The following is a 144,179-nucleotide window of genomic DNA, read 5'->3' as shown; positions in this document are numbered from 1 at the left end:
ACTCATCTTCCTGGGGGGTGGAGGAGAGTAAACAACAAAGTCTTTTGTCCTCTTTAATATTCCACTCTAGTCCATCTGGTGTCGATGGGCCTTCCTTGTCAGTCACCACATAACATCTTCTATTGGAGACCAGCATATCCCACTAGTTAATGTCTCTCTCCTGGCAGATGAGGTTCAGTTACAAAGGTCTACAGCACAAATGCTCAAATATTGCCTTACACTACAGAATACAAATATTATAGGTGAGCTACAGCTCACAAGCATTCAATAATGTCTTAACACTTAACATTCTCATATTCTATTACCTGTTTTAACAATACTAACACAGGTGAGTCAGATTGATTCCAGCGATGTACTTGTCAGCATTCAACTAGGGCGTGGGGACATTGGCCTGAGCTGGAACCTGGTCAGCCAGCAACACACCTGACACTATTGAAGTAAATAGCAAAACTCTTATTGACTTTCCTGCTCCAGGACTTCACCCCAAGAATTAAATGGACTGGACAACTCACCTACCTCTACCTGTATTGCCTTCTGATCAGGTTTGAGGCATAAGAGGTCTGTGTGGGGAAGCTTATACAGCTACTACCTCTGGATAAATAGTGGATTTCAGTCCCCAGGGCTGTAACTCCAAACATTTTGATTAACAACAAGGGCTAAAATCACTTACTTTTGTGTGTGTGTGTGTGTGTATGTGGTGTGGGGGAGAGGGAAAGAAATACACTCACAGTGAATGCATGTGTGAGAGCCTGTGTGTGAGAGAGAAAGAGGGAAACACCGAGAATACATCTTCAAGCAGTGCTTTATTTGTAATGAAAGAGGTACCAGGGCTCAAGCAATTTTTTTTATTTTCATACCTGAGACGGAAAGCCCAGAGGTGCCAGGGTTATGAACTGCTAAGCCTAGAGGTGCCAGGGCTCAGCTCTGTCAAGCCCTGGCACAAATTAAGCCCCTCTTCTAATCTTAAAATCATATTGGGATTACAGAGATCAAACTGCTTCAGTCAGTGGGACTCTGTACAAAGGGCACAGTATGAGGCTGGAAATGCTAACTAAAATCTACAGTGCCAATCTAGGTGTTAAGAAGGGTAAGGACAGAACCCAACACCCCCTATTCTGACATGACATAAAAGGTGTCATCAAAGGTAAAGCATCCAAGTGTGAAATCTGCAATAAACACAGGAAACAGAATGCAAAAGAACCACTGAAAACCACATGAGATTCTTGATTGCTGTTGGTGGTTGATGCAACTCTATCTGAATTAACGAACGCTATCTCCTGTGACTGGACCATCACTCAGATTTTCATAGACTTGTAACGCTGTTCCAGGTACAAGTTTTAAGATATTCCAACAGAAAGTAGCAGTTTTACTATTCCTCTCACTTTTTCACCTGTACCTGAATGTAACAAAACAAAGATAAACTGAACTAGTACAATTATCTTAATCATCTTGCATAAAGAAAGAGTACCATATTATATGTGAATGTATCTAATTGGAATAAAATGTGTAATAATACCTTGGATAATTTGAGAAATAGCATGTGCCAATCTATCTCATACACCCACACTAGTGTCCATTGTTACAAGATACTATAAATCTACATCTAAGGCTTTATTAAAAGAAATGTACTATATAATATTGCATTACTAAGGAACAGCATGTGACTATGTAATAAGACTAACCATGAATAATGTGAATGCAAAAAAGGGCAGAATTCAGTTGCACCTATAATCTTAACTTAATTTCCTGACTTTTGAGAGCTTCCCTTTGCAGCCTTACTGTTCTTTGAATGCAGTGAGTGATCCTAATTGGAGTCCATAAGGTGTATATGTTCTACAAGTTAACATACGGCCATTGAATTGCACTGACTGAACTTTAAACCAGCAAGCCCTTTGAGGCCATAAATTTAACTAAGAGAAAATTTAATGAAGGGATTGGTTGAAAGCACATTAAATGACAGTCTCTATCTACTTATGAGCATTGCATTGTTCTTATTCCAAGCATATGCCACTAGACGAGTCACAGTTTCCTTGTTTTCATCATCTGTCTTCTACTGGACATTTTTGCTTCTGCCAGAGAGTGTGCTGGATTCACACCACGATCCTCAGTCCGGCCCATGTCAGCGACCTGGGCTCATGGGCCTGCAATGCTATAAAACTAAAATGTAGGCGTTCAGGTTCATGTTGCAGCCCAGTCTCTGACACCAGGCAAGGGGGGAGGGTCCCAGAACCAAGGCTCCAGCTCAAGTCCCAATATCTACACCACAGGTTTACGGTCCCACAGCCTGAACCCTGTGAGCCCAAGTCAGTTGACATGGGCCAGCCGTGGGTGTTTAATTGCTGTGTAGACATAACCTTAGACTTTCCTCCATCTTTCCTCCTCCTTTGCCCCAAATGTCTTTTCTTAAGACATGGTGTTTGTCTTTCAAATGGCACTTTTTTCAAAGTGGATTCAGTCAGTGTTCATAAAAGGTGTCAGTCTGACATCTCTGGAAACTCAAATCCTCTAGTTACACGCTGGACCAGAAAGAGTGCCACTTGGGAGGCTGGATGGGCTTTCTAATGAGGTCACCCTCCCACTAGGAGCTAAATGGAAACCATTAGCTGGGGGCTGCTGTGATTAGACTACAGCAAGATCTAGAAACAGTCGATTATTATGGCGGTACCTGAAATTTAACAAACTAAGCCTGCTTGGATGAAATTTTAGGAGGCAGTAGAATAAAAATTGCTGCAGTATCATTTTCCTGCTTCTATCAGGTACAAACTTCAAGAGTCTTAGTGTGAGAAGAGATAGATGAAATTGGAAATCAAACATTGAAACAGAGTAAAAGTACAAATGTTTCAAATGTGATGGGTAACTATGGAAACAAACATTCAAACAGAATAAGCCTCTAAGAGAGAGAGACAATAAAGAAAACAAGCCAGCTCTGCTTGAATTTAAAAACAAAACACATCTTGTCCTCCCTATCACACACCTTGTAATTGGCTACATAGCGCTATAGACACGGTTAGTGCACATGCAATTGAGGTAATCAGGCATCTACTTGAAAAATAAAGAGAGTTTATTGAAATCAAGCTTTTATTTTAGATACTTCATCGTTAGCATGAAGTCAGGGTTCACATCTGCAGCCCTGTCTCATGTCTGTAGTTTGATTAACTTAATTAAATCAAAAAATGACCAACTGGAAAGATATAAACTAGGACAGTGGTTCTCAACCCTTTTTGAGCTCAGGACTCATTTGTAAATGTTTATGGCCTGTTGTGATCCAGTGAATAGCCTTGGGGTAGAGACTCTTGGGTGATTTTGGTCGGGTCCTGCTCCTCAAAGGGGGTTGGGTCCTGCCCAGCATTCACCCTACATTGGTGGCTCCTGTGCTGTGGGTCTGGCTGGGCTTGGCTCTCTGCTCCAGGCGTTGCATCCCCTGGGGTTGCAGAGCCACTCGGGTTTGGCCCTGTGCCCCTGACTAGACCAAATTTGTGTCACCTGGCTCATGAGGTTGCAGTGCCACTCATTCAAATTTGGCATACCCGGACTTTCATCATCATGAGGCTGGGCCAAGCCTGAGTGGTGCTAGGACCCCAGAGTTTGCAGTGCCTGGAGCAGAAAGATGAGCCACAGGAGTTGCCACATGACCCTTTCAAACATTCTGGCCACCCAATTTTGGGTCATGCGACCCATGGGTTGAGAAATCCTGAACTAGAATTCAATTCAGAACAGCATGCTAGGGAAATTCACTTCTTGCATAAGACACTGGAGAGGAGTCCAGTGACTGATAGCACTGAAAGCCGTACTGAATAAAAGAAATGGAGCTATGGTCAGAGGCACAAAGCAGACCATTAACCAGGGCAGTCTTAGTATTACAAAAGTATTATTATTGTTTGTATTACACAGCATTTTGTATGTCAAGAATGAGGCCACATTGTGCTGGGTACTGTATAAACACTTAGGAAGAGACAGTCTCTGCCACTAGGAACTCTAAATAAATAAGACACATAAAGGGTAGAGGCCAAATGGATTGGCTTTACATGTATATAGAACATAAAATTATACTGTACTGGATGTGAATTCTTGACAGACCTCTTTTATTAATTTTTTGAAGAATGTTAGTCGTTGTTAAGATGTGATTCATCTGAGTCCCTTTATATAGTGAAGGTTATTAGTTATGGCCAGCGACTATAGTGCGCACAATGCAACAAGCTGCAAAGATATTCCATACACTGCCAAGATAGTGCTATAGTACAGGGCATTCTGGGGAGGGATGAACGTGGCCAAACAGGATATGTAGAAGAAATGGGCTGTGGCCTGAATTTTAATAAAAAAGTTGACCAGACCTGCCAAGTCTTGTGCTTTTCTTCATGTGAAAAATCAATTCCTTGTCTGCCAACAGTCTAACACAGGGTATTTTTAGACTGCAATAAAACACCCTCAACTGGCCCACGTCAGCTGCCTTGGGCTTGTGGGGCTTGGACTGTAGGGCTATAAAATTGCAGTGTAGACATTCAAGCTCGGGCTGCAGTCCAGGGTGTGGGACCTTCTCCTCTCACAGGCTCCAACCTAAGCCTGAACCTCAGCACTGCAGTTTTATAGCCCCACAGCCCAGGCCCCACGTGCCTGAAGCAGGTGACATAGGCCAGCCCTGGGAGTTTAACTGCAGTGTAGACATATCCTTAAGGGTTAACAGGGAAACTAGCTGCCTCCTCAGCTGGAGCTGATTGGTGGCACTGCAGCTGGTGGGAGATGAAAAGGCTGCAGGTGGGAAGGAAAGGGTAGCTGCAGCAAGGCTGAAGAGTCACTGAGAGCAAGGGCCTTCAGCAATGGAGTGCTGAGAAGCCACCCAGGTAGCCAGATCTCCAGAGGAAGAGGATCGTAGAGTGTGAGTCTGGGAAACATCCTATTAGGGTGGTAGTGAGGCACTGGGAGAAACTGTTTTCAGCTGCTTTGGACAGGATTCTGGGACTAAAACCTGGAGGAGTGGTGGGGGCTGGGTTGGAAGCTGCTGGAATGGTGGAGGTCGGGTTCCCCTGTCAACCCTAGCAAAGGGGTTATTATCCCCTGCAGAACAAAGGGGCCTCAATTCCAAGAGATCTGAGTTTGTGGACCTTCACTAGGGTTACCGGCCTGCTGATTCACTAGACTTTTCCTTCCCCTTCCCCCAGAGAAGGGAAACACTATTGGTTTTGGCTGGAGTCATAGCAAGGAACTACCAGATGCAGTTAAATGGTGATTGGCTGAACAAAAAGGGGAAACTGAGGTAGATTCTCCATAACACCTGCTCAGTTGTGGGTGGGTGGGTGCCAGTGGAGTGAAAGCACCCCATGACAAACACCAATAATGATGTGGGCAGGGAATGGGGTCATCTTCAGTCGTCACTGAACTAGTGCCCCCAGCATGATGCTGTCTTTGGATGAGCTGTAAAATGAAGGTCCCGACCACTTGTCTTCAACACCCCAATGGTACATTTCCTAAGAGTAATGTCATCAGCCTGGTGTCCTGGCCAAATAGCAAGTCATATAATTATGTTCTGCCCTCCTAAATTTCCTCTTGCTGTTTCAGTGCTGCATGTACTCAACACTTGGATGATTAAATGTCAGGCACCATTCTGGGTCTCTCTCTCTCTCTGCACTGAATCTCACTGGCTATTACTACTTCCATGTGCTCCAGAAAGATTGACTTTTTTTTTCTTTAATGTGACACTGCTGCAGTCACTAACCTCTTTGTCACCTCATGGGTCAATTGGAATGTCCTTTGAAACTGACCAAAAAGATGCAGAAGTTGCAAAACATGGTTTCACAGCTGCCCTTCGTATAGGAACAAGGGAATTGGTAACACCTCACTAGGTCCTCCGATCCAGACTATATCTAAAACTTACTGATTCTTTCTCTAAGTTATGGCCTTTCCTATCCATCCACACAGCTATCACTGTTGCTCAAGCTGCCGTCATCTCTCAGCTAGATTACTGCAACATCCTTCTCTCTGGCCTTGACAAATACAATCCTGCCCCACTCGTATGAATTCAGAATGCTGCAGCAAAGATCACATCCTTCCGCTGCCACTTTGACTACACCACTCTTTGAATCCCTCCATTGGCTTCCACTTCTCTATGGTGTCAAACATAAGCGCTTGTATTTACTTTCAAGGCTCTCCACAGTCAATCCTCACCCTCCCTATCAAATTTCACTCACAGATGATGCTCACCTCTGATTGATCCACGACACCAGCATCCACTCCCCACTTGCTACATTTTCAAACAAGCTCTTTTCTGCTTTCTCCCATACTGCCCCTCATGCTTGGGCGGAATTCCCTGTAAACATGCACAAAGCTATCTCATTATCTACCTGGAGATTCCTCCTCAGAACTCCCCTTTTCTGTGATGCCTACAAAAATGTGACAATGGTTAGGCTGTTGGCATGCAGAGACCGCTAACTATCATGGTCTTGTCTTACTGATGTCTTGTAGTCTCTTGTCTGCCTGAATCAGTCTGACTCATGTTTTATATTTAGATTATAAGCTCCTTTGGAATGGGACCATCTTTTTGTTCTGTTTTACAGTGCCTAGCACAATGGGGCCCTGATTTATGCCTAAAGCTCATAGATAATAATAACTGTTACTAATAACAGGACGAAGTGTTTCACTTAAGTGTCAAGGCTGTTACTGCCCACTGATGAAATTGCAGTATCTTATTTAATTAACTTTTATATTTCAAATTCTTTTGAGTGTTTTTGTTTTTTGTTTAAAATTGAATTCTTTTGCCTGAAAAAAGTGATAATTTATAGCTCCACAGACACAGAATTGAACTTCACTGCAAAATCATTTCTGATCTCCAGAAATTTTTCTGGAGAAAATCATGTGCTGTTTAATAAGCACTCAGGTATTGGATTTGTTAGGAGAGAATGCACAGCACTCTTACTAATTTCATAAGCACTCAGCTCAGTCTGACCCTGCTCAGACTTCTGCAAGCATCCAGTTCATGCTAGACATTATGAGAGACTTAACACAGCATTAGAATAGAAACCACCATTCTTAAACTTTTTTTTTTAATCACTTTTACTGAAGTTTACAAGATCCTCAGTGTAGTTCTCGCTGCTTTAGGGGCTTCATACCACCATGGTTTTGAGGAGTAAAGCAGTCATAGCTTACACATAGATGTGATCTCTTCAAGGGAAGACAATAGCTTCTGTAGGAAAGTTACAGACTCTGAAAGACATTCTTCAATAACGGGGGGAGGGGGGAGGAGAGAGTTCATATTCTGTGTAACATGACCCCTGTGCCCAAGTCCCCCAAAACGGTTGTTCCTTCAAACCAGTACAAAGTTCCTCTGCATCATATTGACTTCTGGCATAGTGTCAACAAGAAACTGAACAAAATGTATGAACATAGATTAGTCCACAGCCTGGCTAGTGACAACAAAGAAGCTATTTTTAAAAATGTTGCCAAGGTTGGTACAGAAAGAAGACAAACAAGAATCACGGTCATACAGATACAGTGAGAAGAATAATTCTTCAGGGGCTTCAATGACAACAAGATCTGCCCCAAATCTCTGATTGTCCATTATTCATGAATTCCTCTATGTAGCTTGCCTAGGGCTTCAGCACAAAAGACTTATCTGAAAATTTTTTTTCTTTACTCCCTCCATTCCAGCTCCCTGCTAGGGTGACCAGATGTCCCAATATTTACTTGTTTGTCCCTCATTCCAACCGAACATCGGTCGGTGTGCAAATTGTCCCAATATTTTGCACTCCGGCGCACAGGTGGAGGGGGCTCGCGCCCCGCTGCCCCAACTCAGCCCCTCCCTTCCCCATTGAATCCTTCCCCAAATCCTCACCCTGGCTCTGCCCCCTGCCCCACCCCCTCAGTCCCCATTGGATCCCTCCCCTCTTCCCTAAGCATGCCACATTCCTCCTCCTCCCCCCTCCCTCCCAGACTTTTGCTAATCAGCGGTATGGCGGCGCAAGGGCTGGAGAGAGGGGGGAGAAGCAGGACGCGGCATCCAGCTCAGGGGAGGTGGAGGCAGAGCAAAGGTGAGATGGGGCAGGGCGTGGAGCTGCCGGTGGGTGCTCAGCCCCCACCAATTTTTCCTATGCTCCAGCAGCTCTTCTTGTTTTTTTGTTTGCCACCAGCTCTTGGGTTGGTTGGTTGGTTGCTCTGCCGGCACCACCACACCCCCCACGCATTCCCACACCTAGTGTTTGGCTTGGAAGGAGTTTGTGCTTCTCCAAATTCTCTCCATTTTGCATGTGTTCTTTGGCTTAAACATGGGAAGAACAACACCTAGTATGTTTATAGAATTCCAAGGCCAAAAGGGACCATTGTCAGGCTAGATGATCACCACCTGTAAAGCACAGGCCACAGAACTTCCCCAAAATAAGTCCACCAGCAGATCTTTTAGAAAGCCATCCAATCTTGATTTAAAGTTGTCAGAGATGGAGAATCCACTACAGCCCTTAGTAAAATTGTTAATTACCCTCACTGTCATAGTCCAACCTTGGTTCCGTTGGCATTTGTCTAACTCCAGCTTCCAACCAATGGACTGTGTTATACCTTTCTCTGTTAAATTTAAGAGCCCATTTTAAATACTTGGACTGCAATCAAGCCACCCCTTAGTCTTCTTTGCTAAATTAAATAGACTCAAAGACCTCAACTGCTTTTTTCTAATCCTTTAATCATTTTCACGTGGCTTCTCTCCAGTTTATCGACATCCTTCTTGAATTGTTGGCATCAGAACTGGACACAACATTCCAGCAGAGGTCATACCAGTGCCAAATACAGAGATAAAATAACCTCTCTACTCCTACTTGAGATTTTCTTGTTCATGCATCCCAGGATTGCATTAGCTCTTCTGTCCATGGAGTCAAATTGGGAACTCAAGGCAGCTGATTATCTACCTCAAATCTCTTTCAGAGTCCCTGCTTCCCAGGATAGAGTCCTCCATTCTGTAAATATGGCCTACTGTCTTTGTTCCTGGATGTATACATTTACATGTAGCCATACTAAAACATATATTGTTTGCTTGCGGCCAGTTTACCAACAATTCAGATTGCTCTGAATCAGTGACCCGTCCTCTTCATTACTGACAGCTGCCCAATTTTTGTATCATCTGCAAACTTTATCAGTAATTATGTTCTCTTCCAGGTCACTGATAAAAATCTTAAATAGTGTAGGGCCAAGAACCAATCCCCATGGAACCCCACTGGAAACCAGTTTGACAATTCCATGTTTACAGTTACATTTTGAGACCTATCAATTAGCAAGTCTTTAATCCATTTAATTTATACCATGTTCATTTTATATCATTCTAGCTTTTTAATCAAAATGTCATGTGGTCAAATCCCTTACAGAAATCTGAGTATGTTATGTCAACAATGTATTATCTTTATCAACCAAACTTGTAATCTCATCAAGAAACAAAAGTTAGTTTGACAGGATCTATTTTCCATAAACCCATGTTAACTTGCATTAATTACATTACCCTCTTTTAGTTCATTCTTAATCAAGTCCCATATCAGCCACTCAGTTATCTTGCCTAGGATTGATGTCAGTATAACAGGCCTCGAGTTACCTGGGTCATCCTATTCACCCTTCAAAAAAATTAGCATCACTTTAGCTTTCTTCCAGTCTTCTGGAAGTTTCCCAGGAGTCCAAGACGTAATGAAAAATCAACATGAATAGTCCAGCAAGCTCCTCAGCCAGCTCTTTTAAAACTCTTGGATGCAAGTGATCTGGACTTGCTGATTTAAAAATGTTTACTTTAAGTAGCTTCCGTTTAACACCGTCCAGAGATTGGTGGAATGGAGAGTATTATCTGCCCCCCCCCCCACACAAATACAGAACAGCTATATAACATTTCTGCCTTTTCTGCATTATTATTGATCATTCTTTCTACCACTTCCATCTAATACTATTGTTGGAAGTCTTTTCATTTGAAATGTATTTTTTAAAAAACTCTCCATATTGTCCTTAAGTCTGCTGGTTATAGACTCCTTCTTGTGTCCTTATCAATTTTCTACAGTCCCTAACTTCTGACTATTTGTCACTATCAGCTTCTCCTTTCTTCCATTTGTTGTATATTAATTTGTATACTGCTTTCATTTCCCCTCTAAACCAGGCTGGTTTTTTAATTAATATGGCCTCTTTCTTGATTGTGGCTTTTTGGGCATCTAATAAGATGTTCTTAAATTATTCCAGTTATCATTCACCATTTTCTGATTAAAATCTTCGTCCTAGCTCATAATTGTTTTCAGCTTTGCAAAACTGGCCCTTTTATAGCACTAAGTACATATTACTGTTCTGGACGTCATTCTGTTTGCGCATTATAAATGTAATCAAGTCATGATCACTTTTACCTAAGCTATCATTAATTTTTAGTTCAGTGATCAGTTGTTTATCAGTCTATTAAAAACAGCCAACACAAGGGAATTAACACTTCTAATGTTTAGACATTCCAATGATGTTTTAGTACTGGCAGCATGAGACCCCAACATATGTCATTCAAATTGAAGTCCGCATGATCACGCAGCTTTTCCCCCTACACATTCTAGATAGGTGCATGAGGAGGGGGTTATCCTTCTCCCTATTGTGATTTGGTGGTCTATAGCAGACACCAACTAATATCTCCATCTTGTGCTTTCAGCGTTAGGACACTGATCCATAGTCATTCAAGATGACTTCCTTCTGAGTGATCAGTGATTCAGAAACAGGGAATGCCATTTTTGACAAAGTGCCTCTCCCTTCCCCTTTTGCCCACTTGATCCTTCCTAAATAGGTTTTTAACCATTGATTTTGATCATTCCTATTGTGCAAATCATCCCACCAGGTTTCAGTAACACCAGCTAGACTGAAATTTATACTCATAAATGAGCAATTCCATTTCCTCTTGTTTGCTACCCAGGCTCCTAGCATTGGGGTATAGGCAATTCAGTAATTTCTTTTCTTGTCCTTTTGGTTCCTTGATTAATTTTGTCTCAAATTTTCTTGTTCTGAATGCTCATATCTTCCCTCTTTTTACTCTCCCTTCTTGCTATTAGATTACCCCCGTCCTGACTACTCTAACCAGCCTGCCGTAAGGAATTTGGTCCCTCTTCTACTGAGCTGGAGGCCATCCAAGCTATACCGTCCCCATAGAAATTGGACCAAATGTTCCACAAAACCAAAACTCTCCTCCTTACACCACTTATCTAGCCAACAGATCACTTCCAGAATCATCAATCATCAAATATCCTTTAGTCTTAGATTTGCCCAGAATTCTTTGTTTTATAGTGTGTGTGTGTGTGTGTGTGTGTGTGTGTATAATTTTTACATGCAACTTCAAGAGATCTTAGATTCAGTCTCTTTTATTCTCTTTGTAAAGGCGTGGGCAGACCCTGCATGCTCCCTTGTGGCCCTGTGTGGCACAGCAGGTATATTCCTCTCATTTCCCCAAATGGAGCAGCAATAGATTCATTTTAATAGCCCACAGAAAGGAGAAGCCAAAACACATTAACCAAATGCCATGTCACCTTTTAGTAAGGTTTCAGGACAGCAGTCCTTACAACAATGACTTCATCAGGATGCTGCTTCAGAGCTCCCAAATAACATTCCCAAACCTGAGTCTGAGTCAGATAAGGCTTATTTCCTGCTACCTGAAAGAAAAGCCATCACACACACTACAGCCTTCTACACCTATCTCTCTCCTTAGCTTCCTGTTCCTGTGCTTAAATAGCTCAGTGGTAGACTGGAATCTACAGTCTGTCCTTTAAAGGAGTAGTGCACTTTTCCTCTTACATTTTCATACTCACATATTACTATATATTTAATCTATACTCTAATCTATAAACCCCCAAAGGTCATTTGTTCTGGTAGCTTCAGGGAAGCCAATTATTCTAACACTTGTACTTCTTATTTGATTCTCTAGAATCTCCACTTTATTGTTTACAGTGTTTTCCTTAAGAAAAGCTGTATGGTGATGTGCTTTATTGGCACTTTCTACTTCTGCTCTTTTGGTCTCAGCAGTATCAAGAAGGCTGTCCAGGTCAATCACCCGTGAGACTGGGTGAAATCCTTGCCCCATCAAAATTAGTATGAGTTTTGTTGTTTTCAGTAGGGCCTGGATTTCATCCTCATATTGTCAAAATTGGCATCTAGAAGTTCAATTGCAATATGGATACTATCAACATTTGGCACTGTCTTCAAAGGTAATTCCTTTAGGAGACTCACTAATAAAACCTGTTACTCTTGCTACATTGTCTACAGTATTGTACCCAAGGCAAAGATGACAAGCATGCACAGGTGCGGCTCCGGGCACCAGCATGCCAAGTGAGTGCCTGGGGTGGCAAGCCACGGGGAACGCTCTGCCGGTCACTGCGAGGGCGGTAGGCAGGTTGCCTTTGGCAGCATGCCTACAGAGGGTCCGCAGGTCCCGCGGCTTTGGCGGATCTCCCACAGGCTGCCACTGAATCCCCGGGACTGGGGACCTCCTGCAGGCAAGCCGCCGAAGGCAGCCTGCCTGCTATGCTTGGGGCGGCAAAATCCCTAGAGCCGCCCCTGAGCATGCAATTCCCCATTTTCCCATCTCTCTGGGTTTCTCTTAGCTTCTGTATTAATTTAGATACAATACATGCACCCAAAGAGCTAATGGTGTTAATGTGACCCTGTCACTGTCCAACATTAAACGGTGTTCAACAAGGTTTGGGGTTTGCTATACAGACACCGTAACCAGCTTAGTATTATGGCAAACACATCATCAAAAATCCTTTTTAACCTTTGATTAAAGATACAGAAAAGAGGAAAAACACTTAAAGCATTTGAAATGTAAAGTAGTAAGTACAGCTTTCATTTTAACATCCTTGTTCTCTTTCTGTCTAGCTGGAGAGATACTTTTACAAGTGAAACCCTTCCTTTTGTTTAACAGTCTTTATGGTAACTGTTCTTTTTGGGGGGGGGGGGAAGAGGAAGATGTTAGTTGAGAAAGAGAGGCTGAAGCTGTTGTTGTAGGCTTTGCTGTTTAGTCAATCCCATTCCCTAGAGGATAAAAGACAAATGCATAAAAAAGGGAAAAGAAGAGAGCGGCAAAGATAGAAAATGCAACTTCTACCTCTAGTGTTGACTTTTGCTTGCAACCTCCCTGCTGGAAAAAACACAGGCCTGGTACACAGTTTTATCAGCCACTCCACAGCCTAGCACACTTGTACCAGTATGGGGCTTTTGGGGGCATTGCTTCCAGTTGCAATTTCTGGTCATGGGCTCAGTGTTGCAAAATGTATAGTCTTGGCTAGCTAAGCCAAACTTATTAAACAGGGAAAAGAATAAATCAAGTGGGGAAGGAAAATGATGTATTGAGTGAGTGACAGCCTCACATCTTTTTAGCTCTCTGTAAACCAAAAGGAATGCATCCAGGAAATGGAAGGAGGGGCATGTCACCAAGGAAGTGTACATGGGACTAGCACGAGCGTGTAGGGGCAACGTCAGGAAAGCCAAGGAAAAGGAGTCACAGCTGGCAAGGGATGCTAGAGACAACAAGAAGGGGTTCTGCAAATGTCAGACAAAAGAAAGATCAGAGATGATGTGGGTCCGCTGCTCAATGGAGAAGGTGAGCTGATAACAGAAGGTGATAGGAAGGCAGAGCTGCCCAATGCCTACTTTGCTTCAGTCTTCTCACTAACAATAACATGTGACTGGACGACTAGCAAAGTTACAATAGACAATGAAAGAGAATGGATGCAGATCAGGATAAGTAAATAGTATATCATATCTTCTGAACAACTTGAATTCAAATCAGCAGGGCCTGATGCTTTTCACTCCAGGGTACTAAAGAAATTAGCCAAAGAAATCTCAGAGCCACTGGCAATAATCTTTGCAAACTCATGGATGACAGAGGCCCCAGAAGACTGGAGAAGGGCTAACATAGTGTCCATCTCTAAAAAGGAGGAGCCAGGAAACTATAGACTTGTCAGCCTGACTTCAGTATCTGGGAAGCTACTAGAACAATGTATAAACATGCAATTTGTGAATACATGGAGGAGGCAGGGTTAATCACGAGCAGCCAGCATGAATTTACTAAGAACAAATCATGCCAAACCAACTTGATTTTCTTTCTATGACTGTGTAACTGGATTGGAGGAATGCGGTGGAAATAATATACCTCAACTTCAGCAAGGCTTTTGGCACAGTCCCATGTGACACGGTGGTAAGTAAGCTGGAGAAACGTGGGCTAGACAGAACTACCATTTAGTGAATACATAATTGGTTAAACAAAGAGTAACTATTAATGGAATGATGTCACATTGGAGGGAGGTCTCAAGGGGGGGTTCCACAAGGATTTGTTCTGGATCCAGTGTTTAACATCTTTATTAAAGACTTGGCTGTAGGAATAGAGAGCATACTGATCAAATTAGCATGACACAAAGCTAGGGGAGTTGCCAACACTTTGGAGGATACAGCTAAAGTTCAGAAAGATCTTGATGAATTGGGCTTTAGATAACAAAATGAAATTCAACAAAGACGAATGTAAGGTGCTATGCTTAGGGAAGAAAAACCAAATGCACAAGTACAAATATGGGGGATAACTGGCTTGGCGGCAGCACTGCTGAGAATAATCTGGGAGTTGTGGTGGATCACAATCTTGCCATGAGTCAACAATGCGATGCTGTTGTAAGAAGACCCAAATGCAATTTTAGGTTGCATAACAGAGGCATAGCATGCAAATCACGGGAGGTGATAGTACTGTTCTATTTGGCACTGGTTAGGCCTCAGCTAGAGTTCTATGTCCAATTTTGGTCACCAGTGTATAGAAAGGATGTAGAGAATCTGGAAAGAATCCAGAAGTGAGTGACAAAGATGATCAAAGGGATGAAATACAAGCCATATGAGAAAAGGCTGAAGGAAGTGTGTGTTTAGTTTAGAAAAGAGGAGATTAAGCGGGAACATGATAGTGGCCTTCAAATACTTGAAAGGTGGACATAAAAAAAGATGGATAAACCTTGTTCTCTTGCCAAAAAGGGTAGGCAAGAGGCAATGGGTTCAAACTACGGCATAGCAGATTTAGATTAAATTTCAGGAAAAATTTCATAACTGTACAAACAGTAGGAACAGATTGCCTAGGGAACTTCCGCAACCTCCCATCACTGGAGATTTCCAAAAGGAGGCTGGATAATCACCTGTCTTGAATGGTTTAGACACAACGAATCCTGCCTCTGGGCAGGAGGTTAGACTAGATGACCCTTGTGGTCCCTTCTAATCCTATGATTTTATCCCAGGTGGTATTTGGGATTTAGCCGGTGGTGGTGGTGGTATCATCTGACTCCCTCTCTCTGCCCTGATCTTTTCAGGACACTTCTCAGGCTTAGGATGAAGAAGTACAATGGCCTCACGTTAGATTACAGAAGCTGGTCCGAGCTGGCAGCCATGATGATGAAGCTTGCCTCTTCCCCTTCTCTCATCTCACAGTCAGCTAGCATTTACCTCCCCCTACTATCGTTTTTCCAAAAAAAAATTTCTTTTAAGGACCCCAAAGGCAGTCATTACTTTGTCCACCAATAGACTTAATTTCTGACACAACAGTTTTGGTTCATTGATTTCTGCTCCCACACATCTCTTATCACAGTCCTGGAGTTCCAAGTTGGCCGCCTTTTGTCTGGACTAATTCAGTTTGTCTCCCTTCTGCAGCTTTTCTCATCAGTATTTATTGTTGAGGGTTATTGCATAAAAGTTGATTAACTGTTACATTTTCCCATGGTTAGTTCACAAGTAGGGTAAATTTGTAGGCCCAACTATTAAAACAGTCGTCATAGTGATACAATTCTATTTTTCAAAGACAAGTGAAAAATTCTTCTGTATCCAAGTCTGTTAAACTGATCATGTCATGGTACTCTGCACCCTGGTCTCCAGGAAGTCAACAGTTTAACAAGTTGTTTCAGATGGAAACTGCCAGTTCAACTAAGCTTCGTGTTAAACCAATGCTTTGTAAGAGCTTGTTTTAAAAAGATGATGAAATCAGTTGTATTTCAAACATGATCTTCCTTTGTGGCTTATAGCTGGGGAAGGGAGAACCTTTGACTATGAAGACAAGTGAATTATTCTTTAAATCAACTGCTAGTTTTGTTCCACATATGCCAAAATACCTGTAAAATGCAGGGATTATGTACTGAACTAACAAAATAAATGAAGCACAATTACCTCTGAGTATGCAAGAGTTTTTGAATCTTAGAGCTAGTCTACACGGCAACGTTAAAGCACTGCCGCTGCAGCGCTTTGACGTGGCTTGTGTAATTGCAGCAGAGCACTGGGAGAAAGCGCTCTCCCGGAGCTTCTCCCAGCACTCTAAAAAACCAACCTCCATGAGGGGCGTAGCAACAAGTGCTGGGAGCGTGGCTCCCAAAGCTGGTGCACTATCTACACTGGCGCTTTACAGAACTGAAACTTGATGCACTTGGAGGAGTGTTTTTTCACACCCGAGTGAGAAAGTTGCAGCACTGTAAAGTGCCAATGTAGACAAGCCCTTCGTGGTCTCTGTCCTTGATTAATCTCCATCAGCTAGCAACTTTCCTCTCTGTACAGCAGAGATCCTGGCAAGCTGCATCTACGTAAAATGCTTCAGAGTAAAGGTCCAAGGAGGACCTGAACAGTCAAATGAAACAGGTCTGGTTAGCCATTGCAAAATAAATAGATGCAATGGGCAAAATAAGGATTTCTTAGAGCACTGACTCTTTTTCTATCTCCCTTCTAATAATGCGGCTACAGGGAACATATGGTCTCAAGCGAAACTCATTTAAAACCAACTTGAAAAATAGAAAGTGGGACAAACTCATTTATGGAAAACATTCTGCAGATCAAAATAATATGGAGCAGAACGAAGTTTTCTGCATATATTTACAGAGAGTTAGGAGTTGATACAGGAAAATTTCTTTGACACCATAATAAATAAGGAATCTACTTTAAAAATATAATTGTCTTATGTGGCATGCATAGTTCTTCCCATACGTTTTCAATAATATATAAACTGAAATCAGGATTAATATGGGATACATGGACAAAAAAAATAAATACAGTACCATGAAAACAGAATATAAAAAAATCACACGGATACAAAGGTTTTTAAATATTTAAAATTGATGGACTTTCTTTGAGATTTCTGTCATGTGTATATATTCCATTTTTCTTTGTTACTGTACAAAATAGATGACTGATCGTCTTTGCTTGAATCTTTTGTTGATGTTTCAATTAAAACAAAACTTCTCCCCAGTGTACAGGAGTTGGATAAACAAAGATCATTTAATTATGCTAGTGCCCTAAATGGCCTTTCTGAAACAAACTCTGAATTAACCAGTTTACCTACAAATATCAAACAATGACTTCAGAAAGATTTGTAAATGAGCTTCAAAAGACTGTTTAAAAGTGAAAAGAAACAAAGGCTTTCTAAACATAAAAGGAAGAGTTTTATACTGCACAACATGAGTTACTTAATTGCTGCACCTGATCTAGACAAACTTTACAGAGATTGTGGGGGTTTTTGTCTGTTATGATGATGGTCTGAATTCAGGATTAGTCTACCTTGCATTACAATCTAATCAACCAAACAAAGTCTAATACTGAAGATTCCTGTCAAAATACATTCTTATCGTGTATGTCAAGTGACTTACATTTCTCTTTACATGTAACTGCTCACCAGGTTGCTATGGAGGCACAGGTCATGACACCATATAGCTAAGTTTGAGGCACATATTCCCAGTTAAATAGGAGGCTTAAATCTTTATTTTGTAAGAACTTCATTGAAATGAGGAGAAAAAAAAAAGAATCAGAGAATGTAAAGGGTGAGCACTATTTTAATTTTTCATGATAGTTTGATGGAAATTAAGTTGATACAGAGAGAACCAGATTTCCAAAATCACCCCTTTATGAAGTTTTTTTCAAAAGTTATTTCACTTTTTAAAAAACATCTGTTCTGGGATTTGTGCTCTGCTCCACATTTTGCTCCTCAGGTACTAATTAATACAATACTCATAAATACGCAGTGTGTGTTTGTGGTATGATTTGTTACACCTTTTCCTTAAGGGAAAATACATACACCACTATTGATGTGACCTCTTAGACCACATCTAAAGTACAGAGTTAAGCCAACTTAAGTTACATTGACAAGCATAAGCTGCTGTAATTACCTCACTTGTGCATGTTCACACAACGCTCCTTGTGCGGGTGGAGCGCATCCACAATTCATGCTCTAGCACAGGGGTAGGCAACCTGTGGCATGCGAGCTGATTTTCAGTGGCACTCACACTGCCCGGGTCCTGGCCACCAGTCTGGGGGGCTCTGCATTTTAATTTAATTTTAAATGAAGTTTCTTAAACATTTAAAAACTTATTTACTTTACATACAACAATTGTTTAGTTATATATCATACAGTTACAGAAAGAGACCTTCTAAAAACATTAAAATGTATTACTAGCACACGAAACTTTACATTAGAGTGAATAAATGAACACTCGGCACACCACTTCTGAAAGGTTGCCGACCCCTGCTCTAGCACCAGCAGAGAGAGCAGCACACCCTGGGTAGCTATCCCACTATGCAAATTGCCACCCTCTCCTGCTAGGAGTTCTGCTAATGGATCACAGCGCATCAAGGGGGTGTGATCATTGCCCCTATCATGCAGTTTTCTCCATCCCATAATTCCAAGGGCTTCTGACTGTGTTTTGCACTGTTTTTCAACTGCCCCTGTAACCTTTGAACCCACCATCTCTGCTTGAAAGCATGGATCCTGCACTTCTCACCAGTCTTGTGATGAGTGTTATGAATACAAGCCAATTGATCCTGATCAATGGAACAGGAATCTGTGCTGCCCTGCTGTGTGCCATGGAAAGAAACAATTCAAGATTGATGTTGGCATTCACAGAACAGCTGCACAAGGTGGACTGTCGCTGTTGGGCTCAGGAAACAAGCATCGAGTGGTGGGATCAGATTGTGATGCAGGTATGGGATGACAAGCAGTGGCTGCAGTACTTTTGTACATGCAAAGCCACCTTCCTTGAACTGTGTGCAGAGCTCACACTCACCCTGTGGTGCAAGGACACCAAAATGAGAGCAGCTATAATGGTAGAAAAGCATGTGGTGATCATTCTGTGGAAGCTGGCAACTCTAGACGGCTTCTGGTCAGTCGAAAATTGATTTAGAGTTGAGAAGTCCACCATGGGGGTTGCAGTGATGCAAGTGTGCAGGGCCATTAATCTCCTCCTGCTACAAAGGACTGTGACACTGGGCACTATGCAGGAAATAGCTGATGGCTTTGCAGCAATGGGATTCCCTAACCACATCAGGGCGATAGAGGGCGCACACATCCCAATTTTGGCCCTAGACCATTTTGAGAGAACATCAACAGACGGGACTACTTCTCTATAGTATTGAGGCGCTGGTGGTTTACCGGGGTCATTTCACTGACATCAGTGGTCAGTTCATGATTCACGCATCTTCAGGAACACTGGCCTGTATAGAAAGCTGAGTGCAGGGACTTTCTTTTAAGACCAGAAGATTCAAACAGGAGATGCGGAAATACCCACAGTGATCCTGGGAAACCCAGTCTACCCCTTACTCCTGTGGCTCATGAAGCTTTACACCAGAAACCTGGTCAGCAGGAAGGAGCACTTCAACAACAGGTGTAGCAGGTGCAGAATGACCATAAAATATTCATCTGGCAGGTGACAGGGTTGCTGGCACTGCCTTTTTGACAGTTTGGACCTCAATAAGGAAAATATTCCCATGGTCATAGCAGCCTGCTGTGCTCTGTATAACATTTGTGAAGCCCAGGGGGAAAAGTTTCTCCAGGGGTGGAGCATAGAGGTGGATAACCTGCCATCTGATTTTGAGCAGCCAGACTCCAGGGCTATTATAGGAGCTTGACAGGGGCCCATTCATTTTGAAGCAGCGTTTTGACAATAAGCTCCAGGAATGAATTGAGCCAGGCATTGTTTACTTGCCACCTTGAATAACCCTGGTAATGATTCCTGCCTGAGCGCTAACTGTGGTCTGCATATGAATGAATTTCTGTTGCAACCACCCTGTGTAGGGCACAAATAAAGAATCACTGTCCGTGTAAGACTAAATTATTGTTAAACAGCAATACATGATTAACTTTTCTTACAAGGGACATGACAATGAGTAGCATTCTCTGAAGGATCTAATAGCTGCCTGTAAGTCCAGCTGTCATTATGGAAAATGTCCCTACGGGTGGAGTGCAAGGGATACTGTGGGGGGCCAGGAATGTGTGTGGGAAGTTTGAGGAGGGCAAGGAAGGCAGTTCTACAGTCGAGCACACATGCTTCAGCTGCAGCATAATCAGAGACCTCAGCATCTCTGTTCTTCCATGAGCTTTATTGTCCACTCCTGCCCGTCTCCTCTCCTGGCGATCCATTTCTAGTTGCTCATTTATTGTCTCTCTCCATGTCCGTGCTCATTATCTGCCTGATCTGATGATTGTAGCAATTCACGAAATGTCCTCCCTAACTCCTCGTTGGCCTCATCTGACAGAGGGGCTCTGCCAGTGTGTAGGAACTTGCCTCATTTGACTGAGGTGCTCTGCCGGTGAGTAAGAGCTGGCCCTCAGGGGCACGTCTGCAGAAGCAAAAGAAATAGAGTCAGATTGGTGTGAAGCAGGGAGACTTGGATTTAATTCTCTGCTCTCCTACATAGTTCCTGTGTGATGTTGGGAACCTTGCTCAAGGCTCGTCTACACGTCAAGTTAGTGCGTCGCAATCCAGGGTGCAGGGCCAGCTTTAGGGAAAATGGCACAATGGGTGAATTTGCATTTTGGTGCCCCTAGCCCCCATGGGCGTGGCACCCTCCATTGCCCCAGTGGATTCCCCACCCTCCCTTCCCCCCAACCACTGCACTGTGCCCCGTTCACCCTTATGCCTGCTCCTAATCCTGTGCCCCAATCCCTACACCCCCCTCTGCCCCTAACCCCTGCACTGTGCCCCCTTCACCGCAACCCCTGCACTCCCCTTCTGTACTCCTTCACTTCTACCCCCTGCACCTCCCTCCTGAGCACCTAACCCCTGCACTGTGCCCCCTTCACCTCAACCCCCTGCACTCCCCTCCTGTGCCCCTACCCTGTGCGCTGTTTCCCCTGCACTGCTAGCCCTTGCACCTCCCTCCTGAGCCCTTAACCCCTGCGCTGTGCCCCCTTTGCTCCTAACCTTTGCATCCCCCCATGTGGGGAAACTGATCTGGATGCACAAAACAGCTGGCATTGCTGCTCGCTCCGCCACTGGACTGCTGCTCCTCCGCCTGGCGCAGCCCTGAGAGGAGGGTGAGGAGGGGAGCAAGTAGTGATGTCAGGGATTCCTGCATCCAGGTCAGTTTCTCTGTGGGCTGTGTAATGGGAGGACAGGACAGCAGCAGCTCCTGATTCCTCAGCAAAGCCCAGGTACGGAAGTGACCTGGATGCAGGGAGCCCTGGTGTGTGTGTTGGGGGGACTGTGCAAAGGAGTGTGTGTGTTGTGTTGAGGGTAGAGTGACGAGATAGCAAGTGTGAAAAATCGGGACAGAGGGTGGGGGGTAATAGGCACCCATGTAAGAAAAAGACCCAGATATCAGGACTGTCCCTATAAAATCAGAATATCTGGTCACCCTAGTTGAGGGGAGTGTTTATGTGCCTGAGTGAGTGAATGCGCTGATTCTTTAAGAAAGCACTCATAGCCCTCGTCCAGACTAACCCGCGGCATCGGCGGGTTAAAATCGATTGCTCGGGGATCGATATATCGCGTCTAGTCTGGACGCGGTGTATCGATCCCCGAGCGCGCTTACATCGATTCCGGAACTCCATCAATCCGAACGGAGTTCCGGAATCGACACGGAGAGCCGCGGACATCGATGCAGCGCCGTCCAGACTGGTGAGTACCTCGATTTTAGAAATTCGACTTCAGCTACGTTATTCTCTCTGTAACTTTTAGTGCATTGTAGTATGGGCCATGCAGGAAGTCAGTGTGCATGCCAGCACCCTGTGAAGAGTAAGTCAAACCCTGGATGCTCTGCACTAACTCGCCATGTAGCAAGCCCTCTGTCTCTGGGACATCTATACAATGTGGATGATACAGTATTGCCAAAGCTTGTGATTAGCTAGGTCAGTGGTTTTCAAACTTTTTTCTGGCGATCCAGTTGAAGAAAATTGTTGATGCCCATGATCCAAACGGAGCTCGGGTTTGGGGTGTGCGAGGGGCTCAGGGCTGGGGATTGGGGTGAGGGCTATGGGACAGGGATGAGGGGTTTGGGGTGCAGTAAGGGGCTCTGGGTTTCAGAGGGGGGCTCAGGGCTGGGGTAGGGGATTAGGGCACGGGTTTACCTCGGGCGGCTCCCAGTCAGCGATGGTGCTAAGGCAGGCTTCCTGCCTGTCCTGGCACTGTGGACCGCGCTACGCCTCAGAAGCGGCCAGCAGCAGGTCCGGCTCCTAGGCGGAGGTATGCAAGCAGCTCTCCGTGATGCTCACCCGCAGGCACCCCCCCTCAGCTTCCATTGGCTGGTTTCCGGCCAATGGGAGTGTGGAGCTCATGCTCGGGGTGTGGGTAGCACACGGAGCCTTGTGGCTGCGCCGCCTAGGAGCTGGGGCTCAGCGTGGTGTCAGAACAGGTAGGGACTAGCCTGCCTTAGCCGGATAGCACCGCCAATGGGACTTTAAACGGCCCGATCAGCGGTGCTGACCACAGGTGCCATGACCCAGTGCCTTAGATTCTGCGACCCACAGTTTGAAAACCACTGATCTAGATCATGTAATCCAATCTATGAGAATCTGGGTCTTTTTAAAAAAAAGTTTTAGTCTTCATTACTAAAGAAAAAAAATTCCTGGCTCACCACTTACCCCAAAAGCTCAAAACCTAAAGGGCAAACATAAAGAACTCAATACTTATCTTTCTAAAAACTCCCATGGGTGTGGGAGCTCCATAGTCTCAGTCCTGTAATGGGCCCGCCCTGGGTCATAGGACCTACCCCACTGTCACTACAGACACCAAAGAGGCTCAGATTTAAAAATGTTATTAAAGCTAATGTTAAAATTATATAATATATGGGTTAAGAAGAGAGTGTCTGTACATCTGGGTGTGGTGCTTAGATTATCCAAAAGTACAAAATCTGGTTTAAAGGCAAAATACATAAAATACCACGGGGGGGAGGAACCACGGAAGCAGCTTCAATAGAAAGGGGCCTTGATCCCCAGAGCCCTGTACCTCCCATTCTGTGTGCTGCTGCTCCCCCTTCTGCTGAGTGTCCCCATTTCCCCCATCCCTGTGCTGCTTGTCCCTATTCCCCCCCATCCCTGTGCTGTGTCCCCATTCCCACCCCTCCCCCATCCCTTGCTGAGTGTCCCCATTCCCACCCCCTGCTCAGGGCTCCCTTCCCCCGTCCCTGGCTGGGGGAGGGGCCCACGCGGGCGCCGGACGGGGCCGTTGCCCGCCGGGCTGCTGGCCGGAGGGGGCCGGGCTGTGCAGCGCCGCGCCGCGGCTGCAGCTCGATGTTTCGGCGGTCGGCAGGGGGCCGCGGAGCGAGGCGCCGCCATGGCCCTGGGCGGGGTGCGGGTGCTGGAGCTGGCGGGCCTGGCGCCCTCCCCGCTCTGCGGTATGATCCTGGCCGACTTCGGGGCGCAGGTGGTGCGGGTGGATCGCTGCCCCCGCTCGGCCATGAACACCGACGTGCAGGGCCGGGGCAAGCGCTCCCTGGCGATCGACCTGAAGCGGGGCCCCGGGGCGGCGGCGCTGAGGAGGCTCTGCCTGCGGGCAGACGTGCTCGTGGAGCCCTTCCGCCACGGTGAGACCTGGGCCCGGGCGCCGCAGGCTCTGAGGGGAGGGCGCCTGGGTGCAGGGCTTGGGGGGAGGGGTATGGGTGCTGCTGGGGGGGGGACCTGGGTGCAGGGTTTGGGTGCTGTTGGGGGAGGGCACCTGGGTGCAGGGCTTGGGGGGAGGGGTATGGGTGCCACTGATGGGAGGATCCGTGGGTGCAGGGCTTGGGGGGAGGGATATGGGTGCTGTTGGGGGAGGGCGCTTGGGTGCAGGGCTTGGGGGAGGGGTACGGGTGCCACTGATGGGAGGATCCGTGGGGGCAGGGTTTGGGGGGAGGGGTACGGGTGCCACTGATGGGAGGATCCGTGGGTGCAGGGTTTGGGGGGAGGAGTATGGGTGCCACTGATGGGAGGATCCGTGGGTGCAGGGTTTGGGGGGAGGGGTATGGGTGCCACTGATGGGAGGATCCGTGGGTGCAGGGTTTGGGGGCAGGGGTACGGGTGCCGCTGGTGAGAGGGGTACTGCTAACTGGAGAGTACTAGGATGCAAAGCTTGGCTGTGTCTGGTGGATCAGAGATGGGGGTGCTGTGCCAGGGAAGAGATTCTGGGGGTGCTCTGTAGGAGAGAAGAGGCAGAATGGGGGCTTGGTGCTGGGGTAAAGTTGGGGAAGGTGCTGCTATAGAAGAGGAAAGACAGGTGAATAGAAGGTAGTAGTCAGATAGGGTTGCCTCACTTGGGAGATCAGATCTGCTGTCAGGGAATGACAGCTCTCACCTGGCTGGATGCAAAATAGTGTGGATGGTGCAAATGCCATGGGGCAAACCCAGATTTATGGGACACAGCAACCCACAGAAGAGAGTTTAAGGTTAAAGTTTCCTATCCAAACAATGGCCCATTAAGCCTCAAACAGCAATTGTCCAGGAGCCTGTGGATGACCCCAGTGGATGTATTGTGGCATGCTTCCGCCTTGACCCTGCAAAGACATGCTTACACTTTTCAATGGCTTAAACACTTGTACTCCCAGTGTATACAGTTTATCAAGCGTGTAAGGCTTTGTATGTCTGGGGCATTCGTTTTTAATAGGGAGATGCTATTCCTGTGGAGACAACTGGTCCAGCATGCTCGGTTCTTTCCTAAGCCCTTGATCCACAGATATGGCAAGTTTTAGCAGTAGTCTCAGCTTCAAGATGCATATCACATGCTGACGCCTATTGTTCCCTTAGGGCTGCAATTTAGTATTAAAGATTAAGGATTCACTGAAGTATTCATGTGTTGTGTTCTGGCCATACCAGATTTAGGACTAAAGGATCACTATATCATTTTAAACATCAATTATTGTAAATAAGCACATTTATCTGTGTTACTAGTAACACTTGTGAGCATTAAAACTGGGAACTTCATAATACTAGTGTGCTTTTTCTCTATGTATTCCTGGGTTTTGATGTGTTGTGTGTGTTTTTCCCCCTCATAGACTGTACAATAGAAATCAATAAATCCAATTTCATTTTAATTTGCAATTTCACATTTTCTGTGTTGAAATATTTGGGTTTCTGTGGGATTGTTTGGTTAAAAGTGATAAATTCAATTGGAATCTTACAGTTAATATAATGGAAATTTCTATTGCTCTTTGGTTTTGTAAAAACTTTGTTATAAAATTTGAATATGGGTAAAGTATGAGTTGAGACTAGTGTCTCATTAAGGGTAAAATTCCATCTTCCTTGTAATTCTGTAGCTAGATAATGCATCCCATGGAGCTGATACTGAAATAGGCTCAGCACTGGCTTGGATTTTCAGGCGTAGAAGCCAGTCATAGGATTTGGGCCCAAGTGATACGGGGAGATTTTAAATAGCACAAAGAGCAGTTAGGCATCCAAATCCCATTGGCTTTCAGTTAGTTTCTTTGTGAAATCTGCTGGAGTTGGGCTTTTGAAAATCTCTGACATGGTAAGGGCAAGCAAATAAATGTTGTGCCTTGTCTAGTAAATTTTCACAACATCTTTGTGAGTCTGTATTATAACTTCGGTGGTAGTAATGGGGTCTATAAATAGGGTATGTTTTGACTTCATAGTAGGTCTCCATGTTGAAAGTACTTAACCAATTTTAGCTCTGTCAGTGTTAACTCAGGATTGTAATTTCCAGATTAAGATTCGGAAACTTTGATCCTTCGACAGCATTTGTGCAGATGCAAAGCTTCATCAATATGATTTCGTGTGAGTGGATCCAATTTCTAGTTATAATATACAGTCATGGAACCGTAACATTTCATTTTTGCAGGAAGGGGGTGGGTTTCTTTTTGTCTGTTTAGGAATTTGTGCTTATTCAATGGAGTTCACCTTTCAGGTCAGGTGGAAATTTGCACACTCCGGTGGATCAAAGCAAGTTCGATATAACGCGGTTTCCCCTATAACGTGGTAAGATTTTTTGGCTCCCGAGGACAGCGTTATATCGAGGTAGAGATGTATTATTAAATACATATATACATACCAGCAAATCTCTCTGCTTCTCTGCCTAGCCATTATCAGTTGACACTTTCCAGTCAGTGTCATGCTAGAATTGGGTCTTCAAGGAGGTGAAGGATGATAGGGTTGTGATTTTATAGATTACAAGTAATTTGGGAAATTTCCATTCATAAAATGTGATGGGGAAGAAGGTATGAAAGCAATTCTAAGAATTAAGAACCGAGTATTTCTCCTTTTCCCTCCATATCAGATCATGTTGCTCTGCAGTGTCAGCACTGTTTATCAGACATAGTTCTGACCAAAGTTTAGCTGTAATTTGCTAAACACAGATGAAAGTCCATTTTACAAATTATACACAGCTTGAACTTTTCATCTGGAAAAAACAAACACACAAAAACAAGACACTTTTTGAGGGGGGAGGGGGGTGCTAAAAGGAGGAAAAATTTTCAAAATGTGAATGTACACAGTTTTTCATCCCTGTGTATTAAAACTGACCAAACCAACATTTATTTAATTTTGCAAAAGTTTTTTGAGCTTGAACCTACAGAAGAAATTTTTTTTTGTACAGTTTCTGCAAATCATTTGCTAAGTGTATAATTGCCCCAGTTTTCTCTTGATTTATGATAGATAAAAAGTAATAGTAGTAGATGGCTAGGCTAGTGTAAGGATAAAATGGAGTGTCTTATGCCAAAACTGAAGGAAAGAGGGGAATTATATTGGGCAGGTAAGCAAGGAAAATGTCATTGAGCTATATTCTGGTAAGAGACTGAAGCAGTCCTGAGAAAGTTGTCCAGAGGTTCAGCCTTGTAAAGACTGAGGAATATATTAGCAAAAAGTTAGCTTCTTTCTTTTTACTATGGTGTGTGACCTCCTGGAAGCTGTTTCTGTGATTCAGCTATGTTAAGAACATAAGAACGGCCATACTGGGTCAGACCAAAGGTCCATCCAGCCCAGTATCCTGTCTACCGACAGTGGCCAATGCCAGGTGCCCCAGAGGGAGTGAACCTAACAAGTAATGATCAAGTGATCTCTCTCCTGCCATCCATCTCTACCCTCTGACAAACAGGCTAGGGACACCATTCCTTACCCATCCTGGCTAATAGCCATTAATGGACTTAACCTCCGTGCATTTATCTAGGTCTCTTTTAAACCCTGTTATAGTCCTAGCCTTCACAACCTTCTCAGGCAAGGAGTTCCACTGGTTGACAGTGTGCTGTGTGAAGAAGAACTTTCTTTTATTTATTTTAAACCTGCTGCCCATTAATTTCATTTGGTGGCCTCTAGTTCTTATATTATGAGAACAAGTAAATAACTTTTCCTTATTCACTTTCTCCACACCACTCATGATTTTATATACCTCTATCTTTAGTTGCCCTTTTCTGAACTTTTTCTAATGCCAGTATATCTTTTTTGAGATGAGGAGACCGCATCTGTACGCAGTATTCAAGATGTGGGCGTACCATGGATTTATATAAAGGCAATAAGATATTCTCTATCCCTTTTTTAATGATTCTTAACATCCTGTTTGCTTTTTGACTGCCGCTGCACACAGCGTGGATGTCTTCAGAGAACTATCCACGACTCCAAGATCTCTTTCCTGATTAGTTGTAGCTAGATTAGCCCCCATCACATTGTTTGTATAGTTGGAGTTATTTTTTACAATGTGCATTACTTTACATTTATCCATATTAAATTTCATTTGCCATTTTGCTGCCCAATCACTTAGTTTTGTGAGATCTTTTTGAAGTTCTTCATAGTCTGCTTTGGTCTTAACTATCTTGAGTAGTTTAGTATCATCTGCAAACTTTGTCGCCTCACTGTTTACCCCTTTCTCCAGATCATTTATGAATAAGTTGAAGAGGATTGGTCCTAGGACTGACCCTTGGGGAACACACTAGTTACCCCTCTCCATTCTGAAAATTTACCTTTTATTTCTACCCTTTGTTCCCTGTCTTTTAAGCAGTTCTCAATCCATGAAAGGATCTTTCCTCTTATCCCATGACAACTTATTTTACATACGAGCCTTTGGTGAGAGACTTTGTCAAAGGCTGTCTGGAAATCTACTGTATATACTCGATCATAAGCTGATTCGTTTATAAGCCAACCCCCACAAGATGGATAAGCCAACCCGTAATTCAGGGGTCAGCAAACTTTGGCTCCCTGGCCACCAGGATAAGCCGCTGGCAAGCCGAGATGGTTTGTTTACCTCGCATCCACAGGAACGGAGGTAAACCTAAGTAAACAAAGTGTCCCGGTGCGCCAGCTGCTTACCGTGATGGGCCGGGACAGCAACTGGTGGGGAAAGTTTTTTGGGGGGAGAAGCTGGGCATCAGGGGAGTAACCCCTGTGACCACCCCCCACGTGACCCCAGCCCTTGCCCAGGGCCCCCCACACACTCCCCATCCCATCCCTTTCCACCTTATCGGGGGAGGACCAGAGCAGGATGTTTCTGGCATGGCTGGAGCTGCTCCGGCAGGCTGGGCAGCGTGGCTGCAGCCTGCTCCGGTGGGCTAAACTGGGTGGCTCGGCCACAGCATGTTCCAGTGGGCTGGCCTGGGTGGCATGGCTGCAGCGTGCTCCAGCAGGCTGGGTGGTACGGCCACAGCCTGCTCTGGGTGGCGGGGCCTAGCGGCACAGCTGCAGCTGCTTCGGAGGCTGAGGGGAGAGCAGTGTGGCCAGAAGTGGAGAGACTCTGGCCCCACCTCTTCCCTTCTGGCTCTGCTGGCTGTGCTGCCTCTTCTTGCTCTTTCTGTTGCAGGGAGGGACTGTGTCCCACCTCTCCCTCCCTATACCTGTTCATAAGCCGACCCCCTTCTCTGGTGCTTCCCTTTTTTACTAAAAAAATTCAGCTTATGAACAAGTATATACGGTAAGTACACTATGTCCACTGGATCCCCCTTGTCCACATGTTTGTTGACCCCTTCAAAGAACTCTAATAGATTAGTAAGACATGATTTCCCTTTACAGAAACCATGTTGACTTTTGCCCAACAAGTTATGTTCTTCTATATGTCTGACAATTTTATTCTTTACTATTGTTTCAACTAATTTGCCCGGTACTGATGTTAGACTTACTGGTCTGTAATTGCCAGGATCACCTCTAGAGCCCTTTTTAAATATTGGCGTTACATTAGCTATCTTCCAGTCATTGGGTACAGAAGCTGATTTAAAGGACAGGTTACAAACCATAGTTAATAGTGCCGCAATTTCATATTTGAGTTCTTTCAGACCTCTTGGGTGAATACCATCTGGTTCCGGTGACTTGTTACTGTTAAGTTTATCATTTAATTCCAAAACCTCCTCTAGTGATACTTCAGTCTGTGACAATTCCTCAGATTTGTCATCTACAAAGGATGGCTCAGGTTTGGGAATCTCCCTAACATCCTCAGCCATGAAGACTGAAGCAAAGAATCCATTTAGTTTCTCCGCAATGACTTTATCGTCTTCAAGTGCTCCTTTTGTATCTCAATAGTCCAGGGGCCCTACAGGTTGTTTAGCAGGCTTCCTGCTTCTGATGTACTTAAAAAACATTTTGTTATTACCTTTTGAAATTTTGACTACCTGTTCTTCAAACTCCTTTTTGAAATTTCTTATTACATTTTTACACTTAATTTGGCAGTGTTTACGCGCCTTTCTATTTACCTCAAAAGGATTTGACTTCCACTTTTTAAAAGATGCCTTTTTATCTCTCATTGCTTCTTTTACATGGTTGTTAAGCCACAGTGGCTCTTTTTTAGATCTTTTCCTGTGTTTCTTAATTTGGGGTATACATTTAAGCTGAGAGGAAGCCACTAAGCCGATTACCTTTCTTGCAACCAGGAGGATTACCATAGGCACATGGAACGTGAGGACCATGTACAAGTCAGGAAAGACAGCGCAGGTTGCAGCAGAGATGAGGAGCAACAACCTGACCCTATTAGGCATTAGCGAGACAAGATGGACGCAAGCGGGGCAGAGACGACTGTTGACAGGAGAGCTGTTGCTGTATTCAGGACCTGAAGAGAGCAACGCACCCCACACACAGGGAGTAGGCTTCATGTTGTCCAAGCAAGCACAGAGAGCACTGGTTGGTTGGGAGGCACATGGTCCCAGGATCATCACAGCATCCTTCAGAACTAAAATTAAGAGGATTAAGATGAATGTTGTTCAGTGCTATGCTCCAATTAATGACAGCGAAGAGGAGGACAAAGATTACTTTTACAACAGACTCCTGAAAATATTAGAGATTCTTCCAGACAAAGACATCATCATCCTTATGGGAGACTTTAATGCCAAAATTGGACCTGACAGTACAGGATACGAACAAGTCATGGGGACCTACGCTCTGAGAGAGATGAGTGAGAATGGAGAGAGATGTGTGGATTTGTGTGCACTTAACCTGGTCATAGGAGGTAGCATCTTTCCTCACAAGCGGATCCGCAAGAGTACCTGGGTATCACCAGCAGGCATGACAGAAAATCAGATCGATCATGTCTGCATTAGCAAGAAGTTTAGAAGATCCTTGCAGGACGTTAGAGTTAGAAGAGGAGCAGACGTGGCGTCCGACCATCACTTAGTGGTGGCCAGATTGAAGCTGAAGCTGAAAAAGAACTGGATAGACGTGTCAGACAGAAGAGTGAAGTACAGCGTCAGCCTTCTGAAGGACCATAAGATCAAGGAAGATTTTGGACTGAGGCTGAAGAATAAGTTTTCAGTATTACAGAATCGGTCTGAGGAAGAGGAAGACAATGTACTAAACAGATGGCAGAAAGTGAGAGAGACACTTAGGTCAGTATGCCAGGAAGTGCTTGGAATTAAGAAACACCAGCAGAAAGAGTGGATCACAGCAGAGACCTTGATCAAGATAGAAGACACAAAGAAGAAGAAGGCAGTAGTCAACAACAGCAGGACTAGAGCAGCAAAGGCCAAAGCTCAAAAAGAGTATGCTGAAGCCCACAGAGCAGTGAAGAGGAATATCAGAAAGGACAAGAGAGAGTATGTGGATGAACTGGCAGCAGAAGCAGAGCAGGCAGCATACAGCGGTAGTATGAAACAGCTGTATGATATTACCAAGCGACTGTCTGGAAAGTTCAGCAAGCCAGAACGTCCCGTTAAAGACAAGCAGGGAAAGTCTATAACAGGAATAGAACAACAGATGAACAGATGGGCGGAGTACTTTGAGGAACTCCTGAACAGACCAGCACCACCAAATCCACCAGATATCAACTCAGCTAACGAGGACCTCCCAATTAATTGCGATAAACCAACCAGAGACGAGATCAGAAAAGCCATCACCATGATGAAGAATAGGAAGGCGGCTGGACCTGATGACATCCCAGCAGAGGCCCTGAAAGCAGACCTGGATGCTTCAGTGGAAATGCTGTACCCCCCCCCCCTTTGAGAAGATATGGGAAGAAGAAGTGATTGCGGTACACTGGAAAGAGGGATATCTCATCAAAATCCCCAAGAAAGGAGACCTTAACAACTGTGCCAATTATAGAGGAATCACAATCCTGTCGGTGCCAGGGAAGGTCTTCAACCGAATCCTCTTAGAGAGAATGAAGGATGCCGTCGATCCACAGCTACGAGATGAACAGGCAGGTTTCCAGCAGAACAGATCATCGACGGACCAGATAGCAACGCTTCGCATCATAGTCGAGCAGTCTATAGAGTGGAACTCCTCGTTGTACATCAGTTTAGTTGACTATGAGAAAGCGTTCGATAGCGTGGATCGAGAGACCCTTTGGAAGCTCCTTCGGCACTACGGCATCCCAGCGAAGGTGGTCAACCTGATCAAGAACTCATATGACGGTATACACTGTAGAGTGATCCATGGAGGGCAGCTTCCAGGTGCAAACTGGAGTCAGGCAAGGATGCTTGTTGTCACCACTTCTTTCTTCTTGTCATCGACTGGATTATGAAGAGATCCACCTACGAGTGTAGGAACGGAATCCAGTGGACGTTGTGGACCCAGCTTGATGACCTGGACTTTGCTGACAACCTTGCACTCCTTTCACACAGTAAACAGCAGATGCAAGAGAAGATCAACTTAGTGGCAGCCACGTCATCACAGGTTGGCCTCAACATTCACAAGGACAAGACCAAGATCCTTAGGATTAACTCCACTAGCAATGACCCAGTCACACTGAATGGAAGCCCCCTGGAAGAAGTGCAGTCCTTCACCTACCTAGGTAATATCATCGACCAGCAGGGTGGCACAGACGCAGACATCAAAGTAAGGATTGGTAAGGCAAGAGCAGCCTTCTTACAGCTCAAGAACATCTGGAGCTCTAGAGAGCTGTCTTTGGCAATAAAAATTTGACTCTTCAACTCCAATGTGAAATCAGTCCTACTGTATGGAGCTGAAACCTGGAGGACAACCAAAACAACCATCAGGAAGATCCAGACCTTCATAAATAGCTGCCTCAGAAGGATTCTCCAGATCCGCTGGCCAGACACCATCAGTAACATCCACCTCTTGGAGAGGACCTGTCCACTCCCAGCACAGGAAGAAATCAGAAGGAGAAGGTGGGGTTGGATAGGACATACACTACGCAAGCAGCCAGCTAACATCACCAAACAGGCACTGCGATGGAACCCCCAAGGCAAGCGGAAAAGAGGCCGTCCAAGAAACACCTGGTGATGTGACCTTCAGGCTGATAGCAAAAAAAATGGGCTATACCTGGAACCAGTTAGAACGAATGGCCCAGGATAGAGGACTCTGGAGATCTGTTATTGGTGGCCCATACCCCAATTGGGGTGACGGGCATGAGTGAGTGAGTGTGATTTAAGTTGAGCCTCTATTATGGTGTTTTTGAAAAGTGTCCATGCAACTTGCAGGGATTTCACTCTAGTCACTGTTCTTTTTAATTTCTGTTTAACTAACCCCCTCATTTTTGCATGGTTCCCCTTTCTGAAATTAAATGCCACAGCATGTTCAGTGGTCCACAGGTAAGGAAATTGGTCAGAATGGTCCTGAGGGGTCTGAAATTGGGGAGAAACAAAGTGCATTTAAACTGCTTTCACACTACATTTATATTTGGTGCATTCAACATATAAAATAAATTTAGTACAATTTGTAAAATATTGGCAGTTCATGTTTTAATAAGGCTATTGTACTTGAGGCTTTTTTAACTTAATCAGCATGTTAACTGTAATTCAAGTTCATAATGACTAAATACATTTTACAGTTTTTTATTTCAAATCAAGTTTGTTTTGAATCTAGATTAAAAGCAAAAGTTTGGACTGGGATTAAACATTTTATTTTACTGTTAAAGGTGTCATGGAAAAACTTGGTCTTGGTCCAAAGGTCCTTCTACAGGAAAATCCAAAACTTATCTATGCTAGACTTACTGGATTTGGCCAGTCAGGAAGATATGCAAAGTCTGCAGGTCATGACATCAATTATTTGGCTTTGTCAGGTAAGATGTAAAAATTCCTATTAGATTAACTTAATTTTTGCTTTAATTAAGAATTGTATTAGCAGGTACTTTGTGTACATGGCTTAAATTACCCAAGTGTTGTCTTCTTCAGGTAAAAAGAGTATAAAAGAAGAAAAAACTAGATAAAAGTTTTTTCTTTTAAAAAAAAATAAATATAATTTCCATTATAGTCTTTAGTTTTATCTTTTCATTTTGGGCCTGATCCTCTAGCTTTTACTGACCTGGGCAATCCTTGCATGGTTAGGCCCATGAAACTACAAATCAGTAGGTTTACTTATGTGAGACTGGATTATTGAAGTAAGTGAAAGCTGCAGGATCCAGACCCTTTGTGAGCTCTCTCTTGTCTGAGTGCTGTACATATCCTTATGTTGAATGCCAGCCCAGAGGAAAGTAGCTAACAAAGTGATGTTATTGACTTCAGTACTGCTGGACCGTGGAACGAAGTCCACACTGCCTGCTAAAATAATTTTCTTCTTCCTAAATCCAGTTTAATCAGTACCATTTTGTGTGGTTCTTGGCAGCTATTACTGTAACTTGGACAGTCTATTGCAAGAAGAATACCTCAGCTAGGAACACTTGTATTTTTACACACTTTTTTTTTTTGGGGGGGGGAGTGGGGAAGTCCTTTGAATTAGAAAATGTAAACTATGCTTTTGCACCAATTAACTCTTTTTTCAACAAATCAAGATTTATCAGAGTTTATTGGCAAAAATATCAGACAAGTATATGGAATGTTTACAGATCTAGGAATATGCTTCTTATGTAACCCTGAGTTAGTATTTCTCAAACTGCTTTTGCCAGAACATCCCAAAGTAAATGATAATCCTAGTTTTTGGCAAACTGTGTATTTTCTAAAATAAAACCAGTCTACCGGAAATCTCACAGGCATGCCAGATAGATTAGTTCTGCCAAGTTTAAGGCAAATTAGACAAGGCATTTGGGAGATGTGACTGCTCAGAAAATGAGGTGATCTCATGTTTTGGAAATTTTCCTTATGGTTTTTGGTTTGCTGTAGCCCCAAAATGACTTGTCCTGGAAAGTCCAGATTAGATTTAATATGTTCACCTACTGGTGCTTATGACGCCAATTGGACTGTTGAATGGCCGATTTTAGTTATTGGAAAGCTTTCTGTGTGCATCCTAAGCTCGGTGGAGTTCTTAACACCATGTGTCAGCTAGTGTGCACTTTAGAAAACACACATTGGCGTGTGAGTTAACTGAACGGTACATCAGTGCCAGGTAGTGTTTTAGGATGCATTGAATTTGTATGCTGCATAGGAGGAATGTGGCTCTGCTGCAGGGCTGATAAACTCTACGTTTCCCCATTGGCAGGAGGAGGGGAAAGAGAGTGCTTATGGGGGAAACTAGAGAGTGATATGAAGGTAAGTGGGCTGTTTAGCGGAGCAAAGAGGGCTAGCAATCTAGAAGCCCCCACCCAAATAAAAACAATGGCCAGATCCTTGGCTCTGCTTCAGCCCTTTTTTGTCACTCGTGCAGTGTAAAGGGACCATAATGTTGTCTTAAACCGCTAGCTGAGGATTCTCTTGGCGTGTAGGGGATTCCATAGTTATTTTGGTTAAGGTACATAAATTGAAGAAACTTAAGTTTTCATTTTTCTAACATTAATGTTCATACACTTTATGATTAAATTTCAGTGTTTTTTGCACTCTTTTTCAGGTGTGCTGTCGAAACTTGGTAGAAAAGATGAAAATCCTTATGCACCAGTAAATCTTCTGGCTGATTTTGCTGGTGGAGGTGTCATGTGTGCAATGGGTATAATTATGGCCCTGTATGAACGTACAAAATCTGGCAAAGGGCAGGTTGTTGATGCAAGTATGGTAAGTTTTTAAAATCATTTTTAGTTTTTTGTTTTTTTAACTCTACAAAAGGGAAAAAGGATGAAGTTGTTGGTAAGGCATAGCACTGGGAGTTAGGGAAATGAAAAGATAAGCCACCTAATGGGATAGCTTTACTCCTTCACCCACAGGCAAATATCTTATCACACCTAGCCACTGCCCTAACTCCTTTACGCCACCAAAAATGGACAACAACCTTACCTCTGCCCCCTATGAATGCCAGTGTCTGACACACCCTTTAACAAACTACCTCCTCTCAATGCGATTATTTGAAGATGTTTGACGTGTTGGAAGATGATATACGATGAGAAGATTTTATGCCTCACATGCACTCAAAATGATGCATAATGGCAAAAAATGACCCTTAATCTTTAAAATTACTTTTTAAAAAGTCTGCTTGTTGCACCAAATCTATCTCAGTTTTATCTATCTGCCATTTTTTGTTTAGATAGACAATTTCTTTTGAAAATATATCAGTTAACAAAATCAAAAAATGGGTCAGACTGCCATGGATGAATTTCAACAACAGATCAGTTTCAAACACTATTTTAAAAAAATTTATGAAAAGAAATCAAACAGAATCTACATAGAAAATTCAGAGGACTTAAAAATGAACACTGAAATTGCTTACTGAAACGAGAGAAAAAACAAAAATATATATCCCACTTTAAACCCTTTACAGAATATAACCTTAGCCATGGAGCTACAATTGGTCCCTCCATAATAGTGTTTTCAAATTAATTTTTTCCTTTTTTAAAAAGGAACACAGTACAATTTATGTTTAATACTTGACATTTGGACATTTCATTATGTTCCGTTCACTTGAACAGACATTACATAGGAAAGTGCTGATGGAACACATACATCATCATCATCATCATCAGCAAAGACAGTTAAATAATAAGCTGCAAAGAATCCTGTGGCACCTTATAGACTAACAGACGTTTTGGAGCATGAGCTTTCGTGGGTGAATACCCACTTCGACAGATGCATGGGTGAATACCCATTTCATCGGATGCATCATGCCTCCGACGAAGTGGGTATTCACTCACGAAAGCTCATGCTCCAAAACGTCTGTCTATAAGGTGCCACAGGATTCTTTGTTGCTTTTACAGATCCAGACTAACATGGCTACCCCTCTGATACTTAAATAATAAGCTGAGACAGATGAGTCTGGTTCCACTTCCAACTCTGACTCATGGAAAGAGATTTTTCTTTTTTAAACCTATCTAATACCACAACCTATCAATATTTGAACTGTCACTTCATTTTAATCTGCTTTTGTTTAATGGGCACATTACTTATGTTCTTATACAGACGTTTGCATCACATTCAGAACTCTTTCAAGTGGTGGGATTTTCTTAAGGAGGAAAAGAGGAATTAGTTTTTTAACCTCCTCCCATGTCCCCACAATGACTTTTCATAGCGTTTCAGTCTTTCATAGATTAGTTTGCCTTTGTCATGTCTATGCCAAAAGGGAGTCTTGTTTTCAAATTCCTGCCAAGCGGCCTTTTTCAAAAGTCATTTAACAATTTTCACACTGTCCTCTACAAAACCATTGGATTGAGAATACCTGGGGTTTGAAGTTATGTACTTAAACCCATACCCTCAAGCAAATGTTTTAAATTCATGTCCATGAAAGTGCTGACCATTATCAGGGATTCCATGCCTGCACAATATGGATTTTATGCACATTAAAATATATTCTGATGTACTAGTTTCTAATATAACAATCTCTAGTTAATGAGAATAATAATCTAAAATCAAAACATAGTCTTTAGCTACATATGTAAATAAATCCAAACTAATTTTAGACCATGCCCATAACTGTTCATTGTTTATCAACATAGGTTCTTTTCTCTGTTTAGGTTGGTATTTTTGACATGTTTAATACAATTTTTATTTTTTTTATTCATTTACAAATGAATATCTCATTATAGCCAATAAAGTTTCTCTCTGGCTCTGCATTTACGTTTACCCATTCCCATCTGTCCTTCATGTATTTTTGTGAGCTTGTTATCTTTTTATAGCTTGGGCACTACTATTCTGTTTCCTGTAAACAATATGCTATCAGTAACAGACAGCTCTGCTTTGAACTGAAAGTATGGACTTGGTATGTAATGTCCTGGCCACCATGTGGAAATCGCTTTAATTACCTCTGTAAAGACTCATCATTAGCTCTAGCCTCAGCAAATTTATTCCACTTTCTGAGACAAGAAAATTCTTTTTTTTTAATCAGGTTTACATGTACTATGCCTGACTCCACCTCTCTTTCTACTACAGTTTTGTCAAATGTTCTGGACAATGTGTCCACTACCACCAACTTCTTTTTCTGGTGTATATACAATTGTTAAATCATACAATTGGAGCTGGAAAAACTGTGGGAGAAATGTCAACTAACCCCTTCTTTGCAATTGATATCAGAGGTTTATTGTCTGTTTCTGAAGCAACTGGTCTTCCATAAATGAACACATGGAATATTTTACAACCGTGCATTAGGGCTAAAGTTTCTTTTCTGTTTGGGCATAGTGGCTTTCTTCTTCTGTAAGAGCCCTGGATGCATTTACCACTAGTCTTCAATGCTAGTCATATTTTTGTAGTCATATTGCCCCTATGCCTTCTTTGGAGGCATCAGTGGACAAGCTGGTCAGTCTGCTGTGGTCACAATACAGTGGAGTCACATCATAGGTGCATTTAACTTACGCAATTTTAACTATACACGCTCGGCAAAAGAAAACAAAAAAAGAGAAAAATAACAATTTAAATACTATACCTGTAGTGCGGATGATTCTGCCTGCCATTTCACTCAGTCAGCATTTGACTATATGCGATTTTTGCCTTATGCACTGACTTCAGAACCTAACCTCCCCCCCCCCCCCGCATAAGATGCGACTCCCCTGTACCTTAGCACAGAGGATTTCTGAATCAATTGTTTCAGGTTGCCAAACATTTTGTCTAGTTTAGCGTCCCTTGTCCATTGACTATTCTTTTGCGTGAGTACATGGAAGTTGCTGGTTTGTGTAGCCAAATTAGGTGTAAATTTACCAACAAAATTAACAATTCCTATGAATCCCTGTACTTTCTTTTTCTTTTCTGGGTGTGGCATACTTGTTATAGGATCTGCTATAATTTTGCTAGGATCAATAAAGTTAACTTTTCTCCTAAATAGGTTATTTCTCTGAGCCTGGATTTACATTTTTATTTGCTTAGCTTCAGACCTATTGCTCTACCCCATCCATTGTTTTCTCTAACCTGTAATTATGTTCCTCTGTTGTGTTGCCCCAGAGGAAAATGTCATCTATTTGACTTTTGTGCCTTCAATTTCCTCAAATATTTGCTGCACAGTTCTATGAAAGATGTCTGGAGCAGATTTTAAACAAAACAGGAATCTGCAAAAGCAGTGTCTTCCATGTGGTGTAATAAAAGTACATAATATGGAGCTTTTCTCATCTAAGGGAATCTGCCAGGATTATGCATCTAATATAATAAAATATTTTGTACCAGCCATATCCCCCCTAATGTCTTCCCTGATGTATAACTGAAAGCGTTCTCTTTTGATATAGTTGTTATGCTTCCTTAGGATTCAAGCATAATCTCAGAATTCCATTCTTCCCTCCTGCCCCTACTATTTGCTGGCGAGTGCACCTATTCTGTAGGCTCTTCCAATTGCATTGTTAGTTACTAAATGATCACGGTCTTGAGATTTTTTTCCCTCAGACTTGGAGGAATATTTCTAGGGGTTTGTATGATAGGACAATTTGGTTCTGGCAGTTCAATTCTATATTCAGTTGCAAATTTTCCTATACTCTCAAAGACATCCTGATACTGTTCCTCTGTCCTTTATCTCCTCCACCATGTGCACTCCGGATCAGCCCAAGGGGTTGGCATGTCTTTAAACCCACTAAAGATGCTTTATTTCTTTTAACAGTTACAAAGGATATCAGTTCTTTTTGATCTTTTACCTTCACTTCTAGTACTCATGTACATCTAGTAGGAAAGAGTTCCCCATTATAAGCTTTCAGTTTAACCTGTTTGTTGCCATGTTCTCTGTTTTTTCTTTAACCTTTTAACACTAATATCTGAAAAAACAATTACCTAAGTGCCAGTATCCAATTTGTAGTTCCATTAGTCTCTAAAGAAATTGTCCATTCATGTGTTCCTTCCTCTTCAGATACAGTTTCTAGAGAGAACTCTTCTGTGCTACTGTTTTTGCTCTCATCCTGGATTATGGCATCAGCATGCATGCTTTGCTTCCTCTTCTGCAGTTGTTGATTCTGACTGCAGATGTAGGTAAAATGATTATATTTCTTACAAATATTACAGCGCTCACCAAAAACTGGGCATCGTTGAGGCCTGTGTTTGTGTCCACATCTTGTGCAGTCCTTGAAGCTGCCCCTTGCAAATTCTTATGCTTTCCTTTTTTCATGCTTCTGTTTTTTTGCTCTGTACGGAGTGACTGCTTGCCAGTTTTTTCTCTCTTTTTTACTATATTCAGAGTGGCAGTGGCCTGTTTTCCTTCTATTATTTTTTATTCTGTTCAGAGTGATATCAGCTGCCTGACACAGTCTTACTGCTTTATCCAAAGTGAGAGTCAGATCTTCCTATAGCCTTTTTTGCAGCTTTGGATCTATGATTCTAATTACAGTTTGATCCCTTATAACTAAGGCTTTGTTTTAGTCACGGGTATTTTTAGTAAAAGTCATGGGGAGGTCACAGGCAGTAAACAAAAATGTATGTCCCATGACCTGTCCATGACTTCTACTATACACTCCTAACTAAATCTGGTGGTAGGTTGGGAGGGCAGCCTGAGGGCACCACGGGTGCTGGGATGGGGGTGGGGGGTAGACTGGGACCCCCACTGGTGCTCAGAGTGGTGGGGGGCTGGTGGGGCTGGCAGGCTCCCTACCTGGCTCCGCACCTCTCCGGAAGTGGTGACATCCCCCTCGCTCAGCAACTAGGTGGAGGTGTGGCCAGGCCGCTCTGCATGCTGCCTCCACCCTGAGTGCCAGCTTTGCAGCTCCCATTGGCCAGGAACCGCAGCTAATGGGAGCTGCGGGGGGTGGTGCCTGCAGGCGGAGGCAGCATGCAGTGCTGCCTGGTCATGCCTCTGTCTAGGAGCTGAGCAAGGAGGATGTCGCCGCTTCCAGGGAGCCCTACAGGTAAGCGCCGCCCAGAGCTCGCTTCACCCCGTCCTGTGCCCTGCGCCTGCCCCCTCCATCACCCAAACTCTGGTGCTGGGGGTAGAGGCAGGGCTGGCGCTACCATTTAGGCGACCTAGGCAATGGTCTAGGGCGCCAGAATTTTGGGGGGGCGCTATTTTGCCGGGGGGGCAGCACGCGGGTCCGGTGGACTTACCACAGTAATGCCGGCGGATGGTCCGCTGCTGGAAAGGCTCCGGTGGAGCTGCCGCAGTCATTTCGGCGGACAGTGTGCTGGTCTAAAGGCTCCAGTGGACCTGCCGGGGAGTGGCGAAATGGCCGTCCGCCTAGGGTGTCAGAAACCCTGGTGCCGCTCCTGGGTAGAGGAGCAGTGGCCCGAGACTGTCCCAGCAGTGGCTGGTGCGACTGGCGCACCGGCTGCGCAGAAGTCACGGAATCTGTGACCTCTGTGACAAACTCAGAGCCTTACTTACAACTGAATCTGTTAATCTGCAGTTGCAGGTTTGGCTCATTAGCTTCTGCTCTGTTAGAAATTCTTCAAATTCTCCTTCTAATGTAAAACATGTACCCTTCAAATGTTACTCTTTTTAAGTATGCAATATTCTTCAAATTTCTGCACAGTTGTGCCATAACTCTCTCTCTTGGCCTGATCTAATGCACGCCTTCAGCTCCTGTGCCTCAGGTCCTGCAGTGTTTAAGAAGATTGCTATTTTCTGCTGGTTTTCTTTCCCACCAAAGCTAGCTGCTTGCTTGCATGCATATATATAATCTGTTTGAATCTCAACCAGGAGTCTGCTGTATTATCTGAGAGTTTCGATTCTTTGGGGACTTTTAGTTTGTTTATCTCCAAGGTGACTCCTTCATCACAGTCCTCTCTTCTTTGTCCTTTCTTCTACCTCACTCTGATACCATGTGTTGTTTGTGGATTCATAAGAAGAAGGTATAGTGTAGACTCTTAGAATTAAGGCTTTACTAGAACTAAAACAGAATTACATAAGACAAAGGAGAGCCTTGTGCTCCTAGTTACATACCTGGTGAACCTGACTTCAGACTGCTTGGGTTTTCTCTATCATGTGTTCTGCTCTTAAAGGTACAGTGCATACTCCTAACAATTCCCTGGATACCTTACCATTCCTTTTAGGGTACCTCTTACATAAGTTTAATATACTCAAAGCCAAACATACCTTTTGGTTTCCTGTAATCAGTGCTTAGAGCTCTACACCCATATGTCAACACCCTCACCATCTCTGCTACCCTGTAAGGTTCCTAAAGTGTGCTCACCAGTGAGAACAGGGAGCTCCACAGATTAGAGGGAGCTGTGGGAGAATAGTCAGGTTAACACAGTGATCTCTATGTGCATCTCAGTTTTCTGGGTACTGAGAACTAGAGAGCGATTTTTATCTTTTGACCTCCTTCACATTTTCTGCAAGCAGTCCTATTTCAGCTAGTTAAGTGCTGAGGCCCTTACTGTCCCGTAGAGCCACTGAGCTTGGCCTGTTACCTTACAACTCATTTCTTTGCTATTTGAACCACTAGGAGCTTGATAAAATAAGGAACTTCATCAGTTCAGTATATTAATATGTCTTCTGCCAATCTGATATTATCTTTGAGGGCTCCTTATTACTCCATTTAAACTTAAACAAAATCACACATTATTTTAAAGGCAAGATTGCTCTTATGGGTATATTACAATTCAAAATCCTAACCTTAATTGTAAGTTTATGAATACTTGTTTGTGTGGAATTGTCAGCACTTTCTTCATCTGCACGGCTAAGACTGAGTGGTTGGATGGGAAGCATGTTGTCTTTGGCTGTGTCAAAGGTGGGATGAAGGTGGTGGAGACAATGTCTAGTCATGGAACAAGAGACGGCAAAACAAAGAAGAAGATCACCATTACTAACTGTAGGCAGCTTTCATAAAATTCCTTTCTGTCTTAACCAACCATTCCTTCTGTAGCTGGGGCTAACATACCATGGTGTTTAGTCCCTTGTAATCCTTGTGTTCCTGACTTACTGCTGCATTTCTATTGAGTTTCATTTACCTTATCTTCACAAGTCTAGCTGCACTGCAGAGTTAAGTTTATGATTATGAAATTAAAACAAGCTAAACCAAAAAAAAAAACTCTAAAGTTTTGTTGTTGTTTTTGTTTTTAATTAAATCTTTAAGGTAGAAGGAGCAGCATATCTAAGTTCTTTCCTGTGGAAATCACAAAATTTAGGCCTTTGGAATAGATTTCGGGGGGAGAACTTGCTGGACAGTGGAGCACCTTTTTATGAGACCTACAAGACCCTAGATGGGAAATTCATGGCAGTTGGTGCCATTGAGCCCCAATTCTATGAGCAGCTAGTAAAGGGTAAGTAACTTTCAGCAATTGGTTCATACACGTGCCTTTCCTCAGCCAAGTGTGGTTGAATGAAATGAAGTCATTATCATTTGATATTTGTTCCATGAAATCCATTATATTTGGCAAGACACCTTTTGAAACCAGTTTGAATAAACTATTTTTTGTAACATTTGAATGGGTAGGTCTTTTTAAAATATATATTATTAATTACAGATTTTCTTCTGGAGATATGCTACTGTGTTGTTTTGTGACTGAACTACTGAACAATTTATTTGTAAACCACTGTTCTCAAAGGATTATAAATCTGCTTTAAAAACTCATGGTAGAATGCAAGGTTTTAGGCTAGACTGCAAATTAAAAAAATCTTTCAATTTTTCAAAGAAATTAATTAAACTATTTTAAAATGCACTTGCAGTGTAGATAGTTTGTAATAGCATTTGACTTTTTAAGTTAAATTGGATTTTTTAAAATAAGTTGGCTATGGTAAAGTAACTTTTACTGCCAAATTTCATAAAGCTTTGTAGTGTCTGACATCAGATTGTCACATTATTAATCTGTCTTGCAAATACTATATGCAAGTTTTTCTAAAAATCCATGATAGGTAAAGTAACAAACTAATAAAAGATGTTTAATATTAGACTTCACTAGACTTTCCTCTTGTACTTAAAACCTGATGTGCTCCTTACTTCTCACATCTTGCCCCCATCGCCAGTGATAGACCTTTCCATTCTCTCCAGTCAGAAGACTGGGACTCCTTTAGAATTGAATGTATGTACACTTTACACAGGAGGAGTTGGGGTTTATGTTCCATTTCCAATATTCAGGTTATGAACTGTGCAAGAATCTGCTTTCAGTTTTATCTAATTTCAGTTTTGTTTTGCAAGTAGAAGAAACACCAAGATAGGAGGTGCATAAGGCAAATGTCTAAATATCTGAGTATAATAAAGCTCTGCTAGGTTATTATGCACAGTGATAAACAACACTGCACCCTTTTTATTTTGTAATAATAGTTTTTATTCATTGTTTTGACTGCTGTAAGCCTGTTTTTGAATAGTGTTAAGTATAATTAATTTGAGTGCAGCTGGGATCCCAGTTGGAGTGTGTAACATTTTATTCTTTTGGTATAACAACCCCAACATTTGCCTCCAATGCTGCTAGCCTGTCATAAGTTTCCCAGCCTTTGTAATTGCAGCATCTCTTCCATGTTCCGAAGAGGCACTTCTCTTGCGAAATAGCCTTATGAAATTCCCTCTCACAACTTGGCCTCTTCTCAGTGGAGACGCAGGGCCTGATTCCTTTCATGTCAGTGTAAATAAGGAATGACCCCATCAAAAGCAAAGGAGTTACACTGGTGTAAGTAAGAGGAGAACGAGACACTTAGACTCCGCTTAGCCTGATAGCCAGGGAATGGTGATGGGGGATGGCCGAGGCATACTCAGGCATACTCTTTAGGTTCTAACTCAAGCAGATGGTTATTCCCTAGCTGGCTGACCTGAAGAAACGTTACAAGGGGTCATACAGCCAGATAGTAACATCTCCGCATTCAGACAGAACTAAGAGGTTGGTCCTGTTGAGATGAAGATTTTCCTTCTCCTTTTGTGCACATGCACTCTCCCCATAAACAAACAGTGATGATGGATCACAGGGACATATTGCCCCTGTCCAGCAACCAGAAATAAATGGGGGTGTGTACAAAAGATACTTCACTTGTAGTACTCCAGTAACTTCCACAGGCTCTGTAGTTTCAGTAGAGAAAAGAAACTGGACCTAGGACAGGGATGCAGGGCAGAGACTGTAAACTCATTCATGAGTAGGCTTGACAGAATGAAATTTTTGTATTTTTTTCTGAATTTTGATAATACCCATTTTAAAACATTTTTTCTATTATCTTTTGAATTTTCACAGCTGTGGGAAATTAAGGGAGAGTTAGATATTATTTAGTGACAGTAGATGTTGAGATTCAAAGAGTTAAAGCTTTATTTTTGTAACGAGACTGATTCAGAAGTCTAAATCACAGAACGTTGCCCATAGTCTTCTGTTCCCACAGTTAGGTGGTTTGAACAAAAAATAAATAAGTATAGGCCATTTGTTAAAGGCACTAGACTGCCTATTTTGTCTTTTGCTAGAGTCAGCAGATGATACCAGATTTGAAAGCTTTACATGTTTCAACTCATGTCATTGTAGTAAAAAAAAAATAGAGCTGTCCAAGATGGTCTTCAGAGAGGTTCATGGAAGTGTTATTTTGAACTTTTCTGAACAGACTGGATGATCTTTCCGTGGACACTTAAGTTACTGACGCTGCTAGTGCATGTAATGGCACACTGAGCATGACAGGCAGGGACTGGGTTTCACTTCTTCTGTATTCAATTGCTGTTATGCTGTCATCCAAGGGCACTTCACGTGCCATGTACAAGTCAAAATTGTGGTTGAACTCTTCTGCCTTGTAATGGAAAATATACGTAATATTTTTGTAGTTGCTAAAATTGATCCATTTGTCAAGGCTGAGATGTCATACAAACACTTTACAGATGGCAAGAAGAGCTCTTAATCCAGAGAGTCCATCTGGCAGGTGGCAGAATATGGTTGCCTTCAGTTTATTTTGAAATTCTGATGCAAAACCCTGCATTGCAGATGAAAAGAATCTCCTTTTGGGTCTCATTGACTCAAAGTTCACTTCTTTTAAGGCATTACATACAACAGTAGCAACTTGTAAATTGCAGTAAAGCAGCATATCAATGTGATGTAACCAAGGTACATTTGTTTCCATCTGCAAATGAACCCTGTGGATTTTCCCCAAAAATGCATAAAGAAAAAAGAATTTGCAATACAGTTCTTGCTGGTTTCCATCATCCTCAACCATCCAGCATAGTTTCATTGCCTTCTTTGCGATGATTGCATCTTCTTCTTTAATGAGTTTGTCACACAGTCCCAATGTACATAAATAAATTTTGCTCCCTCAAGCCAGGCAAACCAGCATGATGATACAACATGAGGGGAAACAGGCAAACCTGATGGGCTCATGCTGTTGCTTGTACAGACTTTATCGCTGGAAAACGTACTACAGATTTGTTGATATTTTGGAACAAATCAGTTTAGATTGCATGCTTAATGGCTGTATGTAAAAGATGAGCAATACACAGAATGTGCAGCAGATAAGGATACATTTCTTTTAAGTCGTTTACTGAGAGCTGGATGTACATTGGGGAGTCACTGTTGAGTGACATACAGATTTCCCACATTTGCAACACATCTTGAATCCTAATTAAAATTACATCCACATTGCATGTTTTTGTCACTGAAATATACTCCAAGGACGTTCTTTGCTGGCCATCCCAAAAGATGTATGGTTTCATCAGTGTCTAAAGACAGTTTCTCACCACTCAAAAGATCCTTTTTTACAGCTTGTTGGTGAGTGAAAACTTTGGTTTTCTTCCAACTGATGATGTACTGGGTGAGTGCACACTGGTGCATACTTGTGCATACTCTGCGTAATATAAAGCTGGAACCATGGACAGCATTCCTTGGAATTGCCTCCAAGCACAACGCACATACGAGATCATGTAGAAAATCTGTAACTTCTTCCATATTTTGTCTCAATCTTCCCAAACACACTTCTATTGAAGCCTGGCCTACCATTGCTTGACTTTCTTTTAATTTCAAATGAGACATACAGTTCATATGTTCAGCAATATGATTGAACTTTTCAGAGATTTCTGTTTTACAAACTTAACAGAGTAAAATGTCCTCATATCCCTTTCCAGACATTTTCACCAGTTTGAGTTTGGTGTTAGGATATTCACTGCAGTGTTCTTCTAGGGTTTTTCTTTTGTGACTCATTACAGACATAAAACAACAAACTTGCTCCTCCTTATTGTACACACACATTTGAGCCCCACCAACGAATGTAATTGCATTCATGCTCTTCTTGAAATTTGCACTGTTGTGTTAATTAATAAGATCTCCTTGGCGGCTACTGTAGGTCTTTGCCACTTGATTGTTTATTTCCTCTGAATGATCCTTGCCTGGCCTCATGGGCAGCCTCTTTGGGCAGGTGTCCTGATCCTGTTGGGACCACAACGAGGAGGACGAGCCCTGTGCTGTGAGGGAGATCACCCCACTGTTGAACAGCTCCAGCCTGGGGGCTGCCTTTCCACACTCCTGTGCAGAGAGTGAGTGAACAGGGGCTGCAGCGGTCTCACTGAATTGCTGCAGGTCTGATGACATCTGATCCCTGCAGGCACCAGGTGCAGGAAAAGCTGCCATCCTAGTGGGGCAGAGCAGAGACTCCCAGCCAAGACTTTGAGAAGGAGGAGGAGCCCCTGTCCACAGTGGAGGCTACACCACTGTTGAATGGCTCCAGCCTGGGGAGGGCCCCCTCACCCCTAGTTAGTGAGTGAGTGGATCCTTGGCTACAGGGCTGTAGAGGGCTCCTTGTGCAGCTGTGGGGCTGCTGCACCAGATCTCTGCACAAAGTGCAGGAGAGACTATGCTTGTTCCGTCTTTTACTGATGAATTTTTTTTCATTGATTTCAATGTGGCAGCTGAAATTGTATACCAATGTCTGTGAATTTAAACCAAATCTTGCCAAGGCCTATTTATAAGAGAATCCTCCAGTCCCCTCTAGCTGTGCAACTTCCTACTACAGGAGCGTGAGCATGAATAGATTAGCTCACTCGGTAGCTGGCATATGTGACCTTTCAGGACTTGCAAGCTCCAAGAAACTCTTTTTTGGTTAGTTAAAGGCCTGTGAATAGTACCACTGCTTTGAATTACTGCTTCTATTCTAAGGATCTCAAAGCACTTTACAGCCATGTGAATTAATGCTCACCTCTACCCGAAGAGGTACATATTATATCCATTTTGCAGATAGGGAATCTGTGGCACAGATAGAAGAGAGACATCTGGGATTAGATTCAGATTTCTGACTCACAGCTGATGCTTTAATTGCTAGACCATGACTTCTCCCCTTAGCAATGAAAGCAAAACATTTCCAGATGTTTCTATTTTATCTTTCTTTTAAAAGAATGTTTCCCTTGTAATTGGTACTGGCAATATGCTTTAAGGTGGGGTTCTGAAATTCTAACTTTCTCTGACTTTCCAAACAATGGCGCTAGTTTCTGTAATTTTTTTTTTTGATTTTGCGTTGTTGGCAGGGGTTGCTGAGCACCTTTGAAAATTAGACCTCTTAGGTCATTAAATATTGATTCGAATGCTTAATTTTCGGCACCAAAATTTCATTCCAGTATTCCAACTTCCTAATTAACCATTTTTAGTTTTATTCTTAACAAAATTTAACTCTGAAGTTAGAACAAACCTCCTGTTTTTTCTGTTGTTTCCAAGAACTACAGTTTTTGATTGAAACAAGTTATGTTGTTTGCCAAAGTTTGTACATTGCTCAGGCACTGGTGTACTTGACTGCTTGTATTGGTGCTATGCATACTTACCAGGAATGCTTGTGTCAGTGCAAAGTGCGGTGCGCTACGGGTAGGTATTCCCAACATGCCATGTTCCTCTGTCTGGCACAGTGCCTTTTGGACAAGTTTTTGCAATGTTGGTGGAGTAAAAATGACTCTTGCAGGAATCTCTGGGGATTAGGGGTCAAGCTCCCAGCATCCCATAATGTCATTCAACCCATAATTTTTGTGCATTTTTTAAAAATCCCACAAGCCTGTGTGGCACTTTTCAGTGTCTGCCATCCCTGACAGCTGCATGGAGCACACAGAATACTGCATTATTGTTGTGAACACTGTAAATACAGGACATACAATTCTCCTGTATTTGCAGACCTTTAGGAAGTACCACAACTGCAGGGGATAAGATGATTTCTTCAAGGACAGTTTGCTGAGAGACATAGTGGAAAACAATTCAAGGTTGTTGGTGGTGTTCACGGAGCAGCTGCAGATAATGGAATGCAGCTTCTGGACCCAAGAAATGAGCCCTGACTGCTGGGATTGCATTGTAATACAGATTTGGGATGGCAAGTAGTGGCTGAAGAACTTTTAGATGCGAAAGGCCACATGCCTGATCTCTGTGCCAAGCTCATCCCAGCCCTCCAGCGCAGGGACACCAGAATGAGAGCTGCATTGACAGTGGAGAAGTGAGTGGTGATTGCACTCTTAAAAAGAAGGCAGAACATCTTGCAGGTGATCTGCAAACTGTTTTTGTTTTGACAGATTTTGGCAATATGTACTTAGTCTGTCTACCGGACAGCTAACTTGGGCATGCAGAACATTATACATTTCAAACTTAAGGTGGGGGAGGGAATTAAGTGCCTGATTCTGCTTTCTCATCAGTTTTATGCTGGTCTGACTCCAATGACTAAACTGGAATTACTCTAGATGGAAAAGTTCCGTGGCCTGTGTTATACAGGAGGTCAGACTAGATGATCACATTGGTCTCTTCTGGCATTGGAGTCTCTGAATCTAGATTGTCACTAGAGAGAGCAGAAACAGGCTCTAAAGTTTTAAACATATAACGTGCTGCGTGCCCCTCTCAGTCTCACTGTTTGAGGTAGTCAGCCCACACTGTGCATGAATTTTATAAAAACAACTTAGAAGGCACCTTAAAAACTTGGGGTTATAGTCTTTATACGTATAGAGGATTTCTATAATTATGCCCTATTTGGGATAATGAAAGTTACAGTAGATTTACACCTGCTATTTAAATTTTTGATCATACCGCATTAATTGCAGGTTTGCTATTTTAAAAAATCTACAAGTTGAGTAAACGGTTTTCTGATTACACATTATACAGCCTGAATTATGTAGAGTTTCAGCTTTTATTTGAAGTCAAATGTAAGATTTTGGTGACAAATTAATTTGTCTTTTGCTAATTAAACGATCTTCACTGTGGCGCTTCACTGTGGCAGTTTGTTTACACTGAAAGTCCAACAATAAGCTGTGAAACTGTGAGGAATTGTTTTGAAGGAAGGAAGGTTATTGTGAATGTGTAAAGTTTGAATTTTTTTTAACATTGTGTAATAAAAACAGTCCTCTACCTCCTTCTTAGATCCCCAAGGAGTCCTGCTTTCACTGCACCTGTAATTGTTATTGTATGCAGACTGCAATTGTTTAATGCAGATAAGAAGTTGGATGTATAGCTGCTTACATTTATGTATAATCATGATAATTGCATATACAAACTAAGCATGCAAATGTGGGTATTACAGCACTCACTTTCTGACATTCTTGCTCACAAAGTCTATTCTCCAGTTATAAAATACTATAATTTGAGAGACTTATTATCTTAGACTTTGGGGTGGAGGAGGAGAAAAAACAATGAATGTTTATTGGAGTGAATGTTGTAAAATGTGCTGCTGCTTTTGAGTTTTTGACAGGTTTAATTATTTGTGAGAATTGGTTATATAGTTTTATATTAATTGTAGTGCCACACATTTTATCTGTGGCTACAATCATGGGCAAAATTAAGAAAGCTTTGGCCTATTGTTTCATTCAGTCGAGTGATGGCAGCTTAGCTTCAAATCAGCTGTATGTAGCAGCACAATGGTTTGAAAACAGAATTAGCAGTTTAAAAAAAACTGTTAAAGTTCCTTAAATGTCCTTTTAAATACCCTCACTGAAATACTAGTGTAACAGAGCAGTAATTGAGATCTGACAGGCCAGTGGGTTTTCATTAATTTTATCTTTGCTCAATATTTTATATTTTCATCTGAATTTAAGTGGGACTCCACTTTCAGTGTTGCTTTTCGAAGAATCTGTAGAAATATAGTTTTTATAATATATTGCAGTAATTCATTTAATTACAACACACAGCAAAAGTATACAGGGGAAACTATTTTTCTTTCCCTAGGAGTAGAAGAAAACCACTGTGTTTAAAGCTGTGCTACTGTAAATTACTGACCTTTTCTAAGCAAATACAACTAGTTAAAATCATAACCCAATAAACTGAAGATAATTCCTAATTGCTATACCAGATATGCTATATATAAAACATTTTGAATTTTGATTATGTTCTGATGGAGTTGGGCATTCTGTGGTATCCTGAAGAGTGCTGTATTGTATAAATTGTTTCCCTGTTGATTACATTCCCCTTTTTATGATCCTGTCTGTCTATACCACAAATAGTAAGTCCAGACTGGAAAATGAAAAGATATAGTACTTAAAGGCTATGAGTTCATATTTATTTAAAAGTTGAAGTCTGCAAGGGTTATTGGAAAATGAGTGCGTAATACTAAATTCTAGAATGTGTGCTGTTATATTTCCTTAGGGTAAATTCTGCTAATTTTCCTTTACATGGTTATACTTAAAGATGATGTGTAATCAGATAATGATATAGTTCTGTTCAGGATGGATTGACTACATTAAGCCAAAATAAATTATAGAATTTAAGCACACACAGCTAAATGCCTTAATGATAAAATAATATTTCAAGTTGATAAGATTTCAAGTATTGAAATAGGATTGCATACACACATTATCATTTGACTTAATTTTTTATGTTGAGATAGAATTGAACTCCTCTGTTAGCTGTTATAGAACTGAGTATCCACATGGTACAATATGTTTTGATTTTAGCAATTTATTTTGAGTCAGGATTAATAATACAATCCTTACAAAATTAATTCTATTGTGTCACTGACAGGTAGCTAGAAAATTGAATTTGATTGAGGATGCTAAACTAATATAAATTGGTTTTATCTTTCTTTGGGATTGATCTGGGTATTATGAAGAGGTGGTATTAGCCCAATGATTAATTCGGTCAGTGGTTACATGGAACTTACACCTTTTGTTTGGGCTTTTTCTATATTTCTTAGTCTGTAGATACACAGCTTCAGTGTGTTTTCCAAGTAGTAGCAGAGTGATACTGACAAGATTTTATTCATTTTTATTCCTTTTCACAGCTGCTATTCAGAACCTTTTGGGCAGCAGCAAAACATTAATATTTCTGGGGAAGCTATGGGGCACCATGGAGGCAGGCACTGGAATTAGTCACAAGGGAGGAAGATCCCAAAATAATGTGGAGGGACAGGATGGTGGAGACTTTTTCTTTTCCCATTCCCTCTGCCTTGCAGCAGCCAGGAGATGCTGCAAGAGGAGTAGGGTAAAAAAGGCTCTTTCACCCTTGCAGCAGCCAGGAAGCTATGGCAAAGATACAGAAAGCTCCTTCTCCCTTCCTGCAACTAAAGTGGAAGGATATTTATTTAATCAGTCATTTAGTAGCCTAGATCTGGTGTGAAAGATAGAGGTCCAACCATGTTTCAGAAACAGCACCCTGGTAAGAATCCTAATTGTCCCCTCCTTACTCGGAACATAAGGTGATGGTAAATGGGGACTGGGCTTCTCACCAGAGCATTGCATCTGAAGCTTGGTTGAGGAGGCTTCCTCACCCCTTGTTTTTTTCTGTCTCACAGATCTCATCCCTAGCTAATAGGTGTCAGCTAGGTGTCAAATTTCACATAGGTGTCAAATTTTTCAAGTCCTGCTTATTTTTGTTAATTTGTCTCAAATACTTCATTGGTATTTTGCTATTTATATCTTTTAAAGTAAACTTCCTAAGGAATCTCTTGAGGTATACATCAAAGGGTTAAACTGAGCATTGGAATCCTACTCTAGCTCGTGCCTTCCTACTTTTTACAATTTGCCTATGCAGGGAAATCCTACAGAATACTCATTTAACTGAATTGTGCCTTTGTTCCTGCCAGAAAGCACTTTTCCAGTGGTAATTGTAGCAGTAGCTTCAGTATAGAGAGTATAGGAGTCCTGCCTCTGGAAATTTCCATTACATGTGTCTGGCGAAGTGGATATTCACCCATGAAAGCTCATGCTCCAATACGTCTGTTAATCTTTAAGGTGCCACAGGACTCTTTGTTGCTTTTTACAGATCCAGACTAACACAGCTACTCCTCTGATACTGGAAGTGCATACATCTTCATGTTTTGAGTGGAGGGAGTAGAGTGGTTGGATTATGGTTATAAGTAGGTCTGGCTGAAATTTTTTAACTAGAATATGTCCTGAAGTAAAATTAGTTTTTTTGCAGTGTTGCTGAAATTTTCAGTTTCCATGGGGAAAATTGAAATGACTGCTCTCTGCCTGCCTGGAAGGCTCTTGTCAATTTCACTTTCTGCCTGTGAAATTGATATAAATTTTTTTTGGTGGGCTAGGTCCAGGGACTGAGAGGCAGAGTGCCTGGGTGCTCTTCCTGCCTTCTTGTTCTGGGATTTGAGAGTCAGAGCCTAGGCACATGTGAAATTGACATACGAGCCTTCTTAGGGGGTGGCTTCTTCTGAAACAATTTTTCTTTGAATCCTTTTCTGTGAAAAAAAAATTGTAGTTTTTGACAAATTTGGGATGAAATAAAATCAAAATTTGTTGCAGAAAAGGATTCCCTCTTTTTGGCTAGCTGTAGTTGTGAGTGATTGAAAAGTCCCTTATGAGCATGCTTAACAGGCTTTTAGCAAAGCTTGGTGGTGCTCGTCCTTTGTTGTGAGGTTCTCCCTGCTCAGTTGAACAGGAGCGGGGGAGGAAAGGGGGTTGCTACTCATAAGCAGCCTTTGGGACTATTCATTGGTATAACATTAGATGCAGGAAAACATTATGGGCAAAAAATTATGATTTGTGTGGTTTTCTTATTTGTATGGTGCAATCTGGTGCTTTTCAGACACGCAAGAAGACTTGGCGTCTAGTGCTTGCAATCTAAGGCCATGTCTACACTGAAAAGTTAGATTGACCCAGCTAAATCACTCACAGGTGTGAAGAATCCACACCAGGAGCAGTTTAGTCAAATTGACTCCTCCCCACCCCCCACCTCGTAGACAATGCTAGGTTGATGGAAGAATTCTTCCATCTACTGGACCGTGGCTGTAGTGCCACTGTAGTGTTTCAGGTATAGACAAGCTCTTAGCAGGCAAAATGGAGGCAAAGAAGTGGGGGAAAGTGATACTGCATGAAAGTAAAGTGATAGGGGATCTCCACATTTTTGCTGCATTTTCCAGTAAAGTTTCATTTTAAAAAAAAGTTGTTTCTATTTCTCTTTTGTTAAAGGTGTCACAGTACAAATGATAAAATCATAGAAGCTAAAGATCGAGACAGTCTATTAGGCAATAAGGTCTCTATCCCTATCTTTTCTATATTATCTTTTCCTCTGTTTCAGAGCTATAAAGTCAAAAGTATATAGCTCTTAGCTCTGTGCCCAGTGTGTGCTGTCTTTATGAGCCTATATCTGATGCACTCTAATATAATGGCAAGAACCAGGCATGATTGTTTTTCCTTTCCTGTTTCAAATTGTGTGCCCTGTAATAAATTTTGAAACCACTTGTAAGTGAAACCTAATGTGCTATGACCCTTATGCTGTCTCAGGATGCCTGCAATAAATCTGCTTGAGAAGCAGGGCGAGCTATGCAGAAAAAGCATTTACTCTATTTGTATTAGCGTGCCTAAAGTACAATCTAATTCCAACTTTGTTTTTATCCTTTTAGGACTGGAGCTAGATTTAGATAAGCTTCCCAGTCAGCTGAGTTTCTCTGACTGGCCTGAAATGAAGAAAATGTTTGCGGCTATATTTTCCAAGAAGACACAGGCGGAATGGTGCAGGATATTTGATGGCACAGATGCCTGTGTGACACCTGTTTTATCTTTGGATGAAGTTGCCTTACACCAGCATAACAAAGAGCGTGGTTCTTTTATTAAGAATGATCAGGAAGAGATAAGTCCTAGACCATCTCCTCTTCTTTCAAGGACGCCAGCTACTCCATCTCCCAGAAGGGATCCTTTTATAGGAGAACACACAGAAGAGATACTTCTAGAATTTGGCTTTACCAAGGAAGAGATTGCTAAACTTCACTCTGAAAAAGTAATTGAATTTAATAAGCCAAAAGCAAATTTATAATATCTAGCTATGCAAATCAGAAAAGTTTCAGACTGTCACAATAAGATTTTATGCATTAAAGTTGGAATTACATGAGGCAATGTTAATGTAGCACCACTTTTTCAGGGCCGGGGGTGGTGGAGTGTGCTGTCGCTGTTAAATTAATGCATTAATTGAGGACTAAATGTACAAACTGTATTCCATATTGGATTAGAATGCCTACAGAATGTTACCTTTGAAATTTTGTCCTGGGGGTGTTTTGAAAAGATCTGCAGTATTTGCTTGTTATAATGGTTTATGTAATTTCTAATGTTTCCTTGTGTTTTTAATCTATGTTATAATTAGCTGAAGGCAATGATTTTTATAAAATACTGTTATACTTCATAAAGAGGTTGCTGTGTTGTTCATTTATAAATTTGAGAGCTCTTTTGCCTATATTTTCACAGTATTGATATAAAATTCATTTGCATTATCCTCCCAGAATATACATTAAAATACCATTATTTTGGCGTGATCTGCTTATAGTGGTATATTGCAGAGCAACTATCTATCGTACTGGCTACCTTTCTATCGTACTGTTAATAGTCCTATGACTGTATTACATTTGGAGTCTTAATTTGTCTGGAAAAATTGCCCTGGGTTGAAATTTAATATATTAAAGTGTCTGCCAATAAGTAACCCTTTCCCCCTATTCTGAAAAAATGGAAAATAGGTGTAACCATATGAGTAATAAACAATAAGTTGCTGCATATAGACCATAGTCTCTTTCAAAATTAAAGTGGCCATTTGAAACCTCCTGACACTTGAAATGTTCTGGCATGTCTTATTCTAAGTATAGTATAAATAAAGCAAATAGTTACAACAATAGTTATTGCATAGATGCCACAACCTCTCTTAAATTGGTAACTAGGCATTTTTCCCAAAAGCAGTTAGATCACATGATGCACTGATTGTCTGACTTTAAAAAGCTAACCAAAAAACACAATTCAAAACCATTTGCATTCTTGGAGCAGATACATTGTTTTAATACCTCTGCACCTAGAATGCAAATAGTTTTGAATCTTTGTTTTAAAGCCAGACAGCGCATCATGTGGTCTGGTTGCTTTAACTTTAAAAAAGGCTGTGGCATCTGTGAGTAATTATTGCCGTAACCATTTTCTTTATTTATACTTGGAACAGGAGATGTCATAAGAGTGTAGTCAACATTACTGCTGTGAAAATTTTTTATTCTTATGGTACTTAATGGCTGCATGGGCTTGAGAAAACTTTTATGAACACAGGGTTATGATAAAAAAAATTAGACAAATACGTGACAAAAGATGTATTGGTCCCTGAATGATGATAATCCTAAGGAATCCTTGTATTTTAAACACATTTTGGAAGATATTTTTTGTCTGAAATTGTCCTAATCCATATCCATGATCAAATAATAATTTACTCTAGTTCAGATCCTTTTGGTCAAGCCAGGGAACTATAATTGTGATCAAGTCGGGGAAAAAAATCTATGGTGTATATTTAGGGCCTGATCCAAACTCACTGGAGTCAGTGAAAAGACTCTCATTGGCTTCACTGGATTTTGGAACAGATCCCTAATTCAGGTATGTAACCTGTTCCGTGGTGTTGACATATCAAGTACAGATTTCTACTGAAACTTTCAGTTTTCACTTCAGACCTATTACTTTTTCATGTAAAAAGTTTTTCTTTAGACACTCTTTCAATAAATTGAGAGATTCTGAAGCAACTTCACCTTTGATTTCTTAGTACCAACAAAAATGTCTGCCTTGATTTAGTTCTGCACGAAATGGATGCAAAAATAAGCCCCGGACATCTTTTGGCAGATATTTGCTAGGCTTTGTATCGCTTATGCTTTCCCACCATTGTAGCAATAAGGAGCAGTGTAGTCTCAAGTTGCAGTGGGGGAGGTCTAGGTTGGATAGTAGAAAAAACTATTGCACTAGGAGGGTGGTGAAGCACTGGAATGGATTACCCAGGGAAGTGGTGGAATCTCCTTCCTTAGCAGTTTTTAAGGCCCGGCTTGACAAAGCCCTGGCTGGGATGATTTAGTTGGGGTTGGTCCTGCTTTGAGCAGGGGGTTGGACTGGATGACCTCCTGAGTTCTCTTCCAGTCCTGATATTCTATGATTCTATGATCTTACTATCACAGACAGACAGACACTAGAAACAAAACATTGAGGCCTTAACTATCTATAAAGAGCTGCACTGACAAAATATTCCAGGTCTTTCCTGACCCACAGTTCAATTTATTTGTTACCTGTGCTGGCCTGTTTTATAGTTGAGTGGTGTGGGTTTCTGTGTTTTAACTGGGGGGGAAAATGGGAGAGTTAATTACTCTGAAAGTGGGAGCACAGCTTATTGCAAGACTGTACTCAAAGAGTAGTTATCAGTGGTTTGCTGTTAAATGAGGAGGTGGTATCTAAGGGGCCTCAGAGTGGTCAGGCTTAGGTCTGATACTAGTGAATAGTTTCTTTATGACTTAGATAATGAAGTGGAGAAAATGCTAATACAATTTCTGGATGCCACCAAGATGGGAGGGCTTGCAAGTACTTCGGAGGACAGGATTAGAATTCAAAACAACTTTGACAAATTGGAGAATTGGTCTGAAATAAACAAGATAAAATTCAGTAAAGACAAATGCAAAGTACTGCACTTAGGGAGGTACAATTAAATGCATATCTACAAAAATTGGGAGTAACTGGCTAGGTGGAAGTACTGCTGAAAAGGGTCTGCGGGTTATCATGCATCACATTGAACATGAATCAACAACGTGATGCAGTTGCAAAAATGGTTAATATGATTCTGGGGTGTATTAAGAGAAGTGTTGTATGTAAGATCTTGGATGTAATTGTTCCACTTCACTGGGCAGTGTTGAGGCCTCAATTGGCATACGGTGTCCAATTCTGGGTGCCACACTTCAGGAAATATTTGAACAAATTTAGAGTCCAGAGGAGAGCAATAAAAATGATCAAAGGTTTAGAAAACCTGACCTATGAGAAAAATTTTTTAAAAGGGGCACGTTTAGACTTGAGAAAAGAAGACTGAGGGCGGATCTGATAAATCTTCAAATATGTTAAAGGCTTTTACAAAGAGGATGGTGATCAGTTGTTCTCCATGTCCACTGACGGTAGGAAAAGAAGTAATGGGCTTAATTTGCAGCAAAGGAGATTTAGGTTAGAGATTAGGAAAAACTTTCCTAGCAACAAGTTTCCAACTAGGATAGTTAAGCACTGGAATAGGCTTTCCAAGGAGATTGTGAAATCCCCATCACCGGAGGTTTTTAAGAACAAGTTGGACAAACACCTGTCACGCATGGTCTAGATCAGGGGTTCTCAAACTTGGGGTCGGGACCCCTCAGGGTCATGATGTTATTACATGGGGGGTCGTGAGCTGTCAGCCTCCACCCTAAACCCTGCTTTGCCTTCAGCATTTATAATGGTGTTAAATATATTATAAAGTGTTTTTAATTTATAAGGGGGGTTCGCACTCAGAGGCTTGCTATGTGAAAGGGGTCACCAGCACAAAAGTTTGAGAACCACTGGTCCAGATTCATTTGGTCCTGCCTCAGTGCAGGGGGCTAAACTTGATGATCTCTTGAGGTCCCTTCCAGTCCTACATTTCTCTGATTAATTTATTCTGTATTTGGTAGCTCAAGTAGCTCTTTCACTTCTCGTGATCTTGTAACAATAATAAGTACAAAATATTCAGATAGAAGTGTGGTTTTTTTTTTCCAGTTAACAGAGTTCCTATTGTGTATTCGGTACAAAAAGTATGGTCTTCGCCCTAAATGGTTTATTTAAATGCAAAATGTAAGCAAACATGAATGGTGGAATATCCCTTCAGTGTATGATCTCTGATCAGTAACAGGTAAGGAAACTTTAGAAATGACTTTTCTTTTCCTTTAGAGAGCAAGGCCTTGTGGTTAAAGCACAGAACTTGAAGTCAAGGGATCTGGGTTCTGTTTCCCAGCTCTGGCACTTCAGGTTATGAGCCAGTGATAATACTGCACTGGTGTATTGGGAGGGTTAATTCATTTATCTTTGTAAAGCACTTTGAAATCATACCAGGAAAGGTGATTTCTGGAGCAAATCTCCCTCCTCCCCCTGCTGTATGGGTGCTGAGGTCCCCTAGGCAGCAGAACCTGTGTGGATCATTTAAAGCCAGGGGAGTGCAAGATTTGGGGAGGGCTGTGCAGGACATGCCCAATACCTATCTGACACGGAGCTCTGTTCTGTACCAGTTCTCTCTCAAAGGAACAGTGGAGATGGCTCTGTGGATCCTTCTTCTCTGGAACTCTGGAGGAGGCATGTTCGGCCCATAGTAGCAGAAGTGACTTTACAGCTATTCAGCAGTCTAGGAGAAGCATTTTTGCTTCCCACTACCATGGAGAATGAGCACACAAGCCAGTATTCAGGCTGTTTGCTGAATGGAAGGATGTGGGCCTACGTGCTTAGTATCATAATTGCCGTATAGTGGTTAGAGTAGTTTTGTTTTCAAGCCAAACCTATGCCCCAGCCCACGAGGCATGGGCACCCATTTTCTCTTCTTTCCCTGGAAAGATAATCCTTCACTCATGGATAGTTGGGAGCTCTCCAGATAGCCAGGAGCTCAGTTCTGCTAATCTTCATATACACTTCCCCACCCCCTCCTTTCCTAACTTGTGATCTCAGAGGCAGGAAAGTATGTGAGCCCCTCCTCCACCCCAGACCTTTCCCTCTCAGCATGTGAGCCAGTCTCCCTGTTATCCAGAGCTAGAACAAACCTTCTCTGAGCCACTTACAGGAACTTCAGGCTTAGCTAGTCCAATGACTTTAACGAAACAGGATTTCAGTGCGGGACTTCCACCACCATCCGAGCTGGGCATTGCTGGCATGGACAGCAGCAGAGGGAAGGAAGAATCTGTGCTGGAATCCTTGGCAGGAGGAGATCCCTTTGGATCAGTGGAGCCTGTCAAAAAGCCCTCGGGAAGGCTGATTATGCACAGCATGGCCATGCTCGGCCGGGAGTTCTGCTATGCTGTGGAGGCTGCCTTTGTCACACCGGTGCTGCTCAGCGTGGGGCTGCCCAAGAGCCTCTACAGCCTGGTGTGGCTCATCAGCCCTATCCTGGGCTTTGTGCTGCAGCCTGTGGTGGGATCAGCCAGTGACCACTGCACCTCTGGCTGGGGCAAGCGGCGCCCTTACATCCTGGCTCTGGGCTTTCTGATGTTGCTGGGTATGGCTTTGTATCTCAATGGGGACATGATGGTCTCAGGTGAGTGAGCTGCACATGGAGAGCTCATCCTGCTTGAACCAGAAAGAAGAGAGGGTTTTTTTTGTCTGTAAATAAAGGTGAGAACAGGGACATCACATTACTTGGTCTCACTGAAAAAGCTGAGGAACAACATGATCTTTTCCAGATCCTACCCTGATGCTGCCTGTTATTTGCCAGATTGTTCTGTACTCTGTATGTGCGAGTACAATTTATTGTATGTTGGTGCAGTTGCTTCAAAGTTCATCTAAGTAATGTCCAGGCCCAGACAGGTTTAAAAAGCTAAAACATGACTTGTTTAATTTGACAGTAGATTTTATTTGTATGGTTCAAATCTGGTATCTGCAACTGAATAAGTATTGCCCTTCCCCACCTCCTTGCTCCAAAACTTCTAACCAGAGATGGTGTTCATAGCAAAGAAAGTCATTATTCATGCATGTGCTTAATTCGGGAATGTGTAGTGCTGATGAATAATAGATAAGAACAACTCCTTGGGGATTATTTTGCATTGGAAATCTTGAGCAAAACTCTGTAAGAATAACATCCTAGAGACCATTACGTTTCAGCTCAGGATGTAAGTTATTGAAGTTTAGCAGCCCAGGGGAAAAGCTACCTTTACTATTATAATGGGTTATTCAGGAAAAGAGTACATTTCTCTAAACCAATGTCTGCGGTGCTGCTAGCTTTCCCTTGAGCTGGGTTAAGTGGGATGTGTGTACCCATATGAAGACATTGTTTGCAGGCACTGAGGGAGAATAAAGTGTCACCGCCAGGGTCACTGTTCTGTTGCATTTCATCTATAAACTACTGCAAAGTAGGGGGCTGTTATCAGAGTGAGTTTATTTTTCTTTTTGCAGCTTTGATCCCTGAGCGAGGCAAGCAGAGGACCTGGGCTATAGTCATAACCATGCTGGGCGTTGTGCTCTTTGATTTTGCCGCTGACTTTATTGATGGTCCCATCAAAGCATATTTATTTGATGTTTGCTCTCATCAGGATAAAGAGAAGGGTCTTCATTACCATGCTCTCTTCACAGGTAAGCAGGCCCCCTTCTCTCACTATCTCTGGGGGCGGGGAGTGAGCAGTAAAGTTTTTTCCTCTCACTGCACTTCTAATCTTCTTGAAGGAACTGATCATCTGATCCTATGCCTCAGTCACGAGTGATTGTTGCTGGGCTTTTATTCTGGAAAAGGTCAGCTTGTGACTACAGCTGCAGAGATTCTGCTGCCGAAAGCTCCAGGCATAGACTGAAAGACATTTGCAAAAATTCCTACCTAGGGTTAAGGGTGATTGAACAAAGTTGCCCAACATTCTCCCTTCCCCACTTTTCAAAAAGACATATTGAGTTTTGCAGCCTGTTTTAATTGTCGCCCATCCCATCCCCCCAAGGCAAAAGTTAGTGAATATCATCTGGATTCAGATCCCAAAGAAGAGGGAAGTAAAGAACAACTGTTGAAAGGAATAACACTCCTTTATTAAAAAGAGAAGGAGAGATGCCTAAACTGCAAAGATTGGACCCAAACTTCAGTGGTATTCAGATTCAGGTTGGGGTCAACTTGTTATATAGATGTACAGGCCAGGATGAAGTTACTAGAATCATAGAATATCAGGCTTGGAAGGGATCTCGGGAGAATATCTAGTCCAACTACTGCTCAAAGCAGGACTAATCCCCAGACTCCCCTCAAGGATTGAGCTCACAACCCTGGGTTTAGCAGGCCAGTGCACAAACCACTGTGCTGTAGAGCCATACATTTTAAGGCCAACTCCAAATTTCCACAAATTTGGGGGGTGTTTGGGTCCAGGGTTTTGGTTCAGTTTGTTACATTTTTATATACTGTGTGAAATTCACTCATGTTGCAGAAGGACGGGGCAAGGCTGTCTGTTTCCCTTAAGTCCCATGTTGAGGATACACAGGAGATCACAGAAAGTTGCCTGCACTAAAAGGGTCTCCAGCTAGCCCTGGCTAGGCCAATATGGAAGGACTGTGATAGGAGCCGACTAGATGGTCTGTGGCATCTATGATTGCTGTTCAATTTCTGAAGATGAAATAGTGGCTAGTAGCAAAGACCCTGTGCCTGAAGCCCTGGTCCCTAGTTGCAGGACTTTCCTGCCCACCTACATTTTATTCTCATAGATCCTGATTACTCGGGCTTTTTGCAAATTAAGTTAATTTAATCCATTACGCATACCTAGATAGCAACTGTTTGACAAAGAGCACAAGTGTTAGTTATGTGCAAATGAAGATGTAAGTCTCTGTAGCATGTACACTAAATGCATCCCTTCCTCTTTGAGGTTGTTTTTTCATATGATGACCCAATAAGAACCTGAGTTGAGCAGCTGCAAGTCTCATTTGTGAGTGATGCTGATCTGTGTTGAAACAGACACCAAATATTAATCTTATTCAATGCTGTACAAGAGGAAGGACCATTTTCCTCAAAAAGACATTCTAAGCTTAATCATTATTATTATCATCCATGATATTTCATGTGTCCAGAAGTATTTTAGGGTCAGATCAAGCAAGGATGCAGTCCTTGTGCCAAAAGGCACGCAGTCTAAAGTCAACATAACACAATGAATAAGGGTCATAATCAGTCAAGGGAGGGAAAGGTAAGACAATGGTAACAGTAGATCACGTTACGGGGTCAGGCATGTACACATCCTGTTGGTTCTGTAACTTTTTGTTGCTGGTAGTGGTATTGCCTTACTCCTCCTCATTTCCCCTAGGCAAGAGAGCAGGTATAGTTCCTGCTTCTGCAACTTGCTCCATGCAGAGCCCCACTGAAGTTAATAAGGTGCCATGTAGGTATTTACCTGTGCTACTGATAACACTGTACAGTACTAAAAAATAAGAAAATTTTAAAAATTCAAAGTAACTCCTGATCCTCTTGAAATCAGCAGTAGCTTTGCTGTGGCCTTCAATGGAGACAGTATTTCATTCTCAAAGTACTTTACACTGCTTATGCTATTTATTTATCTTTAGCCTTTTTCTCTTCTGGGACAATGAAAATCACTGTAGTCATTTTCACTTTTATTGATACTCCCTTTAACTTTTTGGTATCCGCGCTAACATGTTTGGGATGTGAGGCCTGCAAAAGAATGTTTATCTGTTTAAAAACTAGTTTCCTTAGGAATTTTTTCACAAGGCAATATTCCTACTGATCTTAGGTTTTTCTGAAAGCTTGATTTACAAAAATCTAAACTGTAGGCAGTACTAATATAAATCAAATAATTACATTCTGTGAAGCTTCTCCTCTTCAGAGCACACTACAAACATTAACTGATTCACGGAGACTCACTCATTACTAGGTATTGTCTCAGAAAAACATTTTTTTTTAATTGAAATCGTTTAACGCAAAACTAGAGGAAAAGAAAATTCTACTTGGAATTTTAGCAGCCTCAAAAGAAAATACACTCCCTTCACACTACTCTGCAAAGGATTACACACTAACATAACAGCACACACATTTAAAAATTTACTCTCATTTTACAGTTTCTTTGCACACTGCTCTTTCATTTTTGGTGAAATCTCTAGATTATTTTTTCTAACTTGAGTAGAGCAGGAGAAACCCCATATATTACAGTATCTAGCATGTAGGAATATTGTAATGGTTCCTGAGTTAGTGCATATTGGTGGTTTTTCTCTCTCTGGTTCGGATTAGTTAATATACATGTACTAACTCATGTTAGTCAGAATTATTCACAGGAATGAGATCTGCAGGAGTCAATTTTGGTATTGGAACCAGACAGATTTCTAATTCCTCAATCATGATTAGGTTGAGATATTACAGTATAAGATTGATCACAAGTCTAAATACAGTCTCCCTTCTCCCATCCAGGAGTGTGGGGGGGAATTAGTTAACTCAAAATGGTCATTTGTTCTTAGTAAAGGAAACACAATGTGCCTAACGTTGATTCCTTTTAACTGTGCATGGAATTGCTGAAGGAGTGTTAATTAATGAATGGAAAAGCAGAACAGGCATCAGAGAACATTAAACATCCCTGCTGTTTCATACTTTTCTGTGGGTATGGAATGAAAACATCTTCTACTGTTTCAGTATATATGGCAAAGATTAGTATGAATAATCTCTGGACCAGCATTTTTTCCTCTAATGTTACTGTATCTCTAGACACACAGTTACATGCCCTGTATCAGGTCTGAATCCATTTCAAAAAGGGTAGCAATACAAATAGATATGAAAGCCCTAAGTCTGCATTGGCATCTGCTTTGATCTGACTCCTCCTATGTGGAGTCCCAATAAGCTCAGTAGGACTCTCACACAGGCAAAGGAGCCTCTGACTGGATCCTGATGAAGAATCCAGTGTAGATACATTAGAAAGGAAGGAGGCGGGGTTTCCAAAGTGGAAAGAACTAAATTTAAATCATATAGTGCATTTAGCAATCAAAGACATTTATATATGTGAAAAGGGACTAGCAGAGTCACATAAGAACATAAGAACGGCTGTACCGGGTCAGACCAAAGGTCCATCTAGCCCAGTATCTGTCTACCAACAGTGGCTAGTGCCAGGTGCCCCAGAGGGAGTGAAGCTAACAGGCAATGATCAAGTAATCTCTCTCCTGCCATCCATCTCCATCCTCTGTTGAACAGAGGCGAGGAACACTATTCTTTACCCTTCCTGGCTAATAGCCATTTACGGACTTAGCCACCATGAATTTATCCAGTTCCCTTTTAAACATTGTTATAGTCCCAGCCTTCACAACCTCCTCAGGTAAGGAGATCCACAAGTTGACTGTGTGCTGTGTGAAGAACTTCCTTTTATTTGTTTTAAACCTGCTACCTATTAATTTCATTTGGTGACCCCTAGTTCTTGTATTATGGGAATAAGTAAATAACTTTTCCTTATCCACTTTTTCCACATCACTCATGATTTTAAATACCTCTATCATATCCCTCCTTAGTCTCCTCTTTTCCAAGCTGAAGAGGCCTAGCCTCTTTAATCTTTCCTCGTATGGGACCCTCTCCAAACACCTAATCATTTTAGTTGCCCTTTTCTGAACCTTTTCTAGTGCTAGAATATCTTTTTTGAGGTGAGGAGACCACATCTGTACACAGTATTCGAGATGTGGGTGTACCACGGATTTATATAAGGGCAATAAGATATTCTCTGTCTTATTCTCTATCCCCTTTTTAATGATTCCTAACATCCTGTTCGCTTTTTTGACCGCCTCTGCGCACTGCGTGGACATCTAAAGAGAGCTATCCACGATGATGCCAAGATCTTTTTCCTGACTTGTTGTAGCTAAATTAGCCCCCATCATATTGTATGTATAGTTGGGGTTATTTTTTCCAATGTGCATTACTTTACATTTATCCACATTAAATTTCATTTGCCATTTTGTTGCCCAGTCACTTAGTTTTGTGAGATCTTTCTGAAGTTCTTCACAATCTGCTTTGGTCTTAACTATCTTGAATAGTTTAGTATCATCTGCAAACTTTGCCACCTCACTATTTACCCCTTTCTCCAGATCATTTATGAATAAGTTGAAGAGGATTGGTCTTAGGACTGACCCTTGGGAAACACCACTAGTTACCCCTCTCCATTCTGAGAATTTACCTTTTATTTCTAGCATTTGTTCCCTATCTTTTAACCAGTTCTCAATCCATGAAAGGACCTTCCCTTTTATCCCATGACAGCTTAATTTACATAAGAGCCTTTGGTGAGGGACCTTGTCAAAGGCTTTCTGGAAATCTAAGTACACTATGTCCACTGGATCCCCTTTGTCCACATGTTTGTTCACCCCTTCAAGTATCAGAGGGGTAGCCGTGTTAGTCTGGATCTGTAAAAGCAGCAAAGAATCCTGTGGCACCTTATAGACTAACAGACGTTTTGGAGCATAAGCTTTCGTAGGCTACAGCTCACTTCTTCAGATGCATAGAATGGAACACACAGACATGAGATATTTATACATACAGAGAATATGAAAAGGTGGAAGTATGCATACCAACTGGAAGAAATTTAAGCATGCTCCCATACAGACACACCTTCAAAGAACTCTAATAGATTAGTGAGACATGATTTCCCTTTACAGAAACCATGTTGACTATTGCTCTACAGTTTATGTTTTTCTATGTGTCTGACAATTTTACGTGTCTGACTAATTTGCCCGGTACTGACATTAGACTTACCCGTCTGTAATTGCTGGAATCACCTCTGGGGCCCTTTTTAAATATTGACGTTACATTAGCTAACTTCCAGTCATTGGGTACAGAAGCCGATTTAAAGGACAGGTTACAAACCTTAGTTAATAGTTCCACAACTTCACATTTGAGTTCTTTCAGAACTCTTGGATGAATACCATTTGGTCCCGGTGACTTGTTAATGTTGAGTTTATCAATTAATTCCAAAACCTCCTCTAGTGACACTTCAATCTGTGACAGTTCCTCAGATTTGTCACCTACAAAAGCTGTCTCAGGTTTGGGAATCTCCCTAACATCCTCAGCCATGAAGACTGAAGCAAAGAATCCATTTAGTTTCTCCGCAATGACTTTATCGTCTTTAAGCGCTCCTTTTGTATTTCGATCGTCAAGGAGCCCCACTGGTTGTTTAGCAGTCTGCCTGCTTCTGATGTACTTAAAAAACATTTGGAGTTTTTGGCTAGCTGTTCTTCAAACTTCTCTTTGGCTTTTCTTATTACACTCTTGCACTTAAGCTGGCAGTGTTTGTGCTCCTTTCGATTTGCCTCACTAGGATTTGACTTCCACTTTTTAAAGGAAGTCTTTTTATCTCTCACTGCTTCTTTTACATGGTTGTTAAGCCACGGTGGCTCTTTTTTAGTTCTTTTACTGTGTTTCTTAATTTGGGATATACATTGAAGTTGGGCCTCTATTATGGTGTCTTTAAAAAGGGCCCATGCAACTTGCAGGGATTTCACTTTAGTCACTGTACCTTTTAACTTTTGTTTAACGAACCCCCTCATTTTTGTATAGGTCCCTCTTTTGAAATTAAATGTCACAGTGTTGGGCTGTTGAGGTGTTCTTCCCCCCACAGGGATGTTGAATGCTATTGTATTATGGTCACTATTTCCAAGCGGTCCTGCTATAGTTACCTCTTGGACCAGCTCCTGCGCTCCACTCAGGATTAAATCTAGAGTTGCCTCTCCCCTTGTGGGTTCCCATACCAGCTGCTTCATGAAGCAGTCATTTAAAGTACCGAGAAATTTTATCTCTGCATTTCGTCCTGAAGTGAAATGTTCCCAGTCAATATGGGGATAATTGAAATCCCCCATTATTATTGGGTTCTTAATTTTGATAGCCTCTCTAATTTCCCTTAGCATTTCATCATCACTATTACTGTCCTGGTCAGGTGGTCGATAATAGATCCCTAATGTTATATTTTTATTAGAGCATGAAATTTCTATCCATAGCGATTCTATGGAACATGTGGATTTGCTTAAGATTTTTACTTCATTTGAATCTACATTTTCTTTCACATATAGTGCCACTCCTCCCCCTGCACGACCTGTTCTGTCTTTCCGATATATTTTGTACCCTGGAATGATTGTGTCCCATTGATTGCTCTCAGTCCACCAGGTTTCTGTGATGCCTATTATATCAATATCCTTCTTTATCACAAGGCACTCTAGTTCACCCATCTTATTATTTAGACTTCTAGCATTTGTTTACAAGCACTTTAAAAACTTGTCCCTGTTTATTTGTCTGCCCTTTTCTGATGTGCCAGATTCTTTTTTATGTGACTGTTTATCATCTGATCCGGCCCTTACATTATCCTCTTCCATCCTCTGTTCCTGACTATAACCTGGAGATTCCCTATCATCAGACTCTCCCCTAAGAGAACTCTGTGTCTGATTCACATGCGCCTCTGCAGCAGTCGGCTTTCCCCCATCTCCTAGTTTAAAAACTGTTCTACAACTTTTTTAATGTTTAGTGCCAGCAGTCTGGTTCCACTTTGGTTTAGGTGGAGCCCATCTCTCCTGTATAGGCTCCACCCATCCCAAAAGTTTCCCCAGTTCCTAATGAACGTAAACCCCTCCTCTCCGCACCATCGTCTCATCCACGCATTGAGACTCTGAAACTCTGCCTGCCTACCTGGCCCTGCGCGTGGAACTGGGAGCATTTCTGAGAATGCCATCATAGAGGTCCTGGATTTCAGTCTGTTCCCTAGCAGCCTAAATTTGGCTTCCAGGACATCTCAGGACCCCATCCTGAGAATAACTGAAGACAAATAATGCAAGAACTTGAATTCCATAGGCAGTGGAGGGCTTGTTTTTTACAACCATGGAGGAAGGGTAAGTTGGAGGTTAGGGAACGGAACTGGGGCTCAGGAGGCAGGCATTCTATTCCTGGCACTGTCACATGTTCCTGGGTGACATGCCTGTGCTTCAATTTCTCCACGTATACCTACCTTACTAAGGGGTTAAAGCTAAATTAATTGATTTTTACGAATGCATTGAAATTCCCAGAAGGAAGGTCCTTAGAGAAGTGAAAATGTAATTTATCTCCTTGTGGGTTTGAACCTAGCACCTTCAGTGCTTAACATAAGTCTCCATTGCTTGAAGTTGGCTTTAATTTCATGTTGTTTTTCCACAGGTGAAATTCTGGCCTTACTGAAGTCAATGGCAAACCTCACACTGACTTCAGCAGGGCCAGAATTTCACTCAATGTGTCCATCTCTGTTAGTGTTACCACATTAGCTCCAGAAGAGGCGGTTCTTGATTTCAGCTCTGAAGATCTCGGTTTCAAACCCAGCTGCTGTCCCAATTACGTCGTCTTATTTATTTCAATACAAATCAAAAACTGAAAGGGAGACTAAATGCACAGGTAGATCTAAGTGCCTGCATGCCACAGCAGCTGCCAATACAACCTTTATTTTAATGGGTGGTGTCATAAACAGATAGTAGGGTTTAATAGAACAGAAGTACTTCATATCTCTTTTGCCTGTAAAGGGTTAACAAGATCAGTGAGCCTGGCTGTCACCTGACCAGAGGACCAATCAGGGGACAGGATATTTTCAAATCTTGAGGGAGGGAAGTTTTTGTGTGTGCTGTTAGTGTTTGGTGGTTGTTCACTCTGGGGGGCTCAGAGGGACCAGACGTGCAACCAGGTTTCTCTCCAATCTCTCCAATACAGGCTCTTATAAGTTCAGAATAGTGAGTACTAGGTAGATAAGGCAAGTTAGGCTTATGTTTGTTTTCTTTATTTGCAAATGTGTATTTGGCTGGGAGGAGTTCAAATTTGTATTTTGCTTAAGGGATTTTAATTTGTACTTGTATACTTAGGCTGGGAGGGTATTCCCGGTGTCTATAGCTGAAAGACCCTGTACCTATTCCATTTTAAATTTACAAAGATAATTTTTACTGTTTTTTCTTTCTTTAATTAAAAGTTTCTTGTTTAAGAACCTGATTGTTTTTTTATTCTGGTGTGAGACCCCAGGGGACGGGGTCTGGATTCACCAGGGAATTGGTGGGGAGAAAGGAGGGAAGGGGGAGAGAGAGGCTAATTTCTCTCTGTGTTAGGATTACTGTCTCTCTCAGGGAGAGTCTGGGAGAGGGAGAGAGGAGGAGGGGGAAGGTGGATTTTCCTCTCTGTTTTAAGATTCAAGGAGTTTGAATCACACAGTGATCTTCCAGGGTAACCCAGGGAAGGGAAGCCTGGCAGAGGCAACGGTGAGGGAAAGGGTTTACTTTCCTTGTGTTAAGATCCAGAGGGACTGGGTCTTGGGGGTCCCCGGGCAAGGTTTTGGGGGGACCAGAGTGTATCAGGCACTGGAATTCCTGGTTGGTGGCAGCGCTACAAGTACTAAGCTGGTAATTGAGTTTAGAGGAATTCATGCTGGTACGCCATCTTTTGGACGCTAAGGTTCAGAGTGGGGAATTATACCATGACAGGTGGTTTTCGTTTTCCCCTTTGGTGGCTGTGTGGTGTGACTGCCTGTGTGGTAGCAAAATGCAGTGGAAGGAGCAGCTGCTGGAGCAACAATTGATTATTAAAAACTTATCCTCACACTTCTGCAGCTAACTCACCGTTTAGGAATGCGATGGATACAATGCTCATTGTGGTAGTATTAGATTTAACTCGGATCATGACACTTTCAGTCTCGAGGCCAGGGACTGAGTGGACCATAGGGAACGAACTCCCACCTCAGCCTCTTGAAATGGTCCCTCCAAATCAGGCTTGAAGAACATTGGGGCGGGGTGTGACGGAGCCTGCACTGCTGTAGTCCATGCTGCACTGCTTGTGGGAGGACTTTGTACCCCAGGGCTGTCAATCCAGCATCTCTTACGAACATTAAATTAAATCATTTCATTATTAAAAACAACAACAAGCTTAGTGTGTAAGCACTTAGATTTTTATATCTAAACAAACTAGAATTTAGGAAGCTGTTTCATGTCATGACTTGATAACTACCTGTGCCAAGGTGTGAATAGATCCGAAGCCCACGGCCTTGTGGTTGCAGTCTCTGGCGGTCACCCTGCCTCGTGGTTGTAGTCTCTGGTGGTCACCCCATCTAGCAGTTACGCTGGGGGAAGTAGGGGAACCTGGATCCTCCTGCTCCACCAGGTTCCAATCCAGGGCCCTGCAAGGCCTGTCCTGTGCCTCTCACTCTGGGGTGCCTTCCTAGGTCACTTCCTAGCTCCCCTTCCCTGTAGCAGGCTGCAGTTGTCCTGGCAAACTTCATGTCCTACCTCCTGGGTTGCCCATGTATCTCCGGCCCATAAGAGCTACTGCTCCCTGATGCTCCTCCTCCCGGTCTGGGTCTGGCTGTGTCATCCTCCAGAGCTTGTCCTTCCCCCTGCCCTGTCTGTCCCCAACTGAGTTAGCTGGCTCCCCTTTAAATCTGCTCAGCACTGATGGAGGAGTGGGGCCTTCTAAGCCCAGAACTGCTCATGAATCCTTTGATGTCCCATGAGGGGTTTATACACCCAGTCACATAGGGATTCACTAAAACCTCTAATTTCTTGTGATGCTGGGAATTTCCTCATAGATATTGTGACATCTTAATAATAATTCTTCAGTAACTTACTGGGGCTTGGGTTTTTGTTTTGTTTTTAATAAATGCCAGTGGAGTTTTCTTTCTTTCTCTCTCCAGGTCTGGGTGGTGCCCTGGGTTACCTAACAGGTGCTATGGATTGGGGGAATTCTGTACTAGGAAGATTTTTGGGATCGGAATTCCAGGTGATGTTCATCATTGCGGCTTTGGTTTTCCTAATCTGTCTTACTGTACACTTGTGCAGCATTCCCGAAGCCCCTCTCAGAGATGACAATAGAGAAACTAAGCTCTTGCTGAAAGTGGATGGATCCTCCAAGTATGGTTCCATCGAGCGCGTCAACAATGGTTATTTAAAACCAAAATATGCTGAAAAAAGGACTTTATCTGAGTTGGGGAAATCCACCGAAACACCACAGACACAGGTAATTGTTTTGTAGCCTGTAACATTTCATTTGGGGAAGTCATAGCTCCAGTCCTGGAGCCTATGCTGCAATTGCAAGTGATATGATCAGCTAGACCCTCAAGTTCTCTAGAAAAGTAACATGGAAGCAGTAACATTCTTCTAGGGATAGTTACTTTTCTTCAGTTTGTCATCATCAGCCAGACTGGTGAAAACTACAGGACAGGCAGCATTGTTTAGTGCTTGGAGAAGACAACTGAGGAACAGGAAACCTGGGTTTTCTATTCTAGACTCTTCCATGGATTCATTATATAAGCTCAGGCAAGTTTTTTAGGTACTGTTTCCCAATATTTCCCCAGATGGGGTTAGCAGCATACCACTTTGTAATGAGCTTTAACACCATATTGTGTAGAAAGAACGAGAAACCCTGCTGCCCTCCAATACATATGAACAGCTCCCGTTGAAGTCAATGGCACATACACATGTAAGCTCCAAAGGCAAAATGTCAGTGTTCACTGCTCTAAGTAAGTATGGTATTCAGATCTTGGAAAAGTAACTCCTGGCAATGCTGATTTTGTTTTAATTGCTTCTTAATCAGATACACCAACTGTGAGTCAGTGGTAAACGAGTGGCTGCTGTGTTTTGTTACTTAAGGGCTTTATATCTATAACTTCTCCAGTGTTCCCCAGGTGAGAGCGGGTGAAGCATTGTAAACTGGCACATGCGTTTTGTACGTTCCATTGAGGCATTTTTTTTCAAGCCAAGGCAACTTGGAAAATCGCTGAGGTGATTCTCTCTGAAAACATGGGAACATTGTGTCTCTAGCATAATGCTAGCCAAGTGAAATAGGCAGCCTTTTGTTTTTGCTGTTATGTTGACTAGAAGTGTTCAGAATCCTCATTGCAATGTTGTGGTATCCTAGGAAAATAAAATGCTAATATATGTGTTTGGTTCCTAACCACGAGAAATGAGCTAGTGAGCTGCTTGTTTTGCTTCCCTTATGTGCAAGTATCTCTGATTTAAATCTTTGGAAACTAACTAAATCCTGTGGCCAAAATGTTCAGATATGGGTGCTTAAAGTTAGGCACCTAAATCCTCATTTAGGTTCCTAGATAAAAGTGGCCTGATTTTAGGTGTGTGTTTGTATTCTGCTAGAGGCCCCATTGTGCTAGGAACTGTACAAACATAGAATGGATGATAGGCCCTACTTAGAAGGAAGACAAAAAGAAAGAGACAAACAACAATTTGTCAGAATTATGGAACTTATACATTACAATGTCCCCCTGCCATCCCCTCAGCCCAGCTGCAGCAGCCAATATCCTTCACCATCATTGCTCACCAGGAGTGCCCTTCCTCGGATTGTTCGAGGTGCCAAACACCCACCACTCCCTTTGGCCACAGAAGTTCTCAGAAAGGGAGATTTATTAAGAACAGAGAAAGCAGGTCACATAAGAACATGATAAGCAGGTGGCATAATACAACTGTCTTCTCACTGAACTCCAATGGGTTGTACTGAAGGGTGAACTGTCAGGCTGGAAGGAGGTTACTAGTGGAGTTCCTCAAGGATCAGTTTTGGGACCAATCTTATTTAACCTTTTTATTACTGACCTCGGCACAAAAAGCGGGAATGTGCTAATAAAGTTTGCGGATGACACAAAGCTGGGAGGTATTGCTAACACAGAGAAGGACCGGGATATCATACAGGAAGATCTGGATGACCTTGTAAACTGGAGTAATAGTAATAGGATGAAATTTAATAGTGAAAAGTGCAAGGTCATGCATTTAGGGGTTAATAATAAGAATTTTAGTTATACATTGGGGACACATCAGTTGGAAGCAACAGAGGAGTAGAAGGACCTTGGAGTATTGGTTGATCATAGGATGACTATGAGCCGCCAATGTGATATGGCCGTTAAAAAAGCTAATGCAGTTTTGGGATGCATCAGGCGAGGTATTTCCAGCAAAGATAAGGAGGTGTTAGTACCGTTATATAAGGCACTGGTGAGACCTCATCTGGAATACTGTGTTCAGTTCTGGTCTCCCATGTTTAAGAAGGATGAATTCAAACTGGAACAGGTACAGAGAAGGGCTACTTGGATGATCCGAGGAATGGAAAACCTGTCTTATGAAAGGAGACTCAAAGAACTTGGCATGTTTAGCCTAACCAAAAGAAGGCTGAGGGGGGATATGCTTGCTCTTTGTAAATATATCAGAGGGATTAATATTAGGGAGGGAGAGGAATTATTTAAGCTTAGTACCAATGTAGACACAAGAACAAACGGGTATAAACTGGACACTAGGAAGTTTAGACTTGAAATTAGACGAAGGTTTCTAACCATTAGAGGAGTGAAGTTCTGGAACAGCCTTCCAAGGGGAGTAGTGGGGGCAAAAGACATATCTGGCTTTAAGACTAAGCTTGATAAGTTTATGGAAGGGATGGTATGATGGGATAGCTTAATTTTGGCAATTGATCTTTGATTATCAGCAGGTAAGTATGCCCAGTGGTCTGTGATGGGATGTTAGATGGGATGGGATCTGAGTTACTGCAGAGAACTCTTTCCTGAGTGCTGGCTGGTGAGTCTTGCCCACATGCTCAGGGTTTATCTGATCGCCATATTTGGGGTCGGGAAGGAATTTTCCTCCAGGGCAGATTGGCAGAGGCCCTAGAGGTTTTTCGCCTTCCTCTGCAGCATGGGGCATGGGTCACTTGCTGGTGGATTCTCTGCAGCTTGAGGTCTTCAAACCACAATTTGAAGACTTCAATAACTTGGACATAGGTTAGGGGTTTGTTATAGAAGTGGATGGGTAGGGTTCTGTGGCCTGCTTTGTGCAGGAGGTCAGACTAGATTATCATATTGGTCCCTTCTGACCCTAAAGTCTATGAGTCTATGAACAAGCTAATGCCACTGAATCAATCACACATGATACTTCAGAAAACCCAACCTGTCTTTTCTTGCTGTTTCACTAGCTTCCTCTCTAACATTTTGGTTGAGCAACTTGCCAGAGACCTCGATGCTGGTATTGAGGGTTTTGTGTCTCTCAGTGTCATCTTCTTTTCCTCCACCTGACTTGTAGCATTCTTATGCATATCATGTTTCTTTGATGTGCCTGGCTTAGCAGTATCAGTCCAGACACCCTCGCCTTGCCACAAATGTGAGTACCACTCCAATGCTTCCCTGGAGACACATCTTCTGTCTGTCTCATGCCATATCCATTGAATGTTTTCCACATTCATTTACTACGACTGCTAAACCTCTTAGGTTCCTATTGTTCTGTCTGCCTTTTATATTTTATTTCCAAACAAGCACCCCTTCAACTCATATTTGTCCTAGTCTAAGGATTACGCTCTTGCGTATTTATTGTCTCGGCAAGAGGTATCAACCTGAAGCCAGGCTGGTCTGCCTTCAATGAGACTGGCTTGGATTATTTTTGTAGTTCCCTCTTAAACTGATTTCTGTCCTGTATCAAGTATAAATTGATGTTATTGGAAGCTTCTGTGAAAATTTGTGATAGTTCAACACCAACCTTTGAACGACACTAAAAAAAACCCTACGTTTACAAAATCAGAAATACTATATGAATTAAAAAAGCACTTGCAAATTGCTTTAGAAAGACCTTTCACTAAAAGAGAAGCGGTTCTGATAACACAATTTTTGCAAAAAGGTATGATTGTGCTTTTTAAGGGCTACCAGTGAATTAGCTAATCTAATTAATGCCAGTGTGTTGTTCCAAGATTAGATACCTTAAAAGCAATCATAGATTTTCAGTATGTATTATGAACCTTTTGACTAAACTCTTGGTTCTTTTTTGTAATTGAGTTGCTATAATATGACTAGACATCTGGACTAAATGCTTGTCCTCTAACATGTTGCCAGACCGTTTAGGGCCTGATTCTGTAACCCTTAGCCATATTGAGTAGCATTTATTCCCATGATAATCCCATTGATTTCAAATTGATTTCATTGAGAACTGCTGGGTACTTGGTGCTTTTGAAAAACAGGTCACATTTAGGTGTATGTGATGGGGGCGCCACGGCTTCTGTCCTTTTTGCTTTGCACAGACTGCTCAGAGACCTTCTTTCTTGTAGATACCCCCATGCAGTTTATTTAGTGTTTCACTCCACCACTTTCACATACTACTGCAGTCACTGTATTTTACAATGTTATCCAGCTTTGCTGACCCTTCTGCAAAAGGTGGGGGAGAGGGGAAGATGTCTTCTCCGCAAGAACTCCCACTTGCCTGCCTCCTCGCCCACTCGTTCACATGAAAGGGCAGATTTTGGCCCACTTAAGTTTTTTAATTAGCTACAAAGATTTCATGAGAAACACAAGTGAGGTAAAGATTATTTTAGCCAAACCTAATTGCCTAACCTCGGGCTGTTTGGTAAATTCCTAGGGTTTTTTATTTAATGCCCACCAATACTGTGCTCTGCACTGTGCAAACAAATAAGCCATGGTACCAATGCCTAATAATATGAAGTCTATTTCAGATTCACATAAAACAGTTCTTGTATGTAGACTGTAAGAAAACCTCTTTGTAACTGGTCTTGTAGTTATGGCATTGGACTGGGACTCAGGAGATCTGGGGTCAATTCAAGCTTTGCCACAAATTGTGTGTGAGCTTGGGCCAGTCATTCTCAATTCTCCGTCTGTCAAATGGGGATGATGGTATTTCTTTCTCCCACTGTTTGTCACCTCTTGTCTATTTGGAGCTAAATTGTGACATCTATGCTGAGTAGTATCTTACTCCTTGGGTAGTTCTATTGATTTCAATGGGATTATTTGTGATGTAAGGCACTACTCAACACAAATAAGGCTAATGCAATCCGGCCTTGTGTTGTAGGCTCTTCAGGGAAGGGACTTGTTCTCATTGTGCACTTGTACAGTGCTTAGATCCCTGATCTCAGTTGGGGCCCCTAGGTGCCACTGTAATACAAATAAATAGAGCTGTTCCGAAAAATATTTTTTCCCCCGTGGAACATTTTGAGTTTTGGGGAAAATATTTTGGCCAAACCCAAAATATTTAAATTTTGAACTGCTACCATGGTGCCTCATGGGTGCTGTAATTCAGGGACCCTGTGCTCTCATTGTTTTCTATACGCCAAGCTCCCTGGCTATACTGCATGTCCCATGAGGTACCATGGTGTCACCTCATAGTGAGGTGGTATATAAAGGCAATGTGGCAGCAATGTGCAATGGGAGCTGAATTTTGGTGGGGAGACCAGCCCACAGAGGAGAATGGGAACATGAGGTACCTGAACTACAACTCCCATGAGGCACCACTATAGCATTTCACAATAGAAATATTTTGATTTTCAGATTAAACATTTCATTTTCTGCTATTCATTTTTTCCATGAAACAATTGAATTCTGACACTTTGTGAAAAATTCCATTTAGTCGAAAACCCAATCTTCTGCTGAAAAACAGTTTGACAGAAAATTTGGAAATAATAGTAATATTAATATCAAGAAAATCCACACTGTATTGAGCTGATCCAGCTCCCATCAAAGTCATTGTGTGTCTATCCATTGACTTGAATTAAATGCCAGCTAACCAATGCACTAGTTCTGCTCTTACCGAATTGAAAAGAAAGGTATAAATATGTAGTTACTGAACCTAACAAAGGGACTGTCAAGATTGCAGTGACCCTTCCTAGTGACACAAACAGAAAAGGCCCAGAACTGAAAAAAGCCGAGATCTTGCTGACTCGCTGTCAGCTGTTTTGTTAGTTTTCAAAGCAGCAACGTTGTTATTTGTTGTTAATTGCTTCCTTCCAGGTTCAGACACGGATGACCGTTAAATGCCTTCTGAAGGCACTTTTAAGTATGCCTTCCCACTATCGCTGTCTGTGCATCAGCCACCTCATCGGGTGGACAGCTTTTCTTTCCAACATGCTCTTCTTCACTGACTTCATGGGACAGGTAAGAGATGCACACATCTCCTCACGTCCCCAAAAAGTCATCTTCTCATGGGATTGTTTTAAGCACTTTCCTATGCTGTGAAAATGATGTCGGGGGTCAGTTACTGCTAGAACAGCTGACTGAGAGTTTTGTAAAGGACAGATGAATGCCCTCAGGGCCTCATTATCGAACTAGATCTGTTAGGTAGCAGGGGCGGGGAAAGCCCTCCTGCCTTTTGATGTACATTTGGCTGAAAGAGATAAAATAATGATTTTAATCATGCTTCCTGGAACTTTCAAGGACATCTATTCCCATTTAACTCTTTAGAACAAAGCACAGAGATCTGCGGCAAACACATCTGTGCTCTGCTTTGGCTGTACGGCTGCTCATTGAAAGTGTACTAATTAAAGACCTGCTGCTGCTGCTTTGGAATAGGCTCTGCTGTGGTGCACTGGAGTAGCAGTCACCATGTGCACCCTTCATCTGGAAGCATAACAGAAAAGCTTCCCTAGGGCAATACAACCCTGTGCAACTCAGCCCTCTTGCCCCCTTTATGAACAGGCTTCCCCTTCCATGTCCTCTAGACTGTGCTGTGGTGCCTTCTCTGGAGCATGACATCAGCTCCTTGCCATCAGTGATTCCTTCCCTTCAGGGCCCCTGAAGCTCTCCCTTCCTCCAAGCAGCTTCCAAACCAGGGGCTCCCCATGCTCTACCCTACCTGTGTGGTTCTCCCGTCTTCTTGCCTCTCTGGCCCCAGCTGCTTCTTTTCAGTCAGGCTCCTGACTACATCCCCAGAGGCTGCTGTCCTTCCCACTGGTTATCCCAACACCTCCCACCCAGCAGCCTGCTTTCTTCTGGCCCCCCACCATTTGCTAGGTGCCACTAAGGGAGCAGGAGTGTGTGTTTCCCAGGGAGTGTGCATGGGAATATATGGCAGCGTGGGAGAGAATGGGTGAGAGGTGGCTTTACAGCGCTGCAACTCACTCACCATCCACACTTGCATACTGCGCTGTATCTCCCTGACTGCAGCGCTGGTTGTACTCCACCTGGGCCTGGGGAATAACGACTATAGCGCTGCTGATGCAGCGTTGCTCCGCCAGTGTGGCCACCAAAAGCGCTGTTATTGGCCTCCAGAGGTATTCGGAGGTATCCCAGAATGCCTGTTCAGCCACTCTGCTCGTCAGTTCGAACTCTACTGCCTTGGCCTCAGGTGACCTGCCCTTTAAATGCCCCGGGAACTTTAAAAATCCCCTTCCTGTTTGCTCAGCCAGGTGTGGAGTGCAATCAGTGAATCTTTCCAGGTGACCATGGCTCCACGTGGCAAACGAGCCCCAGCATGGAGCAATGGTGAGTTGCTGGACCTCATCAGTGTTTGGGGGAAGGAAGTTGTGCAGTCCCAGCTGCGTTCCAGCCGTAGGAATTATGATACCTATAGGCCAATATCAAGGGCCATGCTGGAAAGGGGCCATGACCAGGACACGCTGCAGTGCAGGGTTAAAGTGAAGGCGCTGCAGAGTGCCTATTGCAAAGCCCACGAGGGAAACTGCTGCTCCGGCGCTGCCCCCACGACCTGCCGTTTTTACAAAGAGCTGGACGCGATACTTGGGGGTGACCCCACCACCAATCCGAGGACCATGATGGACACTTCAGAGCGGGAGGAGGAGGAGGAGGAAAGTGAGTGAGGGTACTGGGGTGGGCGGAGACACCCCAGAGTCCCAGGAGGCATGGAGCCAGGAGCTCTTCTCAAGCCAGGAGGAAGGTAGCCAGTCGCAGCAGCTAGTACTTGGTGGAGGACAAACAGAGGAGCAGGTTCCCGGTAAGCGGATTTTATGTTCATGATGGAAATTTTTCAGGAGAAGAGGGAAGGTTAGGGCTGCATGCATGCATGCCTAGATGTGGAATAGCGCATTGATGTGGTCTATCACATCGCGGTAATCGGCCTCGGTTATCTCTTCAAAAGTTTCAGCCAGATCGTGGGCAATGCGCTTGCGCAAGTTTATAGGGAGAGCCACTGTGGTCCTTGTCCCAGTCAGGCTAACGCATCCGCGCCACTGTGCCGCAAGGGGTGGGGGCACCATTGCTGCACACAGACAAGCTGCATAGGGGCCAGAGCAGAATCCACATTGCTGTAGAAGACCCTCCTGCACTTTCCAGGTGACCTGCAGCAGCGAGATATCTTCCCGGATCAACTCCTGTGGAAAATGTTGGGATAGTGTTCAGTGTAGGTGCCCCCTGCAGCTGTTTGCTTTTCCCAACGCACAGAAACCCCGAGGACAGTAGAGCCCTGAAGCAATCAGTCCCCCTTACTCATCATTTCGGGGCTCCCGTGGGTTATGTGCACTATCTTTGGGATGGGAAAATTATGCCATTGTGAAGACTGCTACACTCCTTAACTGTGTGGGAATAACTGTCTGGTATAAACAATGCTGCCTCTGTTAAGTGTTGCATTTTTTGCCTTTACAGAAGCAACCTTGAGATCTCAGCTGCCCGTGTTATCAACAGCTCAAAGACTACAAAACCTCTGGAAGAAGCTGCGAAAAAGCAAAGAAGACATGCTGCAAGCAGTTATGAAGCACTCTGTCACAGAGAATCAAAGAGTGCAGGACTGGAGGGAAAGGGAAAGCAGGATCCGCCAGACAAACGCAGCGGACAGGAAGAAAAGCACAAAACAGCTGATAAGCTTCCTGGCGCGCCAAGCGGACTCTATCCAGATGCTCGTAGCCATGCAGGCAGAGCACTACTGCGCCTGCCAGCCTCCCCCGTCCCAAAGCTCTTTCCCTTGTGCCCCAGTGTCAGCTCAGAACCCTCTTCCCCTGCATCCAGGTTCTTACCACCACCAGCTGCCTCCAACACCTGTACGTTCACCAACCAGCCCTGAGAACTACGACCCTTACCCTCTGCATATCAACCCCCATCACCATGCAGTTTAGCCATCCTGAAGTGCAGCAGTCATTGCACAGCACTCCAGACAGGACATATTCAAACCTGTGACTGTACAGTTCCCCACCTCACCTCTCTGTCCTTTTAGGTTTCCAAAAAGTTGTATGTCTGGCAATAAAGTAATTTTCTTTTCAATAAATGAATTCTTGGCTTTGAAAACAGTCTTTATTATTGGAGGAAGTCAAAGATACCTTAGCCCAGGAAAGAAACAGGCACTGCAAATCAGCTTAGGAAACACAGATTCCTACTAACATTGTGTCGGAGAAAAACTCAGTTCTCGCTTTTTGACTGAGTGCAGCAGAGTCAGATACTTTATTCTGTTTAGCAGCTACAACAGGGAGACAGTGCAGTAGGACATAGGGTCTCCCCTTCCTAGACAGGTCTCTCAACAGGTAAACAATTACAGCAAGCATTTATACTTTTGTTATAGACAATAATAAGCAACAGTTGCATTTTGTTTATACATAGGTCATCCTGATATCTTGTTTTTCTCACTTAAGAGACGCCAGTCTACATATTGTATTATCTACACAAGGTCGAAAAACAACTTCTCACGCAGTTCTTTTCCACTCGCCTCACACAATCCTTGCTTTTACAAATCTCGCGTTATTAGGGTTACAGCTAGCCTAACTGGCTAACAGAGACTGTCATGCATTAAGATCCCCTACAAATCCATGTCAGTTCTTTCTGTACTTCCACAATTGTAACCACTGCACTTCACTCCCGTGCAAGGCACCAAACATTACTGTTGGTTTTCAGCCTCAAATTCCTCCCTCAAGGCATTCCTAATCCTTGCAGCCCTGTGCTGGGCCTCTCTAGTAGCCCTGCTCTCTGGCTGTGCAAATTCAGCCTCCAGGTGTTGAACCTCGGAGGTCCACGCCTGACTGAATCTTTCACCCTTCCCTTCACAAATATTATGGAGGGTGCAGCACGCAGATATAACCGTGGGGATGCTGCTTTCCCCCAAGTCTAGCTTCCCATACAGAGATCGCCAGCGCCCCTTTAAACGGCCAAAAGGACACTCCACAGTCATTCGGCACCAGCTCAGCCTGTAGTTGAACTGGTCCTTGCTCCTGTCAAGGTTCCCTGTATATGGTTTCATGAGCCACAGCATTAACGGGTAAGCAGGGTCTCCAAGGATCACAATGGGCATTTTGACATCCCCTACTGTGATCTTCCGGTCTGGGAAAAAAGTCCCAGCCTGCAGCTTCCTGAAGAGGCCAGTGTTCCGAAAGATGCGTGCATCATGCACCTTTCCGGGCCAGCCTGTATTAATGTCAATGAAACGCCCACGGTGATCCACAAGCACCTGGACAACCATGGAGAAATACCCCTTCCAATTAACGTACTCAAATGCTAGGTGGGGTGGTGCAAGAATAGGAATATGCGTCCCATCTATCGCCCCTCCACAGTTAGGGAAACCCATTTGTGCAAAGCCATCCACAATGTCCTGCACGTTCCCCAGAGTCACGGTTCTTCTTTGCAGGATGCGATTAATGGCCATGCAAACTTGCATCAACACGATTCCAACGGTCGACTTTCCCACTCCAAACTGGTTCACCACCGATAGGTAGCTATCTGGAGTTGCCAGCTTCCAGATTGCAATAGCCACCTGCTGCTCCACCGGCAGGGCAGCTCTCAATCTCGTGTCCTTGCGCCGCAGGGTGGAGGCAAGCTCAGCACACAGTCCCATGAAAGTGGCTTTTCTCATCCGAAAGTTCTGCAGCCACTGCTCCTCATCCCAGATTTCCATGACGATGTGATCCCACCACTCAGTGCTTGTTTCCCAAGCCCAAAAGCGGCGTTCCACGGTGCTGAGCATTTCCATGAATGCCACAAGCAATTTTGTGTCGTATGCATCACGTGACTCGCTATCATCGTTGGACTCCTCATCACTTTAGATCTTAAGGAATAGCTCAACTGCCAAACGTGATGTGCTGGCGAGACTCGTCAGCATATTCCTCAGCAGTTTGGGATCCATTTCCCACAGAAATCGCGCTGCACAGAAACCGTTGAGAGAGTCAAGATGGTGCCAAAGGTGGACAGAAAAACAGTGATTGCTGGGATGTGAAGCGATGCATCATAGGGCATTGGGACAGGAAGCAGAATGACCCACCCCCTTCCCACAACCCATGGCGCCAGAATGGGAAGACGTGCTCTGTGGGATAGCTGCCCATAATGCACCACTCCAACACCACTGCAAATGCTGCAAATGTGGCCACACTGCAGTGCTGGTAGCTGACAGTGTGGCCACACTGCAGCACTTTCCCTACACAATTGTACGAAGACAGCTTTAACTCCCAGCGCTGCACACCTGCAAACTAAGTCTGACAGAGAATGAATGGAAGGAAGAGTGTATGCGTGAGTGTAAGGATGAGTCTGAGGGTTTGGCTACACTTTCAGCTGTACATTATGGAAGTGGTGCATTATGGGCAGCTATCCCAGCATTCAAGTGGCTGCAATGTGCTTTTCAAAAGAGGGGGGTGGGGTGGAGTGTGACAGGGAGCGTGGGGGAGACAGAGAGAGTGGATTTTTGGAGCTGACACTGTTCTCAGCTCCCTGCCTTGCAAGTTCTAAGGACTGGAAGATACACAGTGCCTACCTTCAATCATTTTAAAAGTTTTGACCCCTTCCTCCAGCCCCTCTCATTCACTAAATGCAAGTAGCCTTCAGACCAGATAAGCAGCTGCTCCAAAACAGATCCCCCCTCCCTCTCTCCAGGCTGCTTCTGTCCTCAAGGAAACACTAGCTGTGGACATTCCTAAGGGATCCTCCTGCCTGCCTCTGCTCAAACAGGAGCTGTGTTTGTTTTTTAGATAAGCAGCTCCAGGAGCCCCGAGTTCACAACAAAACAAAGAGTGTTATCTTTACTTAAAAAGCATTATGGGAGGTTCTGGAGGTCAGTTACAGCGGAGTAAGATCCATCACTGTTTACACTGGCACCTCAGCACTGCAAGAGCAGCGCTGTTCTCTTTATTCCTCTCGTCGAGGTGGAGTACAGCCAGCGCTGTAGCCAGGGAGATACAGGGCTGTATGTGCCTTGCCAGTGTGGACGGGGAGTAAGTTACAGCGCTGTAAAGCCACCACCAGCGCTGTAACTCACAAGTGTAGCCAAGCCCTGAGAGAAAGAATGAATGACTGTGGCAGAGTGAGAGGGACTGAGAGTGACTGACTGTAGGCAAGGGAGGAGGGAGAGGTGGTTGAAAAAAGGGAGGGATAGGTTGGGATGAGAGGAGAGGAGGAGGAGAAGGAAGAAAGGAAGCAAAAGACAAAGTGAGAAAAAGGAGAGAACAGAGCCCTAGAGAATGGATAATCTGGAGAGAAGAGGAGGGCAACAAGAAGGGTGGGACACAAGGCAAGTGTGAGAGGGACTGTGGGGAGCTAGCTGAAGGAGATAAACAGGGAACAGGGAGAGGAACTTGAGAAGAGTGAGAGAGAGATGGTGGGAATCTGGGAGGGAGAGAGGGAGAGTCCCAGTGGGTGGGAAGAGGCAAGAACAGGTTAGAAAATAATAAAGAGGGAGGGAAACAGAAAATGGAAGTGAGAGGAGAGAGAAGAAAAGAAAAATGAAGTCCATGGTCGTGCACAGCTTGAGGGCTACAGAGAGTTGTGTAATTGGTCTCTAGTTCTCTCCCCACTGGAAGGATATTGGTTCCTACACTGGGAAATCCATTTCCTGTGGATGAGAGACTATGTGAATGCAGAGCACTCACTTGCACTTTGTGGTGTGTTTCAGATAGTATACCACGGAAATCCATACGCGCCACATAACTCCACAGCTTACCTTACTTATGAAAGAGGAGTCGAGATTGGATGTTGGGGCATGTGCATCAATGCAATTTCTTCATCGCTCTATTCCTGTAAGTACCCGGGAGTGTACTCTGGCACTGTGTTTTAGAATGGATTTGATACTGTAGATCGTTTCCCATGTTTTAAAAAACAAAAAAATTACGGTGTGCAGTGCTGTTGAAGCTGTGTTGGTCCCAGGACATTAGAGAGACAAGGTGGGTGAGGTGATATCTTTTATTGGACCAACTTCTGTTGATGAGAGAGACTATCTACTGGTTTTTAATATTAAAACCTTTCAGAGATGTTACAAGGACCAGATCCACAAGGGACCTCAGCATGGCAATGCCTAACTTTTGGGCATCTAGCAAATCACAGGACCAAAAATGGGATCCACAAAGCCTGAGCCTGATGTGCAGACTCCCTGTACAATGAATGGGGAGATATATTGTGATTCAAAACATCCCACTATGTGGGAAGACACCTTAACTAGCTAATGGGAGATGCCGACAAGAAGGGTGTGTCCTAAGCCTCACCTTTCTCTCAAAGATAGGCACTTGGTCCATGACTGGGACCTTCCTCTCCTAAAGTCAGGTGGCTTATGCACCTAACTCCACAGAAGGAGGGATGGTGGTGCTGTTGCTGCCCACTTTATAACTTTCAGCCTAGGGATGCAGAAGACCCAGGTTCAATCCCCCTTTCTGCCTAAAGTGGAGAAAGGATCTGAACAGGGGTCTCCCACCTCTCAGGAGAAGTGCTCTAACTACAGGGCTATGCGCTATTCTGATGTGGGGCATCCTCTTTCTCTCCAGTTTGAAGCTGTGCCTACCCTTTGTGCTCTGAGCCCAAGTTTTCGTTCCATTGCAGTGGGACTACGCAGGAAGTGGGGTACTATTTAACAGGAGAGGTGGCCCATTAGTGTTAAAAATGACCCCAAAGGCGAATGGTGGAGGTAGAATGGATATGCTGAGGATAGTTCTAAGGTTCTATTTCACCTAGCAATCCTGTAGATGTGGCCCATCTCTTCATGGCCTTTCCCCACCTGTGCTCCTCACAAGAGAAAGTCATCACAGTGTATTGCAAGACCTTGCGATAAAAATGAATCTTGCCTTGCAATATCATTGTGTAAATGTGTCAGCTCAGGGCCAAAAATCTGCTTATTAGCCCTTGGCATGGTGATAAGGGAACAATATATTAAAAAACATTCAAAAAGCTTTCACTTTCTCTGTAGGCAGAAAAGTGAGCTGAGTAGACTTTTGGAGGGCTGAGCTATGCATCTAATAAAAAGGCCTTATTGTAATCTTGTGTAGATCCTTTCCTTTTGGCTCTCAATCGCAGATATTTGTGTAATACCTCCTTCAACTCCAGCAGGAATATCTAAAACTGATGTCAAATGCTCTGGATGTCAAACAGTGGATCTGTTTGTCTTCATCCCAGCTTGTCAAAGAGATTCTCTTATAATTGAATGCTCAAAAGAAATACTATTGCAATTACTAGGTTGTGTTATTTTTAGTCTCAACAGTTTTTTCCCCCCTTTCTTTTCACAGACTTGCAAAAAGCTTTTCTGCCTTATATCGGATTAAAAGGACTTTATTTCATTGGATACCTGCTTTTTGGGATAGGCACTGGGTTTATTGGACTGTTTCCCAAGGTATATTCTACTCTGGCTCTGTGCTCGCTCTTTGGAGTCATGTCCAGCACGCTGTACACTGTCCCATTCAACCTCATTGCAGAATATCACAGGGAGGAAGAGGTGAGTTTAATGTCTTGGTAAAGAAGGAATTGGTATTTGCCTTGTTTTGTTTTGTCCATTTTAACCGGAGAAGGGGATTTATTTTCATTTCAGATTATTTGTGGCAGGACAGTGCCATGGGGGGAGGTAGAGTTTCAAAAGTACGGAGCTTCAAGAGTGTGGTGATAACGCTAATACTACAACTCATTTGTCATTATAAAGCACTTTTCACCTGAGATCTCAAAGAACTTGAGAAACAGAAATGAAGCTTGTGTCAACCTTGTGAGAGAGGTAAGGACAGAATCAGTTTAGGGAACTGTGGCACAGAGGCTAAGTCCTGCAAGTCACTCAACTCAGGCAAACTCATGTGTCTGCATGGAACCCCACTGATGCCAGTGAGTTTCTGCAATGGATGTTTGTCATGTTGTGGGGTGCAATCCAGACTAGTGAGGGATTATGTCACTGCCGGCCCTGTAATCCTAGGTGCCTTAAGTGTTCTGCTGCTGTGGCTCCCAGCATGGTCACCAATAGGCAGCAGACAAGCATTGCACTGAGTGTCTGTGTGTTAAGCAGCTCTGCTTCAGCAACCGTAATTCCAGTAGCCTACTATGCTCTGGTCTCCACCAGCCTTGGTCAATACTAGCCAAGTGACTCCAACACACTCCCAGTCCCGACTTTGCAGAGCACAGGGTTTGGGGAAATGTCCAGCCCTTTCCTGGACTATTCAGAGAAATATTAAGGTTCATTTGCTCCTCTAAAGTGACAAACTGCACAGCTTATCACTTTAACTGGAGTTAACAATCACTTTGATTCACTCAAAACACTGGGTTGGCTTAGGTTACAAGTAAAACAAGTTTATTAACGAAAGGAGATAAGATTTTAAGTGATACCAAGTAGAAGGAATAAAGTTAGAAAGGGTTACAAATGAACTAAAGTGCTGTGCTGTGGCTAGCAGTTGGAAGCTGTGAGCTTCTAACTAAGGTTTGAAATCTAGAAGTCTCTGTTCATTGGCTGAGCCTTAGTCAGAGGGTGGGGCTGTCAGGAAGGCCAGGGCTTTATAAAGCAGTGAGCAAGCAACCAGGGAGCTCTGCAAACAGGGGCCGCTAACTGAGTTTCGGGAGGGAGTTGGGAAAGGGAGTGAGAAAGCTTGCTCACTTGCCATTCTTTAAAACCTTTAATCTAAACTATAATCAGAACTTCTTGATTTAAACAAAACTCCTCTCATTAACCTAGGTAGCTTTAAGAGAGAATGCAGGCAGAAGCCCAGCAGCAGAGTGGGGGCTATCCCAGTTTATTGCGCTGAATGCAGCATGTATGATTACCTGCCCTGTGGGTGGGTGGCGTATGTGTGCATTCGATGCAAGGAGCTCCTGGCCCTCAGAGACCATGTTCGGGCTTTGGAGGCCAGGGTGGCAGAACTGGAGGAGCTAAGGGAGGCAGAGAGGTATGTTGATGAGGCTTTCTGGGACACCGTAGATCTGTCTCACCTCTGGTCAGACAGCCCCTGCGTCCAGGGAAGTAGAGCAGTTAACAAGAGCAGAGGGAAACCTTCCCATAGTTGGGACCCTCCTTCCAGAGGGAGTTAGGGTATCCTCTTGCACTGAGGTTACCTCTCTGGGAGAGGGAACGCCAGTCATTAGGAAAAAGCAGGTGTTAGTAATGGGAGATTTGATCATTAGAAACATAGATAGCTCGGTTTGTGATGACCAGGAGAACCATACAGTGACTTGCCTGCCTGGTGCAAAGGTTGCGGATCTCTCGAGGCATCTGGATACACTTTTTTGTGTAGTGCTGGGGTGGAGCCGGTGGTCGTGGTACATGTAGGTACTAATGACATAGGGAAGAGTAGGAAAGATGTCCTGTAGGCCAAATTTAGGCTGCTAGGAAAGAGATTGAAATACAGGACCTCTATGGTAGCATTCTCAGAAACTCTGACATTTAATTTCAGAAAGGGGAACTATGCAAAAATGAAGAGGTTAATTAAACAGAAATTAAATGGTACAGGGACTAGAGTGAAATCCCTGCAAACTGCATGGACACTTTTCAAAGACACCATAATAGAGGCCCAACTTAAATGTATACCCCAAATTAAGAAACACAGTAAAAGAACTAAAAAAGAGCCACCGTGGCTTAACAACCATGTAAAAGAAGCAATGAGAGATAAAAAGGCATCTTTTAAAAAGTGGAAGTCAAATCCTTGTGAGGTAAATAGAAAGGAGTGTAAACACTGCCAAATTAAGTGTAAAAATGTAAGAACAGCTTACATTTTTACACTGCCAAATTAAGTGTAAAAATGAAGAACAGCTAATCAAAAATTCAAAAGGTAATGACAAAATGTTTTTTAAGTACATCAGAAGCAGGAAGCCTGCTAAACAACCTGTAGGGCCCCTGGACTATTGAAATACAAAAGGAGCGCTTAAAGACGATAAAGTCATTGTGGAGAAACTAAATGAATTCTTTGCTTCAGTCTTCATGGCTGAGGATGTTAGGGAGATTTCCAAACCTGAGCCATCCTTTGTAGATGACAAATCTGAGGAATTGTCACAGACTGAAGTGTCACTAGAGGAGGTTTTGGAATTAAATGATAAACTTAACAAGTCACGGGGACCAGAGGGCATGCACCCAAGAGGTCTGAAAGAACTCAGATATGAAATTGCGGAACTATTAACTATGGTTTGTAACCTGTCCTTTAAATCGGCTTCTGTACCCAATGACTGGAAGATAGCTAATGTAACGCCAATATTTAAAAAGGGCTCTAGAGGTGATCCTGGCAATTACAGACCAGTAAGTCTAACATCAGTACCAGGCAAATTAGTTGAAACAATAGTAAAGAATAAAATCGTCAGACACATAGAAGAACATAACTTGTTGGGCAAAAGTCAACATGGTTTCTGTAAAGGGAAATCATGTCTTACTAATCTATTAGAGTTCTTTGAAGGAGTCAACAAATATGTGGACAAGGGGGATCCAGTGGACATAGTGTACTTAGATTTCCAGAAAGCCTTTGACAAGGTCCCTCACCAAAAGCTCTTACATAAATTAAGTTGTCATGGGATAAGAGGAAAGATCCTTTCATGGATTGAGAACTGGTTAAAAGACAGCGAACAAAGGGTAGGAAATTTTTAGAATGGAGAGGAGTAACTATTGGTATCAGTCAGTCCTAGGACCAATCCTATTCAACTTATTTATAAATGATCTGAAGAAACAGGTAAATAGTGAGGTGGCAATGTTTGCAGATGATACTAAACTGCTCAAGATAGTTAAGACCAAAGCAGACTATGAAGACCTTCAAAAAGATCTCACAAAACTCAGTGATTGGCAACAAAATGGCAAATGAAATTTCATGTGGCTAAATGTAAAGTAATGCACATTGTAAAAAAAATAACCCCAACTATACAAACAATATGATGGGGGCTAATTTAGCTACAACTAATCAGGAAAGAGATCTTGGCGTCATCGTGGATAGTTCTCTGAAGGCGTCCACGCAGTGTGCAGTGGCAATCAAACAAGCAAACAGGATGTTAGGCATAATTTAAAAAGGAATAGAGAATAAGATGGAGAATATCTTATTGCCCTTATATAAATCCATGGTACGCCCACATCTTGAATACTGCGTACAGATGTGGTCTCCTCATCTCAAAAAGGAAATACTGGCATTAGAAAAAGTTCAGAAAAGGGCAACTATAATGATTAGGGGTTTGGAACAGGTCCATATGAGGAGAGATTAAAGAGGCTAGGACTTTTCAGCTTGGAAAAGAGGAGATTAAGGGGGGATATGATAGAGGTATATAAAATCATGAGTGATGTGGCGAAAGTGCGTAAGAAAAAGTTATTTACTTGTTCCCATAATATAAGAACTAGGGGCCACCAAATGAAATTAATGGGCAGCAGGTTTAAAACAAATAAAAGGAAGTTCTTCACACAGCGCACAGTCAACTTGTGGAACTCCTTACCTGAGGAGTTTGTGAAGGCTAGGATTATAACAGGGTTTAAAAGAGAGCTAGATAAATTCATGGAGGTTAAGTCCAATAATGGCTATTAACCAGGATGGGTAAGGAATGGTGTCCCTAGCCTCTGTTTGTCAGAGGGTGGAGATGGATGGCAGGAGAGAGATCACTTGATCATTACCAGTTAGGTTCACTCCTTCCGGGACACCTAGCATTGGCCACTGTTGGAAGACAGGGTACTGGGCTGGATGGACCTTTGGTCTGACTCATTCTTGTGTTCTTAAGCTTTCTAATGACTCAGACTTACTAAAACTACAGTCTAGTCTTTCAAAGCAAGTTTCTTCTCACACTTCCTTCCAGCAAGATGGCTGACCTGCTCCTTGATCAGGATCTCCCACAAAACCCAAAGTGCTTGGTTCCTTTGTCTTCTTAGGTGACAGCTCACTTGAGGATCTCTCCCCCGCTCCTCTTTTATAGTCCAGTGAACCTTTGAAATGGATTCTTCTGAAGGTTACCCCTTCCCCCCAAAATAAAGTTCATTCAAGCTGTGAGGAAGGAGGCATGGAGTCTGGTGGCTAAGGAAATTCCGTGTTGGTTTTTTCCCCTGATGGTGTTTGCTATAATGAAAATTAATCTGTTTCTGCCCACTCTACTGCAAATAAATGGTCACTTGACATGTGATTGTCAATCGACTCTGATGACAGCTGGCTGGAGGTGTTATCTTGTCTTTTGTCTGGGAGAAACCTGTTTATACACTCCCCAGACTTATCTTGTAAACACATTTTAGTCTCACATTTTCTTCATGTTTGTATGGTCTTTTGAGCATTTATTGTCCATATCCTACCCAAGAATATTAATGATCAGTGTGTTACTGGTTTTCCAGTGATACCTTACCTGATACATATCAGGTACAGTTTATGACATTAATGAGTTGGGGTACGCTGAACTGGTCACACCAGCTGAAACTCTGTACCAGATATCACGGAATCCATTGCTCTCTGGCATTGGGATGCTTTTAGGTACAGTGTCCACACACAGCTCCTTGCAGGATTGGATCTGAAGAGCTTGTCCACCCATGACAGTCTTTCTGATATAAGGTAGGGTGTGAACTTAGAGTGGAATAGCTGTTCCAGAATAACTCCATGTGTAGACAAGTCCTAAATGACTTACCTGAGGCCACATAGGTAGTGGAAATATAACCTACAAGCTGTAGGGCCATCTTCTGCTTTAACCACTAGACTACAGTTCCTCATGAGCAGGAGGGGGAAACATTCAGCATTCTGAGAAAGGCATTTTTTTATCATCACGTGTTGTTTTTTAAACCCAGGTGTGGTACATATTTGAACAGTGTTTAGCACAAAGGGGCTCCAGTCTCTGATTGGGGCTCCCAGAACTGCTATCATACCAATCAATAATCATATAGAACATAAATAATCGGTTTTACAAGCTAGGTCTGTGCACGGCTTTGTTCCTGCAAGCAAGACTGAGGGCCAGATCTTCATCTTGTATAAATCAGTGAAGCTCTATTTACTTCAGTGGAGCTGGGCCAGTGTACACTAGCTGAGGATGCAAGTGAGTCCCTAAAGTATATAACCAAAACATGTAAGGAAATGTAAGTAGCTTAGTTAACTAAAAGTATTATACAAATGATTTGTTAAATGGAATTTTATGCACTTCAGCATTAAATTATCTGAATAAAAGAAATAAGGTATTTGTTATGCTAAAATACCTGTCCCCTGACAAACCCCTGGAACTCCCATGCCTATCCAACCGCTGCCTGTCTCCTGACTGCCTCCCCAAATCCCTGACCCATCTAACCCCCCCTTCTCCCTGCCCCTGTCTGCCCCCCTAAACCTCCACCCCATCCAACCCCCCCTGCTCCCTGTCCCTTGACTCTCCCCTCCCAGAGCCCCCTATCCCTTCTCCAACCCCCCAGCCACTTACTGTGCCACTCAGACCAGCACTTCTGGCTCCACGCAGCGCTAGACACTCTGCTGCATACAGAGTCCCATGCCTATCCAACTGCTGTTGTTTAGAGTTGTTGAGAGACTCTGAAACATGAAAGATGAATAAGAATTTGAAAGACTTGATCTTTAGAAAAGTTTTCAATATAGGTTGGAACTGGAAACTTTGGGGAGATGAATAAATGAAATGCGAGCAAAGCGAATTATAATACAGTATATGTGGCTGCAAGCAATGTGTGGCTAGATTGAGTCAGTGAGAGTCCAGCAACTATAAGAGCAAGTGAAACTGCAACCTGACACTTGAAAGATGACTTTCAGAAAGCTCTTATTCCAATGAATCCTTGGAGGATATTTTTAATGTGGTGGAACATTTCCCAGAATTGACTTTTAATTTTGCCAGTTAATTTTTCTGTTCTTGGCAGCACAGATCAGTTATCACGAAGTATTTTAGAAAGACTTAATAAGGGATGGGGATGAACCACAAAGCTATGATCTATGATTCTATAAATTGGGGGGAGGAGAGGAAAGGGAAACTGAACCCAAAGTTTCAGGTTAGTCCATTATGGTGATAGGAATGAGATGCATAATGCAAATCTGGCTCTGGGCAGGTTCAGGGATGCTGGATTCAGACCCATCTGTCACTGGATGTAACTGAGTTAAAAGTTGTGCAAGTGGAAATGTGTAGTTCATATTTAATAAGCCAGTGTCCTCAAAGAGATAATCAGAAGAGAACCAGTTGCTTCTGCTTTGATGCCTGCTTCTTGATTAACTCTGTTGGATGGTTTGGTTTCACCAGTTCTGACACTAACAAAGTTAGTTTTAATCTCAAAACTTCTAAAATATGAAAGATAGAGTAACGAAAAAGCATCTCATAGTTGGCTGTATTTGTTCAAAAACTGATGTACTTGTCTTTGGAACCGTAGGCACATCATGGGAATAAGCACTGCCCAGTAAAACATTCACCATTTCAATAAAAACTATAATTTGAGTCCAGAATCCCCCAGATGACTTGCTTTTTGCATGACGTAGTCAAAAATAAATGTGGTTGGATCATGTTATTCAAGAAAGGCATAGAACAAAGAGCAGACCTTTTTAATCAATGGGCTTTCTATGAAAACGGAACTGCACCAGGATGTAAACTATTGGCCTCTCAGTTCCTCTTGCATATTGAGCACAAAGCTCACTTGTTCCCTGTTATTTGAGTATGGTTATCTGTAGCTGATATGGAAGACACATGTAGTGCTGAGAGTCAGAGCCCCTAACTTTAGATGGGAATGAGGAGGAGGTGGTGATGCCCACCCTATAACCCAGTGGTTCGAGCACTAGAGAATAATTCCCTTTGGCCCAATGACTATTTAAGTATTTATCCACAGTCATTGGGCTGGAACGCAAGCAATTGAGGGAATGATTGTGTAGCCTGGTGGTTAGGACACCTTTGTAGGAGACCCTGGGTCTAGTCCCTCTACTCCAATCACTATTTAATTCAAAGTGGAGAGGAGAGACTGAGGCAGTCGCACTTTAGACTATCCCAGAACTCACTGGTTTGAGCATGCTCCTGAGAGGTGAGAGACCCGCTGTGCTCCAATCCTCTTTTTCCCCTCTGACAGAGGTGGCGGATTGAACTGGGTCTTCCACATTCCAGGCCAGTGCTCTATAAAGTTATATGGTGCCCCCCCTTCACCCACTCCCTCAATTTTGAATGGGATCTGATCTGGTAGGCATGCTCAGAGGCCGCCGACAGGATTGGGCCCTGCTTCTCGCTTAGGTGGCCAAATGTGCCCTTCTTCCCCTGGTCTGTGAATTGCTCTAGAGCGTAGGTGGGAGATAGGCATCTGGGCATTTAGCATGGGGCAGCAGTGCACATGTCCAAAACGTAGTATCTAGGGAACTTTGGCAGTGGAAAGTTATGCACCAAATGAGCGTAGGCACTTACAGGGATAGGCGGCAACCAAGTGGGATGCAGGGGGCGGCTCTACACAACCAGCAAAGCAAGCACCTGCTTGGGGCAACCATTTGCAGGGGCGGCAGGGATCCAGCATGGGAGCTGAGCACCAACAGGGGGCTCTGGAGCTGTAGTTCCTTGGTTAGCTTTCTGCCTATAGAGCCAGCCTTAGAGCAGGGAAAGAACTACATTTCCCAGCATTCCCTTGGCCACTACCAACTGGAAAGGAAGGAGGGGCCCCTCATGCGGCAGCATGCTGTGAGTGGAGAGTTGCACTGGGAATGGTAGGGAAACCATATTTTAACATTCAAAAAACAAGACACTCCACGGGGAGGGAAGCTCCACTCTGCCACCGTCCACTCCCTCCGACTGACCCCCACAGAATCCCCAACCCATCCAACACGCCCTCCCCCCCGCTTCTTGTCCCCTGATCACCCCTCCCAGGACCCCTGCCCCTAACTGCCCCCCAGGACCCCACCCCTATCTAAGCCTCCCTTCTCCTTGTCCCCAATGGCCCCCTCCTGAGACCCCCCCAACTTCCTCCCTAGGACCCCACCCCTACCTGTCCCCTGACAAACCCCTGGGACTCCCATGCTTATCCAACCACTGCCTGTCACCTGACTGCGCCCGAACCCCTGACCCATCTAACCCCCCCTTCTCCTTGCCCCTGTCTGCCCCCCTGAACCTCCACCCCATCCAACCCCCCCTGTTCCCTGTCCCTTGACTGTCCCCTCCCGGAACCCCCTACCCCTTCTCCAACCCCCCAGCCCACTTACCGTGCCACTCAGACCAGCATGTCTGGCTCCATGCAGCACCAGACACTCTGCTGCCTACATGCTGCCTTGCTCCCCTGCAGAACCTGCAGCCCCCCCCACACACACACACACCCAGCACCTGCCTTCCAGATTTGAACACCTCAAAATTCAGGAGTGCTCAAGCTCCGTTTGGGCGGCTGTTACTTCATTTCTCCCAAATCAAATATACTGATCCACTGTAACTTGCTGTAGAAAAAGTAGGATAAAATTGAGCAAGAAATGCTTCCCAGTGGTTATTAGGACTAGAACTGCTGTTTTCAACAGCCATTGCCTTTTGTTTGTTTGTTTGTTTGTTTAAAAGGAAGACAGTGATACTGCAGTGGCAAATTCCCCATAGAAAGAAAGCGTGGGAGCAAAAGAATAATAAAGGCACCTCAACTTTTCCTCATTTATGTAGGACAGTCTTATAATATGCATCCAGATATCCTCGAATCACACAAGCTGAAAATTGTTCCACTTTACTGCAGCTCTGTAGCCATATGGGAACCAATCCTGTCTGTTTTGTGCACATCCAAAATTCCTCCTGAATGACCCGCCCTGGGAGCGAGTTATCAGTGACCCAGGGCTGCTGCGGAAGGCGGGTGCAGGTGGGGCAGGGAGAGCCCAGGGCTGGGGTGGCAAGAGGTGTGGGGGGGCACTGGTGGGGGGGGAAGGGGAGAGCCCAGCGCTGGGGCGGCAGAAGGGTTGGGGGGGGGCGAGCCCTGGGCTGGGATGGAAAGCAGCCAAATTTTTTTTTTGCTTAGGGCGGCAAAAAACCTAGAGCTAGCCCTGGTGGGAGGGCCAAGTCACCTCTACAGTGGGAATAGGCTGAAGAGTGTTGTGGGGAAACTGAGCGCACGTCCAGACTAACCCGCGGCATCGGCGGGTTAACATCGATTGCTCGGGGATCGATATATCGCGTCTAGTCTGGACGCGATGTATCGATCCCCGAGCGCGCTTACATCGATTCCGGAACTCCATCAACCCGAACGGAGTTCCGGAATCGACACGGAGAGCCGCGGACATCGATGCCGCGCCGTCCAGACGGGTGAGTACCTCGATTTTAGAAATTCGACTTCAGCTACGTTATTCCCGTAGCTGAAGTTGCGTATCTAAAATCGATTTTAATACCTAGTCTGGACGTGGCCTGAGTCTGACCCTCCCCACAAGAGGGCTCTCCAGGATGATGAGTTATGTAGCAATTTCCCACAGTTCTTTTTTAAAATTGAGTCTGAGTAGCATTTTGAAATACAATATGAAAAGCACTTAAAGAAATCAACAAGCATACTTAACAGCACAGGGCGTTGTGTTCCCTGAGCTGGCTGCCTACCCGCCACAAAGCACTGAAACTCTCCTTATCTCTTGCTCTTTGATCTCGCAGTGAGCGCTTACCACAAATCCTCTCCGTTTGGGAGTCTGCAAGAGGGGCAAAGTGAATCTATAAATTATCATTTAATTTTAGTTTCACAAAGAGAAGCAGAACAATTCATTCACGATGCAGTCCACACATAAGAATTAAGACAAATCTTGTGTTTTGCTACTTAGAAATAAATGGATTATATGGTTTTGAACCAGCTGTTTGACCCGGATACCTCACCTGGTGCAAGTAAGGCTGTTGTTTTGACACTGGAACTTTTAAATAGGTTGGAGCCTAGTCTAGATATCCCTCTCTCCCATATGTTTACTGTGACCGCTGCGATCAGCCCAGGAAGCAGGGCAGTCTTGGTGCGGAGTGTGGTCTTCTACTGTGGAATTCTCTTCCTGGCTTGCTTTGCCAGAGGCTGAATCTGCTGACCTTCAAGTCATGCTGCAATGTGCATTTTCCCCCTAGGCTGAGCGTGGCTATAAAGGAAGATGTGTTGGGAGAGGGTAATGGAGAGTTTGTCATTTTTTGTAAGGACTATATCTGAATGATTGTTTTCATTCTGTAGCTACTACACATGCATCCAGAGCATGAGACTAGCACATCTTAGACACCAGAAGACTAAAGAGGGAGCAAGCAAGCCAGCATCCATTGCTGGCAGCAGCTATCTCATGATCTGGCAATAGCTGCATGTAGTACAATAGTTTCCCTTCAGAACACTGTAGTCTGGTGGTTAGAGCGCTGATGTGAGACTCAAGACATAGGTTCTATTCCTGAATTTGCTGCTGGGTGACCTTACAGAAATCATTTTGCTGCTCTGTGCCTCAGTTTCCCCACCTGTAAAATGGGGAGAATGACAGTGACTGCCTTTGTAAAGCATTTTGAAATCTACTGATGAAAAATTCTATACAAGAGCTAGGTATTATTATGTATTAATCAGTTGTCTCATTTGACTGGGTTTCATTTTATGCTTGTTTGCAGAGTCAAAAGGAGCAGAATGGAGGAGAAGGTGAGGCCCCTGGAAGAGGGAAGGGAATTGACTGCGCGGCTCTCACTTGCATGGTGCAGCTGGCACAGATCGTTGTTGGAGTGGGTCTGGGGTTCTTGGTCAGTGCTGCGGGCAGTGTAATCGTGGTTGTGATTTGTGCATCTGCTGTGGCATTAACAGGCTGTTGCTTTGTTGCTTGTTTTGTTCGGTATGTAGAATAGAACAGTGCATAAATGAAGGAAGAAATCCCCATGGGAACATTGTCATTCTTGATCTGTATCCATTGGGTGCAGTGTCTACACTGATATTTTTATAGCATGCTCTTGTTTCATTGGCTGGAATGGTTACAATTCCAGGGCATTATTTCTCCACAGAGTGGAAATACGTGGTAAAATTGGTGGCCTCACTTCTCAGGCTGTAAGATCTCTCCATGACTTTCCTTCCTCTGCCCCAATTTTGTGTTAGCATGTAAGCCACTTTCATACAGGGCAGTGTAATGCTCTTGATCATTAGTGGTAATGCTCATCATTAGCCAAGCTGGAGAGGAGAAGAGATGAAATGTGTGGCAAAAAGAATGTATCCAGTAAGAGTGAAAGCTGGGGTTACTGATCCCAAACTCCAAGGAGGTACTTTTAAGATGGGGGTTCTTAACCTAGGGTCGTGGTCCCAAGGAGGTGTCAAGGAGTCACCCCCAGTGCTCAGTTTGTTTCAGGCTGAGCCCCGGCAGGTCTGGGCTTGGCAGTTCATAGCCCCAGCACCTCTAGGCTTGTCACATCAGTTATGAAAGTAAAAAAATTGCTTGAGCTCCAGCACCTAATTGCTTGAGCCCCAGGACCTTCATTAGAGATTAAGCACTGGTCACAACCGCTGTGTTCTTCCAGTATTGCCAAAGGGGTTCCGGCTAGATAAGAAGCAGGCATAGTATGGAAAATTGGATCCTGGTGTGGAAAAGTTGAGAAGTCCTGCTTTACGGTATATCCCACTACTGGACAGCTTTATGTAGTATATTGTGCTTATATAAATGTGAAAGAAAAACAGAACAAGATTTTCAAACATGGATGCCTAGAGACGAGCTCCTAAGTCCGTATTGAGGCACCTCAATAGGGAGTCGGTGGGAAGCTATTGGGAGTTGAGCACCTTTGAAAATCTAGTCCCTTGTTTAAATGTCTAAAATTAGGCACTCATTTTTAAAAAATCTTGGCCAAAATTTCTAAAATTTGTGAGCCACCTAAAATGTTCGAGTTATATAGTACTTACCTTAACCGAATGAATTCAGACCTGTTTGCTCTCCTCTTTTGCACATCAGAATCTAACTTGATCAAATTCTTGTTTTGCTTCTTTCACAGCATTCAACAGAATATTATTGTAACTTAATTCAGTTCCACAAAGCATTACCATGAATTGTTCTATATCCACACGTCAAACCAATATATGAAATCCTCTAGGCAAACCAGTCTACTTTTATTTGAGTACAGAGCTTGCATCTTTATTTTCATTAAAACACCAGAATTTGTTACAGGGAGCTTCTGAATCATTCCATCCAGATTCAAGTCAGTTTCAAATTAGACCATAAAAGCTTAAGATTAAAGATATCTGAATGAGCTTTAGAGACCTGATTCTGTATTCCTGACTAACTGGAGTCAAGTTTGGGATACTTAAGAAATACTGGACCAGACCTGTTATTAAGTTGTATTCCTGGCTAAAATGTATCCAAAAGGAGTATTGAGCTGCTTGCTTCCGAAGTGCAGCATTTGTTTTTAAAATGAAGTGTCTTTATTTGTGGTGTGCATCTCAGCCACTGAGAAGGTAGTGTAGGACCTGTCCTTGGAGCAGAAGACTGTCTAGAATGGCATGCGGGCAGCTGACTGAGTGGGACTTCGATACCTTGGAAAGGGAAGGCTATACAGGGAGCTGGCCAGAGGGCTGAGACATGAAGAGGGAGAGCTGCGAGTCCTGGAGAGCAAGGGGTGGGGGAGGCGGTGTGAACAACAGTTGGAAGAGGGGCATCGGACCTGAGTGGAGCTAATTCCCGGATCTAGCTGCTAGGAGGCACCCAACAGTAAGCCCTTCGAGGTCAATTATCAAACATGTTTCCTTGCCGACATTTGGGACTTCAGTGAAGACTCATACTGGGGAATTCCAGTCTCAATCCTTGGGCATCTTCATGGTGTACCTTCCCACCCCCCCCCCAACATTATTCTCATCCCTCCTGGCAGCACAGCTTATGACAACACCCCCAACTGCATTGCTGCCCATTAACCTCTCTCCCTTTTTACCTCTGCTGTGTGACTATGGAGAGAGAACACCAGTGGAATCAGGCTGGGTGGCTTGTCAGCTCTGCAGCATGTTCTCCCCCCTTCCACCTGATCTTGCTGAAGTCCATTTACCAATGCTGTGTTGCATTTGTGCTCCCATAGTCAGAGATGAGACAGAAATTAAAACACATCCTCTACTTCTTTAAGACTCCAGAGTAATATTCCCGCTTAAGTGTTTCCTACACAAAAGGGCATCCACCCAAAAATACAAATATCCTGATTAGAAAAATGGAAAAATTCCAGGTGTATGCATTGTGTGGAAAAACACCTTTTAAATGGTACCAAAACCAATCTTAAATATTACAGATCCTAAGCAGGAAACCAAGGTTCACTTCAGCACTTTGAAAATGTTACAGATATTGAACATGTTCACTGTTGTACCATTCATTTCAAGGGTTCCACCAATTCTGCCTTTTTAATTTTATTTCAATGAATGGACCAAACTATAAATAGTATCAGTTACTGCATTTAATAGCAGACTGATGGGTGCTTTTAACTGAATAACATGGGCTATGAGGTCAAGAAGACATTGAGCTTGATACTGGTCATCCAGTTTTACCCCAATATAAGTAGGCTCCATTATATCAAGACCTGATGTAGAGTATAACCAAATAGAGAGAGAGAGAGAGAGAGAGTAGGCATGTATGAGTGTGTAGGCAGGCACCCTTTCCAGGTGTTTGTCTAACCCAATTGTTCTCAACCCATGACCTGTGGGCTGCTTGTGGCCCACTCATCACACAGCTGTGGCCCATGTGACATCCTCAGCGCCATACAGGAAGAATATGTATTTACACATGGGAGAATTCTGTGCCACTGTGCATGTGCAGAATTCATGTCTGGTGGAGAATTTTTTTTCCGCAGAAAATACATTCTACCTGAGAAATGCTGCAGTTCTGCCTTTCACCCACCAGAGGCTGTTGTGGCACCAGAACAGCTAGCAGCTGGCTACATTTGTCAGAGCACCCTGCCCATTGAGCCAGGTTAGAACAGACAGAGTGGGGCACACGGGGCTGCTGGGGGCTCACAGACAGGGGTTCAGAATGGCTAGCTGACGGGACAGACTAGGGATTGGGCTCAGGAGCTAGTGGAGCAACAGCATTGAGTCAGGGGCTGAATGGGAGGGGTGCTGCAGGGTCACATGGGGCAAGAGGGAGGGGGCTCCAGGGACACATGGGGAAGAGGGGTAGATGTGCCCAACTGAATGGGGGAGGCTCCACAATTCCTTAACAATCCCCCCCCCGCCTCAAACAAAACCCTGTTCCATACTTCTCCCACCTACCCTCTAGATTCACTTCCAGGCTCCTTTCCTCTCCCTCAGCTCCTCTGTTACTTCAACTCCCCCAAGCCTTTGCACTGCTTCTGAGGAATGCAAGAAATACATTTCTGTATTGCAGTTTAAATGAATTACTCAAAGTTCTGTACTAATATGCCTAGTAATGAATCTATTTGTCATAAAAACATTTTGTTTTCTGTATTGTTACAGACATTTGCTGACAGGTATTTTGAAATAAATTACCAAAATAATTGAAGCTGGCATGATTGTATTTTGTTATTTTGACAAATAAAATATGCAGAATTTTAAAATATTCTGGGCATAATTGTTGGTTTTTTGGTGCAGAATTTTTATTTTTTTGCACAGAATTCCCCCAGGAATAATATATTGTGTGGCTGCATATGCAGCCCATAATGGTGAATAAGCTGAGAACCACTGGTCTAACCTGTTACTAGAAACCTCCAATGATGGAAATTCCATGATCTCTGTTGACAACCTATTTCAGTACTTAATTATTCTTAGAAAGTTTTTCTTCACATCTAACCTAAATCTCCTGTGCTGCAGATTAAGTCCATTACTTCTTGTCCTACCTTCAGTGGACATGGAGAACAATTGATCATCATCCTCTTTATAGCAACTCTTTTCATATTTGAAGGCTGTCATCAGGTCCCTCCCCCATCCCTCAGTCTTCTTTTCTCAAAGCTATACATGCCCAGTTCTTTTTAAATTTGCCTTCACAGTCATGTTATCTAAGCCCTTTATAATTTTTGTTGCTCTCCTCTGGACTCTTTAATTTGTCCACAGCTTTCCTGAAGTGTGGCACCCAAAACTGGACACACTACTACAGCTGAGGTCTTGCCAGGGCCAGCTAGTGTGAGACAATAACCTCTCAGGTCTTAGATACTACTCTCCTGTTACTACATCCCGGAATGGTATTTGCCTTTTTTGCAACTGTAAAATATTGACACTCATTCAATTTGTGATCCACTATAGCCTCCAGATCTTCTTCAGTAGTTCTATCACCTAAGCCAGTTATTCCCCACTTTGCCTACCTGATTTTTTTCTTCCCAGATGAAATACTTTGTTGAATGTTATTGTTGATTTCAGACCAGTTCTTCATATAGCACTTTTTATCCGTAGATCTCAAAGCACTTTGCCGAGGTCGGTATCATTATCGCCATTTTTCAGATGGAGAAACTGAGGCATAGAAAGGGGAAAGGAGTTACCCAAGGTCCCCCCTGCAGGCCAGTGGCAGAGCTAGGAATAGAACCCAGGGCTCCTGAGTTCCAGTGCTTTGCTTGTTCCATTGGAATACAGTGCATTCTGTGATGAGTAACTACCCCAGCCTTAATGGAAATAGCGATGGCCTAAATGAATCAGAGCTGAAAACAAGGGTTAGCCTTGTTCACTTTCCAGGCTGACACTTTTTCTTTTTTCTTTCTCTCAGGAAATACAATTTTATTTCCTGTTTCACAGACTAGCATGGGACTTGAATAAAAAAAATGCAATAAGGATATTTATTTGCTTGCTTAGAAGTGCTTTACAATATTAGTAATATCATGCTCATTATCCCAATTTGCATCCTATTTTTCATAATCCCATCTGGGTTCCCTTGAAAACAAGCCACTCAAGCAGCTTGTGTGAAATGCTTTCTTCTTGATTAAACATGCAGCTCAGGAAGCAAACAGAAAGTCTCAACTTTGGCAACGCTTGCAGAAAAAGCACACTATCTCCCCAGCATTGATCCCTTCAGTCTTGTCAAAAGATGCTGGGGAAACAGTGGTTGTCAAGAGGAGACCTAGGGAGGGTATGCTTGCTATTCCTGAGCTATTGTAGATGGCTAGCTCAGTGGAGGAAAAGGATGATGGCCTTTGCTGTAAAACCACTTTGAGTGGCCTTTCTCAGTTTAAAGCTATCAAATATCACACACTTCTTTTCTCTTAAGTTTCTGGAAATTTTTATTTCACAGAACCTAACTGGTGCTTCTATGTTTATCCATGGAGCAAAAATTTTGAAACACTCCTCCCAGCCTAAACTATTAAACTTTTCTTAATGCTGCAGCTCGCTACAATGTAACCAGTATTGTACTGCACTTTTTAGTTATTTTTATATGGATCTCCCTATTTTTTTCTTTAGGAGAATTAAATCCTCCCCCATATATTAACATCTCCCTTGTGTATTAACTATATTGGGTCTACTCCCTTGTAAAACAAGTTAACAACTATGAAGAAAGACACAGGTCTGCTCCCTGTGTGTATTCAGAGTAATCAATGCTGACTGTAGTGGGAAAAATAAATGCTTACTGCTTTCCACTTTTGTTAGCCTGGCAGAACTGACTTTGTCACTTTCAAGACAGGAGATCTTGTCTAAAAATTACCTTTTTGTGGGCACGATTATATGTGAGCACAAGATTGTGCCTCTACAATGGGAGGCTGGGCTGTGGCTGTCTTAAAAATCAGGTGAATTCCTCCCACTCCAAAGCCTGAATGCTTGGTTGGTCTCCAGTGTCCAGTGAGACAATACTTCTTAAGAATGTTGCGAATAGCTTCCCTTTTCATCTTCTAACTTGAAAAGTGTCCCACTCCCTTTTGTCTAATTCTGAAGGTTCATTATAAAAATACATCATCCTAGTCAAGAAAACCATGTGCCCCTTTCTGGTTTTAGAGTTCTTTGGCTAGCATCTCATGGTATAAAGCTGCAAATATGCTCAGAAAAATCTCTTCATATGTCTGAGGCTTAAAAGCCCAGTCACAAAGAGGAATTTTTGAGTTATCAGACACCAGAGATTTTAAAATAGTGCCTTTCCACTGGAAAGTAATAAACTAACCTTCCTGATTGGCAAGCTGTCTTTCCCTATTTAGTACCTGGTGCCTCTGTCCCTCTTTTTCACCTTCTATCCCCAAGTTAGCTTAAGATATTTTCCTGATATTTTCCCTGGGTAGCAGCTACCTATCACATTGGTCCTGAGTCTGCAATTGTTACCCTGGCAAAAGAAGTTGCTGGCTGAAGTTAGCATCGAGTACACAATAAGCTAAAAGTACTTCTAGCAACTGAATGTTACTGGCAGGGCCGGCTCCAGGGGTTTTGCCACCCCAAGCAGCCAAAAAAAAAAAAAAAAAGAAAAGCTGCGATCGCGATCTGCAGCAATTCTGTGGGAGGTCCTTCGCTCTGAGCAGGAGTGAGGGACCCTCCGCCGAATTGCCGCTGAATACTTGAAAGTGCCGCCCCGCTCCGAAGTGGCCGCCCCAAGCACCTGCTTGATAAGCTGGTGCCTGGAGCCGGCCCTGGTTACTGGTAAAGAAGTAAGGCAGCAAGCTGCATGCAGGGAACCCCCTAAACCTGTGCAAAGGCTTGCTCAAGTCAATGCATTCCATGGGGGTGCAAGGGTCTGCATTGACTTCAGTGTGGTTGTACATGAGCACAGGACCTCACTGCAGAGTCAGGGCCTAAGTTTTGAATTTCAGAAAAACAGTCACAGTATTGCTAACCTCAAGCATTCAAAATTTTTGAATCAGGCCTCAAAATATCATGAGATTTGCTTAAAAATTTTTTTTTTTTAAAATAAATGTATTGTGGGTTCTTTTTGTCTTCTGCTTCCTCAGCCTTTAGGATGCTCTTGAGTCACATTTCATAATTTTCTTCACAACCATCAGGGCTAATTTTGTGTGTACATGTGTCTGAGATTCTCTTGACTCCAGGAGCTGGAGTTTTAAGAGAAACACCAAATAATGTGAGACTTGCCATAAAACCGCAAGAGTTGGCAACAATATGTTTAGAAAAGACACAATTGTTCCCAGGAGAAAGCACTTACAACTTTCGTAGTAGAACCACACTAATATCTGTAAAATGGGGTTAGACCTTTCCCTTTATGATTCCATATCATGCGTGCTCAAATTCCAAGATTTGTTTTTTCAGCTCTGAAAACTGAAACCTAGGATCCAAGAGTCTAACTAGGTTCTTTTCTTACACTTAATCACGTGCCATATAGGGGCAACAGGGAAAATTAGGGTCTTACTTAGAGTTGTGGAATCCCTATTGCCTTCAGATTAGGAACTCACGGACAGCTGTACAACCCACATCTCCATCACTGGGTTTGCATTGGTGTCACTGATTAGCGCTTACTAAACAATTTTCTTGATGATGCAGGAGGAGGAATATAATCCCTCTGACTTCCTCTTAGCCTTGCCAGATCTGTGGGCCCTTATGTGTGACTCCAGCTATGAGTCTGCTTCCATATCCAGTCTGAGAAATGTGTGCATATATGTACATGTATATGAATGTAAGAATCCAATTATTTTCTTACTTTGTATGTTCTAAGGAACATATCTTCCTGCAATCGAGACATTGGACAGTGGTTAGAGAAAAGCAACAAGATGTTCCATGCATTTTTACCAGTTTATGCTGAGCCAAAGAAGCTATTTAATCCACCATCCAGTCTTTTCTTGTAGAACTTGTTTTATCAGCCACCTCTGACACTTCGCGTGATGTAGAGAACTTTGACAATGGAATTTTCATTATAAACAGATTGTCAATAATCCCCTTGATCTGGATCAGTAACAAATTCTATCTGTAAGCTGGAGGGAAATATCTCTTAACAAAGCTTTAAATCTAAGGTCCCAATCCAGCAAGTGGTTCCTTGTGGATCAATTCTGCACCCATTTTAATTCAGTGGGGCCCTATGTGGCTGCACAGGGAGTGTCTGCACAGGGAATGTCTTGGCCTAAAGGAGACAATAATGATATAAGGAGTGGGGACCAGGGAACAACTAGATCTTTTCCTGCTGGAGAGAGTGCCAACACATACTTGTCTCTCTAATATCCTGGGACTGACACAGCTACAACGACAGTGCATACAACACATACTAGAAGGGCTGGTCTACACTACGGGGGAAAATTGATCTTAGATACGCAGCTTCGCTACGTGAATAACGTAGCTGAAGTCAAAGTATCTAAGATCGAATTACTCACTGTCCTCACGCCGTGGGATCAATGTCCGCGGCTCCCCCTGTCGATTCCGCAATTCCGTTCCGGTTGGTGGAGTTACGGAATCGATATAAGCGCATTCTGGGATCGATATATCGCGCCTAGATGAGACGCGATATATCAATCCGCGAGCAATCAATTGCTACCCGCCGATACGGCGGGTAGTGAAGACGTAGCCGGAGAAAGTTAAGTAATGTCACTACTGGAGAAATACTTCAAAGGGAAGTAGGATATAAAATCTAAGGTCCTGGTTGCATTAAACATTTGGCTAGTTATACGCGGCCAGACTATTTAGGTGTTTAAAGATGCAGATATGTGCCTAGTGAGATTTCCATAAGCACCTAGGCGACCATTAAAATCAATAGGAGTTATGCACCTAGGCATAAGAATGGCCATGCTGGGTCAGACCAATGGTCCATCTAGCTCAGTATCCTGTCTTCTGATAATGGCTAATGCTTCAGGGAGAATAAACAGAGCAGGCAATCACTGAGTGATCCATCCCTGTCCTCCACTCCCAGCTTCTGGCAAACAGATGCTATGGACGCTCACAACATACGGTTACGTTCCTGACTATCTTGGCTGAGTCATTAATGGACCTATCCTCCAGGAATGTTCTTAATACTTTTTTGAACCCAGTTATAGTTTTGGCCTTCACAACATTACCTGCCAATGAGTTACACAGGTTGCCTGTGCGCTGTGTGAAGTACTTCCTTTTTTTGGTTTTAAACCTGCTGCCTATTAATTTCATTGCATGACCCCATTTTTGTATTATGTAAAGGAGTAAATAACCTCCTTATTCACACCAGTCAAGATTTTATCGATCTCTTTCATAGCCCCTCCTAGTCATCTCTTCTCCAAGCTGAAAAGTCCCAGTCTTTTTAACCTTTTCTCATGCAGACGCTGTTCCAGATCCCTAATCATTTTGTGTTGTCCTTCTCTGTACCTTTTCCAATTGTAATGCATCTTTTTTGAGATGGAGTGACCAGAACTGCGCACACTATTCCAGGTGTGGATAGGATATACCATGGACTTGCCTAGAGGCACTATGATATTTACTGTCTTACTATCTATCCCTTTCCTAACAGTTCCTAACATTCTGTTAGCTTTTTGACTGCTGTTGCACACAAAGCTACGTGAACATTTTACTTTGAGTCACAAGAGGATTTTTGTTATAAATCCCGACATGGGCATTTGGAGGAAACCAGTCAGCTTGGCATTCATGCAATGTATTTGAAGAATGTTGCGCAAACAACCTAAGAAATAGCCCAAAGCTGCTGAAGTTGTGTTCCTGCCCTCAGCCCCCTATCATGGAAGTTAGAGATGGAAGGACCCTCCTGAATCCAGTCCCTTTCTCTATCCATGCAGGATGATTTCCTACACATTCTAAAGTTCTAGTGATTGGACTCTTGGCACTTTCCTTGGGTGACAGCTCACTGCTCTGAACAAAAAACAAGATTGTTTGAGCAGCTTCTACTCCATACTAGCTGTTTCATTCACTTACAATAGCTGTAGATTACCAGGTCCCCACTCAGTCATCTCAGGGTCTTTGGAGCTTCCCTCATCAATTTGTTCTTCCAAAATTTTTTTGTTGTTTTCTGAACATTGTGCTATGTCTCTATTGCCATGCTCAGGATGATAAGGATACCACCAAAAAGGTCCCAGCTGTCTTGAGACAGAATAATGGTGCTTTGGTTCAAATGATTGACCCAGTTGCAGCCTGATCACAGGAGCAAGTCTTCATTCTACGCTGGACTTCATAGGCAGGTACAGCATGGGGCAAAATCCTGAAGGACTCTGTACCTCCCTGCGTAAAATTCCCTTTGAAGTCAATGCAAGGTTTTCCTGGACAAAAACTGAAGGCCTCATGCACTAATCTGTGTCCATAATGGAGGAAAATTGCCCCCCCCCAATGCCATTTTATGGAATACCCTCACTCCCCTCCCCACCAACCTCAGTCTGACAGGAGTGAATTTCAGAGGGAATGTTTGCTGTAGGCTGAGCCCAAAGATGAACCACAAACACCTGGGTCCTGGAATAAACTGCCATGCAGTGTGTGGGGTATCCAATTTACAACTGTGTTATTTAGCTCAAGTTAATAACTAACAGCAGCTTGAGTTACAACAGGAGCAAAACCTCTAGTCTAGAAGAATCCATAGAGAGAAGGAAATTCTACCACTGTAATCTGCTCCTTCCCTTCCTTCCCACCCCCACAATACCCCTCTGTGAACTCCTCCAGCACTTCCAGCTTCATGGAGTTGTAGAGGTCAGAGCAGGGGCAGAAGGGGGCTCCTCCAGATTCTCGCCTCCAAACACACAGCAGAAAGAAATGCAATTTAATACTGCCTGACCTGGTGCTTTAGTCTTCCCAGCCTCCCTCCCAGCCCTGTGGAACTCCTTTCTCTGGGTTCCAAGGGCTGCTGTGTAGGAGCAGCACCTGGAAGCACAGATCCTCCAAGAGCTGGTGTGGGGCCAAGCATAGAATGGAGACAACATCTGCACCGTCTTCTGTGGATCTCCTGAGATCAGTGTGGATCTCACGGTCATGCTAAAGGAGTGGACCCCTCCATGCAGCAGAGGGACAAACTGGTCCCCCTCGATGAACAGATAAGTAGGAGACTCCACAAGCTGAAACTCCTGGAAATGGTCTTGTCCCTGTCATCCTGGCCACCCATCACTCTCACATGGGTTAGTATGTATTAATTGTGACAAGAGGAATGTAATGACCTCTTGTGGCACATCTTATATACAGAGCCCAATGGAGGGAAGCATCTTCGGAGATCTAAAATCCACAGCAGCAGATATGAACAAAAATGGACTCATGGAAATGCTGCCAAGTACCTCTATATTCACATTTGTCTGTATTTGGGGGGAAAAAAAACAACAGATGAGTCTCATTTTATGGTAACACTTTTTCTATTCCAGCAGTGTCTCTGGAGGATATTAAACAGAAACGATCAGAAGTAAACATTTTGAAATCAGCAGGTCCAGATAACTTGCATCCAAAAGTTTTAAGAGCACTGCTGAGGAGCTTGCTATGCTGTTAAAGTTGATTTTCAATAAGTCTGGGATCCCTGGGGAAATTCTAGAAGACACAGGACAGGTAATGTTGTGCCAATTTTTAAAAAGGTAAATGGGATAAGCCAGGTAATTATAGGGCTGTCAGCTTGATATTGATCCTGGGCAAGATAATGGGGCAGCTGGTTGGGGACTTGACTAATAACAAATTAAAGAAGGGTAAAGTAATTAATGCAAATCAACAGGGGTTTATGGAAAATAGATTGTGTCAAACTAACCTGATATCTTTTTTTTAGCCCTATGCTAGTTAACATTTGTATCAATTACCAGGAAGAAAACATAAAATGACTGATAAAGTTTGCAGATGACACACAATGTGGGGGAATGGTCAGTAATGAAGAGGACAGGTCACTGATACAGAGTGATCAGGACTGCTTGGTAAATTGGCTGCAAGCAATGTGGTTTAATATTGTTAAGTGTAAATATATACATTTAGGAACAAAGAATGTAGGTCATACTTACAGGATTGGGGACTCTATCCTGGCAAGCAGTGACTCTGAAAAAGATTTTGGAGTCAGGGTGGATAATCAGCTGACCACGACTTCCCAGTGTGACTGTGGACAAAAAAGCTAATGCGATCCTGGGATGAATAAACAGGGGAAGCTTGAGTAGGAGCAGAGAGGCTATTTTACCTTTGTATTTGGCACTGTTGTGACCACTGCTGGAATATTGTGTGCAGTTCTGGTACCCACAATACAAGAAATATATTGATAAATGGGAGAGGATTCAGAGAAGCACCACAAGAATGATTAAAGGATTAGAAAACATGCCTTACAGCAGTGGTTCTCAACCAGGGGTATGTGGGTACACAATGGTCTTCCAGGGGGTACATCAATTCATCCAGATATTTGCTAGTTTTACAATAGACTATATAAAAAGCACCAGTGCAGTACAAACTAAAAGTATCATACAATGACTTGTTTATAGTGCTCTGCATACTATACACTGAAATGTGAGAATATTTATATTCCAATTGATGTATTTTGTAATTCTATGGTAAAAATGAGAAAGTAAACAATTATTCAGTAACAGTGTGCTGTGACACCTACGTCTGATTTTCTAAGCAAGCAGTTTTTAAGTGAAACTTGGGATATGTAAGACAAATCAGACTCCTGAAAGGGGTACAGTAGTTTGGACAGGTTGAGAACCACTGCCTTAGAGTGATAGGCTCAAACAGCTCAATCTATTTAGCTTAACAGAGATGATAAAGCCAGCTTGGTTGGCTGCATCCTATACGTACCTACCTGGGGAACAATTGGATAATTGGCTCTTCAATGTAGCAGAGAAAGTTATAACACAATCCGAGGGCTGGAAATTTTGAAGCTAGACAAATTCAAACTGGAAATATGGTGTAAATTTGTAACAGTGCGGTTAATTAACCATTGGAACAATTTATCAGGGCTCATGGCTGATTCTTCATCGGTGACAATCTTAAAATCAAGATTAGCTGTTTCTCTAAAAGATGTGTTCTAGGAATGATTTTGGGGAAGTTCTATGGCCTGTGTTCTACAAGAGGTCAGACTAGATGGTCACAATGGTGCCTTCGGGTCTTGGGCTCTGAATAGTCAGCCTCTTTAAAATTGGCAGTGCAGTGGTTTAATTCCTTCTAAGCAATGGTCAGTTACAGATACAGAACCCCATTAACCACAAATGATCTACAACAGTGGCTGATGGCAGGACATAACATTTCACCGCTAGGGCAAAGTTTATAGTTACAGGTAATAAAATAGAAAAAGCCCCTTCCCCTTTTCAGCAGCGCCCAGCTCCCAAACATCAGTGACTCCTGTTCTTGTTTATCAGTGAGAATCATTTTTGCTTTGGCAACAGGCTAAGTGCTGCAGTGAACACCCCACGAACAGCCTTCTCTTTGGAGCTGTAGTTGCTTGCATTTACAGTGAGTTATGCTTGGCGCCCCAGTTCAGTGCTGGGAGAGGACAAAAGAAGCCAGGTTCCCTGCAACCTGGGCTCTGAGGTGGCAGGTAGAAAGTCCTGGCTTGCTTCCCACACATCTCAGCCACCTCCTCTGCAGCTGGGAGATTCACTGAGGAGGCAAGGGACATCCAGACGGTGTCTGGACATGGCATCGCTCCAGCTGCAGTCTCACCACTCAGTGCTCCCGCAATCTCCTCATACAAAGTCTGCAAGCGTCCTCCACTTCCCAGCCATCCTCATCCCCCATTTAGTCCCCCTGGCTCCTCCACACACAGTAGCCTGGCCACATGGAGCCTCAGTCTCCATATGCACCCCCAAGGCTGGGCCTCTTGGCAAAGCTGAGGGGAGAGCTGCAGTTTCATCTCCCATGGACCCTCCCTTCCCCCAACTTCTCCTAGAGCCAGGACACTCCCAGGAGCCCTCCCCTCCAGACACCATGGGGTCAGTTCCCAGAGCCCATCCCCCACAGCCTCCCTCTCCACCACTGGAACGGGCCCCAGAGCCCATCCTCCCAGCACCATTGGGACGGTCCCCAGAGCCCATGCCCCACAGACCCTTCCATCCCTACCAGGGCCAGAACAGTCTCCAGAGCCCATCCCCACTCCATCTCCCACAGCCCATGCCCCACAGACCCTTCCATCCCTACCAGGGCCAGAACAGTCTCCAGAGCCCATCCCCCCTCCATCTCCCACAGACACCCCTTCCACCGCCCCCAGGGCTGGGCCACTCCCTGGAGCCCATCCCCGTGGGCATTGCCCCCAGCCAGCCTCCCCCTCCATCGCTCCCAGGCCCCCCTGCGGCTCAGCAGCGCTGCTCGTCCCAGCGGCCGCTGCAGACCACCACGCCGGGCGGGTAGTAGAGGAGCTCGGGCTGGGGGGCGGCGGCGGGGGGCAGCGGGCTGGCGGGCACCAGGGCGCGCAGCGCCTGCTCCTCGGGCTCGGGCTTGGTGGTGGCGGTGAAGGGGCGCGTGGCGGTGAGCGAGGGCGAGGCCAGGCGCCAGAGCAGGCGGCGCAGGGCGGCGCGGAACTCGCGGCGCAGCAGGCAGTAGAGCAGCGGGTTGAGGCAGCTGTTGCAGTGCGCCAGGCACACGCTGACGGGGAAGAGGTAGGCCTGCGAGAGGAAGTACTGCGGGCTGAAGTGCACCACGTTGAGCTTGACCAGGATGCCCCAGGCGGTGAGCGCCTGGTTGGGCAGCCAGCAGAGGAAGAAGGAGAGCACCACCACCGTCACCGAGCGGGTCACCTTGGCCCGCCGCTTGGGCCCGCCGCAGGCCCGGCCCACGTGGCGCTCGCCCAGGAAGCGCAGCAGCAGCAGGTAGCAGAGGCTGATGACCGCCAGCGGCACCAGGAAGCCCAGCAGCACCTTCTGGGCCTGGTAGAGGCCCAGCCAGAACTGGGCGCTGTTGCCCCGGCCCTCGGGGAACTTGACCAGGCAGAGCTCCTCGTTGAAGACGGTGGCGGTGGTGGAGAAGATGGCGTGGGGCAGGGAGGCCAGCATGGCCGCGCCCCAGATGAGGAGGCAGAGCCACTTGGCCGAGCAGCAGCCGGCGCTGCCCTGCCGGCTGCTCAGCGCCGAGGCCACGGAGTGGTAGCGGGCCACGCTCATGGCGGTGAGGAAGAAGACGCTGGCGTACATGTTCATGGCCGTCACGTAGGAGACGATCTTGCACATGGCCTTGCCGAAGAGCCAGGTGAAGTCCAGGGCGTTCTCCACCGCCCAGAAGGGCAGCGTCAGCACGAACTGGAAGTCGGTGAGCGCCAGGCTGGTCACGAAGAGGTCGATGGAGGATTTCTTCCAGCCCTGCTTGCTCTTCATCAGGTAGAGCACCAGCAGGTTGCCCACCAGCCCCAGGGCGCACACCACCGAGTAGACGCTGGAGATGACGATGCGCAGGACGGCGGAGCTGTCCCCCTGCAGCCCGTCGGCTCGCTCCAGGTTGATGCTCCTGAAGAGCTCCTGCAGGGACTCGTTGGTCCCGTTGCCGAAGTGCCCGGCCAGGGAGGCTCCCTCCATGCTGACGGCGAGCGAGCAGTAACTGGGCTCACACGGGGCGTCCATCCCATGGCAAGGGGGGGGGGCTGGAGGGAGCGGGTCTCTCTCCTCTTCTCCCGCCCAGAGGCTGCGATCATGAGCTACGCTCCGGTGGCTGGCACGGGTCCCCCTCGCCCGCAAAGCACATGCTCAGCACGTAGTCCAGCCCGGGATGCAGCAGCTCAGCCAGCCACGAAGCCCAGCGCGGCGGCTGCCGCTTCAGGTGCCCAGCACAGGCAGGGAGGCGCTGGCAGGCGGCGCGCCCCTTCCCGTGCCCGCCGTGGGGCACATCAGGCTGAGCTGAACGAGCCCAGACCCCCAGGGAGCGGCCGGCGCCGCCCCAGCCGGCTGGGAGACTCCAGCCCCGCCGGGCTGCGGTGGCACAAGGAGCCGCCTCTCGCTGCTCCCTGTCCTGGAGGCGCCCACCTGTGCTCCGCTGCCGCTGCCTCTCTAGGAGCGTCTGTGCTCCCAGCGCTCACTGCCTCCTCCCGTCGGCTCGCCCGGCTTATATTCACCTTCTGCCCCGCTTGAGCGGGCTGAGGTGCGTGCGCAGCGGCCGGAGCTCTCCGAGGTTCTTACAGGGGCCAGCCCCGGCCGTGGTCAGTGCCCGCTCTCTCCACCTGCCTGCCGGCCAGCGGCACATCAGCGGCCGCTGAGCTCTGCGAGCCCCCGAACGAAGGCGTGAACAGCTCCCACTCCCCCGTGGCGCGCGTCTCCCCCCAAGCGCCCTTTCCGCTCACCGTCCCGGAGAATCCCCGCCCGGCCTTGGCTTTCCCCAGCGCTGGAATTTCGTACGTTGGAATTAGCTGCATTTAATGAGTATCTGAGATCCAGAAGAAAAAGATCATGTGAAATGCAGCCCCTCCCCACTTTAAAAAGCCCTTCACTTCTATCTCTCACGCTTTAAAACGCACCGATCTTTTCTATTTATCCTGAAGTAGAACATGTCATGTGAAGTGGAAACCAACCCACCCTTCCGTTCTCTACACAGAATGTATAGGTATAGTGAAATGTATCTTAGTCTAAGGAAACTGGTAAGCTGCCCCTCCTATGCGCACCAAAACTTTTTTAAAATCTATAGTCCAGTTGCAAGTTTGCATTTAGTTTAAACAAGCACAGACCTTGTTTATCGTTCAACTTGTCTGTGCCACATACTGATGTACATCCCTATTCTTTGTTTTCTTGTGTAACTAATTCTGTTCCTAATGGGGTGCAATATTTATTTCCAGTATTATTTTGTTTACATGATACTTTACACCCATCGAAGACTTTTCAATCTACCAGAGTCCATAAATTCTTGTGGGTTTAGACAAGGCAGTTAAATGAAAAGCTTTGCAAATGTTTTGGATTATTAACAAAACCAACCTATCATTATCAAGTGTTCCCATAACGTGTGGATTCTTTGGAAGGATGTGGTATTACACTTTGCTTAGCTACAGAATGAATCTAAAATTATTTGATCTTTCTTCCCCTCTTCCATTTTTTTGCCAGCAAGCAATACAACTCAAAAACGTCTCAGAATTATTTTTCTGTAATGAAAAGTAAATATGTTAAAACCACAGATTAATATTAAATGACTAAAAATCTTTCTCTCCTTAAAATAAAGGTTGAACATAGTGTTAATCCTTATCTCTTAATTTAAAATGAGTTATAAGAAAACAATAAAGATGAACATTAGACACTAGGTCCTTGTAAGGTGGAAAGAATGCAGTAGAGGATTACTAAGGGAAACTAGACAGGGTAGGTGGTCCTGGTTTTGGGTCCTATTGTTCTCCGTCTGAAGTCTATCTGATATTTGCTGTTGACTTCAAAAAGCGCAGATCCTTTGATAGAAAATCCTTATGAATACTTTAACATTGGCCACTAGAGGGCTCTGGGGTTTCAGGGGAAAATGATGCATAACAAAATATGGGTTTAGAGAAAATCAGCAGCCACAGACAACTCTTCTTACAGACACTGAGTTGACAAGAAGTTTACCTTTGACCAGAGCCCTTGAACTGAATAAAACTCTCACTTCCATGTTTCATTGTTGTAGTCCCTGAGAGGGTGGGAAAAAGTTTAAGAGGAAGTAGCATCTGATGTCATGCTTGAGCAACCTTCCCTTTTTATGTCAAATTTTCTCCCTACAAGACACAAATCAAACTACATCTCCCTCCCTTACTGCTAGCACTGCAGTTTCCCCCGGTATTGGAAACCCAGCTCTGTTCTTTCTGGTTCGTATGTCATCAGGAACAAGAAAAGATTCTGGAAAATAACTAAGCTGGCCATTTTGTTTGTGAACTCATATTGCACATAAGGCAGAATAAAATACTGCATGTTCTGTTGTAGGGAACATTGTCTCTGTTCTTGAGGTAGTAAAATATGTTTTCGTCAACAAACTAGGCAAAAGATACTTTGAAAGTGAGTGAGTGGAGGGCAAGGAAGAGGGGTTAGGAACCAGGTCTGAAAATGTTCAGTTATTTTTTTGACCATCATCCATTCTAAATCAAACATCTGAAGAGCACAAGAGCAACTTAAACAAGTCAAGTATTATCCCCATCGTCTGTTAACTGATCTGATTTACTTTTCTACACAGACATTTCTGTACCTTCTTACACTATGCCCCTTAGCCATGGAATATCTCCCTAACTGAAGCATACTTAAGACCCACTTCTGTGCTGGTATCTGTAAAAAAAACCCCAAAACCAGCCAATAAATAAAGGTTCAAGAGGCATATAAGGCTAACTGGCAGTGCTTTTAGAATCTTATTTTAAAAGTTTACAAGTGGGCATATGTGTATAAAATAGTATAGATTGTGTCTCTGGCCACCTTTGGTGTACTGCCTGTCTTCTTAGGCTCTGACCCTGTATGCTCTTGAGTTGAAGAATAGGGGCCTTAGAATGCAAATTCTTGAGGGAGACTGACTGTGTGTTCATCTATGTACAGTGCCTAAAATAATGTGCTGGGCACAACTATGATGAAAATACTCTATAATAAGATGCATTGGTATATGTTTCCCATCATTTAGGAACATCGGATTTCCACGAACAGATTATGCAAATGATGCATCCAATTTTCTATCCGTCTAGGCTGATTGGTGAGACTGATATGGACAGTCAGACATAGTGGTCGGAGCAGGAGTCAGGCTAAGTCAGGTACTAGGAGGTCAGAGTCCAAGATAGGCCAGTAGGCACAGTCAAGAGGCAGGTGGGGTCAGGCTACTTATAGGTCACAGTCCAAGGTAGACCAGAGGCAAACTGAGAGTTAGAGGTCAGGAGACAGGCAGTGACAGATTACCAGGAGATTGAGGTTGGGCGCCAGGTTACAGACAGTAATCAAATAGCGAAGTTGAGGACAAACCAGGGTTGGAAGCTAGAATCTATGGTCTGTAGCAAGCAAGGTCTGGAGAACAGATGGGCAAGTAGTCTGTGTTGTTGCTCAGACAGCTCCTCTTCACGGCTTCCTGGTTTAAGTACTGGTACCAGCCAAACAGTGGGCTACGAGGGGCTGCCACTGAGGTCCTGTGGGCTGGTACTTACTGCCAAGCCCAACCTCACAAGATCCTCCTGCAGGAGCCTAGCCAAACCCTTGTGTGGCGATGCAGGAGTGTCAGAACCCTCATGCTCCTGGTTTCCAGCCCTGCAGGTTCTAACCTAGATAATCAAAACCTGTCTGTAAGGTACTTGGTCAATTATTCACTGCTGTATATTGGGAAAAATTCTTTCCTGACATCCGTGGTAATATTCTGATGTTGTCAAGCATGATGTTTTATTACCTTGTCTTAACATTGGCCAAATGTTATTGCCTACAAAATTATCCAGCACCCTTTAAAACTCAGTTACTGTGTGTGACCCTTTGACCTTCTAGAGTATAGAATTCCATAGTCTGAGGACATGCTGTGTAAAGAAGTGCTTCCTTTTATTTCTTTTACATATATACAGATATACTGGCATTAGAAAAGGTTTAGAGAAGGGCAACTAAAATGATTAGGGGGTTGGAACGAGTCCCATATGAGGAAAGATTAAAGAGGCTAGGACTTTTCAGCTTGGAAAAGAGGAGACTAAGGGTGGGATATGATAGAGGTATATAAAATCATGAGTGATGTGGAGAAAGTGAATAAGAAAAAGTTATTTACTTGTTTCCATAATATAAGAACTAGGGGCCACCAAATGAAATTAATGGGCAGCAGGTTTAAAACAAATAAAAGGAAGTTCTTCTTCACACAGCGCACAGTCAACTTGTGGAACTCCTTGTCTGAGGAGGTTGTGAAGGCTAGAACTATAACAGGGTTTAAAAGAGAACTGGATAAATTCATAGAGGTTAAGTGCACTAATGGCTATTAGCCAGGATGGGTAAGGAATGGTGTCCCTAGCCTCTGTTTGTCAGAGGGTGATAATGGATGGCAGGAGAGAGATCACTTGATCATTATCTGTTAGGTTCACTCCCTCTGGGGCACCTGGATTGGCCACTGTCAGAAGACAGGATACTGGGCTGGATGGACCTTTGGTCTGACTCAGTGCAGCCATTCTTACATTCTTAGGTTACATCTCTTCACCCTCTCCTGTGATCAGTGGGATGGAGCTACATCCAGGTAATATTCTTCATTATTAAAAACTTAATTTGCATATTTTAGTCAGAAGAATCCCAAAGTACTTCACTGACTAGGCACCACCAAAATTAAGCCATTTCCAGGGTAAAAGCCAGTAGGTGTTTAACAGTGTTTCATAGTATTGTAGAACAGGAAATGAAGAAGGCTAACTCCTATAGTGCAAACTGAAGAAGAACATTATATAGGGAAGGTGGAAATGCCTAGGTCTGAATATGGCCACAGCAAGTCTGATCTTGTGAAAACTCAAGATCTCCTTTCTGGTATGCAGATCCTTTAGTCCTATATCCAGGGCATTGTTTCAGAGCTTAGTCAAAATTTAAGAGTACAACAAAGAAGTCTCTTCATTGTCTTGAGAGCTGTTCAATTTTCCCTTTAGTTAATCTTCCCCCCACCCATTTGCAAGTAGCAGTCAAGGTATCAACTTTATTTGGGCCAGTTAACATCTTCCGCAGCCAGTATGAATGCCAGGAACTAGTAAGACACAATATGCAAAATTGGATTTTTTTTACCATGCTCCCTGAAGATTTAAAGCCCTATTCTGACCACACAGATCTTCTGTAAGCCCAATTTTCACATAATTTAAATGGGAAAAAGACAGAAACGGTCTCTTGTGTGAAATGAGTTTTATTCCACGAATATTTTCCTGCCAAACATATTTGGTTGGTACACTATAGAGACTAAACTGTAATGAAGTTCCAAAACAAGGAGGGGACACAGAACACCAGGGCTGGGTCGGGAATTATTAAGAAGAAAGATGTAATTATGCCTAATGCGAGCCAGTCAAATAAGGCATTTGGGAGTTGCGCTAATTGAATATGAGCTAAAGCATCTTTTGGCAGCACTGACATTTCTGCATATAAGGATGGCTGTCTTAACCGGTGTCATGGTATGAATCCCCACTCTGAACCTTAGCGTCCAAAAGATGGAGTACCAGCATGAATTCTCCTAAGCTTAATTACCAGCTTAGAACTTGTAGTGCTGCCACCAACCAGGACTTGCAGTGCCTGGTACACTCTGGCCCCCCAAAACCTTCCCAGGGGACCCCAAGACCCAGACCCCCTGGATCTTAACACAAGGAAAGTAAACCCTTTCCTCCATCATTGCCTCTCCCAGGCTTCCCCTCCCTGGGTTACCCTGGAAGATCACTGTGATTCAAACTCCTTGAATCTTAAAACAGAGAGGAATTCACCTCCCCCCTTTCTCTCCCCCTCCCAGATTCTCCCTGAGAGAGAGACAGTAATCTTAACACAGAGAGAAATCAGGCTTTTCCTCCCTCCCTTCTCTCCTTCCTCCTACCAATTCCCTGGTGAGTGCAGACTCCCTCCCCTGGGGTCGTACCCAAGATAACCAAAAAATCAATCAGGTTCTTAAAAAGAAAAGCTTTTAATAAAAGACAGAAAAAAGTACAAGTTGTCTCTGTAAAATTAAGATGGCAAATGTTACAGGGTCTTTCAGCTTAGAGACACTAGAGAACATCCTCCCCCGAGCACAAATACAATCCTTCCAGCAAAATACACATTTGCAAATAAAGAAAACAAACAAAAAGACTAAAGCGCCTTTCCTAATTGGTACTTACTAAATTGAACAGAAGAGGCTGTTTCAGAAATTTGGAGATATCTGCTTACATGTCTGGCCCCTCTCAGAACCCAGAGAGAAGAGAGCAAAAACCAAAAAACACAAACAAAGTCTTCCCTCCACCGAGATTTGAAAGTATCTTGTCTCCTGATTGGTCCTCTGGTCAGGTGTCCCAGGTTTACTGCTAGTTAACCCTTTATAAGTAAAAGAGAGATTAACCCTTAACCATCTGTTTATGACACACCCTCCAAATCGCAGGCAGTGGAGAACCTCACTGGTGGTGATTTCTTCCTAGAACTTTGGAATAAACAGATTAATACAACACATGCACCTTTACGTATATTACTAAGTATGTAAACTACAAGACTTTCTACATTTTAAGGACAATTTTTAACCAGTGGATTCTGGGAAACTTTCAGGGGAGAGTGCATCAGCTACTTTCTTAGAAGCTCCTGATATGTGTTGAATTTCAAAATTAAAATCTTGGAGAGCTAAACTCCATCGAAGCAATTTTTTGTTGTTTCCCTTGGCAGTATGAAGCCATTTTAGCGCAGCATGGTCGGTTTGTAGCTGGTACCGCCGTCCCCAAACTTATGGGCGTAGCTTTTCCAGGGTGTACACAATGGCATAGCATTCCTTTTCACTGATGGACCAGTGACTTTTCCTCTCGGACAGTTTCTTGCTGAGAAACACGACAGGATGGAAGTTGTGATCCGGTCCTTCCTGCAAGAGAACTGCTCCTACACCACGCTCAGATGCATCTGTGGTTACTAGGAATGGTTTGTCAAAGTCCAGGGCCCTTAGCACAGGGTCAGACATGAGCATCGCCTTAAGCTGGGTAAAGGCCTTCTGGCACTCATCAGTCCACTTAACTGCATTCGGCTGGGTCTTTTTGGTCAGGTCAGTCAGTGGGGCGGCGATTTGGCTGTAGTGTGGTACAAATCGCCTGTAATACTCGGCCAAGCCTAAGAAGGACTGGACTTGTTTCTTTGACTTTGGGACAGGCCACTTTTGGATAGCATCCACCTTGGCCTGTAGGGGGTTTATGGTTCCTCGACCCACCTGGTGTCCCAGATAAGTCACTCTGTTTTGGCCTATTTGACACTTTTTGGCCTTAACAGTTAGTCCTGCCTGCCTGATGCGTTCAAAGACTTTTTCCAGGTGTTCTAGGTGTTCGGGCCATGAATCAGAAAAAATGGCCACATCATCGAGGTAGGCAACTGCATATTCTCCTAATCCTGCTAGTAGACCATCTACCAGCCTTTGGAAGGTGGCGGGTGCATTTCGCATCCCGAAAGGAAGCACATTAAATTCATACACCCCTGCATGGGTGATGAATGCTGACCTTTCCTTGGCAGGTTCGTCTAGCGGAACTTGCCAGTACCCCTTGGTTAAGTCTAATGTAGAGATGAACTGGGCATGTCCCAACTTCTCCAATAGCTCATCGGTGCGTGGCATTGGATAGTTGTCTGGACAAGTTATCGCATTTAGCTTACGGTAGTCCACACAAAAGCATATTTCCCCATCTGGTTTGGGTACCAGAACCACTGGAGATGCCCATGCACTGGTAGATGAGCAGATTATACCCATCTGTAACATGTTTTGGATCTCCTGTTCTATAGCAGCTTGGGCATGAGGAGACACCTGGTAGGGTGGGGTTCTAATTGGGTGAGCATTACCTGTGTCAATGGAGTGGTATGCCCGTTCAGTCCATCCTGGGGTGGCTGAGAACAATGGGGCGAAGCTAGTGCACAGCTCCTTGATCTGTTGCCGCTGCAGACGTTCCAGGGTTGTGGAGAGGTTCACCTCTTCCACGCCACCATCACTTTTTCCTTCATAGTAGACACCTTCAGGCCACTCAGCATCATCTCCTCCCTGGGCTGTAAACTGACAAACCTGTAAGTCTCTGGAATAAAAGGGCTTGAGAGAATTAACATGGTACACTCTGGGCTTTAGGGAAATGCTATGAGGTAGTTAACAGCTCCCAGGCGCTCTTGGACCGTGAATGGCCCTTCCCATGATGCTTCCATCTTATGGGCCTGTTGCACCTTCAAGACCATAACCTGGTCTCCTACCTTGAAGGAACGCTCTCTGGTATGTTTATCATACCAGGCCTTTTGCTCTTTCTGAGCATCCTTTAGGTTTTCTTTAGCAAGGGCTAAAGCGTGTCGGAGGGTGCTTTGTGTCTGTTACAGCTATCCTCTATTCCATTTTGTTTCTTACAGCTGTCCCCAGACTCCATTTTGTTTTCTGTTCTCCTGTGGCCACCCTTCCCTGGCTGTTAAGTTGTTTACCAGGGCCACTGCCCTTCTCAAAGGGAGGGCCCCTTAAGTTGTTTAACAAGAGCCATTGCCCTTCTCAAAGGGATGGCCACTTGTGCTGCGTGCTAAGTGGGACCACTGCCCTGTTTAAAGGGTTAGTCCTGTTATCACCTCGTTGAGCATGGGCTTGGTGTAGGGTAGGCAATGTCCAGAGCTGCAAGACCTAATGTGTTTTTAAGATTCTGGGCATGAGTCATAGGCCTCATGTGCTCTTGAGTCACCTATTGCACAGAACTATGTCCAGGCACGTCTCTGGGCTTACCTTCAGTTTTTCCCTGTGCCCCCTCCCCTGTGACAGAGGGAGCCTATCAGGATTACTGGCGGGAAACTGCCCAAGTTTGCCTTTAAAACCAGACATTTTTGAAACACACCTCAGAAAGGTTCCTGCATTGCTGCCTGGTCTGATCAGCCAGGGGTTCTTCCAGTGAAACTTCCCAAACCCTTTGCTGTTTTTTTTAACCTTTGTTTTTGGTGTCCGTTTGTTGCTTAAACCTCTCTCTAGCCCTTCTTTACACTTCTCCGCTGCCCCTCCCCCACTGAAGATCACCATCACACTGCTCCGTTGTCCTTGCCCTGCAGGGCTTCAGAGTCTCTCGCTGCTTCCAGCCGCTTGTCTGCATACCACTAATCACTCACTCCCCCCTCTCCTGTTTCTTGACCCAGCCTTTATATTGATATTGTATTGTTGTACTGTAACTCACATTTTACTTGTAATTATAACACCCCATTGGTTGCCTCCACTTTTCTGATATACTTTGTATTTACATTGATGCCACTGTGTTACATTGTATATCTAGCTATTAACTCATATAGAAGCTACCATTTTATTTTTCATTTCTTTTGGGTACGCTTTGCATTTCCACACTGTATCTAGAGTTGCTTATTGACTGTACTGTATCCCATTGTGCTGAACCCCACTTGCTTTAGCCCACTATTAGAACTCCCTACACTGTTCAATAAGAAGAACCCCCCCCATCGTTGTCTATTGTAAACACCCTATACACCCCATCCCATCGTATTTCATTATTAAATTCCCACCACTTCCTTTTTTTTCCTTTAATAAAGAAATTAATTGGAACCCCAGCCGTGTGGTAATTGCTCCCCAAGATCCCATATACCTGCAGGCAGGGACACTTTGTAGGTTGCTTACAAAGTCTAGAATGTTAGTTCCTGGAGAAGGCGTAAACCCCTCCCATTGCTGCTTCACCAACTGTAATGGCCCCTTAACCTCATGGCCATACACAAGTTAAAATGGTGAAAACCCTAAACTGGGATGTGGTACAGCCCTGTAGGCAAAAAGTAACTGCTGCAACACTAGGTCCCAGTCATTGGAGTGTTCATTCACGAATTTACGTATCATGGCCCCCAAAGTTCCATTAAACCTTTCCACCAGGCCATTGGTTTGATGGTGGTAAGGGGTGACAACCAAGTGATTCACCCCATGAGCTTCCCACAGTTCTTTCATGGTCCCTGCCAGGAAATTTGTCCCTGAATCTGTAAGGATATCGGAGGGCCAACCTACCCTGGCAAAAATGTCTGTTAGGGCCTGGCACACAGTTTTAGCCCTGGTGTTGCCTAGAGCTACTGCTTCCGGCCATCGGGTAGCAAAGTCCACGAAAGTCAGTATGTACTGCTTTCCTCTGGGGGGTCTTTTTTGGGAAAGGACCCAGAATATCCACAGCTACTCGCTGAAATGGGACCTCAATTATGGGGAGTGGCTGGAGAGGGGCCTTGACCTGGTCTTGGGGCTTTCCCACTCTTTGGCACACCTCACAAGACCAGACATACTTGGCAACGTCCTTGTCCATCCCCTCCCAGTGGAAGGACTTCCCCAACCTGTCTTTGGTTCTGTTCAACCCAGCATGGCCACTGGGATGATCATGGGCTAAGCTTAAGAGCTTTCTCCGGTACTTAGTTGGAACCACCAACTGTTTTTGAGGATGCCAGTCTTCCTGGTGTCCACTAGAAAGAGTCTCCTTGTATAAAAGTCCTTGTTCTATAACAAGCCGGGATCGGTTAGAAGAGCTGAGAGGTGGTGAGGTGCTCTGTGCCGCCACCCAAGCTTTCTGAAGGCTGTCATCTGCTTCCTGCTCAGTCTGGAACTGTTCTCTTGAGGCTGGAGACACCAGTACTTCCTTAGACTGTGGACTTGGGCTTGGTCCCTCTGGAAGTGATGTAGGTGATGAGGTTGTTTCCGTTGCTGGTGAATCACTCTCCGCTGGTGCACCAGGTGGTATTTCAGGCTCTGGATGAGCCTCTTGGGTGTGGTTGTCTGCTGCTTCTGCCAGTTCAGGGCCTCTGGTGCCCTCTGGCGTTGGGGCTGAAGATGGGTTTGCAAGCACTGGCATTAGTGCTGGCAATGGTTCTGGTGTTGGTTGCTTTTCAAGTTCCGGGTCTGGGACTGGAGGCACTGTGGCTGTTGCAGTAGTTAGCAGGGGATCCAGGTCTACTACCTCTGTCTGGTTCTCTGGTAACACAGACGGGGCCCCTGTGGATGGCTCAGAAACAGGGATGGGTCTGGAAGCTTGCCTGGTTTGGCTGCGTGTAACCATTCCCACTCTCTTGGCCCGCTTCACCTGGTTGGGCAAGTCTTCCACCAATAGCATGGGGATGGAATAATTGTCATAGACTGCAAAAGTTCACATTCCTGACCAGCCTTTGTACTGGACAGGCAGTTGAGCTGTAGGCAAGTCTACAGCTTTTGACATGAAGGGGTAAATTGTCACTTGGGCCTTTGGGTTGATGAATTTGGGTCCCCGTGTCTCTCCACGTGATAACCTTCTTTCTGCCCACTCTCAAAATTTCCCTTCGCTCCAAGGGTGTTTGAGAGGCATCTGGGCCTGGGGATCTTTGGTGTGATGGTGGTGTAATGAACTACACTTGGTTGGGGTTCTTGGGGAAGTTGTCCTTTATATGTCCCAGTTCATTACATTTAAAGCATTGCCCAGCTGACTGGTCACTGGGCCGAGGTGGGTTACTGGAGACTGGTGAGGTGGGAGAATAGGGAGTCTGGAGCTTTCCTTGGGTTATAGGTGTGGTCTTGGGTTGCCCTTGGTGATAGGGTTTATTATCTGTTTGCCCCCTGTGATATTCGCTCCCCTTGCTAGTAGCTTTTTTCTTTTCTGCCACTTCCACCCATCTGGCTCCAATCTCCCTCGCCTCGGTTAGTTTTGGGCTTCCCATCTAGGATGTACCTTTCTATTTCTTCAGGAACACCCTCTAAGAACTGCTCCAATTGTATTAGGAGGTGCATGTCATCCAGAGTTTTAACCTTGGCTCCTGATATCCAGGTATCATAATTCTTTCCAATGTGGTAGGCGTGTCTGGTGAATGACAAATCTGGTTTCCACCTTAGGGCTCTGAACCGCCGACGGGCATGCTCAGTTGTTAGCCCCATTCTGATTCTGGCCTTGGTTTGAAAAAGTTTATAATCGTTCATGTGTTCCTTAGGCATTTCAGCCGCCACCTCTGCTAGGGGTCCACTGAGCAGTGGCCTCAGCTCTATCATGTACTGGTCTTCAGAGATGCTGTTTCCATGGCAGGTCCTTTCAAAATTTTCTAAGAAGGCCTCTGTGTCATCACCTGCCTTGTAGGTGGGAAATTTCTTGGGATGTGGAACAACAACTGGCGAAGGGTTTTTAGGGTTTGCTGGAACATCTGGATTATTCTTTGCTAAGTTCAGTTCATGCTTTCTCTCTCTCCCATCTCTTTTTCCTTGATTTCTAGCGCCTTTTGTTGCTTTTCCATGTCTCTTTTGTGGGCCGCCTCCTTGGCTTTTTCTTGCCTTTCTAGTAGCTCCATCTCCTTTTCTTTTATTTCTATTTCTTGTTGTTTTATCCTCATTTCCTTTTCTTTTCTTTCCATGTCTAGCTTGTGGTCTGCTTCTTTGATTTGTTTCTCTGCATCCAGTTTTGCCCGTTCCTTGGAACTCATGTTTCCTGCTTTCTTGTGCTGGGGTACCCTCTGTTGTTGACTGCCTGAAATGCTGCTTCTCTGTTGCCTCCTTATGGTTGCTTAGCAACAGAGTTTTTTCTAACACTTTTTAACTAGTGTTCCCCATAGAGTTAGGAAAAAAAACTCTTTCATTTGCACATATGTTTTTTTGGTGTTCGCTGACTCACAACTGGAGTCCCTTTGTTTAACAAAAGACTCTCGTTAAACTTTAATGCCTCTGCCTTCAGAGTAGTCAGAAGGAAGAGTGAAAAAATAACCTGCAGACTTGCTTTTTAAAAACCCCTCTTCTCTTGCTTATAAACAGCTAGCAGAGAGAAAAGAAAAAAAAATAATCCTACTGGCTTTTGGATTCTATCTTTCCCACACGCCGCTGCCACCATGTCATGGTATGAGTCCCAACTCTGAACCTTAGCGTCCAAAAGATGGAGTACCAGCATGAATTCTCCTAAGCTTAATTACCAGCTTAGAACTTGTAGTGCTGCCACCAACCAGGACTTGCAGTGCCTGGTACACTCTGGTCCCCCCAAAACCTTCCCAGGGGACCCCAAGACCCAGACCCCCTGGATCTTAACACAAGGAAAGTAAACCCTTTCCTCCATCATTGCCTCTCCCAGGCTTCCCCTCCCTGGGTTACCCTGGAAGATCACTGTGATTCAAACTCCTTGAATCTTAAAACAGAGAGAAATCAGGCTTTTCCTCCCCCCCTTCTCTCCTTCCTCCCACCAATTCCCTGGTGAGTGCAGACTACCTCCCCTGGGGTCTTACCCAAGATAACCAAAAAATCAAACAGGTTCCAAAAAAGAAAAGCTTTTAATAAAAGAAAGAAAAAAGTACAAGTTGTCTCTGTAAAATCAAGATGGCAAATGTTACAGGTCTTTCAGCTTAGAGACACTAGAGAAAAATCTCCCCCCAGCACAAATACAATCCTTCCAGCAAAATACACATTTGCAAATAAAGAAAACAAACAAAAAGACTAAAGCGCCTTTCCTAATTGGTACTTACTAAATTGAACAGAAGAGGCTGTTTCAGAAATTTGGAGATATCTGCTTACATGTCTGGCCCCTCTCAGAACCCAGAGAGAAGAGAGCAAAAACCAAAAAACACAAACAAAGTCTTCCCTCCACCGAGATTTGAAAGTATCTTGTCTCCTGATTGGTCCTCTGGTCAGGTGTCCCAGGTTTACTGCTAGTTAACCCTTTATAAGTAAAAGAGACATTAACCCTTAACCATCTGTTTATGACAACCAGTTACACAGACTTTATGTTTGTCCTCTGTACAGATTTTACCCCAACAGACTTCTTTTAGCCTCAGGTACTTCTGTCTTCTGCTTTCTTCTCTTTTTGACCTTGGAGAAGCATTTTTAGAACAAGCGAAAGGAACGTGCTAGAGTTGGAAGAATAATTAAAAAATTGAATAAATTATTTGAAAATAGTGAATGAATTATTTGTGAATACATTAATCAACCCATTTCTCTACCTGGGGGAAAATTTGTTAAAAAAATCATCACTTTTAATTGAAAAAATATTGCGAAATTCATTAGATAAATTATTTCCTGATTATTATTCTACCCAGTCCAGAAAACACTACTCTTCATTTACTCTTCACATGCAGTTATGCAATTCAGGACCTTTCAGAACATGTAACATTTTTTTTTCTTTTTGGTAGTGTTTCTTTTTCATCAGAATATCAGTGTAGTTTGTAGTAACTTGTGCATAACTGGTCTAGTCTATTTTGTACTTGTCAGGCTGAGAGAAGATTAGACACATGTAAACTCTTTTCAGTAATCAAAGGTGCCACTGCATAAACCTGTTAGCCCCTAATCCTGCAAACAAGCTTAATTTGATACATGTAAGTAGTCCCATAAATGTTCCTGTACATAAAAATTTGCAGAATCCAGGTCAGGATCTGAAACAGTCCAAGCCCCCTTACACACAGAGAATGTTGCAAAGCGTAGCTAGGTACTAAGGCTTTTGGAAAGGGAGAGAGTTGGTGGAATTGAGGCTTGTTTGAGGATGCAGAAGTCTATAGGAGGCCATTCAGCTAGCGAGGGAAGGTGAACAGCTGGTTTTATTATTTAGCTCCCAAACCTAAGTCCAAGGCACCTAGAGTTTTAAGGAACGTGCTTTTTGGTCCATATTTTATAAAGCTAAAGTAATTAATATCTGGACTACCCCCATTCAGTCAGATCCTCAGTGGATGTCAATCAGCATAGTTCTGCTAAAGCCAATGGTGCTTACACTGATTTCCACGAGCTGAAGAATTTGGCTCATTCACATCAATGGAATTACACCAAGATTATTTTTGTCCATTGTACGCTTTAAAATTGGCTTTCAAATATGCTTTAAATATGTTTGTTTAATATAGTCATTTTCATCCTATTTATCCTGAAGGATTCCTACTATTTTCCACTTCCTTTTGGACCTCCTCCAAAGACAGGGCATTTATTATTATAATTGCTCATAATTACTTGTCATTATATTTAAATACAAAAAATTAACAGGCCAGGCCACCCTGAGACTGCTTATTGTGACATTTTTATAGCTGTGAAGGATTGCTTTCCTCGCATTATCGAAGAATAAAGTAATAACATTAAAGGTCTTGAATGGACTTAATTAAAAAGAGTAATTACCATAGGTTGCTCAGATGGGATCTGAATAATTCAAGGTTTTATTTTCTCCATAGAATTCTGCTCTATGAGTAACTCCTTTAACAGTGATTTCCCTAGCATGTATTTATTTAAAGGAAAGGGACCTTTTTTATTTATATGACTCTCTACTCTGGCTTCTTTGAGGAGCTTTGATCTCTCCGCCTCGACTGTGCTAAGGCAATAATTGTTAACAGCTGAAGTTTTACCACTCATCTGTATGTTAAAACTCCACTTTCCCCCCTCCCCCTATTGAGGGCCAGAAGTTTAAGTGGGACTTGATGCAATAAGTCTCGGCACAAGGATGAATTTCACCCCCAAAAGCCCCTTTTGGGGGTACAGAAAGGAGATGGACATGAAGTAGTCAATACAAAACCTCTCTCCAAGATGAGACGGCAATCAGCATATTCCAGGAAATGGATTCTTGGTGAACTTTAGAGGACACTGGCAGTAAAGCTTGGCAGAAAGTTTTATCTGAATATTTAATTTTAAAATTAATTTACTTTGGTTACAATCATGCCCCTTTTGTCTCTGCTTTATAGGAACATTTACGTAAACAAGTTTTAATGGCATACATCTTCCTGGGTAGCTAATGTCACAGTTACCTGTGGTAATATGAATTGGAAACACAAGTCAAATTTGCAAGTATGAATAATATTGTCAGCTGGGGTTTCATATTCATCCTAGCAGAGAACACAAATAACACATGTGATTTAACTTAGTTGTAACCATGTACAACTAACCAACAATGCTTGAACAGTGATTAGCTGATTACTGAGTTACAAAACCTCACTGAATACTTTCTTTTTTCCATTTATTTGTGATTTGAATGTGCTCACAGATATTTCATGAGCAGAACACGAGGCTAACTTTTTTTGCACATAAATTATTAATTGTGTATTTAGAATCATCACAGATGAGCTACCAATGTCCTTTCCAATGTCCTTCATGAACAGTACTGAAACAGAAGATAGAAAGGGAAGAGCTCTACCAGTGTTCATCACCGGCAATTGCCAGATGTTGGTTGTGCTGAATAAACAGTAGTATCCCCAACTAAGAACAAGGAAACAAAATTAAAAAATAGCATGCCCAAAGTTTCTCTCTAAATGGATCTCAAAGAAGAATAACTGCATTTGATTGGGGAGGGATAGCTTAGTGGTTTGAGTATTGGCCTCCTAAAACCCATGGTTGTGAGCTCAATCCTTGAGGAGGCCATTCAGGGAACTGGGGTAAAAAAATCTGTCTGAGGATTGGTCCTGCTTTGAGCAGGAGGTTGTACTAGATGACCTCCTGAGGTCCCTTCTAACTCTGATATTCTATGATTATCCAGATAGTCTGTTATAAAGCTCTTGTGATAGAAAGGAGCTATCTACCTCTTTAGTACAATTAGTGCCAGGGCCAGCATTGAAGTATATGGGAATCTTTCCACTGATTCAGTGGACACTAATTCTGACATTCACTTTGTAGTAGCTCCTCCCTATTGAACAATAGAAGTGACACTGGTTGTTTGTCTGGTCTAATTTTAAATGTCTCCAAGGATGGGGCTTCTACCACTTCCCTTGAGTGACTATAATCCCAGCCCTATAGATTTTACTACCAAGAAGTTTGAACTGACATTCAACCTACATTTCCCTTGCTTGCTTTCACCCTGTTTCTTCTGGGAGAGCAATTCCTCTCCCTCCACAGTTTTTACACCCTCCAAATCTGTAGACGGTTACCAGATTCCACCCTCCCACACCTTTAATTATCACCTAGCCATGCTATTCATATGTAGCTGTGTTAATCTTTTCGCATGATCAATGCATTCCACTCATTCCCTGGATCACTTTCATTGCTCTTTTCTGACCTCCCTTCCATATGTCTATGTTTGTTTAATTCTGAGTTTCCCAAAACTGCACTTATTTTGTAGTAACCATACAGTGTATCTTATGGATCCCTCTACAACTTCTGTACTTTACAATGTATGTTGGATTATAACATTTGAAGGACTTTTTTTCTAGTGTGAAAGGGTTTTCCTGCATTAACAAAGACCCTAGGCTCTTAGGTTGGGCTCTTCCAGAACAAGGGGTCATCACTGGAATTTGCATATCGTTATGTGTGACTGACATCATAAAAATTAGAATTTTTTTTTACAACCACAGAAATAGGGTGACCAGATGTCTCGATTTTATAGGGACAGTCCTGATTTTTGGATCTTTTCCTTGTATAGGCTCCTATTACCCCCTACCCCGTCCCAGTTTTTCGCACTTGCTGTCTGGTCACCCTACACACAAATGACCTCCGAGAAAGTGTTTCTTTGGTCTCTCAAATCACTGCACTTTCCAGATTCACTATGATAGCTCTTGTCTTGGCTCAGAGAGCACCACATTGTCCTCTTCTCTTTGTTTGGGTACTATTTCTCAGTCCATTTCCCCCCTCTCCCCACTGAATCTCTTATAACTTCCACCTGCCAATTTCTTCTATATCTAGTTTCAGCACCTTATGCTTCTTCTTGACTCCTGATTGCTCTTCCTTCTTGTCTCCCTGAAGGTTCTTACTCCTGATTCTGTAGGTTCACTGCCCCTTGATCATCATCCAGGATGATTTATGGTGTAGGCTTGTAAGCCCTGTGGCCTGAAGCCTAGGAGAGAAGGGAGATAGCTGAGTGAGCTCTCTGCTGGAATCTATTGGAGAGCAAGGAGAATTGACTGAGTGAGGCAGTACCTCATTTAAATGTCAGCTGTGCTCTCGAGGGTACCTCATTTACATATCAAATACGTCCTTTGCTGTCATCTGGTGGAGAGCAAGGGGAGTCAAATCAGTGAGGCAATGTCTCATTTACATATTAACTGTGGAAAGGTTCCAGACATTGGGGTAGAATTCAGCTAAGTTTTCTACGTGGGGCTGATATTTTAGAGATAACTGTGTTAGAAACCACCTGGGCAAAGCCTGGACAAGACTGGGTTTGGGGTCACCCTGATGATGTTTACTGAGATTGGGTAAGAGGCTCTGGACAGAATGAGGGCTTAAAGGAAGAGAGATTGAATGTTCCTGGTTTCTTGCTGGGAACACCTTTCTGGGTGATACGAGTCTGGTGAATTCCTTGTGTCTCTGATCACCTTGCACCTAACAACAGCTAAGCTGAGAACTAGTTGGCTTATTTAAACAGAGCTCAGCAGTGATTCCAGTCATCTAGTAGTGAAAAGTAGACAAGAAAGCCTAGTAGCAGTTCTAGTCACCTGGCCAGCAGAGGGCAGTGCAAAGGCTTCAGCAGGATAGCAGCAGACTGAGGGCAGTTGTGTGGACTGTGCTCAGCACAGGAATTTGAACATCAATGTACACTGGCTTAAAGACTCTGGTGAGGCATCCCTGTCCTAGCTGCTTAAATCATTCTATTAGGACAGTGGCAGAGCCTCAGAGTTGCCTAAGAATAATAGAATATCAGGGTTGGAAGGGACCTCAGGAGATCATCTAGTCCAAACTCCAAGAAGCAGGGACCCTGGAGCCACAAACTGTGAGTGGGAGTCTCGGCAGCAGAAAACCTGCTTTAGCCATTCAAGGTCCAATTGTTCAGGAAAAGGACCCATGCACCCTGTGGTAACAGGCAGCAGAAAGTATTACATTGCAACGTTTGTCCAAGTTCGCCCTGTCCTGTACCTTTCCTTTCCCCAATAAAGTTCTTTTGTTGAGACCTCTGTCGAATGTGCTTGCAAGCGGGGACAGATGAGCCAGAGTGGATATAGGTTCCCAGATTACTGGGTGAGGGCTCAAGCTAAAGTTAAGCAAATTGTAGAGAATCCCCTAGAAAGAAGGGCCCGGCCCTTGCTGCTGCCAATACCATTGGCACAAGGGTTGCAGGCTGCATGAACTGGAATGTGATCTTTGCTTCAAGCACGTTTGTTCACACGCTACCCTCAGGTTCAAAATTCTTACTTTGTATTTTTTCCTAAGCCTTTGTTTAACATGCATCATATCCATCCAGTATCTAGAGTGCTGTCTTAACTATAGATGACTGGTCTTCTCTAATGGCAACATCTCTGCCTAGGTTACCATCATCCTTTCTCTTCCTGTACTGATATATAGCTTGTGCAGGTTTTGTCTATCTCTGCAACTATTGCTTACAATCAGAATTCCACAGCTTTCACGGGTCATCGCAGTCTGAATGCTTTTTGTCAAAAACAGTAAAGCAAAGTATTTAAACATAATGCCAAACCAAAAGAAGCCACACAGATACTCCACTCATCTAAAGAGAGGTACAACATTATACAGAGGTATATAATTAATCACAAGTAATACAACAGAAATACCATAAAAGACCATAATCAGTCAAAAATCAACACAGGGGAATAATGAAATTACGCTACCAAGGGCAATACCAAGAGATACATATGACTTCACATGGAGACAGGGACTGAAGTTTTGGAAATGTTCACACTGCCTGTGGGGGCACCAGTCCTTTATTTTCTCTAGGACAAGGGGCCAAACTTCTTGCAATCCATCAAAAACCCTCTTTCAGCAATGGGGCATTTCATGATTTGCTTCCAACTTCAGCCATATCCTTTCTTTGATGGATGGATGCTCCTTGTGATCTCAGGTGAGTGATATTGGTTGACTGTTAGCGTCTGTCGTGTTTCATCTCAGCATGTGAGCAAGTGTTTCTTGCCCATCGGACCAACTCATGAATTTGGATATGCTTTTCCTTTTCATTCTTCTGGCAACTAATGAATTTTCTCCTTCGAGGCTAGCGCTCTCAGGCAAACTCCTGTTGCTTCTTACTCAGCCTTGTTTTCACGCTAATGACTCACTTTTTCACTGCCTCATTGCTGGCTGATTCTCAAACAAAACATGCTTTTTAGTCTCTCCCATCTCCCATCTCCAAAGATCCATGTCTTTCCCTACTGCTTCCTTCAACAATTCATGACTTCCCCTCTTCTCTCTTCCTAGTCAGAGCTTTTTTATTAGAATGAGAGAACCCTGAAAAAGGCTGGTTTGCAGTTTCAGTGCTCAAGTGGGGGATGTATATGTGTCTATTATACTTAACAGGTCTACAAATACAGTGTGAGAAGTGCACAATTTGGACAATGTTAACTAACTAATTTGCAGCACCTCTCCAATCCCTTACTAAGAAGCTAGTCTGTCAGAAGTACTTACATGACCCCCATTTCTAAGGTGTTGGGGCACCTCACAGTCTCTAACATATTTATGCTCACAACATCCTGTGAGGTAGGGAAGTGCTGTTTTTCCCATGTGACAGTTGAGGAACTGAGAGAGCAGCAAAGAATCCTGTGGCACCTTACAGACTAACAGACGTTTTGGAGCATGAGCTTTCGTGGGTGAAAACCCACTTCGTCAGATGCATGTAGTGGAAATTTCCAGGGGCAGCTATATATATGCAAGCAAGCTAGAGATAATGAGGTTAGTTCAATCAGGGAGGATGAGGCCCTGTTCTAGAAGTTGAGGTGTGAAAACCAAGGGAGGAGAAACTGATTTTGTAGTTGGCAAGCCATTCACAGTCTTTGTTTAATCCTGAGCTGATTGTGTCAAATTTGCAGATGAACTGAAGCTCAGCAGTTTCTCTTTGAAGTCTGGTCCTGAAGTTTTTTTGCTGCAGGATGTCCACCTTAAGGTCTGCTATAGTGTAGCCAGGGAGGTTGAAGTGTTCTCCTACAGGTTTTTGTATATTGCCATTCCTAATGTCTGATTTGTGTCCATTTATCCTTTTCCATAGAGACTGTCCAGTTTGGCCGATGTACATAGCACAGGGGCATTGCTGGCATATGATGGTGTATATTACATTGGTGGACGTGCAGGTGAATGAACCAGTGATGGTGTGGCTGATCTGGTTAGGTCCTATGATGGTGTCGCTGGTGTAGATATGTGGGGAGAGTTGGCATCGAGGTTTGTTGCATGGATTGGTTCCTGAGCTAGAGTTACTACAGTGCGGTGTGCAGTTACTGGTGGGAATATGAGAGACTTTCCCAAGAACTGAGAGACTTTCCCAAGCAGGGCCATGCTTTGGAGGGCCCTGTGGGCCAGTGCGATTGGCCGGCGTGGTCAGCCCCGGAAATGACGGATTCTTCACTTCTTCCCCTGGCCCTGCACCCCCCTACAGATGGCCTTGTGCCCAAGTCACACAGGAAATCTGTGGTAGAGCAGAGAGTTCTATCCTCAATCCTTTATCCTGCTAACTTCTGGACCATGCTTCCTCTTCTAGTCCTTGCTTCTGCTCACCTTGCTGTCCTCTTGCACTTTAGGTCATTGACTTCAGTGCAGTCTTCTCTTTTCTCCAATCAAATAATTCTAGAATAATAATGAGCACGTTTGGAATGTTTCCTCCAACAGTCTGTATGTGCTGTCAGAACGCTGAGCGCTGCAAACTGCATCAGGCCCCTGTGAAGCAGGTAGGTATTACTGAAGTCCTTCTGGAGATGAGTAAATAACAAGATACGCTGGTTAAATGAAATTTTCAATGTTGCAAAGCAGATTAGTGGCAGAACTGCAAATAGAATCTTCAATGATTTCTCAGTCCCAGGCCCCTGAAGTCATCATTATATCACACAATATTTCATTATTAGTATTTTATTTTATTAATAATGTTTATTACATTAATGCCTAAGGGCCAACCAATCACAGAGTAGAAGATGGTCTCTGCCCCAAGGAGCTTACAGTCTAAATACATTATTTATATATAACAGAGCAGACAGCACAGGTGCTGAAACCCAGGGTGCTGGGGGTGCTATTGCGCCCCCTGGCTTGAAGTGGTTTCCATCACATAAAGGGTTTAGAGTTTGGTTCAATGGCTCCCAGCACTCTGCCCCCCACAAATTGTTCCAGCTCCCCTGTCAGGAGCTATGTATTAAAATAAAGAAATGACATTATAGTGAACAAACCTTCTCAAGAGTGCTGCTGATAATCATATACTATATAATATTGCAGTTCTCCTATGTAGCCTTATTGTGTATTTCCATTAACTAGCAAAATACACATTAAGACTCATTAATCAAGTATCAGTTTTCCTTTGTAAACATGTCTTGTTTCTCATGACTGCAAGGAGCTGCATTTCTTACTGGCTTGAAAGCTTGCATTTTAACACATTTCTAAGGCCTGATTCTCTGGAGCTTCATTAGACAGCTAAACTGAGGTGACTATTTTCCTCTTAGTTGGCTTTGCCTGTTTCACACTGACTGAAATAAGTGATAATGAGACCTGAAGCAGAGCTCTGTGTGAGTTCCAGAGAGTGTCTCTCTTCTCAACAGAAACTGCTCCAATGAAAGATGTTCCCTCACCCACCTTGTCTTCCTAATAAGTGATAATAAGCATAAGTTGCCAGAAAATCATTAAGCACCCTATTGCACCATCAGTGTTTGGCAGAAGCGCCCATTAAAATTAATGAGGAGTTCTGCCTGGAAATGAATGGCATAGTATAGCCTTAAAGCTGTGCCTTAGGTAAGTGTGTGTATAGGCAGATGTGGCAACATGGCAAAACTATAATCCAGATAAAAATGATATGAAATTGTAGTGAAGTTTAAGAGTAGATATCAATGAAGGGTAAAACAAATGACAAGAGTGTTACAGTTGTCCCTAAAACAAGCATTACAAACCCAGGGAATTCAGAGTGAAGGTTAAACCAAAAAGAAATCCAAAGAAGCTGACTCCCAGACAACCTTAGCTTTGCCCTCTAGTGCCACTAGGAGGATAAAATATGAAAAAAAAAAGTCTATAAAATCAGTTTAATCTAATCTGGGTTCATAAACACAAAATGTCTTAATAAGAGTTGTATGGTTATTGCATGACATCACTAGAGGGCAGAGTGAAGGGAATCCTACAAGGGCTGCTAGGAATTACTGTTTTCGAGGGCATCTGAGAGTTATAGGCCACTGCAGCAAGACATGCTGGGAAGATTATATAAGCAGCTCCCTTCCCTGTAGAAGAAGTCAGACTGTGGAGGGATCTATAGACAGAGAAGTATAATATGTCTGAGTCCTGTGGTTTTGTTGTGGAAAAGAACCCATAAAAGGAGCACCTTATTTTTCTTTGAATCTTGTTGCAAGGCAGGACAGGGGGAAAGTAACCTCTGGGAGGGGAAGGTCTGTTTATTAAAAGGGACTTTGGGCCTTCCCCACCCACTGCCACCCTACACTTCCAAAGGACCAGGAAAAGGCAAAGCCCTGGAAATGGAAGATTGACAATGTAAAAAGAACTAAAGGCATGCGAAGATATTTCTGTTTGTCAGCCTGCCACACTTATGTGCAAACTCTAGTGGGATCATTTCACCTAGCAATGAAATGCTGCCACTTCTGGGGTGAAATGAGCAGCTATTTCACACAACACTGCCCAAAAGCTTCCATAGGGGAAGGGAAGACTCCCCTGTTCAGATGGGTATTGACACAGCACCCTAACTGGTACTATGTGCTTTACAGACATGGGCCCTGCCCTGTGGAGTTTATAATCTGACTGGGACATAAGCACTGGAGGAAATACAAAAATAGAGGGAGGCCGTGCGGGGAAGATGTGGGCTGCATCTACAAGAGAATGAAATTGCTTTATGCTTCTGCAAACACCTTGATTTGATGTATCTCTCACAGTGTGTTACAGTTCTAGTGCGGAATGCTTGCTGTGTTCTTGAAGCATAAGGAGTCAGGATGCAATCACCAGCATCAGAATTCAGTTGGAACACCCTCCCCTCACAACAACAGGATGAGAACTGGTTGCTCACCTGGCAGAATAGGTGTATGGGAGAGGCGTAGCATTGAGTGAATCTCAGGCAGAGAGGCTGTGGCAGGGGGTGCCGTAGGTGGGGCTATTACAGCTTGGAGGCTGGAACCAGGCACACCAAAGGGAGAGTGGAGCCCGATCGGTGCTCAGGGGCAGGCAGGTATTGCATGGGGAGTTGGAGCTAAGTGTATTCAGGGGACAGTGGGTATAAAGTGGGAACTGAAGGCATCCGAGGAAGCATGTAGGGACAGGCTCAGTGCTCCCAGGACAGAGCTAGTGCAGTCTGGCCTCAGTACATAGATGGCTTTGGACCTCCCTCCAGGGACAGACCCATGCAGCCCTTGTCCCAGATTTTCTCCGTCAGGGAATAAATCAACTGCTGGAGGGTCTGAAGTTCGAGCTGGGCTACATGGGAACTGATGCTAACATGGCTGTTTTTAAAAGCCACGAGGAGTCCTTGTGGCACCTTAGAGACTAACAAATGTATTTGGGCATAAGTTTTTGTGGGCTACAGCCTACTAATGAAGGATTTCCTGGAAGCAACTTCCTAGCTGAACCCTCCTTCCTGCCCTTGCAGAAATCAGACACCAGAACTCCTAATCACTCCCCTTTTCAGGAAAAGCTTCTCTGCTCTTTCTCTGTGAGGAAGCGCCTCTCTCTCTCTCTCTCTCTCCTCTCTGCATTAGTTTCCCTTGGCCATGCACCTTTACAGTTTTCTTTCCAGCTAGGACTTTGCTGAATACACTCAGTTGATTTCCCCCAGCTAAAACATGCCACGTGTGCAGAGAAACTGGATTGCCAACTTTTCCTTTTGGGTCCAGTTCCTTCTCATGCAAGCGCTCTGCTATGGTAGAAATCCTCCACCGGGCAGATTTTTCTTTCCAGACAAGAGGCAAGGTCAGTGGCTTCTCTCATTTTAATTAAAGTTATGCTTAATAGATGCAAACTTGGTGTCCTTTCTCCCCCCACCTCTGATGTAAATAAACCAGGTCACCAAGATCTAAGTAAATATATTCAATTTATTCTTTTGTATAGAGTAGTCTCCCCATCTGTATTTACACAATGTTTCACTTATAGGATCTAACTTCCATGGAGCTTTGTGACTGTTTTGCTTTCCCCTGATCAGCGTTGCTGCTTCTCACACTAGAGACTGCAAACCTTACAGTGTTGCGCTAGTTACTCCCCTCCCCTCTCACCCCCTGTGCAGAAATGTCTCCCTGGTTACAATAGCTCAAATTTTTGGGAGTCTGAACTTGCAGGTTTGTATTTGCAACACTCCTGTGGCAGACAACTTGATTTTAAAGTTGAGGTCAATGAAGCACTGTGCAGACAACTCAGACTGTCATGTTGTTGCTTTCTAGAAACAATTAGGCTAGATTGCAGTTCAAAATTTCATTGCTGAAATCTAAATTTACTCTGTAAATACCCACCTCATTTCTCATTATAAAATGTAGGCAGTTCATAATCCTGGAAATAGACTGTTTCTTCTTAGTAGCAATTCTATAATGTTATGTTGTGATACAGCAACACAAAATTGGCTTAAGGACCCTTCCAGCATGACTGTGAACCACTGAAAACTACTCTCTGGGAGCAGTTTTACAACCCGTTTTGCACCCACCTTATAGTAGATCCATCTAGGTTGCATTTCCCTAGTTTGTTTATGCGAAGGTCATGTGAGACAGTATCAAAAGCTTTACTTGTATACTCCAAAGCTTTTATCTTTTCAGAACTCACACACATGAAAGGGAAACTTGTGGGGGAGGGGCTGATTTTTCACACCATTCCACAGGCATAAGGGGGTGCCGTGCAGTGGAAAATCAGGCCTGACTACTTCAACAGCTTTTCATTTGGGCTTTTTACACTCTCCCTCCTTAACACCAACCTTAAAAGCGTAAAAACATTTCTCCCATTCACGTCCTTTCACATTTCAAACACAACATCAATTCTCTACCCTACAGAGAGAGAGAGAGAGAACCAAGTGCTCTCTCCTAAAGTTTTATAAGTTTTCATATTTGTATTGGTGGATTTAATTTACACAACCAGAGATTTAGAATTCACAGGACACCCACTGTTAGATTATAACAGCTTGAACTGATCAAAATATGGCCTAAATTACTCTAAGGTGAGCCCACTCTTGGCCATTGACCTCCAGAGCACAACTTCCATGTACATCAGTGGGAACAAGAATGAGCACACTGTCACTGTTATCAGACTCGAGAAGGAGGAAGAAATTCACCGCATTCTTGCCCCTCACTAATATCCAATACTATGCAGCAGCTACTACCTATTATTTAGTACTCAAATTGTGGTAACTGCCAGAGGCTCCAATCATCATTCTGGGATGTATTAGCAGGAGTATTGTAAACAAGACATGAGAAGTAATTCTGCTCTACTCCACACTGATTAGGCCTCAGCTGGAGTATTGTGTCCAGTTCTGGGCGCCACATTTCAGGAAAGATGTGGACAAATTCGAGAAAGTCCAGAGAAGAGCAACAAAAATGATTGAAAGGTCTAGAAAACATGAGCTATGAAGGAAGATTGAAAAAATTGGGTTTGTTTAGTATGGAAACAAGAAGACTGAGAGGAGACATGATAATAGTTTTCAAGTACATAAAAGGTTGGTACATGGAGGAGGGAGAAGAATTGTTATCCTTAACCTCTGAGGATATGACAAGAAGCAATGGGCTTAAATTGCAGCAAAAGAGGTTTAGGCTGGACATTAGGAAAAGCTTTCTTACTGTCAGGGTGGTTAAGCCCTGGAATAAATTGTCTAGGGGACAATCTAGAATCTCGATCACTGGAGATTTTTAAGAGCAGGTTAGACAAACACCTGTCAGGAATGGCCTAGATAATACTTATTCCTGCCATGAGTGCAGGGGACTGGACAAGATGACCTCTCAAGGTCCCTCTCAGTCCTTTGATTCTATGATTCTATGAAAAGCTAAAATTTCCCCATTGCTTTTTTTCCCAGAGCACTTTACCCGGACGCTGCAAGAATACCACGTGGTTGGTCCTGCAAGAGTAGATGTAAGCGGCCATTTTCTCTCTTACAGTTTACACCATCACACCTCAGATGCCAGGAGGAAAAGAGACTTCAGTAGAAAGGAAAACCTTGTGTATTATAAAATTAACTACAAGGAGAAGGAGCTGTTTTTAAATTTGACTGTCCATCGAGGATTCCTTTCTGCTAACTATGTATTGGAAAGGAGATACGGGAACCACACTGGTGCAAAGATTGTACCTTACACAGGAACCTCATGTCACCTCATTGGTACAGTCTTGCAGCCAAATTATGGGAATGGACCAGCAGCAATCAGCACTTGCAATGGGCTGGTAAGTGATGTAGTCTTGCATCATGGTTCCATGCTGATTTTGATCTCTTTGGAAGTGAGACAGAAGTGCGCATGCATTTGGTTAAAAACACTAGATGAACTAGTCTGAATAAAATAACCTGCATTTATGTATCACTTGAATGAGAACTGGACTGAATTTTCACACAAACTTTAAACCAAATCTAAAGCTTTTTTTTTTTTTTTTTTTTTTGGGGGTGGGAAAGGTACAAAAGTTTGCAACTTTTTAAAATCCCCATTTCTCTACACACTCTAGTTTGGACTAGGTCTAGGAGGTGAAGTGCTTATTCTTGTTGAACAATATTTTTAGCACCACTGAAGTTCAGATGCACTGGAAACGTTATGAGAGCTTATAATGGGGTTTCTAGTTCAATGTCCATACTGCAAAGATTCAGCTGAACTTTAGTTCAGTTTTTGGCTGTTTATTAGATGAGCAAAGCAAGGGCTTATGCTCAACCGGAAAGCATTTCTCTGTCTGCCTGTAATGCGATAACTTTGGAATGCTACATCCTACCAATTCCAAAATTGCAGGGAGTATTTTAGGCATCAGTGGGAAGAATCCTATTCATTTTGGTGAAAAATGGAAAACCACACGCTGGATGTGGGAGTGCACATGGAGCTCCTTGGATCTGGTTAGCAGAGCCAGCAGCTTCCACCATCTCTGGACTTGTCTATAGGTCAGAGAACTGGCTGACTCTCCATCTCTACTCTGCCCATTGTTTCAACAGAGTGAACACCTTGAGAGGCTTCTCCCCCTCAGTCAGAAAATGAGAATGGTGCAGGGAAAGGGCAGAGTAGGGAGGAATGAGGGGACACATAGACGCCCTAACATGGTAGAGGAGAAAGGAAATGGGGTGGGGTGCACAGAGAGCTGCTGACATATGAGGAGAATGGGAGAAAGGGGGATATTCAGAGATTCTGGTATGACGGGAGAGGGAAATTGGGGGCCACAGAGAGCCCCTGTCATGAAGGGAGGGGTGTGGGTTGTTGGGAGCCCCTGAAACAGAAGGGAATGGGAGACTGGCACACTGTGCACTTGTGGGGGCAATGGAGCGATGCAAAGAGTCCATAGTCTTTGCAATGAGCTTGGTCTACAGAAGCAACAGTGTGCAACCATCTGGCACCTGTGAGCTTCTTGATCTTTCTGGGTAACACATGAAAGCTTTTGAAAATGGACAAATAAATTGTTATGTTTTTCCCATTCACTTTGGTGGCAGCTGGGTGTCTGCATCCAAGTGCAGAATTTAATCTGCAAGGGTTTAAATTATTTGAGACTGGGAAATCAAATGGGCAGTAGAATAAGATTCCTCAGGACTGTTTGGTTTACTGAAAGACAACAATGGTAGCCAGAACTTTGTGCAATGTGTCTCAGTCTGCAATTGCCTGCAGAACAAGAGACCAGAGTTCACTCTCAAGTCTGAATTCTCTCATGTCTGCAGAATGCATTGTGCCAAGATAAACATCTGGGAAGAATTCCCTCCCCCTTCTCCAGTCTGTGGATATGTAAAGAAATTCCTTGCTATTCCAAAGCTTTAGAAACCCCTGTGGGCTTCTAAAATATCCTGGATATACATGAAAATTGGTCTCCTGTGGATGAAATTGGGGCCCTTGGAGTAGCACATGACAGTGTACTGAAAAACAACAGCTGTACTCTTCTTAAAGATACGTTTTCCAACATTATATGTTTCAATAAGATACAGAATATTACTCTATGAAAAGGCAGAGATTGATGTCTGTAGGATTGTCAAAGTCAAAGTCTTTTGGAGCATTTTAGAAATATGAAGCGAAAATTAGGCTATAGAGAAGAGTGTCTCAGATGAAAACGTAGTCGAAAGCAATTAGTTTCTTTTGATGAATGGTCTTTTGCCTCCACAGCAATTTTATATTAATATCCATGAGATGTAGAACTTGAGTGACATGCTCATTCTTTTAGGGGTTGAATACCGATTTCCTTCCAAACATTCTGTCTACAACAACATGCTAAGATGTACTTTTGTGTGCATTTTTAAAAGATTCAGTATATAAACGTATGATAAATTTTCAAAAGGTTCTGAGTCATGTATAAGCCCAAGTCTCATTGAAACTCAATGGGATTTAGGTGTTTTTGAAAAATTGTATTCTAATGCATTATTCTCTTGCATACTGGGGTGTGAGTACGGTTCTCAAGTTAATGCCATGTCAGGAAACACAGACTTTTGCCCATGAACTCTGTGTCTGATTCTTCCATTCTTACACTGAATAGTAACCTACTCCACCAGTAGTCTCACCGAGTAATGTGACGTAAGGTTGACAGTGTGAGGTCTTTAGTTTTGAGAACTAAAGCAGCATGAAGAAGGTTTAGGTTTGGGAACTTTAAGGTTCATCAGAATTTGTTGTCATGGTTTCTAAATTTTTGCCTGAATATGTTTTTTGGTTATGAAGCCTCCTGTTTCGGGAATACATTTTCTGTTGTGCAATGTTGTCAGGTTTTTGTTTAGTTTTTTATATTTTTTTGCTTACTGAATTAGTCAGGAACCTGTATTATACTGGGCTGAGTTTAGATAACATTATGAATTACAGGGTTGCTTAGCACCACACTGTACACATTAGCACATTGACACTTGTTTAAATTGTAGAATTAGTGGGAGTTCAGAGAAGGGTGGTAAGAATGATTTGAGTCATGGAAAAGCTCTCATATGAACAGAGATTGAAAGATTGTTTACCTTAGAAAGAAGTCAAATAAGAGGCAACATGATAAAAGTGTGTAAAATAATTGAATGATACACAGAAAAGTTGGAAGCTTTGTGTGATAAAATGGAAAGATCAAGGGGACAGTCAAGGAAATTAAAAGGTGGCAAATTCAAAACTGACAGTTACAAGTACTTTCCCACACAACATGAGATCATATCCCAATGTGAACCTGTTTCTCCTTTAGATATTACATGTTTTGTGTTTGCTTCACACACATCAGAGACAAAGTGATTGCCCTTTGTCTGGTAAAACCTGCTTGTCAACCCTGCCTGGCACACAGATTCTAAACATATTTCAATACATCCATACAACTTCTTAAATATCACCAGTACATATGCCCCACAACGTTTAGGAGGATCAGTATGAGATAAGCTTCCATTAGACATCTCACATGACCCTTTTGGGGTAAATACTATGACAGCAATGTGTTGGGTATAGTGAGTGTGTCAGGCCTGGTACAGAATAGTGAACCCTTTGCCTATTGGCACAGAGAGGTTCTTTCGGTCAGATTAGATTTCCGCCTCTGGACATGGACACTCCTGCCTTCCTCTAGGTGTCCTGGCACCTATCTCCTACCTAAGCCCCAGGGCAATCTACAGACCAGAGGAATATGGGCACAGAAGCTCCTCGTTTGCATTTTGGGCCAGATCCAGTAAGTATGTTCAGAGGCCATATAGCTCCATACAAAACTGCCAGGTCAGGGTTGGAGGGGAAGAATGAGGAAACTTCCCACATAACCTTTAGCCCAATGGTTAGGGTACTCACCCAGGTCATGGGAGAAGCCTGGTTTAAGCCCCCCATCTACTTGAGAGGGAGAAGAAGTCTGAAGAGGATTCTCCCACCTCTCAGGTGAGTGCTCCAACCACTGGACTAGGGGGGTCTCTGTCAATCTCTTCTATTGAAGTTGTTCCATGTTAATTGAATAATTAACTATTAATTGGGCTAGAAAAGGACTGAGTCACTCTGTAGCCCATTGGTTAGGCCATTCACCAAGAGGTGGGAGACCTCTGTTCATATCCCTTCTCCTCATCAGGCAGAGGGAGCACTTGAACTAGGGGCCTCCTACGTCACAGCTGAGTAGCCTACCACTAGGCTAAGGGCAAGGAGAGGAGCCCTAGCTATTTACCTGGCCAGGATAAAAATGTTTTCAGCCCCTTCCTCCCCAAGGCCCAAGCCAAAAACAAACAGAACTTGAGTATCACAAAGGCCTCTGGAAGATGGCAACCAGGGTGACCACCCTGCTTGCCCACCCCTAGAACTGGCCCTGGTTTAAGGGTTAGGAGGGAGGCTCCTCCCCGGCAACTTTGAATGGAGATAGGCAAGCACCTAATCCATTCTTGCCTGAAACAACTAAGCTGCCTGATGCTGGGAGAGGGGTTCATGGCTGTGGATTGCTAGCAGAGATAGGCATCTCCCTGCAGCCTGACTCGAGGACTGGTCTACACTACGGGGGAAAATCGATCTCAGATATGCAACTTCAGCTACGTGAATAACATAGCTGAAGTCGAAGTATCTAACATCGAATTACTCACCGTCCTCACGGCGCGGGATCGATGTCCATGGCTCCCCATGTTGACTCCGCAACTCCGTTCGGGTTGGTGGAGTTCCGGAATCGATATAAGCGCGTTCGGGGATCGATATATCGTGTCTAGATGAGACGCGATATATCGATCCCCGAGCAATCGATTGCTACCCGCCGATATGGTGGGTAGTGAAGACGTAGCCTCTGGCACTGAACTCTGAGAGAGGCATCTTCCATTGTCAGCATCTTCCATTGCTAACTTAGGCAGCTCCCCACCTAGTATGCTGGCTTTTGTGGATTGCATTCTTAGGTGCCTATCTCTCCTCATGCATTACAAAGGGAGTCTAAGAGCCTAACTTGGACTTTGTGATCTCAGTGTTGTTCCTGTGATCTTCTAGGTGCCTCAAAGTTAGGTGTTGT

At 43.6% G+C, this 144,179-nt stretch overlaps 3 protein-coding genes across 4 annotated transcripts; 2 read left to right on the top strand and 1 right to left on the bottom strand.

Moving 5' to 3' along the window:
• The first annotated feature begins 23,470 nt into the window (after positions 1–23,470).
• On the top strand, positions 23,471–56,527 carry AMACR (alpha-methylacyl-CoA racemase). The gene is made up of 5 exons (XM_050943824.1): positions 23,471–23,754; positions 33,441–33,584; positions 35,282–35,442; positions 42,786–42,972; positions 54,398–56,527. Exons 1-5 carry the CDS (start codon positions 23,505–23,507, stop codon positions 54,805–54,807), a joined length of 1,152 nt encoding a protein of 383 aa, XP_050799781.1. The 5' UTR covers positions 23,471–23,504; the 3' UTR covers positions 54,808–56,527.
• A 2,959-nt stretch (positions 56,528–59,486) lies between these two features.
• SLC45A2 (solute carrier family 45 member 2) lies at positions 59,487–100,568 on the top strand. 2 transcript variants are annotated; one of them, XM_050943793.1, is made up of 7 exons: positions 59,487–60,054; positions 60,909–61,085; positions 71,117–71,439; positions 77,195–77,338; positions 83,994–84,117; positions 85,591–85,796; positions 96,767–100,568. In XM_050943793.1, the coding sequence occupies exons 1-7, from the start codon at positions 59,607–59,609 to the stop codon at positions 96,992–96,994; spliced, it is 1,650 nt and encodes a 549-aa protein (XP_050799750.1). In that variant the 5' UTR covers positions 59,487–59,606; the 3' UTR covers positions 96,995–100,568. The 2 variants fall into 2 exon arrangements, with proteins under 2 accessions (XP_050799750.1, XP_050799751.1); XM_050943794.1 differs by lacking the exon at positions 96,767–100,568 and adding an exon at positions 90,156–90,368.
• A 10,583-nt stretch (positions 100,569–111,151) lies between these two features.
• On the bottom strand, positions 111,152–113,410 carry RXFP3 (relaxin family peptide receptor 3). Its single transcript, XM_050943745.1, has one exon. It carries the CDS (start codon positions 112,406–112,408, stop codon positions 111,152–111,154), a length of 1,257 nt encoding a protein of 418 aa, XP_050799702.1. The 5' UTR covers positions 112,409–113,410.
• Between the last annotated feature and the right edge of the window lie 30,769 nt (positions 113,411–144,179).

Source organism: Gopherus flavomarginatus, chromosome 3 (assembly GCF_025201925.1).
Source record: "Gopherus flavomarginatus isolate rGopFla2 chromosome 3, rGopFla2.mat.asm, whole genome shotgun sequence".
Lineage (NCBI taxonomy): Eukaryota > Metazoa > Chordata > Testudines > Testudinidae > Gopherus > Gopherus flavomarginatus.
The sequence above is the reverse complement of the archived record's forward strand: the minus strand, read 5'-3'. Positions and strand labels throughout refer to the sequence as shown.

Excerpts from the sequence above, each read along its gene's own strand:
- SLC45A2 (XM_050943793.1), top strand. The coding sequence starts at position 59,607 with ATGACTTTAACGAAACAGGATTTCAGTGCGGGACTTCCACCACCATCC. Across the intron at positions 60,055-60,908 it reads TGGGGACATGATGGTCTCAG|CTTTGATCCCTGAGCGAGGC; the intron begins GTGAGTGAGCTG and ends TTCTTTTTGCAG. Across the intron at positions 77,339-83,993 it reads TCACTGACTTCATGGGACAG|ATAGTATACCACGGAAATCC; the intron begins GTAAGAGATGCA and ends GGTGTGTTTCAG.
- AMACR (XM_050943824.1), top strand. The coding sequence starts at position 23,505 with ATGGCCCTGGGCGGGGTGCGGGTGCTGGAGCTGGCGGGCCTGGCGCCC. Across the intron at positions 35,443-42,785 it reads AGGTTGTTGATGCAAGTATG|GTAGAAGGAGCAGCATATCT; the intron begins GTAAGTTTTTAA and ends TAAATCTTTAAG. Across the intron at positions 42,973-54,397 it reads CTATGAGCAGCTAGTAAAGG|GACTGGAGCTAGATTTAGAT; the intron begins GTAAGTAACTTT and ends TTATCCTTTTAG.
- RXFP3 (XM_050943745.1), bottom strand. The coding sequence starts at position 112,408 with ATGGACGCCCCGTGTGAGCCCAGTTACTGCTCGCTCGCCGTCAGCATG.